This window comes from Ixodes scapularis, unplaced genomic scaffold (genome assembly GCF_016920785.2).
Source record: "Ixodes scapularis isolate PalLabHiFi unplaced genomic scaffold, ASM1692078v2 PGA_scaffold2__306_contigs__length_199485367, whole genome shotgun sequence".
NCBI lineage: Eukaryota > Metazoa > Arthropoda > Arachnida > Ixodida > Ixodidae > Ixodes > Ixodes scapularis.
Window position 1 is genome coordinate 41,402,833 of NW_024609857.1, and position 143,345 is coordinate 41,546,177.

The 143,345-nt window shown below is 46.5% G+C and overlaps 4 protein-coding genes across 7 annotated transcripts; 1 reads left to right on the top strand and 3 right to left on the bottom strand.

The window, feature by feature from the left end:
* Window positions 1–7,506: 7,506 nt before the first annotated feature.
* Window positions 7,507–15,491, bottom strand: LOC120842227 (mitochondrial import inner membrane translocase subunit Tim17-B). Its single transcript, XM_040213254.3, has 7 exons — window positions 15,244–15,491; window positions 11,971–12,070; window positions 11,133–11,196; window positions 10,819–10,947; window positions 8,671–8,706; window positions 8,519–8,593; window positions 7,507–7,801 (listed from the first exon to the last, which is right to left on the bottom strand). The coding sequence occupies exons 1-7, from the start codon at window positions 15,267–15,269 to the stop codon at window positions 7,731–7,733; spliced, it is 501 nt and encodes a 166-aa protein (XP_040069188.2). The 5' UTR covers window positions 15,270–15,491; the 3' UTR covers window positions 7,507–7,730.
* Window positions 15,492–15,806: 315 nt separating this feature from the next.
* On the top strand, window positions 15,807–29,501 carry LOC115326265 (ankyrin-3). The gene is made up of 5 exons (XM_029987070.4): window positions 15,807–16,985; window positions 18,530–18,778; window positions 20,119–20,406; window positions 20,881–21,831; window positions 25,874–29,501. Exons 1-5 carry the CDS (start codon window positions 16,815–16,817, stop codon window positions 26,216–26,218), a joined length of 2,004 nt encoding a protein of 667 aa, XP_029842930.1. The 5' UTR covers window positions 15,807–16,814; the 3' UTR covers window positions 26,219–29,501.
* A 157-nt stretch (window positions 29,502–29,658) lies between these two features.
* Window positions 29,659–67,670, bottom strand: LOC8030389 (SWI/SNF-related matrix-associated actin-dependent regulator of chromatin subfamily A containing DEAD/H box 1). Of its 3 annotated transcripts, none has more exons than XM_029987067.4 (18): window positions 67,397–67,670; window positions 66,560–66,765; window positions 66,387–66,462; window positions 64,913–65,219; window positions 61,385–61,570; window positions 59,329–59,945; window positions 56,011–56,201; window positions 54,780–54,918; window positions 53,732–53,867; window positions 52,184–52,321; window positions 51,324–51,524; window positions 49,050–49,184; window positions 47,721–47,816; window positions 46,664–46,756; window positions 42,113–42,231; window positions 34,274–34,456; window positions 31,362–31,468; window positions 29,659–29,854 (listed from the first exon to the last, which is right to left on the bottom strand). In XM_029987067.4, exons 2-18 carry the CDS (start codon window positions 66,756–66,758, stop codon window positions 29,793–29,795), a joined length of 2,985 nt encoding a protein of 994 aa, XP_029842927.3. In that variant the 5' UTR covers window positions 66,759–66,765; window positions 67,397–67,670; the 3' UTR covers window positions 29,659–29,792. The 3 variants fall into 3 exon arrangements, with proteins under 3 accessions (XP_029842927.3, XP_040357891.2, XP_040357890.2); XM_040501957.2 differs by having other exon boundaries at window positions 66,387–66,444; window positions 67,397–67,636; XM_040501956.2 differs by having other exon boundaries at window positions 67,043–67,636.
* Window positions 67,671–68,346: 676 nt separating this feature from the next.
* LOC8030397 (mitochondrial tRNA methylthiotransferase CDK5RAP1) lies at window positions 68,347–100,964 on the bottom strand. Of its 2 annotated transcripts, none has more exons than XM_029987071.4 (12): window positions 100,553–100,964; window positions 97,598–97,701; window positions 97,019–97,157; window positions 96,107–96,235; window positions 94,157–94,238; window positions 91,583–91,703; window positions 85,644–85,889; window positions 84,577–84,730; window positions 74,516–74,646; window positions 71,642–71,791; window positions 70,205–70,345; window positions 68,347–68,511 (listed from the first exon to the last, which is right to left on the bottom strand). In XM_029987071.4, the coding sequence occupies exons 1-12, from the start codon at window positions 100,818–100,820 to the stop codon at window positions 68,407–68,409; spliced, it is 1,770 nt and encodes a 589-aa protein (XP_029842931.3). In that variant the 5' UTR covers window positions 100,821–100,964; the 3' UTR covers window positions 68,347–68,406. The 2 variants fall into 2 exon arrangements, 1 of the variants encoding a protein (XP_029842931.3); XR_006077953.1 differs by lacking the exon at window positions 68,347–68,511 and adding an exon at window positions 70,870–70,970 and having other exon boundaries at window positions 70,213–70,345; window positions 100,553–100,947.
* Between the last annotated feature and the right edge of the window lie 42,381 nt (window positions 100,965–143,345).

The window sequence follows — 143,345 nt, forward strand, 5'->3', positions numbered from 1 at the left end:
GGCACGCTGGTGTATGATGAGTAGTCTTTAATTAGAGGGCGCGCTCCTTTATTGTCTATTCTTTCTAATGTAGTGATAACATAATCCTAGCATGGGGCCCATATATGACGCTGGCGTGCTCAAGTTGTGATCTGGCGAATAATTTAAAAGCAAGTAGTCGAATTTTGGGAGGTATAGATACAATTGTCTGCTGAACCCGAATGATCTACTTCCCTTGTTTACAATATTAATCAATGTAATCTTGCCAACTAAATACCAAAATATTTATTTTTGCTTACTTTTTATAGAGTTCACTATAAAAATGAAATTCATTGCGTTTTTGTTTCGTGTTGTTTGTTGACAGAGACATTTGGTTCTATCTACTTTGATGCGCACCTGCCACTTCCTACACCACGCAGCTCACTCTGCGGTATCGCGGTGTCATTTATGTTTACGTTCTTCCTATACAGCTCACAATCGTCTGCGTTGAGCTTAATTGATGAAGCTATGTTGACAGGAAGGCCACTGATATGAAGCAGAAAGAGTAGAGTGCTCTGTCCAGAGCCCTGGGGCACGCCGGATATCACCCCGTACTCCTCGATAAATGAGCAGATTTCGTTATATTCATTGGGAATTCCCAATCCAGAGTGAAATTAAGGGGTCGATCGATGTTCGGCATTTCAAGTTGATGTAACAGCAGTTTGTGAAGCACACAGCCAAGGGCCTTCACGTTTCAGAGAACGGGTACGTTTTATGGAAGCACGGTTTAGAGAGAGCGAAGCCTCAGTTTTGAGAAACGCCGTTCATCGAAAAGGGGACGCTGTGTAAAAGAGGCTTTCCTACTTTGCGCGTGTATCTCTAAGGCGCATATTGACCCGCCACCCCACCCTCCCTCCCTCCCTTCCTAGTCTGCGGCGGCTCATTGCAAAAATGTTAACTCACTTGACCTAAGGCCTTAACTTGACCCACCCGTGCACGCCGCTTCGCGGCGGACGAATTCGCTAAATTCGTCGTGTCCCTGTAATCTGTACGTGTTCTACCATAGCTGGACCAATCATTTACAGGGAAGGTCTAGTGACTTGCGCCTTTGACGCTCTTTGATACCTCGTAGCGTCGGTTGCGTCTTACCTTGAGCTGAAACGAAGTATAGTTCAAAAAGTTGAGTTGCACGTGATTTTCTTTTTAAGATACGTTGCGCTTAAAAAAATAATACCATTATCCAATAAAAAAATAATATCCATGCAGTAGAAAATTAATAATGTGACTGTAAATTATATTCCAATACGTCACGTGATCGAGACAGAAATTCACTTTCACTTCTAAATTTAGCGGGAGGAATGCACGGACGAAAGGGCACATTTCCGGGATTAGGTTGTCCCGTTACAATAATGTTCCTTGCGTAAAAAAAAAAAAAAAAAAAAAAAAAGTTTGAACGCAGCCGGATGGCTCTTCTCTCAAACGTCCATAAGAAGATGCGTGTCTGGTTCCTGATTTGTTCTCCCCCCTTTTCACTGCGAAAAGAAGAAGAGCATCGCGAGTCTTAAAGTCCAGGGTGCTTTGCAAGCCAGACGAGTCGAGGAGGTTTTCAGGGTTGGTTCTGTTGGATGCGAACCTCGGGTCGTGTCTGCGTCGCCGACGAGCGAGCAGCCAGAAAGGAAGGAGAGAATGTCGGCGCTTGGAGAGTCTCGTGTTTCGGCGAGACGTGCCTGGGCGCCTGGGCTGCCCGGAACGTGACCTGAAGCGTAACCTAAGGCCTACCTAACCCCCTCCTCTCGCCAGCGAACCCGAGATCGCTTTGGCCAGCGAGGCCTTCTCTATGGCACAACGGTTTCACGATATGCCGTTCGGCGACGAGAAGACTGAACGAACAAGGTGTACAAGAGGAGAAACTGTGCACAGCGGTAAACCGAGATAGGCAAGAGGTCGGCGTTAGCATGTGATTGCGAAAAGTTTTGAAGGTTGTCTTTAAAAAGTCAACCACTCAAACCAATTTCTTTCTTTTTTTTTTCTTTTTTTTTTTGAGCGAAACGAAAGGCGAGAACACATGTACGAAAAATCTTGCGGAAATCGCACTATTGTTGAAACAGAAATTCCAGTACCATTAAGAAACAAATGGGAAAAAAAAGAGGAACCGGGGCCTGGTATTTACTTGCACGACAATCTTTATTATTATTGCCTTTTTTATATATATATATATAGCATAAAGCCATCCGTGAGGTTACAGCAGGTAGGTATACAGGTTATTATCAAGAAAACCACTAACATTCGCTGTATTTATAGCATTCGTGGACGAACAGTTCCATTCGTCGATCCACATATAACAAAACAAAAAGAAAAGAGTTCCCAAAACAGTTATGAAGTGATGCGGGATAATACATTTGTTGTGTTAAGGTGAGAGCGGCAGGGAGGAGCTTCGATTCTCCCTCCAGCGCGGGCTTCCTACCTTCGGCAATGCTTCGGCGTCTCGTGCATCTCGAGCGCGCGTCCAAAGCACGACGGAAGGCGTGCTGGACACCGTGCGTTTGAAAGACACGCCCCCACCGTTCTCAAAAAAAAAACAAAAAACGTCAAATTGGACGTTTCGTGATTATACAGCGTAAGGTCGGTCTGCCAGGATGAGGCGACACTCTTTTACACTGTAGATGAGCAATTTTGTTTTATGGGCAGGCTATTTGCATTCGACTTCAGTAAGGAGACACCCAAAGCACCGAAAACAACAAATAGGAAGACGAAGTATGAACACGAGGTGCACGTTGTTTTACTTCGTTCGGTCCCGTTTTTTTTTTTTTCGGCACTTTATACTTTTTAAGTACATCTAACGAAAACACTTTTACCCCAGCAACGATGTCAATGACCACAGCGTCGCTGTGTAACCATATGCAGCGGCACACATTAAAGGACCCGAGTAATTTAAAAAAAACACTATTCAAAGCAGCAAAAAAAAAAAAAAATCTTTTTGAGCAGGTTTTTTTTTTGTTTTCATGTGTTCCGCTATGATTCCCTACTCCTGCGCAACCACCCAATCCGTGTTTTCGGTATATACCGATCAGCGAAAAAGTCGAGCTTCACGGGACGAAAATCCTTTTCTCTAGCTTCATTCTGTGTAGACTGGGATCACAGTCTCCACCGAACTGTCAGCGAGGTTACTTCTTCGAGAATTACGCCCGACCTTACCCGTTCCCTTCTTTCGATGGCACCGGAACATTTTCGTATTAGGGAGTTTTCGTAGGTCGCTCCCGCCGTCCTGCAACGCTCTCCGCAACTCGCTGCGATACCAAGAATTCTACAGTCAAGGTCATCGGCTCGCAGGCGCAGTACAGGCTTGTTCGTAGCGGAGGGCTCAACGGAGGGGAAAACGCGGCCTTATAGGGAAAACTCCCTATTATAGGCCGCTTTCCGCCCTCAAACCATCCGCAATACTGCGTCTGCGTGCAGCTAGCTAGCCTTGACTGAAGAAACTCCGATCTCGTAGCGAGTTGCGGAGAGCGTTGCGGGACCGCGGAAGCGATCTACGAAAACTCCGTATTATTCGGCCGAAGACTGGGACGTACCCCCATTGCAGGTAATCAAATTACTTGTAATCGTTTACTTTTTGAAGCAATTTTACGATCATTTGATTTCACTGACTAGGAAGTAATCACAGCACTAATCTGATTACTTTTGGAAGTACTAAAGTTACTCGTAACCGTTTCTTTTTTTCCCCTCCGCTTCTTAAACGCGCCGTTTGTTTGTACAAGTTTCCTTACCCAGGAATCTTTCGAACCAGAACTCCAACAGAAGATGCTTTACCAAAATTGGTGGATTAAGAAGTTAAGCAGTTCATAATTTGGATATTCTAACCCAATAATGAAGAGTACGTTTCCAAACCGGCAGTAATCAAGTAATCTTGTAATCGATTCCTTTTTCTTTTTTTCGAGTAACATGTACAAGACTGGTCACTCGCTTATGTCTTCTCGCAAGGTTGGGGAATTTCATGCCCGTGCCTCGCTTTCTTCAGCTTTGTCCCATTCAATAAATACCGATGTTTTTTGTTTGTCCGAAACCGAAAGTTTCAAACCGAAAAACACCGAATCTACGGGAAAAAAAGAAATAGACCCCTCCCCGAGTTCTTAGTTGGGACAAGTAGAAGAGTGGACAGAACAAGCGCGAAAGAAGCTGTGTTCGATATGTTTAACCAGCTAGGCCGTCAACTCATAATGTTAGGTTTATTTTATAATGTTAAATATACTTAAAATGGCTGCAAAATAAAGTCGTCATAAAATTTACCGAGTTCCAACGCGCGCGCGCGCGCGTGCACCGTATCTCGCGGTGACCGGGTGCTTTTCTCCCAGTGGCGCGATTGTACTTGTGCGGCGAAGCGAGGCACACAAGATCGCGGTGTCTGCTTTGCGGGTGTCGTTTTTCCGTAGTGCACCGACGCTCAAGGAGAAGCGCACTCAACGGAGGCGATTTCGATCGCGCGTTTGCAAACCTACTTTCGCGGCTTCGTCTTTAGATCGCCAGACGCTGTGAAGACCTGATTCGCTCGAGAAGGCTCGGTGAGCGAACCCGCCGCCACAGCTTCCCGTTCTAGCCGCTATGGTGCCGTCCATTTCGCTGGAGTCGCCAATACCTCGAACAATGAAAAGGTGTGAGGCTGCCTAGAGTATGCGGAGAGCAAGTCGTCTGCTTCTTGCGCGAGGGTTGCGGTGACGTCAGGACGATTCCGAACTCTGATTGGCTTTATCTGAAAGAATAGGGGGTAGAGCTCAGTGCTAGATGCCTTGGGGTCGTCGCAGCAGACGAACTTGCGCTCCCCAATGTCACCGTTCAATACGAAGGCCGAATCGAATAATTACACGAGGTGTTCCACGAAACTCCGACAAATTTTATTTTGCAATAACTACGGATCGCACAGAAAAAAAAGATAATTTTTTTTTAATGTTTGTGTTTTTTTTTGTTTTTTTTTTTATGCTAACCGTCGACACGGAATGATGAAAACAACGGACAAAACAACATGTCATCCAAATAATTAAGTCATTTATTCATTTAAGCAATTAACTTAGGAACTTGCTGGACATCATTGAAAACCATTAAATCAACCAATTCCAGAAAAATGTAAGGCTCATGGACGCATTCCTAAGTTTCGGTTCCCTATCGGGACGCATTTTTGCGCCGACGGTACTGCTTTGCCTCCACTCGTAGGAGGGAAGCAAGTGTGGTGCACGTGTGCTTTCCGCGCCTCGGCCACGGGAACGGGGGTAGAAAGCGATCAGGGAGCGAGTCCCCGCCGGCGCGTAGACGCGCTCCGAGAGGAAACCGAAACCTAGAAACGCGACCCAATTGAGCGTTTTTTCGGTAAGTCGTAAAATGGTGCACGAACCTTACACATAATCCTGGAATTGGTTGATTTTTGTGGTTTTCGATGATGCCCAGCAAGTTTCGAGTTGAAACCATGCCTTTAAATTCATAACCAAAGAGGTTAATTACTCAAATATAATGAATGACCTGATAATTCCGAACTATATGAATTTTCCTAAATGGGTCCCTAAGCCTAAACACAAACCAAAATTACCTTTTTTTTGGTACTCTGAGTAGTTTTTGCAAATTTGAATTTGCCGGAGTTTTGTATACATTGACACAACAAAATTGCTTATTTAAATTTAAATGGCACATATTCTGCCAGCATTCGAACAGCCCCAAATGTAAGCTTTTATTTTTTATTTTTAGTATTTATATTACTCATGAAAGTTTTATTAATTTCTTTTTACCGTAAAAAAAATATAAAAATAAACTGCATGGTCGCTCATTCTCCGCCCTAATGTGGCGCTAGCATGCAAAACTACTCGGTATCTTATTCGGAAGTTTCCCGTTGAAATTTTCAGAAAATTTCAACGGGAAAATGGGCCCCGTTTCTGGCTGTTGACGCTAATCAGCTCCACGTATTCGCGAACTTCGTTGGCCACTGTTTTGCCATTAAAAATTATCCGGAAATCGCGTACAAACCTTCTGACCAGATAAGGGCAAGCCCCGGAACTTGGACAACTGGTTCGGACCGCTCGCGCTACATTTGGGCGGAGAATGAGCATTCAGCCAATTTATTTTTGCAAAAAAAAAAAAAAAAAAAAAATCTTTTCGTTTTTTGGTAATTTTGTTTTAGGAAGGTTGCAAATGGATGCGCAAATGAAGATCATAAAGGATTAAGGATTCCAAGGACACCACGCAGAAAAACAACCACGATCCCAAGGAAAAGGGTACATAGAAATGTATATAAATGTAAGACCATCGTTGAACGACTTCTCAGAGGGAAAATTTTTTAATAATTGTAGAATTCTGTACTTGACTGTCTCGGCTCATATGCTTCGCTTTGAACCCACATGATGACCCACAAATATATTCCGATTAAAGTTAGAATACATATTTCTAGCTGTTCTTTTCACCAATAGTGCTGATGGTTCAGCAAGTCAAAAATACCTTGCATGGGATTAGTTCGCTTTTCGCCGTTTAAAGGGGCACTGAAAGGGTATTTATGCTCGCCAAGGTCTCTGTTTGTACATGAGATACGAGAGCCCAACTACTCGGAACACGAATTGCCGGTCGAAATTCGTTTTCTTTTCGCCCGAAAACCGCCGATCGAGAACTGGTCGGTTTGAGTCGCGCTCACTCCGTTCTCTGTGGTCACGTGCCGTTTTCTATGGTTTAGACACAACCACCAAAGATAATCGAAGTCGTGGGTCCTCTTCGGCACACACTCAATACTAGAAATGAACAAAAAAAATATAATACCCATTTTTTGTGGCTTCTCAAAAACTTCACTTAAGTTGATTGAAGGAAAAAAAAAGAAGTTGCCTAGTTACGTGATATTTTTTTTTTTTCTCCCAAGTCCAGTTCCCGTTTCAATCAGTTGCGTTTTCTGACTTTATCAACACATGTCGCTGTAGCGAGAAATTAATTAAATCGCCTGGCAAAAAACAAAACAAAAACAACAACGCATTTTTGGGGGTGTCAGTGTCACTTTAAATCATCGCCGCAAACTCTCTGGTTTCCGCGTAGTGACGTCGTCGCAATACGACCACCTGTCACTACTCAAAACACATCTTTTTTTCTTTTTCAAAAATAAATTATTTTAGAATCAATACAATTTTTCTTCAGCAACAATCAAGGCTCGTTCACACTTTTGACTGCTTCCGACCGCGAGTCTTAAAATCTCGTACGATAAAACACTGACATCGTCTATTCTTTATGCATCACTTTCTTTTGACAATGTTATGAACAACCATTTCTTAGAGAGTATGCACATTTGATCTTGCACACTGCAAAACCTTCGCTCTAGTGAAATGCAGTTTCAGGGTACCCTCAGAAATGGTGCCAGCATGCTCTCTCTCATCTAAGGACCATACTGTTGTTGCAAGAGATCCCAAGTACTCGGTCCTAAACAAACGCAAGTGTGTGAACGGGCCTTCACAATTCAGAGAATGCTCCAAAGTACCAAGCCACAGCAAATTAATACAAATTGTACACGAGTCATGCCGTCAGGTCGGCATCATATCTTGTTTCACACGCTATGAACAATAGTTTTATTCCGTTTGGTTGGTATCGTGGACACTTCACGGTGGGAGCTGAAAGTATGCACGTGAACCCATGCAATGTTCCATTTTCTACGAGAAGATGATGGCAGCAGCAGCAGCTGCGATTCCGAGGACCCATGTCCGCACAAGCGTGGTCCTTGTTCGTCGCAGTTCTTCGCTGCAGATTGGAGCATTCCTACCTAACTATTGGTATTGTGGTCCCCCAGGAAAAGGCGCTGCTCCTAACTGCGAGGGGTCTTCCATTTGTGGATTTACTGTAAAGGAAACGAAACAACAGTTTAGAATTTCTATCCCTGTTCCGCTACGCTCCCTGTTTCCGGAAGTAAGAATAGCAACGAAATCGCTACTCATGTGCACTCCAACTAACTTTGCCTGCGCACTTCCGACACAAAAACGAGCAATTAGTGCATATGTCAGCGTCCTAGCAAAACCGGCATCCTCGTGCGAGCGTGTGCAAGTGCCAGTAAAGAAGTTTGGCTGACCGGTACAGCCCCGATAGCCAAGTCAGTAGGCCTCTCCGTCGATCTCAGGTTTAAACGCATGCCTATACAATAAGGACAAAAGACCTGGAGATCACTTCCAGTTTTTGATGAAATTTGATTCCCAAAGGTGGAGTAGAAACAATCTGTCGACAATGTCGCTTGCAACGTAAGCAATTGCTGAAATTCAAGTCTTCTTCACAGTATATACATAAATATTTTCGTGAAGGGCTGTTCCTAAATCTTCACACCAGGGTACTTGTTCGGCATTTTCTATGCTCAATGAGTATGCACTAGATTATCGTTGCTCAATGCTGTTTTGTCCATTTGCTTATTGGGACGCTTAATGCTCGAAAATGCATCGTCGCAATGATACAATGAAACCTGCAGGCGAGTCGGTGACAGCAGCGCCATTTTTTTGCCTTGTATATGTGGCCTCGCAACAATCCCCCTTCTAGAACGCTCTAGCAATGGTGACAAAGGAAGCCTGACCTGGCTTGAACTGTTCGGCCGAAAAACGAGTGAAGAGAATGCCCACGCCTTCAATCAGGGCCAGGAGGACACCACCTGCAGACAGAAGACATCACCGCACGTGAGCCTGAATGCCCTAAACACCTTTCCTCGACCCCGGAAGATGGCCTCACCTATGACTGCCGATCCCACCATTGCGCCGGTGCCATCTGCCGGGAACAGAGGAACAGCGTAAGTACCAAAAAGGGGATGCAACGAACCGGTAAAATAAACCAAGGCATAACATAACAGGGAAGAAACGAGAACATTAAGCACCAGAAACAACACAATGCCAACAAACACGGGCAGTTGGAATGGAAGGCGCTTGGCTCCCGACTGCCTTCGACTTTGCATCTTGGCTGGTACGTATGGTGCTCCCCAAACACATAGACCTTTTATGTATACTCTCGTCCCCAGCCACCTAATAAACGTATCCGGTATGGGCGACGAAAAAATAATCCAACGTTTCAACCTGCAAATAGTAAAAAAATAAAGGGGAGGCAAAACGAGAAAGTGTGACGGTTACGCTTATAATCTAAATGCCTTCTATTGGCGTGGCAAAGGCAAAACAATGTTTTCGCCCATACTGGAAGTGACGTCAATTCAAGATGGCGGCGCACTTGCAGAAAAGGTCTATACAAAACACCCAAACAGTGTCTTATCTCATGGTAATGCTACGGTGGCAGCTGCCAAAGAACCGCTCTATGATGCAGCACTCATTGACGCAGCACTCATTGAAACAGCCAAGCAGGGGAGCTAGCGCTTCTGCGAGATAAAGAAGTTTGTATGTTCTGCATAAGTCTGGTGAGCACTGTACCATTTACACCACATCTCTTAAAACAAAGAGTTTAAAAATGTTTTTTTTTTTTTTTTTTCACTAAAGTTTTGTTTTTAAATGAAGAAATGCAATGTTCCTTTGAAAATTGCACCATAAACACAACAAACCAACTTTGGACAGACTTTATGATTTGAGATGGTCCGCCTCAAATCACAAATGCTGTCCAAAGCTGGTTTGTTGTGTTTATGGTGCAGTTTTCAAAGGGAATTTTTATAGAAGTCGGATGTTTGAACTCCGTTTTAAGAGTCTGTGTTAAGTAACGAAAGATTTTGTTAGAAATAAGTAAGATTTGTTTTAGAAAAGTCTATCTTTCTACAGTTCCGTCGGCATTGTTTTTTTATCTGCCTGTGTTTGTGTCCACATTTTTGGGCGTTTGCTCGCAGACCCGCGGCAGGGGGTGAGAGCGTGAAAGGGGAGTCGTCTTGTTCTCTCAAGCGCGGGGGGCTTCGAGCAGCCGCGGGGCTCAGTAAAGAAGAGTCGGACCCCGGTCGTTAACAAATGGATTGGGTTTCAGTTGGGGCCCCGGAACACCCCTGTCTTGGGCTTCTGTTCGCACTTGTGGCTTTTAAGCGGGTGTGCTTGTGTCCAACGTATTTCGCCGCTTAGTGTAGAAAACTTTGCATTTAGTCGACGCAATAACTTAACTTAGTGACACCAGCCAGACGGCTGAGAAAGCATGTGGTTACTCTACAGAGAATTTGGGTTTGACCGTTGAAGTGTCGGAGGGGGGTCACGTTGACAGCTCGCTGGTCATTGGGTAAGAGAGTACCACGTGACAATGGGCAAATTTGAAGTAATTGGCCCGTCTCTGGAAGGAAAGAAGGCCCCTACGAGTCTATAAAAGGGCTGCCAAGAGGATTCTCGTGGATTCAGCTTTTGAAATCAGGCAGATTCGGCTCTTGAGACTGGGGGACTAAAGTATGGGTTTTAATTTTGGGAGTTCTGTAAATTATTGTTGACTTGTTGTCATTTTGTTTTGAAAATAAACGTGGCCACACTGGCCATCGTAAACCAACCACGTCGTAATGTGTCCAGCGGGATCGAACAACTTTTAGTTTTTTTTCTTATTCCGCTTCCCGGGGGACTTCCATCGGGCAAACACCATCATCGGTCGTCACCATCCTGACCGGGCACCCTCTACCCTCTCCCCACGAAAAGTTGACTGGCGCTCTGCCAAACAAAATTCCAGATGGCACTACAAGTGCCATTCAGCACTGAATAGATGGTCTGATCAGTTCTACTTTTAATTTTGCCAACCATTAGCTGAAACAGAACTTAAGACTCTGCAATTCCATTATCAGCTATCTGTTATTTTACAATATCTACGTACAAAATAACACTGGTTAATTTTTTTCTCTTTGAAGCTATATAACTTGGAACATTTTTCATGAGGTCAGCTAACTCTTTTCACAGAGACAACCCCTTCGCGCGAGAGCTCACTTACTTCGGACTGCCAAGATGGCTCCCGTGAGGGCACCACTGGTGATGGAGTTCCAGGGGTCTTCCTTTTTGCGAATCTTCACCATTGTGCAGTCTATCGTCGAAAACAAGCCTCCCCAAACTGCAAAGTTTCCTGCAGATGACACCACAGCCATCACAATTAAAAGGGACAAGAACCATCTCTTCCAATGGTCGCCACATCCGACGGCTTTGGCTTTAAAGCAGGATCGATTCAAGTAAAAACTAAGGAAAAGTAAGACGTTGGAAGGACAGAGACAAAGCAGTGTTGCAGTGGTAGGGATTAGGGAGTACACTCACCGCCTATGATTGGAGCCCTCTCTTTAATGGCACCCAGGCTTCCCAGCAGACGACGATTGACTCCCTAGAAGCGAGTTAGCTTGTCAACATTTCGTCCATCGAAATCTCCACTAATCACCGTGAACCAACTAGACAACTACATGCACCCCTTGTTCTTTCAAGTGTCAACGTGACATAAATGGGGAAATCCTGCCAATGGGCACGAATAAACCGTGCAACAATTTAGACAAGAATCAAAGGAGAACACGACAGACTAAGCATCGACTCTTGACTCGACTTTGGGAAGTATGTGTGTCTGATGTGTTCTTCCACTGCCCTTGGCTAAACTTCTGTGTTCAATCACACGGTGCATACCACCAACTAGCCTGGCTTTTAACCTTGTTGCTGCCAATGGGCCCTGTCACGAGTGCTGCTTAATAAGCTACAGCGTACACATAAAAAAAACCCAAAAAACTCACTACTTTAAGAGGAAGTTGAAGAGGAGGCAGCTGAATGTTAAAACCACTATTGTCATTGTGAAAGCGCTGGGCAACGTTTAAAACCAGTGACTCGACGATTTGTGGTGGCATTAGATGGTAGGCGAGGAGAGCCGACTTGTCGACAGAACCTAGCTCTGAAAGTGGCTCTGGTCTGGTAACAGGCAGTTCTAATAGTGTTATGAACACTAACATGGCGAGAACGAGATCGTCCATATTTCAATCACGCACTGGTTGCCATTCGTCATGCTTTGGCTTCGTGATGCGCAAGACTCACGAAACGCCGAAAGCGCTATCGGAGGTGGGAAGAAGCTGTTTTCATCTTGTCAGAAACTATAAATGCAGGGGAGTAAGTTGCTCACCGAAGGGGCATTCCTAAATCCCTTGATGCTTTGAAACACAGCACCACCGATGGCACCCATCGTGAAGGCTCCACCGCAGTCGTCCACTATTCTCCATGGGCTGCGCAAAAAACATCAAAGACACTTCTTTTTTAAATTTCAAATATTGCCGATTTCTGTAGGTCTGCAGGGAGAGATACAATAGCTTTTTGATAAGCAGAGGAGGAAGGAAGTTATACATAGAATAAACACGGTAACAATACGTTGCCACGGTAAACTGACGTTTGTAAGCACTTTCTCGCAAAGCGCAACGACAAGTCGGAACACATATCTGACGACTTTTCTTCAAATGCTTCTACAGAGGAGGCGCCGATAAAAACGACCCAAGGCAAGTCATTCCGATCTTCGGTGGCTTTTGAATGAAAAGAATATTTATAAATGTGAGATAATTATTCCTTATTAAAACCTCGCGACCACCTCCCAGGATTTATGGAACTTTGCGAAGTTAAGGTGTTTAAAATATTGCAGAAAATAGAAAAATTTTCAGTTGTGCAAGTTTACCGATAACTGAGCTTCCTCAACAAAGCTGAAAAAGATTTGGCTACTGTGTGAAAAAAAAAATCTCTGATGGTCAGCCCTTGCATGCACTCTGGCGGTCATATATTATTGATGTGTACTCCAAAGCTGGGCGCTCTAGTTTTATATACAGGGTGTCTCAAATAGCGGCCAGGCTCCTTAAATCTACTGCAAAAATCTATTTCTTAACCGAACACGCCACGATTTTGTGCAGCGTTGCCCATAGGTGGTGCATTTTTTCTATAAAATTTGCAGTGCAAACTTTTTTTGCCCCAAAATTACTTTCCCGCAGGCTTGGGACTTCGCCTTGAAGGTAGTGGTTCCGGACGAAGAGTACTCAATGGGTTTAAAAAAACGTTTTATCAAGGATTGACCGCGGTCCCTTCCCTGGCATCCCGTCCGACTGACCAGTGATGTGAAAAGACTTCGACCTCTAAATAAATTCCATCAAAACATCACCACTTCTTCGTCCAATAAGGGCACCCCTGTCAGCACTGATCACATGACGTCACGGTGGGATGAACTAGTATTCTTGAATCTGTAGGTGTTGCATTGAACATGAAACTTTACCCACGCTGCTGTATGAAAGGGCAATACCATGGGCGTACCAACCGGGGGGGCAAGGGGGGCGCTTGCCCCCCAGTTCTCAGAGTCGGGGAGCAAGGTATGTGTTTTGCCCCCCCTGAAACAGCCGCCACTGGGCAAACACTGGCTGGCGGCGTCCAAGGGATACCAAGGGCGTCGCCCCCGGCCTTTGGGGGGGGAGGGTTTGGTTTGCTGCCCCCCCCCCCCCCCACTCAAAACAAGTTGGTAGGCCACTGGACAACACATACTTTCGTTGTAGGTGACCTCGTTGAAGACCATGCAGGCAGCTGCATTTGAAATTTTCGAGAAAAGTTGAAGCACATGAAGCACATGTCTTATCTTCTGTTACGGTTGAAAAATCTATACGGTGGCATCCCTGTTGTGACGGTCCTTCCTGCCGACTCTCCGCCTCCAACGCATGAATGGCAGTCTTCAACTTTCGCCTAGCATCACTCAAACAGAGACCTCCTGGATTGCGACCTGAGATGGCCGGCACAGGTACGAGCTCTCCGAGAAAGAGATATGGGCTGAACTTCACCGGTGAAAGGCGCCACCGCTCCCCCCCCCCCCCCCCCCCATCCCCCCTTTGTTCTTTGCTTTGACGCTTGTTTTTTGTATTGCATTTTTCTTGCGTATAAGTCTGTTAGGGCCTTATGCGGGTTCGCAGTTTCCCGCTCATTTTATTTCTGAACAACCGACTCCCTGACTGGCTCAGTATAGCTGAACGTAAAAAAATAATTAATTAAATAAAATATAAAGAACCTGGCCCATTCCATTCCCATTCCATTCCGGGCCAAAGTCATCTAATTCCATTCCCATTCCATTCCCCTGAATGTTGCCGCCATTCCATTCCCATTCCATTCCGGGGTCGCGAAAGTGCGGAATGATTCCGGAATCATTCCAACTCTGGAGTGGCAACTCCGCAACACTGGTAAAGATGATAAAATGTTGCATTTGCAACTAACATCGAAAAAGCTTGTGTTGGTTTTGAGTAGAAAATACTGTCTGCTATTTGACGCCGGCTCTTGGCGCCGTATGCTCTTTCGTTGGAGGCAGTTGGCGTCGCGACCGCTTACGCCATCTCTTGTCTCCCGTACCAAACAGTGCCCTATTATTTGAAGACCGGTGGCTTCGCTGCATTTACATAGGAGTTAAGCTTTTTCTTTGTTTACTTTTTCCTCAGATAAAATTGCTCTTTGCAAATTTTATAAAAAAAAAAAAAAAAGCACCACCTGTGGGCAACGCTGCACAAAATTGTAGCGCAAAAGGTTAAACCAATTTTCGCGGTCGACTTAAAGGGCCTGGATGCCATTTGAGACACTCTGTACATTGGTTCCGACGCTGAACTGTCCATGGTTGCTGAAACCTGGGTGCGAAAAGTAAAAACGTAGTCATCACGTGTGCAAATCAATTTCAATATACATGCAGGGTTAGACCTATACGGTATGGCATACTTGCCTACTAAAATCCATGTAAACCCCTTCCCTTTTTCTTTTTTAGACATCGTAAGCGGTTATTTGGCAGCCTCGAGTGTTGCTCCATATGTTGCTAATAGATCTAGATCATGCCTCATGACGTTTTCGACTATTCATTGAATCACCAATTTTGGAGGCGTGGTGACACATTGTTGATGATTATCAAGATGCTACGATCGTAGAATTTTCCCCTCTCTGTTTCTTCGTTTTACGACGGCTAGACTGCTTATTTTCGGGTTTTTTCGCTTAAAAACGAATACACAATACAAATTTATAAACTTTCGCAGCCATAGCCCTATCGGGGTATGGTTGGGAACACGGGCGACGACCGATCCTGGCCAAGAGAATTGTCGAGACTTGTCCTGAACACAGAGCCACCTTAGCTGGACTGTAGTCATTTTAACATATTATGGTTTACGTTCTTATCGGCCTTTTGAGGAACTCCAATCGTATTCGGCGAATAAACGGCTCGGGGTCACGAAACCTCTATATGACGCAATCACCGCTGAATGAAAGCGAAGGGCACTTCTGCACCGAGGCCTCGCACAGTAGACGTACTCTGACGGGGCCAAAGGCAGGCCGAAGGTTAGGGGTACCGAATGTCAGCCGCGGTATTATCGTCCGCGAAACGAGCACTCGAAGGTTTTTAATTCCTTACCAAGGTTCACGTGCGTACTCCTCCATGTTGTTTGTCTTGCGGAGAGGGGCGCAACGTTGTTAGACCTCAGACAAGGCTGTCTAAATCTAGCACATTACTGTAGTCGCACAAAAGCTCGTTGAGTCGCACCAGTCGCACACACGTTGGTTGCACAGTGGTTGCACCAAGGAGAATAACCTCCTTGGGTTGCGCAGGTCAGAGCCTCTGCTCAGGTTTATGCATAAAGTTAATATGTGGCTACACGCAAAAGTTCGTGCTAGAAAAAAAAAAAATCCTTAGGCCAGCGCGTTCACTTGTGCTTTCGGTTCTGACTTGCAAATATTTAGGAGGTTTAGAATCAAAATAAATATAACATAAGTATGAAAAAATGCAAACTCAAAGTGACCCGCAATATCATTTAAGATTTAAGTTTTTAATAATATTATAGAAAGTTGGTTTAACTTGGAAGACTTGCCGATAGGTGAGGCACTGTGTAATGACTGATCTCAGTGGTCTAGGCAGGCTCGTCCCTAGATTGCATGCAGCATCTAGCTGTTCATAAGTAGACGACGTCATAAAAAAAAAAAAAAAAAAAAAGACAACAGACAAGGCGACAGATGGCGCCACTGGCGCACATTTAGTAAATGTCAGCGTGTCAGCGGCAGAGCCCAAAAACGCGCCGAGGGGAGGGACGATGGTCCCGTTGTGCCCATCACGGATGATTTTTTTTACATAGCTCCCAGTTGGTGCCCCTTGTACCGCCGTGAATTTCCCAGCCTCTATTCGTGAGAAACTCTTGCCCGAAAACGCTTACGGTACGTTTCCGCGTGCACCAGATCTTCGTCCGCATTTCTGGTGAATGCGCAGCATTATATTTTGTCGCAATTCATGAATATTTATCGCGTCGGGGTGTGTGTTTGCAGTCGACTCGGAAAGAGTGTCGACGTCCGGGTTCCTCCACCACTGACCCCCTAAAACGAATCGAAAGAAAAAGAAACGAGTCGCAACGGCGTCAAAACAAGTGGGGGTGCGTCGCTATCTGTGTTGTACGTCTCGCATGCGGTGCAGCAGCGCGAACGTTTCGTTTGTGCAGAGCGGAGACTGCTACGCTGCTACTGACTGATCATGCTTCTCCGGCGGACTACACAGTAGCGGCGACGCAGAAAGTGGCTCGTCGCTGTGGTCGTGCCCGCGCGACCTCAGCAGCGGCAACGCTCGTGCGTCACGAACTCATTTCCGCAGGAGGGGGGAGAAAGTAACACAGCGAAAGAAGGGGGTGGGGAAGGGGGAATTTTGTTTTTCGAAAACAAGATCGAACCATGCGACCACGCGACAGACCTTCAAGTGGTGCGAACTTGGCTCGGGGCTGCGACGACTTCGTCGGACTCGGTGGTGTCGGCTGACCTGGAGAACGGAGTAGCACGGCGATGCTTCTCAGGTGGTGAACGCGGTGAACGTGCGCGGGCGTTCACGGTGGTGCAGTGGGGTGGTGGTGAGTCGCGGAGGTGGGTACGGGGGACGCAGCATTGGAGAGCCGACGACGCAGGGAACCGCCGCCCCAGGGCTGCTGTACCCTGAGGCTGATCCGCAGGATGGGTGCGCTCATCAGCAGCTTCTTCCAGACGGGGGGCCACCTGCTCTCGTCGGGCACGTCGGATGCCACGCGCAGGTTGGTGCTCGCGTTGCTCGACGAGATGCGTAGCAGGGAAAGCACGCACATCCACTGGTCCGCCATCGAGAGCTTCATCGTCCAGATTCCGAAGGTACTGCAGTTTCGTTTCGGCTGTGTGTGATACACGCTAGCAGCACAGGTACGGCATTGGTGGGCACGGCGCACGCGCAGTGGGTGTACTTCTGCACACGTAGAGCACCGCTCATGCTCCGTGCCCATCGTAGCGCATGTCCGTCTGCAGAATAATTCTGCAGACTCTATTAGTATTATTATTATTTGTTTGTGCAAGGCTGGTGAAATGCCTTACCAGATTGGAACAGCACATTGAAATATCAATACGGCTCAGTGTTTTCTGTATACGCAGATAAACGCTAAAAAATTAACCTCCGATAAACCCCACCCGACATTTACACAAAGGATCTTTTTATCTAGAGCTTTATTTTGTGTTGACCCGAAACAGCATGCACTGAACTGTCTGCGAAGCTGATTTTTTTCTTCGGTAGCTGGACCTTTTATCTCGTTCCCTTCTCTTATTGTTTTCCGAGTATTCGGGTCAAGCGTTCCCTGAAGGTTCGGGAATCCCATGCCCGTCTCCTGTTTTTCTCAACGTAATAAACATAGATTTTTTTGTTGTCACCGGAAATTTACACTGAACAACACAGCATCCGGGGAAAAAAAGTAAACCCCAGAAACACTCTCGCAAAACCAAAAGAAAAATAAATCCCGAAAGCAAGAAACCCCATATGTAAGCAATTGAAAGGAACACGAAACATGGGGTTGAAAAAGTTGCATTGTCCTCAGTGTCCCTCTGTTTAGCTTTTTTTTTTTTAAATTTATTTTGCCATTAAAGCTCTTGTTCGGGTTAGAAATGGAAAGGTGAAGAATGCGCAATAGCCGAGATTACGGTTATGTTTTTTTTTCCCGGCTGTTAATCAGCACACACAGCACTCAAAGTAAAGGTGGAACATTTAGATATGGTGTCTCAAAGTGTGGCGAAAGAGTTTGCACTGTTCAAGCATTTGTTCAATTACGTCGACGAGCGTCATCTAACAAATGTCGGAGATAATTGTCGGTACTAGCAGACTACAGGACGGTGAGGGACGAGGTTGTGGCTGCTCGTGTCACTCCACATGTGTCAAGCTTTGCAAGCACTATATAACTGGTTGTACAGAATGTCAGATTTGCTGCCTTACACCTTTATGCTGGTTTCGATAGGACACTGCGTGATGCTGTTAATGCAAACGTGACGACAACGCTTTTTTTTTTTTGCTGGACCACAAGACATTAGGCGTCATTGTCCAGACTCTGCCCTATATAAATGCATTCCACCCGAGGAAATAAAAGATGGTGGTCACTCGTTCGTCATTTTCTGCTTGAGAAGTACTTGTAGGGTTTGGAAGAAGTGAGTCACTTGTCGAGGATTGTTTTGGGTTGATCGTTACGCACGCCTTACGAGAAGAAGAAGGTTGTTTGAGCTCCCGTAGTACCTGATATTTATGTGGTGGCGAAATCAATTTAAAACTGCGAAATCGTTATAAAAAGGACAAGCTTTTGGAGCACAAACTTCCGATTCTTGCATTCGATTTGCTCGACTCTAGCTTTTCCCTCGGGTCTTGCGCTGTCGTTGACACGCAGGGGGAGAACATCCTGACGGTGATGGGTCCAGACAACTACAACCTGCTCCAGCGTGCCATTGGCTTCAACTGCGTCGAGCTAGTGCGCTGGATCCTCGGAAGGGGCTGTGACCTCAATCGCGGAGTGTGCAGCCTTCCCCTCCACATCGCCGCATTGCAGGGCAACGAAGAAATTGTGGAACTTCTCCTCAAGCACGGAGCACGCGTGGATTCCGAGGCCCGCATGTGTTTCCCGGGACCCCACAATCAGGTGTGGCCCTTTGACCTCTCAGGATTCTACTACATTGCAATGTGGGTGTGGCGCAAGAAAAAAATATGTGTGGCAAATTGGTGGGCAATTGCACTGCATGCATGGAACATTCAAGCATCACAAACGTTATATCATATTGTCTAGCAGCATGTCTAGCCTCTTCAGTCAGATGCCTACGTTCATATCGCTCTTCATTGGATAATTTAACGCGTGGCATGTGTACACTTGAAATAATAAACCTGGTGTTCTTCCAGAACCTTTTAACCCACTCCTCCTCTCCCACCCGTCAACCAATCGGTGTCGAAACCTCACGGCCACGCTTTTATTTGGGTGTCACTTTTGGGCTTCACGAAATGCCGAACACGGAGCAAAATGATGTTTTACATTAAAAAAAAGATGGACAAGAACACGAGAGATTGGGCCTGTTATGTTCATTATAAATATCATATAGCTACACGTGATTAACGTGTGAGGTTGCAGCATTGTAAACTCGCGTGCCTTTACAAATCTGCTGTACTCGCAGACCGTTCCTTGATCATTGCAGTTCGAGACGAAACAAACTTCATAATGCAAGACATACGGAAACGTGAATCGTGCCTACATTTCAGGACGTAAGGACTTATCCGGTCAAATCGGTAAAAACCGAGATGGCGGCCACTAAAGAGCTTTGAAGGCTGGGTGAATGGAAATAGAGAAGGCACATTTATTTTTACATGATATCCCCGTCATTGCTACTGGCAGTCTCGTGGCTGCCACAACGGTGTGAACATTTTCGTCTGATGCTGGTACTCTGGAGGGGGTTGGTGCTTAACCTATAATTTTTCAGAATTCCCAAGTTTGGGAAATGTTAATGGTGGGCACTTCTGCGGTATTTTATGGCAAGTCATTTGGAATGCCCCAATGTCGTAGCTGAAGTCGTACCAAAGTCGCAGCTAAATGCCTTATTTAGGTCTTTCGAAGTTATATTCTAACACTTTTATTTATTGTACGTTGTTAACCAAGGAAAGACAAAAAGCATGTCCTTAGGTTTAGCATATCCTGAATCATTGGTCGTATTTGCACATTTATTTGTATGTTTCTTGCTATGCTCTGGAGCCACTGCTACTGCCAACTGTACCGGGGGGCAGGGTACCGAATGTAGCTTTTTTTGCCTCTCCCCCTCTGCTCCCTGGAGAGGAAATAAAGAATTGAATTAAATCTCAAAACTAACATGCAACGGAATTTTAGGGGGTACTGGCTGTTCTTTAAATCCGTCTTGACGGAGCGTTCGAACAACAGCCAGGACACGCCTGGGTGCGTACGAGCAACTTCCTCACATGGCGGTGCTCATTCCGATACAGGTGTGCGAGCTGTGCAGCTCGGTGGGCGTGGCGTCGACGGACCGCTACTCTGAGCGGCTGCAGTCAGCCGAGTACTATGCCATCGATGGGGACCACTCCGAGATCCTGGAGCTGCTGTTAGCCCAGGGCGAGGACAGCTGGCTTCCCTGGCAGCAGAAACGGCCATTGCTGCACCTGGCCTGCGAGCGAGGTGCCTGGAACTGCGTGCGCTTCCTGGTCGCAGAGCGTTCTGAGGAGCTGAACCAGTGCTACGACGAATACTTCCCCATCCACCAGGCTGCCTTGCAGGTGGGTCGCCAGAGCTGTAGACGCGTCTGTGCCTGCCAACTTCGGTTCGTCTGGGCATGCGAAGACACCGTGTCCCCAAAAACAGTTGCATCCACTGCCGTTGAGTGCCATAGAAGTGAGACGCTAACTGTAAGCCATTGCAACACTGCAAATGGGAGATTTGTAGAGGTTGGATAGACAACGATTCGTTAAACACCCGAGCCACGTTGGTGTTGTGTATATTACGTGGTGGCGTCTAATGAAGAACCCTTTAAAAGCCTGGTGGAGGCAGCAACATTTTGCTTAGAGAAAGCCCTTAAGAAGTTGCTTTGTGGCTTTTATGGTGCCATCGAATAGGGGCTTAGCACTTTGGAATCACAATTAAACTCTCATTTTCGTCTTTGACCAACATGGCAGAATGCGACATACTCCGGTAACGTTTGGTGGCCCTCGCTGATGAGAGCATAGACAAGACCCGACGTATTGTCTCTGCAGGACAAAAAGTTCTTGGAGCTGCTGATCCAGTGTGGGGCCGAGGTGACCGCCCGTACCACGACCCAGCAGCTGACCGTGCTGCACGTGGTGCTGCTGTTGGGCAAGAAGTCTGCCCAGGAGACCCTGGCCGTGCTGCGAGTGCTCCAGGACCACGGCTGCCGCGAGCTCATCAACGAGCCGGACAGCTTGGGCAACACACCGCTGCACGTCCTCATTGTGCGCTATGCCCTGGAAGAGTCGCGCTACGGCTACCAGGAGCCGCGCCCCTGGACCAAGTGGGACATGCTGCACCTGGTCCGCTACCTGCTCCAGAGCGGCGCGGGCCCCAGCATCAACCGGCCAGGGAACAGCGCCCTTGCATGCGTGCTTCGTCACGTGCGCGACTGGGAGTTCCGCTACGAGCTGTTGGACATGCTGCTCCAGAGCGGTGGAGACCCCAACTGCGTCGGCCGGGATGGCTCGGCGCCCCTCATGGTCTGCCTGGTACCCCTCATCAACAAAGATCCCCTGCACTGCCTGTCTCACACCAAGAAGGTCTTCTACCTCAACTCGGTGCGGCTGCTGTGTCGCCACGGCGCAAAGCCCAACTGCAAGACGCGCAGCAACCTGACCCCGATGCACGTCCTCGTCTTCACGGCGGGCGAGTACATCACGCTGAACCGGGAGGGGGACAAGCGCAGCGCCTTCGCCTTCATCCGCCAGCTGCTGACGGTGCTCCTGCAGCACGGGCTGGACCCCAACGCCCGTTTCTCGCAGCGCACCCAGCACATCCTGCTGGCACTGCTCGACCTGGTGCAGAATGCGAGGCTGCCCTCGGACTTGGAGCACGTGCAGGCGCTGACTCTGGCGCTGCTCGTGCACGGGGCGGACCCGGACGTGCAGATTAGCTCGGCCGAACCGGTCATCTGCCACTCGCAGAGTTCCGTCTTCCTCAAGAAAGCCTGCAATCAGGTTTGTGACTTGCCTGGAGTCTCTCTGTGTGCAAGCTACACTAGAACCTTTCTGTGGTTTGTTTTTATGGAGAATATATCAGTCTTCAAGTGCCCGTACTGGTCGAAGTATGCTTGTCATACTGTACCAGTATGACAAGCATACTTCAACTTTGGCTTACAATATCTATGTCCTCGTTATATTATTCTTCTGTGTAGACAGGTTTTATTGTAGTTCTCCAATTGACATTGCGGTCGTGACTTGCTTGTACAACGCTCTAAAGTGAGTGTGAGCGAAATGGCAGATTTTAAAGAGGCTCTAAAGTGTATTTTGTAATCATTATTTTTAATGCGAAAGAATTAACTGCCCCATGGAGCGCCCCGGTGTTGTTTGTGACCGCGGAGAGCGGGCAACTAATGCAGGCGTTGTTTGTGACTGCGAAAAATGTGCAACTAAAGAGAGAGTGGCGCACACTTGGCAGCCCCTCTCTCCCCCCTCTTGGGTCATGTGTCAGGCGTGGTGAAAGAGAGAGGGGGGGTGTAATGTGGAGCGGGGAATTCTTGCTCCTCACATGTTCTACGCTCTGCTTTCAGCCATGTCGCTCCGCGCAGGAGCAAGCGACATGGCTGAAAGCTGACCTCACCCGCGGAGGAGCGGGCGCGCTGCCCGCTGTACTCTGCGCCGCAGACAGTGGGCACGCTGCTTGTAGGAATGCTTTTGCATTCCTACACGTAAGCAGTCTCAAGTGTATTATGGTGCGAATCCAGTCTGTACATCCTAAGCATGCTATAAAACCAAAAAGTACAATCTTGTGCAACCTTCTTCGTTATTGAAAATCTGACTAAACATCAAGATACGTTCCTTCTTCTGAGTTACGAGGTGGTATCCGAAAGATCCTGGACTGGTGTCATTATGTGGGAAATAAGAAAAGTATGTGCTTGTGCCGTTAGATGTAGATGCACGCATATCACACAACTTGATGTATCAAGTGGTGGGGTGATACCACATCCCCACGAGTGGCAGTGGCACAGCCAGGGGGGAGGCTTATGGGGTTTTAGCCTCCCCCGAAACCCAGCCGACCCTATAATATACACCTGCATATACACTGCACCCCAAGTCATGGACATCCAAGCCACCTCAGCCACCCCCCCCCCCCCCCCCCCCCAACAAAATCCCTGCACACACCACTAGCGAGTGGATCTATCAAGTTGCGGGCTGATAAGAAAGTTCATTCGTCGGTAGAGTGATAGTGTCAGAAACCGTCTGCGTTTTGAAAAATGAACGAAGAACGAGCAGCGGGTTTGCGTTAAGTTGGGTAAATCCACCACCAAAAACTCTGGAAATGCTTAGTCAGGTGTATGGTGATGCTGCTATGGAACGCAGTCAATGTTTTGAGTGGCATTCTCGGTTCAAGGGCGGTCAAACCTCAGTGGAAGACGGCGAGCGTTCGGGACGGCCACGAACCAGCACAACACTGGAGAATGTTGCAAAAGTTGCAGAACTGATTCGAGAGGATTGTCTCCGAACAATTCATGAACTGTGTGAAATGACAGGAATTGGTTAAGCGCAGTGCCAAGCAATTCTCACTGAAGACCAGCAGATACACCGCATTGCCACGAGGTTCGTTCCCCGACTCTTGACTAACGATCAGAAGCAACGGCGTGCTGATGTGTGCATGGAGCTTCGTGCCACCGCATGGGCAGACACAACCTTCATCAACAAGGTCATCACTGCTGATGAATCATGGGTTTACGGATATGACCCCAAAATGAAGTAGCTCTTTGTTTTCTTCCAATTCAAAATGGGCAGTCCACAGGGAATTTGTTCCCAAATGGCAGACTGATAATTCAGATTTCTAAAGCAACGTTTTGGGACGCTTGCGAAACGATGTCCGCCAGAAACGTCCTGAACTTTGGTGCAACAAAAACTGGCTGTTGCATCATGAAAATGCACCCAGTCACACCTCCCTCAAGACCGCAGATTTTGTTTTGGCAAAGAACACCATGGCAATAATACCCCATTTTCCCTAGTCACCCGACCTGGCCCCCTGCGACTTTGCCTTGTCTCTGAAAATTAAGTTCAAGCTCAAATGAGGTAGCTTTGACACCATGGACATAATTCAACAAGCGCAGAAGGTCCTCGACAGCTTTACGGAAAATGACTTCAAGAAAGTGTTCCAGACTGGCAAACGCGCTGGGACCGAAGAATTCAGTCCCACAGGGACTACTTCGAAGGGCACTAAGCCTAAACAGATGTATGATAACAATGAACCGTTCTATACACCCAGTCCGGAAACTTTCGGATACCACCTCGTATAGTACCTCAGAAAAGGGACATAATGAGGCGTTTTGGCATGCTTTAAATAAAATTAAAGGCCACAAGTGATTGTATTTTGGTTTTTTTTAGTGTGCTTAGGGTGCATAGATTGAGTTTGCATTCTAAAAAGAAGATCTCAAAATCCATCTTGGTGCCCCTTTAACCCCTTGACGGTTGCTGCTGTACATGTACGGCGGGGATTAGACATTTGAAAGTTTCTGCCTAGATGCGAAACTGGTTGCCCCCTGGACGGGCTGTTATCTGTTATGTCTTTTGGGAACTATATTTGTTTATTTGCTTAGTGTTTCGCCTTGCTGGGGCTATTTATACCTTCGAAATTTGAGCTCGGTGCATGTGATACACTTGAGATGACTGCTTCTGGTGTAGATTCTAGGCTCTTCTGACTCTTCCGATTTCCAATGCTTCTGGAAATTTAATTCCAGGAATAATAGCTCATCACCCAATGGGGAAGCTCTGTAAAGTAGCTCAGGTTTATAGTCCGAGACCTTGGGAATGTCAATGAAGGGGACCAATAGAAGAAAGGCAATAAAAGGAAGGCGACAACTTTTCACCCTCAATATTTCCATTCGATGCTTCTCAGCTGGACAGCTTGCTAGCACTGTACATGCTCCCATTATATAAAAGAAACAGAGAAACCTGTGCACTGACTTATTCCTTGTACAGTCGACTTGCATTAATTTGACCTCGGTTAATTTGAATTATTGTTTAATTCGACCCTGTTCAAAGGTCCCGGCAAAAGCCCATACTTTTCTATAAATAAAACTCGTTATTTCGATCTTGAAATATAAAATATTGGTTAATTTGACCCGAGAGGACCGGGGGTGGGCAAATTACAAGCATGATTGGCTGTGCGTAATGCACAAAAACAGTTTTTTTTTTTTTTTAAATTATGCAGTGGGCAAGTTACAAGCGAGATTGGCCGCACCCATTGGAGAGAAAAAAAAACTTTTTTGGATTTTGAAGCGCGTGCCAAATTGTGAAGAGAGAAAAAGGACACATATTGAGACACGGGACCTGGCCGGGTCTCAACACAAAACAACCATTGCAACACCGCCACCACTGCCTTGCATTGAACATGCGAAGGACATACATAGCCACTGCCACCACTGTGCGTTGGGTCATTATAAAAATGTTGGCCCACCTGATCTAAAGTGGTGGATATTCAGAATTTCGCACGCATCATTTGACTTTCGGATAATTCAATAATTTTTTTTCTTTTTTACCCATTTTTTTTTTTACTCACGTGGTCCGCAGTACGCAATGAAAAGGCTTGAGGTACACCTAAGCAATTCTTACGAGTTGTGAATGCCAAAGCACGCACGCCGCTCTTCGATCCCTTTTTTAATATGCGGCGTACAACGTGCTGACCTTGGGTGTAGAATGGTGGAGCATCTGCCTCGCGGACACGCAGCGCCATCGGGTGAGCGATCGTTCAAACTGTTATGTGGCTTGCGGTGCGAGGAAGGAACAGACAGCAACCAATGTCATGTGGCTTGCGGCCAATGGGAGCCTCGTTGACGTGCGCCAGCCAATGGGACCGAAGTGCAAAAGGTGCCGTTGGCTACCTTTGCACGTGGTTTCATTAATTAAGGTGCCGTTTTGCATGGTTTCAAAGCTGATGACGTTTGCTCGCTCCATGAGACAGTTAATGCTTTCGCATTAATAAAATATATTTGTAGTTGCAGAGCTTAGACTGGCTGCGCCTTTTTCGCTGTCTGCTTCGCAGGTGCTCTACTACTACATCCAGCTCATCATTGGCAAGGAGGAGCTCCTCAACGACCCTGAGGAACGCTTTGCCAGCTTGCTCTGGCTCTACTACGACACCATGGACCACCGCAAGCTCTACGGCTGCCTCAAGAACTTTGTGGGACAGGCAGCCCTGCTTCCCCCGGCCCGGGCGGCCAACCTCGGGCGCGTCCTCAAGGCCATGTACAGCCGGCCGCGGTCCCTCAAGCAGATTGCGCGCGTGGCCATTCACCAGGCCCTGAACCACCAGGTGGCCATGTCCGTAGGGAAGCTGGCCCTGCCGGGGCCGTTGCGGGAGTACCTGCTCCTAGAGTGGACGCCCTAGTCATTCGTCGGTGCCTCCTAAAGGGCGCCCCAGGTGCTCCAACATGGTGTTCCGGTCGCCGCCGGAACGCCCGTCTGCTGTGGCGGGACGTGGAACCGGCGGTTACTCTATTCCGTTTCGCCTTACGACGAACTGCGAAGGGCTTTGCGCACTGTCAAAGCCAATCCAATGATGCGCGACTGTCACACGACACGTTTGCAGTGCCGGATCGGCTGGGATGGCTTGTAGCGTGCACTGCGGTCCATCGTAAGGTTTAAATGGAGTATACATAAGATCGTAGAGTGGTAGCACTTATTAGCAGGTATGGCTCGACAGATGGATTTCACCTGCCGTTTCGTCGAACCGCCGGCGGAGGATGGGTGTTTGTGTCGAAGTAGCATGCACCAACACTGCCCCCCTCGTCGCTTCAAAGAATGAAGACAACATTCGTCTATCCACCTGTGCTCGTCGTCAGTTCTGGAAAAAAAACAAAAAAAAAACAACAGGTTTTGGCCCTAGTTTAGATACTGCACAAAGTCGTTCTCGAAAGATTTGGTTGTTGTAGGCAAATACGATGCTTTTTGCATTTGGAAACAAACGACTGATCTTAAGTGCACCTACAAGTACCTTAATTTGCCACGTAGAGGGAAATTAGCAGTGCTCAACAGGAGCCAAACTTTTTGCATTGCGGTTCTTGACGCAAAAACAAGTACAATAGCTTTTCGAGGGCTGAACAAGGGGCACCACGTGAAAACTTGCACCTAAATCCATACCGTGTTCAAGACTGTCGTAGAAGTTGCATTTTGAAGTGTATGAAAAAGTGAAAACGCTGAATTGTGCCATGGAAATAAGACTGGCAAGCTAAAAGAATTCGTGATGGAAGCCCAAGGTTTTCTTTGTGAATGTTAGACGGAGACTGTGAGATCAATCCACTAGCACAGAGGTTCGCAAACTTCTTCGATCTCAAGGATCTGCTTTCAATGGAAACCGAAGAACCTCAGTCTTGGCATTGATGTAGTAAAGCAGTGCAGAACTCGAGACCTCATAAACAATGCATATACTAGGAAGTGTGGGGCTCATAGCTATGCGTCGATGGCTGGCTCGGATCAGCTAACATAGTGCTTAAACTGGAAACACCTCTTGCCTTGGGGCAGAGGCTGTTAAAGAAAATTTTGAGCTCGGAAAACCCACGAGGCTGCTCCAGGAAACTCCTGAATACCTAGGGACTCGGTTTGAGGACACTACCAAAACACTGTTCCGCTGGACCAGCATGTGACATGCAGCCAAAACTACAATAGGTTGTCTGCATCCCAAAACGGACTGGGGTCTCGATCTACCCGGCAAGCAGTCGGCAGTAGTGAGGACCATCCATAGACCCTAGTTCGATCTGGTCTTGATGTGTAAAACAACAGGAGGTGATCTTCACTGTCCATTTGTGTCAAACCATGCTGCGATTGTTTTGGGATACCCGTTGGCCGCTGCTCTACCGAGCTCCGTCCTGTGCTAAGCGAGTGCACATAGCCTTTGGGAAAAGAGTTGGGCTTAAAAAGCGATCAAGGAAGTGAAGCTTGTACAGTCGAATCTCGTTAATTCAAACTCACGGACACTTCAAACTAACATGCAAGTCTTGTCTTATTTGTTTCTAGGGAGACAACTCCCGGTAGTTCAAAATTTGCATTATTCAAACAAAGTTTTGGTCCTCCTCAGGTTCAAATTAACGAGATTTTACTGTATTAAATTGGGGTGGATAGGGTGCCTTAATAATGTGTACAAGTTTGTAGGGCGATGACATCGAACAATTTCGGGCCCCGACATCTCTCCCGGCTCATGTTCTTATAGTTTTGACCTTTGCTAACGTTAGCATTTGGCTTAACGCTACTTTTCACTATTTACCCCATGATCGCATGCTGCCGGCTTCGGATACTACTACAAAGAGCGGCACTCTCCTCAAAAGAGCATTGAGGAACCTCAAAAGTGGGCTACCCCCGACAAAATATAAAAAATAAAGCTGACAAATTTTGATGGCTTTATTCTGCTCACCTTGTATGGCAGGGTCGGAACAATGTGCGATCACTCAAACAGCCGAGCTGATGCAGCAAACGTATGGAAGTTGTGACATTTTAAGAAATGTAGAATTGTTAAAAAAAAGGGGAAAAAACTGCCAGTACAACATTGATTTGCATAACCGAGACAATAGCTATCAAAAGGCTGGACCATGTGATGTCATTTTTCTGTCTAGGTTAAAATATTTACAAAACAAAAAGAAACGCTCCAGAAACTGTCAAATCATCTTCCTGAAAATCTGAGAAGGCGTCTGTCGGATACTGTTATGCTGCTCCCAATTTTTAAGGGGGATCTGGTTAGGCATCGAAAGACGTTTGGCCAGCTTGTTTAGGCGATTTTTTTTTACATGAAGCACCAGTATGTAAAAGTAGACAAAAAAAAAAATGGCCTAGCCAGTGCCAAATGCAGTGGTGCCATTTTTTGAGGGAAGTTGTAACTTGGGGTTCACACTTTAACTATTTTGTTTGTGCTCTTTGGAGTTCACCCTTTAATGGACAGTGTAAATGGAAGGGAACACTTGGCACCACTGATGCACGAAGTCAAAGACTGCAGGGATGAATGGCTTTTTCAATAGCATGGCCACTTTGCAACGTCGGATACCGTAGTTCCGCATTACGGAACAATATCTAACACAAGGTCTAAAAATAAAAAATAAAAAACACATGCACTGCCTAGCTGGAAAAAAAAAAAGCGTCCTTCCCATTTCTTGCCATGTTTGGCAGTTTGCAGTTTTATATGTACAAGTAAAAAGAAAAGTTATACACAAGCTGGTCTTGTCCATGTTGTGCATGTTGTTAACATGAGTTTTATTGCCCCTCCCCCTGCCCTCCAATCTTTCTCTATCTTTTTTTTTGGGGGGAAGGGGGGGGGGGGGGGGGGCAATGGCACACTTGTGCAGGGCTGTGAGGTTTGTTACAGTGTTCTGCATATCTTTGGTAGGTCTATTTATTTCCGCAGGTAAGGCGGTACGGGCTATATCTTGTCATATTACTTGTAAGGTAAAAGGCAAGAAAACAAGTGTTTTGTACGCTGCCAATTGTGTATTAAAAAAAAAAAAAGTGTCGGAACCAGACATGCATGTAAACAAAACTAAAGTGTCGTATCGACAGATTGTTACCTATGTTTGTAACTGGTGTGCCTGTTCGTGGCTGGTAAAAAAAAAAAAAAAAAACTGCAATATGGTATCATAACGAATGCACAAATGCCAATTAAAAAAAAAAGGGTACTTGCTCTCATCAAACTCTGTGTCGAGTTTCTTTTTCTGACAACATCCAGTGCCCTTCGTACAATACCCGAGACACTCGTTTGCCGAATACGTCCTTCAGGCAACCCTAACGTGTAGGTAACATTGCAGCACTGTACAAATCAACTTGAAAAGAATGTTACAAAGACGCCAGTTCGGTTTTGTTGGAAAACTTTTATGACCGTAAAATACGAGTAACCTATAGCAACATTGTACAACCTGCTGGAGAGGCAGCCTTTTGCGTTCAGTGGGACAATTGTACAAAGCAATTTAAAAACAACTTTAGACCTAGTTTCCCAAGGCAGACTTGAGGAGTTGGGCCACACTGATGGAGTCCATGTCTTCGTTGACTAACACAAAAAAAGAAAAAAAAAGAGGTTAAGGTCGTGAAGGACCACAAATATGTACACACCTACTCGTAACAAGTATCTGACTTGCAAGCGGCACACACCCTATGTAGCCTACCATAGAGGCGCCAGACACACTCTATACTAACATCACTTCAGCCATTTTGTTGCATAGGAGTCAGTGTTGCGAGTACCTGCAGGAAGCGCTTTCCATCCTGCATGCTTCAGTAGTTTATGGTGGAGGAAAATCTCCTAACACTGTCAATACTCAAGTCAGTTCTTCCAAACGATAACTACAGTATACTAGAATACGGTTTACTGTTGGGACTAAAGTGGTTTGCCCGAGGCATGTGACGTTGATCGCGACGGGTGTCAACTAGCAACTAACGCGCAAAATGAATACAATAACTTGGAGGACTGCAGTAACTTTCTACGGCCATAATGACTGCAGGGCACTGTCTGCATGTACAACCTCATGAGCTCCCACTGGTGAGCCGCACAGGTCCCGACACTACCCCCTATTCTAGTACACTGCACCATAATTGTCATCTATGCCGTCCATGCGGCTCTAAGCAACAAAATGATGGCACTAATGAGCCACTGGCGCACACGTAAATGTCACGCGACATGAAAGGGTGAATGACAGTCGTTGTGATGTCGGACAATGGGGCAAAAATGTTCCGAAGCTCTGAACATAAACGCAACACTAACCAAGGTAAAACTAGCAGAAAAAACTTAAAAAAAAAGAAAGAAAAAAAAAAAAAAAAGAAAACCTTTTGGAATCTTTTGGGGAACAGACATTGCTTTGTTAAAAGAGACCTGGTCTCTCGGCGAGCCGTCAGCCGCCACTTCAAAGCCTTCAGGAGGTCCTTCTTCCAAGACACACTGAGCAAAGCTCTTGAGTGGCTTTAACCTGCCCAATGCAGGGACGGCCGTCATTTGGCTAATGTCGTGTTCAGTAAGGTTAACAAAAAAAAAACTTTCAGCCTTTCCACTCGGGTGAAGAAGGAAGACCAGCGAAGCTGTACTATGGTGGGACGCCGCCTAGAGGACGACGTCTAGGACGACCTCAAGGACGACGTCTAGAACGGCCTCGAGGACAACTTCTCGGACGACCTCAAGGACGACCTCGAGGATGATTTCTTGGACGACGCCTAGAGAAATTCAGCCTTTCCACTCTGGTGAAAACCAGAGTGGAAGGGCTGGAAAAGTTGCCGCCATCTATGAGCAACGGCAGCAACCAAAAAACTGCAAGCTGATTGTCTGGTTGCTGCCATCACTCATAAAAGCCAGTAGCTGTCCTGAGTTTTGGGTCAACATTTATTTGGTGACGGACACGAAACTGGGGAAACTAGCCCTTAACAGCTCTGCTGTAAGACAGATGAATTTGCCAAATTTGCATTCGATAAATACATTAGTTTATTCTGTTGCAAAGCAATGCCTGATATCACTTTATTTGGAGGCGGAAGCTGACTTGCACAAGAGATCTGAATGTGAAACAAACCCTTACCAGTTTCTTCGGTGATGTCTTTTTCTAGCTTCAATTTCTCCTTGGCAATGGCTAAGATTCCTTCCTCGATTGTGTCCTTGCTGACAAACTTAATGACAAACACGTCCCTGCGGCAAAAAGAGAATGAGTGACACTGTGGCCTAGCTTACAAGGAAAATAGGTTGCCTCGTAACACCTGCTCCTCCTCCAAGTTCAGTTGTATGTCCCGCGACACCGTTGGCGCACACACGCCGCCACCAGTTTTCTTCATTTCGCTTCAAAAGAATATAGCTGGGCACTGAATGTTACTGCTTAGGTTAGTGCCCCCAAACAAGAGATTTCCACCACACTACAAGCAGTTTTGATAACAGCCTTTTGACACTAAGCAAAAAACGAAACACCTGCGCTCACTTAATGGGACTAACACTGTTGCGCTATGTTCCGTTGAAACTTGGGCGAGTTGGCTTTGCATTGTGAAATTAAGAACAGTGCAAAGAAGGATGGAAGACGAGTGGATGCACACGGACAGAGCGCTCGCTGACTTGCAACTGTTGTTTTATTGAAAGGACACAAAAGATTCGTGCAATACTGGAGACATTAACAAACATACGTCATCTATTTTTAACATGCGCCAAATTCTCGGAGAAACACCTGTTTCTGGTCGTATAAAGCCATAGACGGCGCACCGATACAAGGTGTTGCTGCAGTCCCATTTCAGAGGGAACGGCGATGCTGGGTGGTAGGCATAGAACAAGATGATGAAAGAAATTTAAAGAGGTACATTTTATTTCAATGTTAGGAGGGAAGTTGTATCAGTGTGCCGTCTATGGATTTATACGAGAAGGAACTGGTGTTTCCCCGGGAATTCGACGCATGTTAACAAATAGATGACTTTCTATGTTTGGGAACGTCTCGAGTACCAGAACAATCTTGTGTGTCCTAATAAAATTTAATGCTGCCAGAAGCAGCAGCAGCGGCAGGGAGTGCGGCAGCGCGCCGCACAGACCGCTTTGGCTTGCTCGTGACCACTGCGCTCCGGCGGTGACATCACACTCCCCCACTGCGCAGGCGCGGCACTCCCGCTGGCTTCACGGCTTCCGTGACGATGCATCTGTGTTGCTGTGCTCTTGGCCAATCGGACTTCGGCTGCCGTTCCGCACAGCCAGTGGGAATTTAGCTGCCATTTTTTGCTGCCACAAACGGAATTTAGGTGCCGTTTTTCACTGTTACAGACAACGCCGGCTTTGCTCCATGGGCTTCCCCCCCCTCCCCCCCCCCCCAGTTAATGCTTTCACATTAAAATAACAGTAAATCAGCGCTCTGTCTCTGTGCATCTACGTGCCCTTAGTCAGTCTTCGCGCACTTTTTTAATTTCGCTATGCTATGTATGCACTTTTATGACATGGGTCCGTATTAGTACTTTGGCAAATGCATTTAATCAAATGTTTCGGCGATTGGCAGTCGCTTTGCGATTTCATCAAAAAATGTTTTAACGCCTGCAAGTTACAAAAAAATGGTGGAAACGCTAAAACCACAGCTGCTGGAATCAATTGGTAGACAAAGTGGATGTTTGCCTTACTCCCACAAAAGCCTGCTCCTTAAAGTGTGCGCCAACAGTTTCAGAGTGACTATTAAACAACTACCAAATGAACTTTCGCAAAAACAGGCTTGATCGTGCTGACAAAGACCAGGGAGTACAAAAAGCGTCCCACACATTTTTTTTCATTTTGTTTATTTTATTATTTACTCTCTGCTCTTATTTATATTTATTTATATTGTTATTATCTTTATATTCATAGCCTGCCGCTCTCACCGGCATGTTTGCGTTTGAATAATATCATTTACCCTTTCAGACCAGCTGTGCTAGTAACTGTAACTCGGTGGCTATAATTTCTGGCTGCCACCGCATTGACCCAGGTTCAAGCTTTGTCAGGGCTTCAACTTCAGGTGTAACCTTAACGTCCCAGCACGTCACTTGTTCACGACGATCGCTATGACGCTCGTACAGTCGACTCATGAATTCAAACTCTCTAATTCAAACTTGCGGATAATTCAAACTAACATGCAGGTCCCATCCTATGCGTCTCTAATGGGAGGATACTCCCGGTAATTCAAACTCTGCTTTATTCAAACATATTTTCGGTTTCCTCAAGCTTGAATTAATGAGATTCGACTGTACAAAACGATTTCCCTCGTAGCAAACAACTCATAAAACAGATTTTGCGTTAAAATTTGCTGCGCTGCGTGAAGAGATGCCAGCGTCCCGTCCTGTTGAAAGGAAATCTGTATGCCCAATTCCTAGGCTTACACTGTACTAAGCTGCTGTGGAGGCAAGAACTGCACCATGCATCGCTTTGGTTTTTGTAATACGAGCACACTGCATCGCTAATGGCTGCAGAGATTATTTTGTGAGAAAGGAAATAAGTTAATTTAGGTTTCTATCGGCCAAGCCGCATCTCGCGAAGAGAGAAGCTTGAATAGCGGCCGTGAGGGGAGGAAGTTGAACGGCTCAGTGTTGCAGTTGAACGGGCACTGCCGAATCTGCGGCGCGTATTTGTCGCGAGTACATCGATTTTATAAGCTTCCGACAAGCCTCCAATGTGCCGTTAAGCCTCGTCTTCTAATCGTTTTACAGCCTCACACACAAAATGCCTTAGGTTTTGGCACTGTATGCTAGGTGGCAGGCACCAGCTTGCAAATTGTAAATCCAAACTCGTTGAAATCGAGGTTCCAGAGGTTCTGGTATGAAAACACGCGTTCACGTTCTGTAGGTTTACGAGCGACCGTGACAGGCTTTCAAGCGAGTGGCTCATAGTCCAGTGCCCGTGGCGTTCACATGCGTTCTCTGCCCTAACAGCTCCAACCGGCAGTTTCCAAAAAGGGTGGATTCCGGGAAGATCGTTGGGGTTCTTGGTTCGGTCGCCGGACCCCACCTGCTTTGTCCCAGCCTGTGGCAGCGGTCCTCGGCCTGCTTGTCGTTGTAAGGGTTGAAGTCGACGTCGTGTAGCACCACCACGTTGGCTGATGCCAGGTTGATGCCCTGTCCACCTGCCCGCGTAGACAGCAGGAAGGCCAGGATGCTGCTGTCCCCGTTGTACTTGTCGATCAGGTCCTGCCTGGGAAACACGGCCAAGCAACTCGGTCAGCCTCCCTCCCTTCGCGTGCGGTGTTTGCGTGCGGTCTTGCCGCACGGTCCCACTTTGCAGGTTGCAAGAAAATGGGGTAGCAGCTGGCACAAAAAAGACGAGACACGAAGAAAGGGATAAATTCCAGGGATCGAAGGAAGCCCGGTTCAGGAATAAAAGAAGCTTAGAAGTGTTCTAAAAATGAAAGACAAACTAAATTTGCCATCGATACTCGCTATCCAACGAAAAAACCTCGCGCTACTATTTTTCGATACCGTTTTACACGACCAAATGATAATCACAAGGAAAACTACCTGATGATGCGGCAATATTTCTCCCAGACTAAACCACTCGTCTAAAACAAACTCTGTTCCACTGTCACGCATCAAATTTTGTTTGTGCCACAGTAGAGTGGAACCTGCTGCCATCCTCACTATTTCCTGTGCCACGATTCACCATGTTTGTTCTTAAACTCTTTATGTACCTTTCTCCCTGCCATTATGCCCCAAGGGGCACGCACAGCAGGATCGAGCATAAATAAATAAATAAACGTAACAGTGTTCTTGTTTAGACCAAACATAATTTAAGTAAAGGGCACCCAAATTTAAGAGATACAATATATTTGGGACAACATTATGCACACACAGTTGTGGGCACCGGGTCAAGTGTGATGAAATAATACTGATTACCCAAGATCCACTAGTTAATTTCAGTGATGTGATTGCTGTGCCAATTGCGCCAAACTGCGCCATGCTACATTTCACCGAAATATGGGTAATCTGCGCCAAGCCTGCGCCAAAGGACCAATTTCGGTCGCCTTTCAAAACCGAAACTAAACTGAGTACCGTAATTGAGCATGCGTGAGCTAGGTGACGCAAGCGACCGCCCGACAGAAATAGGCTGTATCAATCGTCCATCCGGTCTAGCATGGTTTTTCCCGCCGTTCCTCATTTCGCGCTCTCGTGGGTCTCGTCTCGCATCCTCTTGAAAATATTGCCGTCATGTTGTAAAACGAAACCACGTTTTTGCGCATTGGGAGTTACTTGTGATCTGAAGCACTCGCTTCTGAAAGAAACGGCCGTGGCAAAACTATCTTTGGTCCCTGCCTACCAGTCGCCGTGGTAATGACGTCGGGTGTTCCCGTCCACACATTGCTGCAGATATGGCACTTTCTAAAATGAAACATAAGGACCGCTGCAGGGTAATCAGCAATCTTGTCCTTGTTTAAATTAAACGGTATTACAAAAATCCCTCTAGCTCAAAGACTGTTGTGTCAAAGTACTGTTTACCTAGGTTTCTCTCGGTCGGATTTCTTTTGAGAGGGACACTGGTATGTGAAAAGTCTGTTGCAAAAGAAAGTTTAAGACAAGTTAGCTAAAGCAACAGAAGGCAATGCCTGCACGCTGAACCCGCACAGCGCGCTTGTTTAGCTTGAGTTCAGTTGTTGCACAAAGCGCTCCAAGAACTTTTTTGACCCTGACTCGCGATGTCTTGCATTGATGCGCTCAGGTTTTTTTTTTTTTTTTTTATTAGCTTTATTGTTCTTGTTTTGTTTGTGCTCTTTAACCTTTTAACTTAGCTTATGCCTCACATACTGGCCTGACAAGCACGCGCCGCTGGACTGTTTTTCTTTTTTTTTTTTTTTTATTCTGGATTGTTACATTTTGCATACAATTTTGGGGACCAGATGGCGACGGAGCAGAGTGGCAGAGTTTCGGTTTCGATCGAACAGCCGTCTCCGCTCGCATAACGAAGCGCGTGCAACTGCAAGCTGCCGAAGTTGCCCTCACGTGCATGCGAACATGATTGTACGACAGAGGTACCAGCCGGAACGCTTGCAATCCATTGCTTTACATTTGCTTGCTTCTGACGAAAACCTGCCATGTCGGGAACCAGTAAAACGGTGGGAGACGTTTTGGAATTGCTCTGCAACGCCTACAGCACTGTACACTTGTGGAATGTCTCAATGTCTCTTTGGAGACATTGAAAGTGGACATTTATTACTTGCCGAAAGCTAAGCGAGGCGTGCAGCAGCCTTGCAGAAAGTTTCAAAAAGCAAAAGGAAAAGCACCCACCAGTCGCACTGCACCTTTTTCATGTGTACAGTTTCGTATTGCATTGCAGTAGTTACGTGTTTCATCAGTTGGATACTGCTTCAATTTATTATATTATATAACCAGTGAACTTTATGCTTTCATATTTACTGCTAAGCTGGTCATTTTCAAATAAATTTAGTGTGTGCAATTTGGTTCTTATTTATCTATAGCGGGTACATATATATGTCATTTAACTGAAGCATTGCAAAAAAATGTTGTGTCATTGCCATTTCAGTTAACTTGAAAGACTCCCAGGTCGTCTAACTTGACCATAATTTGATTATTGTGGCGAGCAAAGTGCCTTCCTTTGTCCAGAACTTAAAACAAATATTTTTTTTTTATTCTTATAAAAAAAATCTGCACCAAAAACCACTTTTTGCTGCTCCGAAACACTGTTTCGGCTGCTCCAAAGGCCACTTTTGCTGCTCCAAAACACTGTTCTGGCTGCTCCAAAGGCCACTTTTGCTGCTCCAAAACACTGTTTTGGCTGCTCCAAAAGAACTTAGGCCAATCACATCACTGTAATTTCGAAAAATATCGATCTAAGTTGGCATTCGGCATTGGTATACTTTGTTTCACAATAACTTGGCGAACTGTGGAGGCTGTGGCCACCGTAACCCAATAAGAGCGCCGGAGCAAGGCACGTGACAATCTTTTACGGAAGTGCATCACAGGGAGGACGGGGAGGCTGCGGGGCCTCATTACCACCACAGCAACAGCGCCATCCACAACAAAAAGTTGTTCTATGCTCGTTTTTCTTTTAACGGCAACTGAACTTGTGGATTCCATCACTATTGAGGTTATATTAACAAGAAACGACTATTTACAAATTTACAAGTTTAGATTATCCTTAAACCAAAAAAGTGATGCTACATCCGTATCCCCTCCTGATTTTCATCTCCTCATAGCACCGTTAGCACTGTCACTGTCGCTTTTTTGTTGTTGTTCGCTGCTTCGTTGGTTCACACACGAGAAATGGCTGCTCCAAGCGCGTCGGAATCAAAAACTTTCCTTGCTTCACTGGATCGTTTCTGGACACCATTGGGGAACGCCGTCCTAGGTAGGCAAGCCCGACAGATTGTTTTGAATGTATACTCTGTGCTGCGTCGAGAATTGCCAAAAGCGTCGTGCAACGAAGTGCTCGAGAGGATCTGGACGCTGACCAACCTTTCAAGGACGACTTAGCATCAGTGGAAGAAAGAGTAGGTTGTGTCACCAGAAGGTGTGCTGTCAGTAGCATCGCCGAAGCTAGTTCGGATGAGGAAGTCGCGGCCAGCACAGTACCTGCTTGACTCCTTCACCCTCCAAGTGCTGAGGGACCTTGTGCACGAGTACCGTATTTACTCGCAGAATGAACGCGCTTTTTTTCCCGAAAAATCGATGCAAAGTTTGGGGGGGGGGGGGGGGGGGGGGCGTTCATTACTCGAAGTAAAATTTTTGCGTCAGTATTTACTCGCATAATGAAGGGACCTTTCATCCTGAAAAATCGACGTAACTTCTTATTTCTTTGCGGGCGGAGCGCGACCCGGTAACGAAACTGGGCTGTGCAAAAAAAAAGAAAAAAAAGCTCCTCTTTGTTTTCTTTTTTTATCTTTTTCCCCCCCCCCTCCGCAAGCTGTTTCGTTTGCTTAGGCCAGGGCTTCTCCGCTTATCTTTCTTATCTCCTTGCACGCGGCGCGCGACCCCCCCCCCCCCCCCAACCAAACTGCGCTGTAAAAAAAAGAAAAAAAGCTTTTTTTTTTTTTCTTTTAGTTTCTGCTTTTTTTTTTTTTTTTTTCTTCTTGCAGCCTTTCGCAAGCTGTTTCGTTTGCTTCTCCGCTTCTCTTTATCTCCTTGCGCGCGACGCACGCGTTTCGTTTGCTTCTCCGCTTCTCTTTTATCTCCTTGCGCCCGACACAAAAAACCAAATTGCTCTGTGCAAAAAAAAAAAAAAAAAAAGGCTCTTCTCCATGTTTTTTTTTTCTTGCTTCCGTTGGATCTTCTCGAATTTTTTTAACGCTTTTTGCAAGGCGTTTTGTTCGCCCACGCTGCCCATGCATTCACGACCTCGCTGCACCAGGATAGAAAGTGCGTTCATTTCGCGCGCGGGGAGGGGGGAGGGGGTCAAAATTTTGACGTCCGAGTTGGGGGTGCGTTTAATACGTGGGTGAAAAGAAAGTCGAAATTTTGAGAGCCGACTTGGGGGGTGCACTCATTACGCGAGTGCGTTCATTGTGCGAGTAAATACGGTATTTCCGACGGAACGAGAACATACTGTGTGTCAGGTATGTTTTAGGAGCCTAGTAAAAATTTACACAGCTCAGTATTGCTGCAGTGCCACAAAAATTCGAGCGCCACACTTTGTTGACATGTGCAAATTTCGAAAACGGGCGTTCCCGGAAAACTTGATGCAATATGGGTTTAGAAGGGCAAGCCGATGTTATCAGAATCGCACGTACAGCAACGCGTCTGTAATACTCCCCGGCACAAGATCTTATCAACAGTTGCCGATTGATTTTTCGGACTTGGAGCGTACCCCGAAACTGTCCAAATAATCAAGCGGTCTGACAAAATCGATTTCAGCCAAAATATTGAATTTCCGAAGATATTTTGCAGCGTATTGGCCACTTTCCACTTGCATGATGTCAATTCTAAGTTTTCGTGCAACTTCCGTTTTATATTGTTCACTTTTTACTTGTTTGTTGATCTGTTTGATCATGGTGCTGCGCTTCGTCAGCGTCTTCGTTGGTACAAACAGAGAAGTTGAATTTGCGCCATTTGGAGACAATGTTTAGTCCGCTAAGCTCACTTCAATACTTAGCCTACCGGCAAAAAACCTTTGCGCTTAAAGACCACAAGAACGGCAGACGGCCGATCTTCTCACGGTCACACTTGAAAAACATGAACCACAAGAAGAACTGGAAAAGCCATAAGAATGGGCAGGCGGCGGCCATGTTGCCTATAGAGGAACCGGAAAACCCGACTATAGTCTCAACCCAGCTTGTTTATTGCGTAGGATCCAGGCTACAGGGCAAAATCAAGACAACCAAAATGGCGGTGACTAAGCTCGCGGCGGCTGTTAACTGAATAAATCACACAAATTATGTCCGAAATATAGAGCAATAAGCTTTATGGAGTCTGAAATTTTGGTCACTGTTATACGTTAACTTTATGGGGCGAGTGATGGTTCGGCGAAAACGTCCGAATATTCGGACGTGTCCGAAAAATCGATCGGCGACTGTATACCTTTTACCTTGTTCAAAATGATGTCCCAAAATTCTAGCTTAAAATATCCAATTTGCCAGAAATAGTAGGAACGCCTGATATTAAACGGACACACGGGCACGTGGTACTTTGGGGATGTGGGAACTTGACGGCTTGGGCAGAAATGTCGGAGAGAGCGTTGTGGTGCCGTTGCGTGAAGACTCTACTGCACCACAGATAACTCAAGTGACCACCTGGGCTGTTAATCACTACTTTAGTAATGGAGACATTTGCAAAGAGCTGTGCCAATCGGCACTACAGGAGACAGTCTGGCATCACTATTTTTTAAATTCCTCTTTCAGTGCCACCAACATGTTGAAAACGGAGCGACTACGAGTGCAATGCGACGCGTGTCTCTGGCTTGTTGATTATGGCATGCCTAAACTGCATTCTAATAAGTTACGAAGTGCCCAGTAAAATGACAACTCGGTAGATCTGGGTTCTTATTTTTTCAAATTGAGCCAGATACAGAACCGAGATTATGCCGATTTTCACTGAAACTCGGGCTTATGTTTGAGTGTTTTTCCACAGGCAATCAAACTGATATAGGTCATTTGATACAAGAAAAACCACTGTACAGGCAGCTGCGGTAAGGGGTGGAAAGGTAATCTGATAAGCACACATCTTTTTTATGCTTCTCTTCACGTGGATCTGCCTCATTTATAGGAAAAAAGCTGACATACCCGAAAGGTATCCGAGCACAGTACTAAATACAAAAAGGTAACTCTACTTTCAAGGTAACTCTTAAGTTCAAATTTGTTCTTAAAGTCAGTCAACTAACCACAAAAAACTGAAAACAACTTACAACAGGGAGTAGGAGTATGTAAATGCTCACATTTACATTCTCTTTCCATTCCAAACCCCTACCTGGAAAATCACTCTCCTGCGAGTTGTTGATATTTACCACTCTTCTGTAGCGATCTTTATCAGTATACTATTTGGCCTTGCCACCCAAAACATAGCATAGCACCGGATGATGGTGAAAATATTGAAAGTTATTAAATCTAAAAGTCAAAAAAAAAACAAAAAACATTAATGCGATTTGAACTTTTGGCACGGCAAATGTCTAATCCGCCGATCAACCGTTCAACCAACAGCGCTACCCGATCACCTGCATGGTACGAGTGAGCGCTGTAATATACAGTCACGTGATGCGTAAGTGCGACCAGTGCAATAACATATCTTCTACCTAAATCACGTTTAGCACAGACTCTTCTGAACGCAACACTACACAACACGAAAGAAAGATCTAGACATGTTCCTTTTCAACGATATTTCCATTCGGATCAACTCTTTTCCGCAAAAAACATGGCTTTCGATTGATCCCAGCCCTGTAATCGACCGCTGCTGCTCAAAACATTGACCAGGCATTAGCACCCGTTACAGATTCGCGGGTAAATTGAGTGTATGGTTTCTCATGAACTGTTCCCGAAGCACTCGCTAATCTAGCGGACGGCAACGTTGCGGCGGTGGACATTTATCTGAAGTTGGTAGGTTTTGCAGCAGATGACAGCCGGCTCCTCCGGCTCTCACATTTGGCACAGTGACGCAAACGCTCCCGTCGAGTGATGTCACATGCCTCGCTCCAGCCTTTCCACTTTGGTAAAAAAAGGAAGAGCAGCGGAGCTGTACTATATGCCACCATCTATGAGCAACAGTGGCAACCAGACAACCGACAAGCCAGTTGTCTGGTTGCCGCTGCTGCTCATAGATGGCGGTAACTGTCCAGAGTGTTGTGTCGAGATTTATTTGTCCCCGGACACGAAACTGGGGAAACTAACCCTTAACAGTTCCACTTAAAAAAAAAAAAAAAAATTATTGAAAGTTGTGTATACAAGGCAAAAGCACGTCGCCAGTGTGCGACGTGCCTTTGCCTTGACTACAGGACACTTGGGTATCACACCACAGCCAGATTGGCTTTCGATAACTATCTGTCCACTCCCGCAGTGACCACTAACGTCGCTTCGAGACAAGACTTTATAACCTATCACTTGTGTGCATTTTAGTTTCTGAACATCAGACCCTCCCAGGTTGTGCGGTGAACAGCATGAAACAGAATTTAGTGTTCGGAAATCTACAAGCAGCTTGGACGTACCTCGACACTGGGCTATGAATGTTTGATTGGAAGTTAATCATAGATTTTAGGTGATTAGTTCAGAGATGGTCACATCGCGCCCATGTCCCGACATTCGCTCTGCGGTCACAAACATTGTCCCGAAAGCGTGGCTTCATTGTTTGCAATGCTCTTTGTAAAAGATTAATTTCAGTCTCAACGAACCATACCACCAATAAATTCGAAATTCCTCACCTGTCGGTCACCGAGGTGGCCCCGTCAAGCCGTAGCCACTTGTGACCCCGAATGTTGAGGTAGGCTTCTAGGATGTCTAACACCATGGTGAACTGGCTGAAGATGAGAACCCGGTGGTTCTGTCAGGGAGCAAGGGCCACGAAAAGGGCGACGGCGTTAAACAAATAGTAAGGCCATGGGCCAGACCTTCTATTGCATGAGAAGACACCACATTAAAGGAGGCACCAAAGTACTTTCTAAGATCATCTATTTATCTCAATCTACAGCCTCCAAAGCATTCTAAAGAGGCTGAGATTAGATTGATATGCGTCTAATTTCCTCATTATAAACTGGATCATTGGTTATGTCACGCCCGTTTCTCTGCGATTCGGGGCGGAAACCAGAGTCGGACGTGCGACGGCCAATCGCAAGTGGTCGTTTTTCGCGCACGAATCAAACACATTCGAAATTTAGTACCTCGCACAGGAAGCGATCGCTCGCGACTGGCTGTCTTATGCTTGACGGTGCCCTTTGATTTCTGCACCGAATTGCGGAAAAACCGGTACGACACGATCATTGATAGTTTTAAAAGGGGAAATCGGACGCGAACCAATCTAATCTTGAGCTTTTTAAAATGCATAGGGCCCGCAGATTGAGTTACGATAACAAATAAATGATCTCGAAAACCAGTTTAGTGCCCTTTAAGGGAGGACGCTACCCAAAAGGGTCAACTTTTGAACCTTCGGCTTAATATAAATGAAAAAATTTACAGTATATACTGGCAGTTGCGAGGCAGAATGCAGTGCAAAGTTTCATCTGTAGACATGAATTGTGAAAGAAATTACAATGGTTTTTATCAGGAACACACTGGTGTTGTTTAGAAAAACTAGAGTTCGAAAACTAATGGAACAACCAACATTTTTCTCTACTAGATACGCAGCAGAATGTCTTGAGAGTGCAGCTGTGAAAACAGTTCCCAAAAAGTAATTTATTTTATGCTAACATTGGTGCTGAAAAATCAAATAAATTTCTTACCTTTTATCTTGTCGACAGAATCTTAACATATTTTATAAAAGACATCCACAAAGTAAGAAAACAATGCCACAGCTGCCATTGCCCATTAAATTCCACTTAAAGGACACATGCAAAGGAAAAATACATTTTTTTAAAACAGTTTAGATGGAAAAAAGATATCATAAAACGATTTTACAACGAAGAAAACAATTTTTAAGAGCTATATTTACGGCGCTATACAAATTTGTAGTTGGCGCCCACGGGCGCCGCAGAGAAGTGGCCCTTATTTATCACGTGATGGGCCCATATTTGTCACGTGGTGCTTGCGCTCTTTCGGAAGCTTCCTATGGCCTCTAAAAGTAACTTTTTCATTTTTGTCTGAAGTATAACAAAAAACTAAGATTAATAAGTAACTTTTAGAGCCCAAAGGAAACTCCTGAAAAAGTGTAAGCAGACGTGATAGGACGGTGGCGAATCCCCGATGGCAGCGTGGAGAAACGTGTTAAAGCGGAGTCGTACAATGCTCAGTGTGCAGCGGCGGCGTGACTTTGCGGCGCCGGCGACGCAGCGCGGCAGCGCACAGGCCTACCACATGACCAGCGGCGGCTACAGAGGGCGCCAACTACAAATTCGTATAGCGCCGTAAATATAGCTCTAACATATTTTTTTCTTCGTTGTAAAATTGTTTTTGATATCCTTTTTCCATCTAAGCTGTTTAAAAAAAAATGTTTTTTTTTTTTTTTTTGCATGTGTTCTTTAAGAAAAACAATGAGCAAGCCTTTTCTTTTGTCCCGTTACCAAACAATAGTTTTCCTCAAGTGAAATTTATGAAAAAAAAAAAAAAAAAAAATGGAACACAGAAAAACATGTTCACAGTGCTCGAATCTCTACCTTTTCTTTAGCATTGGTGGACCGATGCTAAGGAATAATAAGAATAATTTATAAGAAAATGACTATGCTGTGTAAACAACTGAAACTTTTTGTGATTACTCTCTCAATGTTGATGGATGTAAGTATGGCCTTCTTCAAAATCATATTTTATAGCAGAATTATTATTATTTTTTTTTTTCTGGGTAGCGTTTCCCTTTAAGACAGCCTAACTTTCTTTTGTCTCAATCTCCAGATAATTAAGCTAAGCTTTCAGCCAGATCCATTAGTACAGTATAGACCACTTACAATGTAACCGCTTATAGTGCAGGACCGGGTATAACGCGGTTTTTTTAAACCACCGGTTCACCTCCCATAGAACTCCATGTAATTACATACCGCTTAAAATGCAGGCGTGCGAAGGGAAATACCGGTTATAGTGCGGTTTTTGGCACAGCCCGCCGACCGCGCCGACGACCGGAGCAGCGAGCTCGCTTCCCTGTGCGACACTAGATAACGGCGCTGACGGCGCGAGCTGCAAGCTGCACTCGCGGGGCAAGGAGGTTGCTCGAAAACGCGGGGAGAAGCGAAGAGAGAGGCTTCAGTTACCATAGCGACGGAGGGACGCACGCACGAGTTGTTCACGTGCGTGCGTCCCTCCGCTGCATCGGAAACAAAGAAACAAACAACCGCAACGACAGACCGATCGCAAGTCGAGGAGAAGTGTTCGCGCGCATTGCATACCGGTCGCGGGCCGGCTGCTTCTATTCCGCAAACATGGCGTCAGTTGTGATCGTCGTCGTAGACGGCGTGCATCTCATCGTTCTGCGTAAAAGCGCTATCCTTGACTGTAAATTTTCGTTGTGCGTCGCTATGGTAACCCAGCACGTACTAGAAGGGAAGATTCACCTACTCGTGCGGCGATGTCGTGGCGGCGCTCTCAAGACGGCAGAAACGCCCGTGTCGTCGTGTTTGTTTACTTCGACTGCAGTGGTGATTTCTAAGCATTTGTGTCCTTGAACATCGCCCGGATTTCTTATTTGGCGCATTTCGTGCGTGTGCTCAAGTTGAAGGTATTGCTGGCGCGTACCGTATAAAGGATGCGAATTTTCATGAGTTTTCATCTCCGGAGAAAAGTGATTAGGGTTAGCAATCCCGAACGCTCGCTACGTCCGTCCGCAACCCGCGACGCCGTTAAAAGGCTGCGCCAGGCAAAAGCCGCTCATTTCTTTTAAAATGTGTGACACACTTGAGAGAGAAGTGTACTAGTCTGGTGAAATAAAGACTTTCCTCAAACTAAGCTTTATTTTTCATCTAACATAAAATAATTTCTTTTACAAAGGTAAGTTGTCTCATGGCATGTATTTTGGCCTGAAAAATTGATGTTTTGGTTATAGTGCGGTACCGCTTATAGCGCGGATTTTCGCGACTCCCGAGACATACGTTATATGCGGTCTACACTGTAGTCTCGCGTGCTTGTTTTTTTACCCCGATTTTCGGCGACGGTCTGCAAGGAGTAGTTTGGATAGAATAGGGCACTCTCATTTGTAGCTTTCACGGGATCTAGGAAGACAAGATATTATCTGGTCCAGTAAACGGAATGTCGCTAGCTTACTCTATTTACCAAAAAAAAAGGAACACCAGAGAAATGTACACCAACATAGTCCGAGCAGATGACTCAAAAAAAAAAAAAGAAAAAAGGGAAAGGGAAGCTTTAAGTATTTGGCAGACAATTCAGCATTGTGGTATCCCTTGTAATTAGTGGCACAAACACAAAGGTAAGGCGGGGATCTCTGAGCATATGTTGAATGGACAACCAAATGAAGACCTGTATAATCTTAATTTATTGTATAGTAGTATATAGGTATTCTACTTTCATGCACAGCTGTCTACCGTCTTTCTTTTTAATGTGAAAGCATTAACTGTCTCATGCACAAGCTGACGTCATCAGTTTAAGGCACAAAAACGGCAGATAGTTTCCTTCGGTTCCATTGGTTGGCGTGCGTCGGCGGGACTCCCACTGGCCGCTGTGCTCGTCAGTTTCCACGACCACTCACCCCATGGCGCTGCGTGTCCATCAGCGCGCCGTTGCTCCCCTAAGCACGAAGTGTACACGGTCACCGTGCCCAGGGGAGCACACGCGCTGACCGACGACGAAAAGTATGCAGCAGACGAAAAAGGGAGCGGTCGAGTGGCTTGCATGCTTTCGCATTCACAACTCATAAGACGTGCTTAGATGTACCTCAATCTTTTTTTTTTGTGTGTATATCGTTTCTGCACCGGTATTGTGCCTATCCACAGTGAATATCAATTAATTTCAATTCTCGGACGAAAGTCAACTCTAAAATGGAATACCAATGCATTATTGAAGCTGGGAACACCCCCACGAAGAAATCCTGTTTTTGTCCACATTCGCCCACCTTGCATTCCCTTCCCATCCTGGTTCCTCGCCACTTTTTCTCCTCCCTTGTCAAGCTCATCCTTATAGCTAAACCACTTCACCCCATCAAAAAGGACCACCTAATAATGGTTTCCTGAACACAAGCTACCCATCCTTTTGCAAAAATCATATAGTTCACAGTAGCAATGCCGTGGTCACTAAAAAGGTGACCTTTTGCCGTCCTCCCAACAAAGCAGCGAGGAGAACAGTACTAGTAGTGTTATTGATATACATTAACAAGAAATAGATACCTTCTTCAAACTGTCACTGAGTACAGAGTCAAGCTCTCGAAATTTCCCGGAGTCCATGATGAGGTCATCTTCAAGTCGGTAGTCCCGAAGGCTCTGGAGCATCAAGGGGCACGTATGAACATCTCAAACACTTCTATGCCCGTTTTCACCTCAAGAACCAGAGTAAAACAAATCCAGCTCTTTGCGAAGCATTACTAATTCCCCTCTTTATGGGGATAATTAAGATATATCCAGGTGAATTTTAGATTAGATATATGTTATCACCACGCACACGTTCCAAATGCTAAAAGCATCGCTTTTTCCTTCAATAACCAAATCTCGTAAGAACTTCGCACAGCGTATGAACAATGTGCAAAACTTGCTTTTTTCTTGAAGTGAAAACTGGTATTGAGCTTTGTGGCCTTAAAAAAAAAAGAGTGACTGCACAGACAAGCTTGTGAGCCATTGACGCAACCCAACCTGAAACACGGAGGAATAGGTTTAAAAAGTACACACACATTCCTTGATGTGCATGTGTGTGTACTTTTTATGTGCCTTCCACCTTCTTCCGTATATCAGGTTTAATTATGTTAATGACCAATAGTCTTGCCTTCAATAAGAGCACCCGTAATAATTTAGTGTCCAATGTTTGAAACTAGGACTGCAATGCCATTTATGTTACTCTGTTCACTTGGCATCTCCACAAGCTGATGCCTAAAAGCATCAAAAGAGTCCCTTAGACATTTAGGGCCTATTGGATATGATATTCCACCAAAAAAGTTGAACCACAAAGCAGACTGACACAACTGCAGTAGAACTACCTAGCTAGTTTTTATTGCTCCCATCAGCAGTACTGCAGCATTTAAAACAGTGCTTTCACACAGAGCAGAAACAAAGTAATGTGGTGTAATCCAGATTCTAAATGATCCCACTTCAGAAATGAATGAGCCACTGCCACATGAGATAGAGGAATAAAAATGCAAACGACTATTGCCTAGCAACTTTCCCCAGAGTTGAATTTACCTACTTGAAGAAAGTTTGATGTAAAGGAGAAAGGAAACCAAAAGGTAATGCACACCTGGTATTTTGTGCACAGCGTGTGAAGCTCGAAGTCCGACAGCACCTCCATGTCTTCAAATATCAGGTCCGGGTTGGCATCGTGGTGGGTGCGTTCCTGCCGCAAATCAACATGCAACCGACTGTCACAGGTGACAAGAGCCCTGTGCCACTGCAGTTTATTGCTGATAAATCAGATTTATGGAAACTGATATATCCAAAAATATGTATCTGCGAAAATTACTTCAAAATATACTGCTTTTATATTTTACTTATATATAGATAACCGTCCCCTATCAGAAGACACAATAGGAGTGGTTGGTACACTATAGTTCACACACAAAACACGAGTCGGGGTATTACAATGGTAAACGACAGGACTAGCCGGACAAGAATGCCAACTGCTCAGACACGAAGGTTCCTTTTTAAATATTTATGAAATAAACAACCATTGTTAGACGAGGCTCAAATATAAAAAAAAATTGTACAGCCCTTCCACCTTATGTGAGGATGGAGGACAAGCGAAGCTGTTATCTTCACGACGTCTAGGACGATGCCTAGAGTACAACGTCTAGGACGACCTCAAGTATGACTTTTAGGACGACCTAGAGGATGACGTCAAGGACTATCTCAAAGACGACTTCTAGGACGACCTTGAAGACAATGCCTAGAGGACGATGTCTAGGACGGTTTCAAGGACGACCTCGAGGACGTCAGATTCGACTTCTAGGACAAGCCCGAAAACGACCCCAGACGACCTCAAGGACGACTTCTAGGATGACGTCTAGGACGACCTCAAGGACGACTCCTAGGACGACCTTGAGGACAATGCCTAGGGATGATAACAAGGGATCAGGACCTCACTATCTAATAATTCCAAGGAAGGCTGACTCATGCTGGTTGCCCCCTCTTTTTGTTTTATTTACTCATACTTAACCCCTCTTTTTGTTTTTATTTATTCATACTTGCCAAGACCAATGAAGAGTTTTCTCTCGACATGTGAGGACACATTTTTTCCCAGACCCTAGCGTATATCAGTTTCACTGTAAAAATAACATGAAAAATCACAGAAAACTATGGCAATGAGTTACGAACATTGATTCGGAAGAAGCGTGTATTACTTGGCATAAAGCCGAGTCACCAAGTGTCCCAAATTTCTGAATATAAATTGCACCTATATTTCCAAACGTTTCACTTAGAAATCTAAACGTGTGGGCTGCATATCTCGCATTTACATTATCTTAACAACTATGCACCAACGTTTTCTGTAAGAAAAGGGAGCGCCCACACTGGGGAAGTTGTGCAAATGATGAACCAAAAGAAGTTTCAGCGCTGCACCGGCACGGCCTACCTTAAGCATGAGCGTGGACATGGTTCGCAGCTTGTCAGAGTTGTAGTGGACCCTAAGCAGGAGCGGATGGTTGGCTGCCCTCCTCAGCTTCATCATCATGTGTATGCCACTTCTTGCCTCCTGTTTCTCTTGGAACTGGGCATCGGGACGACATTAAAGTGATACGGTTGGTCACACACGGCGAGGCACCGCAAAGGCTCGTTCACACACTTGCGTTTGACTGCGACCGAGCGAACACAGGAGAACCTTATTGATACGTTTTGAAGAAACCGCGACAAAGAAGACGTATTACCCCGGGAAAACGTATGATCCAAACTTACCATTATCAGGCACACACACACACAAAAAAGCAATACCTAGTTTAAAAACATGCAAAACAAAAAGTTCTGCAATGGCGTCGCGGGCGTGGCTTTCGCGAAGCCATCGCAGTACGAAACGAGCCTACAAGGCACAGTAACAATGGCGAAATGAGATGGTGTGGGCTTGGGGCGGAACGCGAAACCAAAGCTGCCAAAGCATAGGCAAAACTTGATGAAGCAACCGGAGCTGAACCAACGGAGAGAAAGAAACAAAGAAATGCCAGATTCATTCATTTACTACTACCACTACCACCCCCTTGTGCTGTCCTAGTCTAGAGTTACTCCTACGCACCCTTGCAATCTGTGCTTCCAAACTCCCCGAACAATGCCTCAAAGTGCTTGCTGACTAACCAAGAGTGACCCATAATCACGTGTCTACTTTGGAAATGCTTGAAAAGCCATAAGTGAACATACTTCTCCGGTTTTGACAACTGAAGTGAACATGCGCTCACACGGGCGAAGCTCCACGGTAGACAGCCATATTTGGGTTTTGATATTTACGCTGCTGCCTTGGGTGCTTGTTACGGCAGCATTCATGCCACTTTAGAAAGCAGTAGCACTTGACGAGAAGACAATGAATGACTGCATCAGGTGTTGTTACGAGCGGTTAGTACGCCAATGAAGCGGTGCGGATGCTAACCGCTAATGGCTGCACCAAGCGGTGGGCAGTGGGCATCGGCTACGCCAGCAGTACAGAGCCCAAAACTTCATTGAACTGATTGCAAAAATAACCCTGGGTCTACCGATCATATTCGTTTAACTGAAATATTCGCTATTTCGAAATTCGTTTTACTGAAACATTTTCGCATAGAATGCATAAGAAAACCGTAGGAGATTTTTTTAATGTTCGTTATTCTGAAATGTTCGGTAAACTGACGTTCGCCCAAGTGAGAGTTTACTGTATATGGGGCGCAGTTATAGCTAAGGTTCCGCCTTTTCGGTATACACCAAGAAACACCAAAAGTTAACCCCAGCTGGTTTTATCAAAAATTTGGGAAAAGTGAAAAATTGCCAATTAAAACGCTCCTTGAATTAAAAAAAAAGAAAAGCCAATCATTATGAAAAAAAGTCTTAAACAGCTTTATTTATTTTTATTTTGTGTTGACCCGGAATACAACTTTAGCTGAACTATCTGCGAGGCTGCTTGTTTCTTGGGGAACTATTCCCTTCCTCTCGTCTCCCTTTCTCATTGATGCGGAAACATTTTCCCGGTGCTGTATGAGTCACGGGCACATTCCCCCAAAGGACGGAAAATCCCGCGTCCGTGTCCCGTTTCTTTGACGCAAACCCCGATAAATGTCGCTTGTCGACGCCGGAAATAGATGCAGAAAATCGCAGAAACTGCAAAATAAAAGGCAATTCCCTAAAGAAAAAAATGCCCTCAATAGGAAAGAAAATTATATTCCGGAAACACTGAACTCTATTTATAGCTAGGGTTCTGCATATTCGGGGTTTATTTTCCGCCAAATTGGGGGGCGTTTTTTCTTCAGGGTGCAATTCCTCCCACCGATTTTTGTTTTTCGGCATTGTTTTCTCCTGTCGGACAAACGATCAAGGTTCATGGCGAGGAAGACGGGACAGGGGCTTCCCTAACATGCAGGGAATGTACGCGCGACCCTTTTGAAAACGTCCCCGTGCTGATAAGAAAAACAAACGAGACGCATTGTTCCGAAGCAAAATGCCTTGTGGACAGTTAATCAAGGACCCCCTTCCAGGTCGACACGAAAAAGACGTAGACAAAATTTTCTTCCTATAAAGCTCGGGTTTTTTTAAATCGCAGACGGCTCCAATTCTGAGTTTTTCTGCTTTCCACCCCGATTTCAATAAAACCAGTTCGGGGTTTTAATTTTTGAGGTTCGTCAGTATTTACCGGAGACGCCGAACCCTAGTTCATAGCTAATCGTGGCGCACATACCTCCTTGGAGAGGGCTGCGACCAGGTTGGTGTAGCAGGTGGCCTGGTACGGGGTCATAAGGACGAGACGCTCCTCCTCGTGCTTGGTGGGCAGCTGCTGCAGGACGTCCCGCTTGAGGCGCCTCAGCACGAAGGGCCGCATGATCTTCTTGGCGTGGGCCACCCGCTCCCGCTCGAAGCGGCTCTGCTCCTCCTCCGTTTTCTGCCGGCAAGAGACACATACATTGCGACGACAATTGAGGGAGACGGGCGACCTCGAGGATTCCCCGTCTCCCTCAATGAATAGTCAGCCTTGGCAGTAATAATACGGTAAAGCGGTAAACGAGCCTAGAGACCATGTAAACAATAATGCGCGTGTTGGGGAATGTTTGGCTCGTAGTTACGCATCGGTGGGTGGCTGCTAAAATCGTGCTCGAACTAAAAAGACGCTTGGAATTTGGGAGCTTGGGGAACCGACGAGGGTATACTACTCCGGGGGACCCAGTTTGAGGACCGACGCTCTAACAGACCGCAAGGCACTTTCGGACTCCACGGCCGTTTTCAGTTAGATCTCGCTCAGCTTTGTAGACAGACTCCCAGCTCGGTTAAAAAACGCTCTGCGATGCAAATTGCGGGAACCAGAAACCGCAAGGTTCTCGCGGGTTTTGGATGTCGCCCGCAACGACTCCCGGATTCTGCGGCAGCCAAACGGAGCAAGGCACGTTTCTTGCTCTCCGCCCTGACCACTTCGACTACGCTGACGCATTTAAGGTCGCTTGAAACCTCCATTCACCTCTTGAAGCGATGCATTGTTTGTTACGGGTCCCCGATTTCCCGACCGAACGCTCGCAGTTTCCGTGACTGGGCGCCTGTACGACTCACCGCCGCCGAGGTAAACATGAGCTTGATCTGTTCAGCCTTGTTGCTGAACATGCGTGGCATGACGAAGGTCAATAGGGACATCAGCTCCACCAGGTTGTTTTGTAAGGGAGTGCCCGTGAGCAGGATCTTGCGCTGAGCCTGGGGAAGAGACAGAAAACCATGCAAGGTATCGTCAAAGCCTACAGCGTTGCCGACGCACGATCTGCTCAAACGAGAATTCTCACGCTGCGTAGCGACGTTAAAAAATCGGTCTCCTTTAAACTGCACTGGTGGTTTGTGCTCGGCTGAAGTTTACTCAAAAATTCGTAGGCTGATCTAGATCTTATTTTTATAGTATAAGCATCAAGCGAGGGACACCATTTCTGCAGGTACTTTGCGCTCAACAAGGCCTTCTGATTCAGATTTGAGAAGTTCAATTTCTTAGAAATAAGACTCCATTTTCCCAAGCTATTCAGAAAGCACATTTCAGGTACTTAGTTGCCCCAAAATCTCATCTCTCGCACAAACTATATAAACTATTCTGGCCTTGCTAGATTATCCGATTGAGGCTTGAGGTGGCAAATCCGATTCTTAATTACCTGCTTTTACAAAATTATTAGTAAAACAATCCTTTCGAGTGGAAAGTTTTTTTGTCAATGAAGTACCGAGCACCGCCATTTATGATTGCCATAAGAACCAAAAGTTGAAAGATTAGGTCGAAAAACAGGGTAGTGGCTACTCTTCCTCCTTCTCAAAGTCGCGCTAACAGCTGTGTATAAGTCGCAAAATGTGGGGACGTCGTTTGAATTTTTGCCTTTGAGCCAGAGGTTAGTTCGGTTACAATTTCAGCTACCGAATACTCTCCAAGTTACACTCGAATTTGAGCTCGTAACTTAAATTAATTACGGTCCCAACTCGAAATTACGTCGACAAACACACAAATTCTCACCGATTTAGCCTCGACATCGGCACCGCGAGTCATTCTCACCAACAAAAACTCTGGCGCAGCAAAGTGCAGAACCCAAGCGGAACTTGGGCAATACCTTTTAAAGCTACAGTCGCTGAAAGAAGGGTTCGGCAGAGAGTGCCTTCCGAACGCCCAGCCTCCGGCACATACTTCTCGCCTTCCGCCACACTCTGGCTGTGCACGCACGCGAGGTTGCGGGGATCGCCGGTCGCCCTCCCCCAAAGCCTTCGTAGCTGCCACGAGTCGGAACGTTCGACCTCCTTGCTGCAAGCTTTGGCCCGCTCGTGAAGCGTGAGAGGGCCGCCCCCGTCTTGAAGGGGCCTTGCTCTTCACTCTCTCCGGGGGGAAGATAGTGAAGGATATAAATCATTGGTCACCAATGGCTCTATAGGTACCTCGACGTTGCAGGATATTTTAGGAGCATAATTGGAATGCAAATTTTTGTTAGCGCTACAGCAACAGTAACTCCATAAATCTACAGAAAATGAGTCTATATGATTGAGATCCCATCCTAACTCGTGTAACTGTAACTTAGTACTTTCTAAAAAAACTTTTACCGCTCCGATTACTACTACTGTGGGAACGAAAGACCGATGCCTCACGTTGATCTTCATGAGGTTGTTGTAGCGTTGAGATGCCATGTTCTTGAGCAGATGAGCCTCATCAAAGATGACGTAGTTGAAGGGCAGCTTCTTGAACAGGCTCCGGTCCTCCGCGCTCCCAGAAACCATATGGTAGCTGTCAAAAAGGCAGAAAGACAGATGTCAATCGAATCCTGTGCGCAAAAAAATGCTCCAGAAACATGACAAGTTGACGAGTCTCAATTTTACATCTGTGGAACGACCACCGCTGGAAGACTTTGACGCCTGCCAGCACCATAACACTGACAATGGCAATTCATGAGCCTGGAAATCGGAGCCGATTTCCTTTATCTCCTTATATGCTAGGCTCCGTCGGTATGCGTTACAACGGTTGGTCACGAGCGTGCTCCGTGGGAAAGGGAGCGTTAAACTTGGCTGTTCCAACGTAAAAAAAAAAAAATTAATTATTATGAACTTACGACACGTCCCGTAACTTGGAAAAGTGAGACAGGACCAGCAACCTTAAGGCCAATGCGTCACATCAACTGCACCGTGCGGCATTTCCAAAAGTATCGAGTGAGAAGGCAGATGCAACAAACAGTAAATATAATACACGTATCCATACAAGAGTTCAACCTAATCGGTGTTGGCAAAAGTAACAGCGAGTTAAATATATCAACAAGGTTCTACTGCACTAAACTACGCTCTCCATTTATGCTTAGTGCACAGCGCCGTTAAAGCTTCTGGTGAGAAAGCGTGGAATTCACCCGTAATCACCAAGAGGGTGAGAACGACAGGGAGGTGCTTTGGTCATCCCATTTCCAGCGCCCAGGCTTACTACCTCCGACGACGCGTCAATGTCTCGCGCACCCCGAGCGTGCGATCGCGGCCGAAGTACGGTGGAAGGCAGGGAGTGCGAGCCGGAGTCCCAGCGTTCGAAAGAAAAATCCGTGCTCACTCTGTCGGTGACCGTAGCGCCTCACTGGCACGAGAGCGTTTGCAAATAAAATGAGAGACAAAGGCGCACAACGGCGCTGTTTGCCTGGTGTGTCATGGCAGTGGCACTCACGTGGTGACGAGCACGTGGAAGGTGCCCACCTCCCCGTCCAGTATCTGGTACTTGAGCTCCCTGCGGTCCTCCTGGCTGCCGTGGTACACCAGAACGTCCAGGGAGGGGCACCACAGCTGCAGTTCCCGCATCCAGTTCTCTGGGAAAACGAGCGACGTGAGGGGCCACTGCAAGACTCCCTTCGATCCAAAGGTTTCATGAAAACAATTTCTTTCCATGTTCGAAGAAAAAACTAACAAAAAGAGTTAATCGTTGTATTTGTATAATAATTGTTGTATAATAACTAAAACAAAAAGCTTCAAACTAAAAAAAAAAAATTACATTTTTTTATTTACTTTTTTTTTCCTTGCATATAGATACATTTAAGACAAAGAAAACATACTAAACATACAGTTTGCCCAACATTTCTTGAATCTTCGGTAGCTGGTCTCTCACTGGTTCAACTTGGTCGAAGGGCAATAGCTAAAAGTGCTACAACTGGGAACCAATCCGGGGGACTTGCCTGCCAAACCTACTAAGGGCATCAGGCACACACTGGCGAAGGACCAGGGATTAATTTCAACCACCTGGGGATCTTTCGAGGTGCAACTGAAAACTCGGCCTTCGCCGCAACAAGCCTCCGTCAGATTGTGGGCACCTCAATGGATATTCGAACCCCCGTAGGCCACCGCTTTGCCACGGAGCCACCGAGGTAGTAAGGACACCTGGGGACAACTTCCCGATGCAATGCTGTCCTCTCGCCGTGCTTAAACAAAAAGTTGTTTTCGAGTACAGCGGCCCCAAGACTGGTTCATGCACTTGCGACTGCCCACGGTCGAGCGCATCACGACCTCTCACGATGAGAGAATGTACTGGTACGCTGGTGCCACCTATAAGGCTTTCACTAGAGCAAGGGTTTTGTGCTATTTGCGAGATCAAATGTAGGCGCCATCTATGGGAAATGGTCGTTTATAAAATTGTCAAAAGTTCTTCAAGTCGATAGTGAAAGAATGATATGCAAAATATAGGAGAAATACATATATGGAAATCTGGAGTTTCCCAGAACTACCCGACAGACGACACCTGCGTGTTCCCGCGTCGTAACAGATCACATTCGGTTGTAACACACTTGGTTGTAAGTTGTCGCAAGCGTGCGAACGAGCCTCGAGAGAGTGCACGCAGGCTCGCGAAAGATCAGCGCTAAACCGCGCTACAACTAAAAGGCGAGCGACCGGAAACCGGGGAAGCCTACCCAGTGTGGAGGTGGGCACCACGATGAGGTGCGGCCCGTTCTCCTTCTGCTGCTGGAGGTAAGCGAGGAATGCGATGGCCTGGATCGTCTTGCCCAGGCCCATCTCGTCCGCCAGGATCCCGTTCACCTCCTGCTTGTGCATCACCGCCAGCCAGTTGAGGCCAATCAGCTGGTAGGGGGACAGCTGGAGGCTGTGCACAAGCCAGGCGGGATGTTAACGAAGAGTCTACTACGGCGAAGAGACGAGTCTTCGCCGAACGAGAGCATTGGAACTATTGAGCCCCGAATACGTTTTCGATCGACGTGTTTATGGTCGTATCCCGCCCATGCGTCGGAAGCAGTCCCAAAGTGGCAAAATCGGGGCAGGCAACGCACGTGACATCTTGATGACGTCGTCAGGCAGATATCAAGGGACCACTTTCGAGAATGCGGTAAACTTAGCTCCTCGGGTCCGATTTTGGTCAAGGCGAGGGCGAGAGCGTTTTTGGTTGCCAACTGGACGTGCCGCCGCAGCTTGCATGTAATCAACCGACGAGAGATTTTCGACACGTTTGAGAGTTCACGACCGTGCAAAAATTTGGTGAGAGCACTTCGCCAGTCCGGAAATAGTGAGAAAAGTCTCGTGGCCTCCAACGTGCTCGTCCTTAGTACTTCTTCACCCACCGGTCAATGTCGGGTTGTGTACGGCAGCAGAACAACCCGAGGCTTATGAAAGAAGCGTGAGTTATCAATGGCTTCCAACATGAAATAGCGGACGACTGCAACCTAACCCTATCTCCAACCTCACTTTGCTGTGGCCCTCAGTTCATAGTAGACAATGAACTTTTTTTCAATCTGTTAGCAGACGACGCACACCATTTCCTTTTTTTTTATTTCCATCTGAGAATCACACTTCAAAGCAGACAAACGGCATTCCTCGCTTGCATTAACAGACGAAACTTCGAGGAATGCTATCTTCACTCGTTCCGGAGAGGCAAATTCAATTTCGCTCTTTTTCTTGCGACGACCAAAATTGGACCCCAGGCACCATACTTTGCTGAACGACGCTGGAATTGAATGTCCACATTCCCCTGAAACAGCCAAATTCTGCCACATTTTTTCTCGGAAGTTAAAAGCAAAAATTTAGTCGGCCTTCTTTGATTCACTTATTGGCTCAAACTTTAAAAGTTCAAACTTGATGACCTCAAAATAATTACCATGGTAGTTAGAGAGTCCATTACACATCTGGCGGGTATTCCCCATCCCGAGGAGTAAGATTGTTCGGTGGATTGAGGCCTTTCTAAATGATCGTCGACAGTTTGTAAGTATTGATGGGGTTAGCTCGGACGAATGTGATGTGAACTCGGGTGTTCCACAGGGTTCTGTCCGGGGTCCCCTGCTGTTTTTGGTTTTTGTTAATGACCTTATCCAAGATTCACCTGTAAAAGCCAGATTATTTGCCGACGATTGTATTATTTATACTGAAGTGACGTCCGTTAATGATCAAATTATGCTAAACGAATATTTGTCTCAGATCAATGAATGGTGTGTTAAGTGGCAAATGTCGATAAACTTAGACAAGACAGTATGTATGACGATCACTCATAAACGACAGCCGTTAGAGTATATGTATATGCTGCAAGGAAAAGCCTTAAGCCGAGTGTCAGAGTTTGGATACCTTGGTCTTACAATGGCCTCAAACCTAAGTTGGACTCCGCACGTTAGCAATATAATCGGAAAAGCTAACAAAAGATTAGGGTACATCAGGCGCACTCTTAAACTCGCTTCCCCAGAAACAAAACTCACAGCATACAAGATGCTAATAAGGCCTTTATTAGAATACGCATGTGAAGTCTGGGACCCGCATGTTAAATATCTTATATCAAATCTGGAGCGAGTTCAACGGCGTGCGTTACGTTTTGTTTTTTCTAGCTATAGACGGCTGGACTCTGTGTCACCTCTTTATAAAAGGGCAAATCTACCCCTCCTTCAGGTGCGGAGGAAGCAGAAGCGGCTTAACCTTTTTTATAACATAATGAATAACTTGGTTCTAGTAAATAAGCAACAGTATATTAAGGAGAGCATGTCGCGTATAACCCGCAGCAAGCATGCTCGGTGTGTGGAAGAGCGGAAGTTTTCTAAGGACTGTTTTAGGTATTCGTTCTTCTTACAAAGAGCGCGAGACTGGAACAAGCTACCCGAACATGTTGTTACCGCTGAAACTCGAGAAGAGTTTAGTTCCCTTATTTCAGAGATTTCTGACAGCAGTACCTAGAGTTGTCATTTCATCATTGTGTTAAATTCGTGTTATTAATCTGTGCATTTTGAGCGTGTGTATTTTTTTGTGTTGTAAAAAATCCACTCCTATCTTGGTCCTGCGTAGGACCGATAGTATTTCAAATAAATAAATAAATAAATAAAATAAATAAAAATGTCCTCAATTAAGTGACACGAGCGCATGCATCCTTAAATTTCTTTTCGCATAGTGCTGGAATCTCTTAAAGAGGAAGAGCAACATATTGCAAACGACTTTACTTTCGCCGGCTCAATGCTTCCCGAACTCGGTAAAGTGTGGTTTTTAGGAATAATTAGCGGGCACGGAACTTCATAAATCAAGGTGGTATGTTATGTCTCTGTTACCATAGAGAAACATATTCGCAGTACATATTTTTCAATATTATACAAGTCGCAAAAATTGGGTCCTTGCAAAAATTAAGTCCAACAGTCCACATGTTTCCTCTCAAATGCAAATACATACTATGTATGTGTTTCTGCATGTCACATAGAGGCAGTGTAGGGTAGGACAGGAACCCCACACTTTCTTTTCTTCTGCGACATGTTGATCACTTCAGAAAGGGGCCATCTCAGACCCACAACCCCCGGCATGACAAACAATATGCAAGATATCGAAGCCAACACAATAGAAACATTTCACCAATGACGCACACCTTAATTATATACCCCCTTCTTCAGTTTTCTCTAATTTAGCTCAGTTTTTCAGTTTGTATTGCACATCTTGCTTAACAGCGTAACTTTTTATCCTGGTCTGGGAAAAACCCTTTCGGGCCTTCAGTCACAACCTCTAATCGCAGAAGGCAAAAGAGCCCGAGCACTATGCATTACGGTTTCAACTGTAAGTTACTTTTAAGAGCATAAGACTACATTTTTCATTTGTGCTCTATTGCAGCTGTACCTTGGGGGTATGGCGCCAGTCAAGACTGCCTTTTACCTTCGTCTCCACCAACATTGATTTTGTTAGACAATAGAGAAGTTATTATTATGAGTCTCCAATCCACAAACATGGCAGGCCAACGAGAAGTGGGCCTATGGTAGCCCCACCTGTTGTTAAGTGTGGATGGCTGCTCCTTGATGTATCCCTCGGACTCCTCACTGCCCGAGACCAGCTGGGAGACTATCTCCTGCATACGGTCGGCGATGCCCTGGCACTTGGACATGAGACGGCTGACCACCCCCCGCATGTGCAGCACGTTCTTGGCGCCATTCAGCAGGGTAGGCGACATTCCCTTGACCGTCTCCATTTTGTCCACGAGCGCCTTCCACGTCTTGTACGGACGGTTCTGCATGATCACCTCCGCCTTCTTCTTGGTGCAGCCGGGAACGGCACTCAGTTCGTTAAGTGTGGCTGTGTCGAAGAAGTCGGTGACTGCGCGACGGGCCTCTGCCTTGGCGGGCGTCTCGTCCTCCCCGGCACTGGCGTCGCTGTCGTCGGCCGAGCCGTAGATGTCCTCATTGCGGTAGTCCTCGTCGTCGCTCTCGTCGTCTGCCTTGGACCGCTTGCTCTTCTTGCGGCCGCCGCCTCCCTGCTTCTTGGAGCTGGCCTCCCGCGACTTGAGGTTGTTGAACGCCTTGAATTTGGACATGGACTTCTTGGGGCTGCTGCCGCCCGCTTCCGAGGATTCGCCGGGCTTGGTGACGACCTCTGCGCGTAGCTTGACCTGCATGCGGCAGCCCCTTTAGGCACGTTGCTTTCGAATTGTGATGCGTCGGGATTGCAAAAACAATAAAGAAGAAAATTGGCTGTGTTTTTGGAATTTCCCACAGTCGTTCTGAATGCATAGCATTTATAGGACTCTTTCTTGCTCCTTCTTTTGTGAGCACAGCAAGGAGGTCACTCGAGGGCACGTTGCGAGAGTTTTGCAAATAGTATATAACAACATCACAGTGCCTTGAACGTAACGATGTGACGTGATGTCACTGCGTCGTGTGACATTGTGTCACATAACATTATGACGTCATGGCGTCGCAGTTGTCATGCTCTGGCTGGTTCTATAAATTAGATGCATTTAAAGAAGGTGCCCCCTTGGCTCGTATTGGGTAAAGGCAACGGATGGCAGAATGCGTTTATGTTTTGTTTTGTCTTGCTGTCGTTTACGCGCCGTCCCAACATCAACCACAAAACATGCGCTGAACTTCGCTCCGCCATTTTTTTGCCACCAACACCAATACATCACAAATGTCTCCAAAAACTTGCCACCAAATTTAGTAAGAAGTAATCTCTCTAAATTTAGACCAGCACCGCACATTTCATCTTTACGAATATTTAACTGACCTTCGGTGATATGCTGTGTTCCTGAGAAAGTTTATATCGCCGTTTTTGTTGGCATTACTTGATGCCTGCCTCTGGTTACGCAAGTGCTGCTGAAAGGGGCAACGGGTTTAATAACTGTTAGATAACCATTCCTTGATGACCACAAACGCTGGAGTTTGGTGCTCTGTAAATTTCTGGTAAAACAAATTTTTTCGATTCATCTTTTCTTCTTCTCGTTACTACCAAATGAAACCAGCTGCCATTACGTAATGCTACCATTAATGATGCGACAGTGTTTTTTAATATTTCAGTTGTGTCAATAAAATGGTTAGTTTCAACTGCATTTTTATTTTTTCTATGTATATTATTACAATTTTATAGCATTATACAGCCTCCCCTAAAGAGATATTTCCACGGGGAAAATATCCGCAGAAGTATGTGCACGATGCCAACATCTTGTGCAATTTCCTCCACGGCTTCGTCGTTCACGTCGGCAAGGGGCAGGGGCAAGGAGGCCAGCCTTTATAGTTCAAATTAGCAGTATCTACTCTCGACACCACTGCAGACAAATTTAGCAGCCTCGGCCCTCGACACCCAAATCGTTTAACGATAAACTACAATTAAAAACAAGCTGGTCCGTCGCCATGCCAGGACTCTACTTGTAATGCTCGTGCACATCTCTCCTTCCCTCCACCTTGGAGTTGCCGCAGTGCTGCGGCGCAAAAACCCGACGTTTTCGTCGGATTACGCTTTCTCTGGGGAGAAACTCGGGGTCCTGCGACACAGCTTCATGCGACGCTCTAATTGGGCCCTTAAAGCAGTAATGAAATGAAAGGAAGAGAGTACCTTGGGGGCGACCTCCCTTTCCTCGGGGCCGTCGAAGGCTACCCCCTTGCCCTTCGGGGCAGAGACAGTCTTGAAGTGGGAGTTGCGGTGGGGGCTGCTCGTCTTCATGCTGGGCGGGCTCTTCTCTAGCTGGTCGAGTGCCCGGTCCACGTCCCAGTCGCACCGCACCAGCACGTCCTGCAGCTGCTGCAGGTGCGGCCACAAATGCGCTTGCTGAAGGTCGCCATGGTAACGCCCCAAGCTTGCCGGAGAAGACGCGCAGAAAAAGCGCCGAAAGAGACGAGGACGGGACAAGTCGAACGAAACGAGGCATGCTTGCGACCAAAGTATGTCGAAAGGAAACATGTCCAAAAAGAATCCCCTTAAAAGTTCCTAGTCAGACTTGTAACAACTCCGTCTGACATTAATCGGACTCTTTTTCAAATAATGCTACGAACGCTTTGCCGATGCAATCTGCGCCTCTACTCCCAATTACAAATATCTTATACATTTCTCTGGAAGTTCCATCTTTCTTCAGTTGCGAGTGCGCTTTGTTTCCTTTTACTCATTCTGTCCTCGTCTCTTTCGGCACTTTACACTTTTGACTAACACTGAAAGAAAGTGTACCTCGTCTCTCAATTCATTTGTGTCTTATTCTTTCAATGCTCAACTCAACCAGCACACTCGTGAGTTTACATTCCCTGTAAATATTATTACATTCTTTGTTTCTTCCCTCGCAAGCTGAATGAGATGGGTGTCGATATGGAGATGGGGGATTGGTGGCCGAGTGGGCTAGCGCACACCAGCTCAGAGCATGTGGAGCGAAAGCTTGCACTGCATAGCCCATCAATCCTGGGTTTGATCCCCACCCCTGCCCGTTTCGATGTGGATGAGCATCGTACCAGCGTGCAGTCGTGTATCGCTACTGCGTGGTGCACGTTAAAGACCCCAGGCTAGCGGCTGCACTGCACTGGCTAAATTTCTCATCTACAGCTAAACGACAACTTGCCCGTTGAGGCAGACTAAGTTCAGACTGTATAAACATACCTACTACACCTCAAATTTTTTATATGGAGAGCATAAAAAAAAAAAAAAAAAGAAAACTGTTGTAAAGTCATACTTTGGAGTCTTTGCAAATAAAATCCATCTGATGTATGTTTCTTCTTCTCTTCAAACCAACTATCTAATAAAAAGCAAAAAAAAAAAAAAAAAAAAAAAAGCCACTTTAATTAAAATTAAAAAAACTGGCTAGATCTAGCAGTACCAGGTTGAGAGTGTTTGAGCACACCTTTTTGTTTTTGAGAGCATTTGTATTTTAGCCCTGCCAATTCTTCTAGCAAAATTACCTCTGACCTGCACTCGCGTTTCGTGCACGACGCCGTTAACACAAGTGCAACATTGGCACTTTTTCGCATTTTGCTCGAGCAGGGCACTGATGATAAACAAAAGTTCAGCGCCTAGGTTGGTGGTGTCAATACCCGATCAGCACTTTCTACCGCATCAGTAGTTTAAACCAGAGCATTTTGATTTGGTGCCATGCTTGTGCAAGTTTAGAAAAATGAATGTATATTGTTTGGTAGCTTCAGCAGTGACTGTTTGGTTTTACATTCCTCGGTTTGTCTTCTTATAGAGCACTTTTTTTAAAATTTATTGATAGATTTTTTTTATCCGGTTTATGCCAATCATACAAATTTTCTTTATGCGTTCAACATTTGCCTAAGCTTGCTGAATGATGTGAATGAAGGTGGAGGACTGGTGCCTTGTCAGGTATGTAATTTACTTTTGTCATGGCACCCCAGACACCTGTCTGAAGTCTAAACAAAGAACTTTGAATGCTAAATGTAACAGTAGTTAGATCAAACCCTTTTGATTCACAATCCGTGTAGTGCATGGGCATAAATAAACACACAAGTAATGAGCCAGATAAAACATCAGGTAAAAGGATGTCCAGACAAAACAAAACTTGTGCAGTGCAAAAAAAAAAAAAAATGCATGCACAATTTTAAAGACTTGTATTTTGTTTGGCGTGCACGGACGATTTCAGAGAGGACATCAACCAAGTCAACCAAGTGGCGTAGCAACTAGGGGGGCCGGGGGGCCCTGGGTACCAGGCGACCCAGTCACAGGGGGGGGGGGGGAAGGGGGGGGGGGGGGGGCACCTTTGGCAACACTCGGCACCCCCTTTTCCCACTTTACTGGCTGGTTGCCATCTCGGGGAGTGAAGAAGGGAGGGAGGGAGGGAGGGAGGGAGGGAGGGAGGGGGGGGGGGGGGGCTACGAAAGACATGAGGGCCTTGGGTGCCAGGTAGCCTAGCTAGACCACTGCATCAACCACGTGCGCGATAAAGCACGGCTATCCCCTTCGCTTCCTAGGTGTTGTCCCCTCCCCAGTCTTGTTTTCAAGAGGTTTGGGAGAAACAACAGAAGCAAAGGCCTTGGCTCACAGCTAGCAGAAGAGTGAGGAGTTGTCTTGGGACCTACGTCACGAGACCGAAGACACAAGTGGACGCCTGCTTTCTCCTACAGCACAAATCGTAAAAAAAAACGGACCAGAAAAAGAGAGAAAACCTCCACTTCTGTCCGGCAAACGCTGTGCGCGGCACATGCTGTGTCCTGCATGGACAGCCACTAACACCTCCCCAAGCTTTTTTTTTTTTTTTTTTAACTTTTTGTTAGGCGAGCTAGTACGCTGCCAGAAGACTACCCAATTAATATTTTGCTAGTCACGTATATTTTTAATTAAGCCAAAAACGCAACCGAAACATGTGCACGGAGGCTCGGAGGAGAGAGTTGTTGGAAGTTATGTGGCTATCGCTTCCTACCCAGTTTTTTTCTGTTCCTTCGCTTCTCAACTGTGTGAAGCAGACGACGACAACAAGGACGTTGCTTGAACCGTTTGTCGCGCGACCGTTTCACACTCATTCCCCTCCCCATCACTGTTCTGGTACCGACCAATTGGCCGGTACCACGAAACGCAGATCCGAAGTAGCGGCTCCATGACCATCGCAAAGTTGATCCATCGTGCGCCGCCGTCGCGTCGTCCAGCCCGCGGTACGTTGCCCAATTGCGAATTACGTGTACATCTACTTCCCGTGATCAGTGCAATAATTTTTTTTCAGTCAACGTATTTGCAGCTTCTTGGAAGCCACAGGAAATAGGTCCATATTGTTTTCTATTTTTAATATTGAATCTGTTACCTTAGATGACCCATGACTTTGCATATATTTGGTGCACATTAGTTTGAATGGTACGTGATTGTGGAAAGGAAGCGAGTACACCGGAAACCGGCAAATTCTCGACCGGCGGTTTTTGAGCGGAAAGAATATGAATTTCGAGCTGCAAATAGTGTTCTGGGTAGTTGGGCTCTCATAGGTCATGTTCAAATAAAAACATTGGCATGTATAAGTACCCTGTCAGTGTACCTTTAAGACAGACAGGCAGAACAAGCAACAAACCTGTTTTGAGAATGTGAATGCCATGAGCAAATCCTAAACGAAAGGAAACAAACAAAGCAGAGGAGAGAAAAAGGATGTGCAGGCTTAGCACTCACCATCACATCTGCACCCTTGAAGCGATCCATGAGCTGCTTGAGGCACCTCTCCTTGCTGGTCATGTACCGGGTGTAGTCGTCCAGATCGTCATCTTCCTCCTCCTCTTCCTCCACCTCCTCTGCATTGCTCTCATTGGTCGGACTCGGAGTGGGCATCTCCCGAACTGGAGGCTTTGGATTGTTCTCGTCGTCTTCTGACTCGCTCGACAAGACCCGTTTTCGCTTCACGCCGTTGCACACAATGGGGCTCTCATCGTCCATGTCAGTGGTTGAGTTCAGGGTTTGCGAAGTGGAACACGCCAGGGCCCTGCGTTTTCGATACGGGCAATGAGGGGAAACGTCGGTGTGCAATCCTTGACAGCGGATACATTTCTTTGAACAGTGCCAGGCTGCTAAGCGGTTGCCCAATTGGGAAACGAGGGTACTTAAATAAAAGCAGTTTAATGGAGAAGAATGGTTCAAACATACGAGAATGCAGTTGTTTAATGGAGAAGAGTGGTTCAAACATACGAGAATGCAGCTTATTTCGGTAAAATGCCAAGAATCAAGTCTTATACTCTGTTTCGGCATAGGTCGGCAAAGGTGTAATGTTGAGGCTTCCGTGAGCTAACCGGAACGTAAACGTACAGCAGCACGTGAGGAGTGCACAGCGCACACAGGCAGTATGCTGTCACGTGCTTTGCTCCAACATACCCATTGGCTCGTCGAGGCCGTAGAGTTAGCGGTCTACAAAGACATACCGAAATGGAGTATAGTGGTGAACTGCATCCCTTGTTATAGCCACCAACGAAACAAGAATGGCCGGGAGGCCTTTCGGTTGTCCCGCCTCTGGCGCAAGCTTCCTACCTTTGATGATTTTGTCACCGTAAAATGCCGAGCAAGTGCCCACTTAAAATATAAAGATAATCGCGAAAATTGGGGAATGGGCACTTGTTAGGTCATCAAATTCGACCTATATAAGTATGGTGCATATTTTTTCAGATGTTGCAAAATTTGAGGGTAAGCGCTTAGTATGGAATGGGCGGATGCTCGCCCATTCCATACTATACCATCAATCTGGGCTGACATTTTTTTTTCTTCCAATACCGGGTACTTAAGCATGCACAAATTTCCGTTCAATTTTATGACAGCCTCAAAATAATTACTTGTTCCTACCACACAACAGTGTACTAATGTTGCATTAGGCAATCTTAGGACCATCAAGTCGTATGGTGTTTTCTACAAAAAAAGGCAAAGATGGACTTTGCGGTATAACTGAAATTATTTTTGCTTACAGCTTTGGAAACAAATGATTACCACTCGTATACCGCATATGTATTTGAGCGCATTAGATGACTGAACAAAGTGTGGCGCAGGGTACACAATATTGTAGAAAAAGTAACATGCTATATGGTAAATGTGAAGTATACTATATATTATAGAGTAAATAAGAGGTGGTTGTAACTATAAAGAATTATTGCTGGACTTTGCTTACCCCTCGGCTGCAGACTCAGCTTCGCTGCCGGCTTTCAAAAGATCAGATTCCGGCGTTTCTGGGATCACAACCACAACTAGAACGAGAGTGCAGATCACTCACGTGTTTAAACTCCTAGCCTCAACATATGAGAGCATACACCAATGAAAGCTGATCAACTTCAAACAACTCACCGCTGGGAGGTGGAGTTTTTGATGAACTGTCAGGCTGATCACACTCGGCGGGCTGCTTTTCTGCGATCTCAACCGAATCCTGGTCTGGCGTCTCGGCGTTCGGCGAATCTTGAGAGAACTTCTTTTGAAAGCGAAAATTTCTCAGACTGTTGAGCAAGCTGGGAGAACCCGTGCCGTTGGCAGTGATGTGGTCGGACATTATCTACCTGCAAAACGGAGTTTCTACGTTCACGCACACACCGAACGCAAATGTGGATCACGAAGAGGTCGGTCGTCCAAAACTTTCTGCAACTTCGCGTTATGGAGCAGTATTAGTAGTTGTAGTTTGCTCGGAGACTCAAGTACCGCACCTGTGACCAGGAGTTAAAGCCTGACAAGGTGTTCTTCTTCATTCTAAAGAAGCTAAGCTCAAACGAGTCTACAAGCGCCACCGACAGAACCCGCAAACGACAATCGACAGATCGAAAACAAAGGCCGACTTACCCCCAAAATATGACACTTGAAAATAAGCCTCCTAGCAAACGCGAACGCAAGTTTCACGGAACGTTTCTGATGCACTTTTCGTGACAGGCGCAGGAATCATCGAGTGGAAGACGCACGAATGACGACGGTCACTTGTTGCCGTTGGAGAGCTTGGAGCAGTGCGGCAGTGCAGTATGACAAGTGTCCGGCTGGCTAGGCCTAACGCAGAAAAGAACCGGACTCGCTTCAAGGCTAACGCATTAATTCTTGAGTCGAGTCGTTTCTAAATCAGTTGCTCGTTAGATTGGGAGCGATGACTGCTATCGGGTGAAATTCGTACGCGAACGAGACGGAAAATATCCTGCGATAACTTACGGCGAGACGACGAGGCATTGGGTACACGGGGACATGCCGCTCGACGCTGGACTGCAGCCAATGAATGAAGCCACTCGAACATTGGAAGCTCTGACACCCTAAAACGCGGTGCCACACGTAAAATGCAAGCCTGTGTCCCACTTGAAAGTCACGAGTTTTCTTAATTACTCGCAATGCAAAATATATGTTAAACTGTCAAGAACATCGTGCCGCTCGTCCCTGTACTTTTTTTTTTCTTTGGACTTCGTTTTGGGAATGCTGTTAGTGCTGCTTTTGACTGTTTCCGGTGCAATTAGTGTTGTGCACAAAAGTTTCCCCAAAATATAAACAAAACAATTATCACTTCTTTTTTTCTTTTTAGAGCTTTATGAAAGCTATGAAATTCAGACCACCGAAGAGAAGGTTGCTCTGCGAATCGTACTTCACCGCAACGGCGCGAAATCCCGCGGGAAAACCTACGTCACAGGGGATTGACGTGGTACCCCGCGCACAATGAAGTATTATTTAACTTTTTGAACGTGTTAACTGTTCTAAATTCTCAATTAGTTCAAGAAGTAATAAATCATAATCCTGAAATTAAAAAAAAAAATAATTGATCTTGTCAGGATAGCAACATACCAAAAGACCAAAGCTCCGAAAATCTATCATCACTCAACTTTTCGTTCAGGGTGGATAAGCTTTCGTTTGTGAGATGAAACAAATTCGGTATCCACTTAATTAAAAGTTCACATCTGCTTAATCCAGATGCCAAGTCCATTATTTGTTCCAGACATTCGTGGACATTTTTACCGCAATAAACACATCAACAAAATACTGCTAAAATATTCATCCATCTAAAGTAAGATAGTAGACTTATTCCAGTGTTGAGTTGACATTGCCACAGAAAAAGTGAACTCGGTACGGGTTGTCATTTTGTGTATATGAGAACTCAAACAGGCCAAGACACAAAGTTACAAGTCATACAGTTTTATTTCTCACATTATTCACAACATAATAATAAAAAAAAAAGACTAGCTTTGCACAGTCTTTAGACGTTCTTTCTTTTGCGAATGTTCTTGGAGCGAGCTGATGTGAATGGGTGTGCCTTTCAGGACCTGGCTGGTGCAATCGTTAATCTGAAAATAAAAGAAACAAACAAAAATGGTCATTATGAAATTTTGCTAATCAATTTGTGGTAACAAGCAAAATAATGCTAATCAATATTAGTGGGTTGCATCTAAAATCCAATAGCTATCTGAAATCTAATTTTATTCCCGATACTCTTGCATCTCGAAGTACACTAAAGAGCTAATATCAATTCAGATCATTGGTTGCAGTAATCGCAATAATAATGCTCGCATTTTTCTGAGGCAAGATTTCCCCCCGTTTAATGTGTCCATTTTACACCCATATAAAAAAAGTATAGTGCTATACCGATGAAGGCGTTTTATCCTTGGTAAGTAAATGCAGATTTTTTTTTTGCACCTAATTCTGTTGAAAAATGATTGACCAAAACCAGAAACAATTTTAATTGACTCTGTTTATCTCTTTTCTCTCTGCCATAGTGCTTAGGGTGTTTGGAGCCAAGAGAAAACCAAACTGCTCGTCTTTTTGCATTCTTCATTTTTTTAAATTTTTTTTTGCTAAATCATGGACTTATTAAACAATTCTTAACACTAAAAAAGAAACATTGTCTATGCTTCCAGCGTGAAAGATGGGTCTGCCTTAAAAATGTTATAACACTGGTTTAATGCTGTAGAGGTGAAATTCAGATGTACCTGTAGTCGCGTTAAGGGAAAAAGCAATTTTTGCACATAATTTGCATGCCTTTTGCGTTTGAAAGGAGCACACTCTGATCAAATAAGAAAAAGCTAATCTTAAATGTATATACAGATACCGAGTATTTTAGCAAAGACTAACAATTTTCTAAAAACTATCTGGATTGAGGAAAAAAAATAACTCATTACGGGAAGAAATTGCCAGTCACAGTGGATGTTGGGGATCGCAAAAGAACAGACTAATTAAGTGAATTATTAACTAGAATTTGATAATAATTTATTTAATATGTTTAAAGGTATGGTTTCAACTAAAACATTTGCTGGGCATTATCAAAAACCACTAAATTAACTAATTTTAGGGAAGATATAAAGCATGTACAGCACTTTACGCCGTTCCAAAAAAAAAAAAAAAAAAAAAAAAGCTCGGTTTGGAAGCTGTTTTAGGTTTTTTATCGGAGTGCATCTTTGAGCTAGCAATCCTGCTCCCCTCCCCCCAAATCGTGATCGAGGTGCACAACGCATGTGCACCACACTTCCTTCCATCCTACGAAGGAGGTGAGGCGGCAGCCAAGTACCCCGAACCATTTCCGAACTGCACATAACTATAGACTGCAGGTGTTCAAGCCAACCAGTCACACCTGCCCTAGGACTGCTACAAGCTGGACCGAGCAAGAAGGAAACACCGTTCGGTCGACATTACACTTGGCAGATGGACGCATCCTCGGACCCCTTAGCAAAATACGACAGGCACCAAGTTAAGTATGCTCGCAAACTTTGTTCACGATGTGAATATAGTGTCCCTATTATAAACTTTTAAGTGTACCCTCATATTAACTCATTCAAGTCAGGTCATTACAGCCGACAAGACGTCCACATTCCCTTCCCTGTCCCGTCCCGCGACTAAGAGAGACAATTTCCACATCAGTAACATAATTGCAGGTTTTGCAGTACTTGTGACAGGCGGTCACAAGTGGTTGCAAAACAGTCATTCACGCCTGGGTGCAAATGGGTGAACCCGTTTTCCCGAAACTAAGAACAGTCGAGAACCCACCTCGACGACCACGTAGTCCCCAGGTTGGACTTCTCTCCGAACCGTAGACCCTGAAGACTCCGGGATCAAGGATTGGGGAAAAATGACTTTGGTGTTGTTGTCGTTACGGCCTGCCAGGTCGGCGGCCGATCGTCGGCTGACCTGGAAAGCCGTCCACAAACGTGTTAGTGGGGCTTTAAGAGCGCAAAGCTTTCCGAAAACAAACCTATTTCTTTCAAAACCTCACAAACTGCATGCAGAAACAACAGATGCATTCAGTGTACGAGTTGGCATAGGCATTCAAATACCATGGAAAATCGTCCGAAAAAATTGACGCCAGCATTCAATGACGCTTTCAACCAACCGCCACACAGATCATTGACGGCAAATAGCAGATGACGCAGACAAGCGACGTGTTGGCAAGCGAGTTTGCACAACCGCGTTTGCCTTTATTTCTCTACCTCGTACTGTGCGAGGTCAATATTAGAGGGAACATAGATTACGCGAGACTGTCTTCAACTTCATCGGCTGTCACCATCATGCGATTTTACAACCATGACCGATGATCTTTTGGTGGCGTTGACCCGACATCACATCACATTCCCATCAGCGTCAGGCCCTTCAAATTCTCGATGATTCCATTCTCATATTTCGCAGGAATGGAGCTATACCTCAAAAGTTCTCACCGTAAGACAAGTCACTGAAACACGCCTCGACGAAAGTGTCACCTTGCTACATCAAGTTGTCATTTTGTCTGGCTTGTTTCACTCAGCGTCCATATGTCACCCTGCGTTGAGGAAGCTTAAGAAGAATTCATGCTTCTTTGCAGAGTTTTGCAAATGAACTGCAGTGATAGCCGAAACGCTGCACACAGTCATGACGCCGTGTCTAAATTTAACACACCTACGTTCCACTAAGTTTAGCAAACAATATTTAAGTGACACTTTGTTGCCACATGCACCATAACATCATGTGACACTGTGACGTAATGTGGCACCCTGATGTCACACGACACTAAATTCCCGCTAAACTTGGCAAAAATATTTTCCCGCTCAATTTTACTGAGAAAGTCCCTAGATTTATTGGAAAAATTCTGAAATTGCTATTTCGTATATTATTTGTGTGTTGTTTCTCTGTCATGATTACATATTTGTTATTGAATCTCTTCTCTGCATTTTGTGTGCTCTTCCCCCCCCCCCCCCCTTCCCCATGTGACACCCTCCCTCATATTTTTAATAAATACCTAAATAAATAAATAATTGCGACACTGTGATCTTGCATTAAATTTAGCAGAGAAGTTTTCCTGCTAAATTTAGCGGATAATTTTTCCCACTAAATTTAGCAGGCCAAAGGATCCGCTGCGAAACCTCACCAATGACCGCTACCGTCGTAAAAAAAAATTAACCCCAGCGTGCTGTTTTTGCTTTAATATGTTGCCAATGGGGGCTGTTTCCTCACCCCTTCCACCAGGACCAACTGGAGCAATCCGACTTCCTTGTCATGAAGCTGCTTCACGCGGCGGCGGAACATGGCCAGCACTTCAGCCACCCGCCTCTTCTTCACCTCCAGGGGCACGTCGTCTTCAAGTCGACGGTGCGCGTGGGTCTTCTGCGAGTGCCATAGAAATAAAAGACCGGCGATGCACAGAGGTGGATTCAGCATTTTTCCCCTCTCGGCAGACTTAAGAGCCCCTTCCCACCGTTCCCAGTAAAATTTGCAAAGTTAAACTGCTGTGAGTACATATCCATGGTCTCAAACTCATTTCAGGGGGCCCTGCAACGACTTTTTTACTGGTTTTTAATGAAACTTTTCTTTTCTCAAATTTCGCTTTATTTTAGAAGTTATAGGCAAATTATATTTACAAAAACAAGCAAAAAATAACCGCCTTCATGACGTCCTTGGTTGCTTGAGTGGCCGTGAACTAGAGGAGGGTCAGTGAGCTCAGCGAGCGGTCACGGCTGCCGCAGTCCGTGACGACGGTTCGGGAGGGCGCCACTAAGGCATGTTCTGGATAGGCTGTATGAAGCGGGCAGTCAGGGCGGCTCGCATTGCATTTTCTGCACGATTAAACACTAATTCGGCTTGACATTTCGTTGGCCACGAACGACACCAAACACTGGGTAAAGATCAGTTCAGAACTGGAGCCACTTCGTGCTGCCATAGTGCCAAAAGTCCAAGCCGCAAGCCAAAGCTGCTTGCCGAAGGCCTTGAAAACGCTTGGAACCGGTCAGATCCTCCAGTCCGTACGACCGCTGCGCCGCCGCGTACATCCGGGACCTTCCTACGCTCACCGCTCGTTGGCGCCTGATCCCACTACACCTTTCTAGTATGCGCCGCCTTTTCCACCGCTTGGTGGCAATATGTCAACGGGTCATTTCTTGTTTCCATACTTTATAAACTGCATTTGTTTCATTTCTGATATAAAAAAAATTAAACCAAAACTACTTTTATAAATAATTAAAACAGTTCGCGCCACTTATATTTTGTATTTCAACAAAAAAGAAGCTTTTAGCGGCTCTGACCAGTAGTAAGCCCAGGACCTAAGACGTCACATTTTGCGCGCTTTCGGCACCGTGGGTCGCCCTCGTAGGTGGAGGAGGTTTCTGCGTCGTCCGGTTAAAATATGACACACTGATACTTAGTTACTCTCTCCGTGCCCGCTGGCATGCCCAAACCCCGAGGGACGTGGAAACCGCAAAAAAGGTAGACGCTTAAATATGATTGCAGGGCCCCTTTAAGTGTGAAGGCAAGATAGCAAACACCGAAAAGGTCGAGGGCCAACGTAAGACCTTGGGGGTGGGGAAGGAGGAGGCGGTTTCAAAAGATTTCGATGAGAAGAGAACTCGTGCTCTATGCTTTTCATAAACTTACAGTTTTGCCAGTGACATCTTTACATTTGATGTGCTTATATGACTTCTTGGGGCCCTGACTAATGTGATAACAAGAATTACAATGACACCAACCAACCTCTTGTTCTTAAAAGAACAAGAGAGCAAGTACACTCTCATTCCCATTGCTCAATTCACACAGGAATTGGGTAATTTCGACATGCTTCTAAAAAACAAAACAAAAGAAATCAGTTATTTTGGCGTACTTGGAATGGAGAGCGTGCTGCTAGTCGGGAAATTGTGTTGCCCGTCCGTGCGTTTTATGTTCTTCCCATTATCTATTTATATTCATTTGACAGTTCTTTCTTTCCTGGTGATTTTTATTACAACACTCCGAACAAATACTTGTCTTTTAATGGCTATATTTTTTTGAAGAGAAGAATCCCGAGCTCGTAGCTTTATCTTTGGCGGTTGCTCCTGCTGATTGAGAGTTTGCGCCTCGAAATTGTTCAACATGACAAAAAGCTGGGAAGCAAAAAAAGAAAGCGAAACAAAGGGTAAATAAAGATATATAATTATAAACTATGTGAATACATCAGAAGAACAAGCGAAAATGAATCGGCGAGATGAGATCACTATAGCGCATGCCATTTCTAGCGCTTGAGACCTGGGAACCAGGAATCGTAGCCGGTTGCCCGCGGGCCGCGGACCAACCAGTCGCGGGCCACATGCGGGCCGCGTGTTTGAGATCCCTGGTATATATCATAGACTGCGACCGCATTCTGGCGCACAATACAAGTAAAGTTGACCAGATGAATTAAAAAACCGGATAAATCATAATTTTATAAATCTGATTATAAACAGGAAGTCCGGACTCCACTCTGTTCAAACCTATCTGCCAAAGGCAGAGAGTTTGCTGTGGCTGACACAGAGGTAACTGTGAAACTCGTTCGAATAGGGCATGCCATAAAACAATGCTCCATGACAGGTATTTCTTCTGCAGTCCACGTTTTGGGAAGATTTTAGAGGGGCTTCTGGCTCCAACATGCTGTGTGTGCAGAGTTGGCTTGAAATGGGTCAACACCACTTTAGTCACCCTCCGAATTCCACTGCCCCCCAAATTCTACCGTCCTAGGCAGCAGCCAGCTCCGTCTATAGTGCGCTGTGTTCCCTCGCAGCCGCTTATGACAAAAGAATGTGCCGGCACACTGGTATCATTCATGAGGCAGCCTAGAAGCCCCGAAGAGAGCGGCACACAATGAGACAACGACAACACGGGGGCTGAGGAGCGCATGGGCTCCGTTCGGAAAAAGCCCCCACTTTGTGCAGCGTGATCTGCGAGACAAGAAAATTACGTTATCAAATTTGATCGCATTTTTCACATTGAAGTGTTTGTTGCTTTTGTCTTCTGTATGTTCCCGGAAAGTGTACATGTCCTATTCAGTCAGAGTTCCATGAGGGAATGGTAGTACTTTGAAAGAAATAATTAGTAAACGGGGCCCACCTCTCGGAGGCTGTAGGGGAATACGTAGGCCATGTCGTACTGGACTGCCTCCACCAGGGATAGGGTGTCCCGGTGGGCTTCCTCCGTCTCCCCACAGAAGCCGCAGATGAAGTCGCTCGTCAGGGCCACGTCTGCGGGAGCGGCGGCACGTGTGCATTAAGTCGCTTGTTCAAGACGCACAATATTTCCAACGACTTTCACATTTTTCGCTGGGGACAACGTGACGATCCAGTAGAGCAGACAACTACAGTCAGTTGCAGGCTAAGAAAAGCAGGACAAGCAGATCCCCTCCACGCACACAAACCTCTTCGCTTGCCATGATGAAAGGCAGACTGACCTTACGCTGTATAAACAAAGATATCTAGTTTTTTTGTTTGTTTTTTTTACCACGATTGGTGGTTTCTTTTTCTCCAGTGTTCACTCAACTGAAGTGGTAAGTGTGGAGGACTTTGTAGGACGAAGTTGTCCTATGCCTCTCATGTTACAACTAGACTGCAAACATTCTGGTTTTAAACAAAAAAAAAAGAGAATCAGTATAAATAAAAAAAACTGACTTCTGGAAATTAACACTCTAGCGAGTATTGGTTTTTGTCGAAACCTTGTTAAGACGTTGGCCAGGCACATGCTCTTCCCTAGAATTAGAGGGGAACATTCTGAGAATGTCTATTTGTGGTAATAACTCAATCTACGGGCTCTAAACATCCTAAAAAACCTGAAATTACACTCATGGGCGGCCGATTTCCCTATTAAAAATCGAAGCAAAGATTGTGATACGGCCCTTTCTTTGCCTCGGAGCAAACACCAGGGGGAGCAGACACCAGGGGGCGCCGTCAGACGGCGTTTTCAAAGAATAATTGCTATATTACATCCCCTATGTTCTGGTTTACGGCAAGAAGACAGGAAGAGGTGCAGCCGATGTACCTTCCAAAGCCAAACGTTTTTTTTATCTCGTGCTCTCATTCAGTCTCACACATCGCAGGCGTACCCTCACTTTTTTTGCCTGCCGCCTCGCGCTATTTATAGTTGAAACAATACTCAAACACAACACTCCTTCCCCATCAAAGTTTCAGCTAACTCACACAAGAACACCTCTTCGGTGACCTAAGTTGTCGTATGCTGCTTCAAAGCACTGGTGTGGTCGATGCTGCTGTCTCGGAAACAGGCTTTATATCGAGGGCAGCAGGCTCTGTCATGTTGTCTCGGGAACCACCAAACGCCCTTTGTGGTGTTGCAGCCGGAGTGTCGACATTTCTTCTCTGTGCAGACGAATCTTCGAAATGACTCGGATCCGCATGCACATAACGATGCTGATCTTGCGCCATCACGACATAGGTTGATGCACTTACTTTCTTCACAACATGTCCCACCAACCATGCAGGATCTGTCGGACGTGATCCCCGAACAATGATTTGGTCGCCTGGTTTAAAAGTTCGCCAAGAGCCTCTTCTCATGTCGGCGGCTGTCTTGATTTGTTATTGGCGATCTCTCTAGCGTTTCTCCATTTCAGGATGAAGGAAGCTCAGACGAGTTCTAGGCTTCCAAGAAAGAAACAGCTCGGCTGGAGTTCTGTCGGTTGTACCAGTTGCAGTGATGTGACTGGCCTAAGCCGTTTTGGAGCACCTTCTGGAGCAGCCAAAACAGAGTTTTGGAGCAGCAAAATTGGCTTTTGGAGCAGCTAAAACAGTGTTTCGGAGCAACGAAAGTGGGTTTTGGAGCAGATATTCTTAGAAACAAAAAGATATTCATTTCAAGTGGTGGACAAACGAAGGACACATTGCTCGCCGCAATCAACCAATTATTGTCAAGATAGACCACCTGGGAGTCTTTCAACATGTAACTGAAATGCCAGATATTCATTTCAAGTGGTGGACAAACGAAGGACACATTGCTCGCCGCAATCAACCAATTATTGTCAAGATAGACCACCTGGGAGTCTTTCAACATGTAACTGAAATGCCAGTGATATGAGACATTTTCACAATGCTTCAGTTAAATGGTACAAATATATCGCACCAAACTGCACATGTTAAAATTTATTTGAAAATGACCAGCTTAGTAGTAAATATCACATCATTAGGTTGACTAGTAATATAATAAATGGAAGCAGTCTCCAACTGATGAAACACGTAACTACTGCCGTGCAATGCGAAATTGTCGTGCGAGCGGAGATGGCTGTTCGATCGAAACCATGCCACTCCGCTCCGTCTCCAACTAATTCCCAAAATTGTATGCAAAATGTAACTGTCCAACATACGACGAAAAAACACAGCCCAGCGGCACTTGCTTGCCAGGCCGGCAGGCGAGGTACAAGCTAAACACAGAAAAAAAAAAAAGAACCAGAGAGCATAGATGCAAGACATCGCGAGCCAGGGTAAAAAAGTTCTTGGAGCGCTTTGTGCAACGACTGAACTCGAGACAAATAAGCACACTGTGCAGGTTGAGCATACGGACATTGCCTTCTTTGCTTCAGCTCACTTCTCTTCACTACCTTTCTTTCGCGGCTGATTTTTTCATGTACCAGGGTACGACTCGACAGAAAGAATACCGAGAGAAACCTAGGTAATCAATACTTCGACACAACAGTCCTTGAGCTAAAGGGATGTTTGTATAGCGTATTAAACAAGAACGGGATTGTTGATGAACATGCGGCAGTCCTTACGTTTCAGTTTAGAAAATGCCATAACTGCAGTGACGTGGGGACGGCAACATCCGACGTCGTGCGACCATGGTGACTGGCAGCCAGGGACCAAATATAGTTTGGCCACGGCCGTTGCTTTTAGGAGCGAGTGCTTCAGCCCACAAAGTAACCCCCGCCGCGCAAAAACATGGTTTCGTTTCACAGCATGACGGCATGGCTGGTACCCAGCACGCTAGCATCGGAGCGTCCGCACACAGGTACGTCTTATCATTGAATTTTTTTTTTTTTTTTTTTTTCCAAAAAGACGCGAGACGAGAGACGGCGGGAAAAACTATGCAAGACCGGATGAATGATTGATGCAGGGTACTTTGTGTCGGACGGCTGCTTGCACCACCTAGCTCATCTGTGCTCAATTACAGTGCTCAGATTATAGTTTCGGTTTTCAAAGGCGACCAAAATTGGTCCTTTGGCGCAGGTTTGGCGCAGATTACCCATATTTTGGCAAAATGTAGCAGGATGTAGCAGGGTTAGCCCCTTGGCGCAGTTTGGCACAACAATCACATCACTGCAGTTGGGGCATTTCTGTATGCCAAAAGAAACTGGTCGACTCGATGTTGCATCAATTTCGGTACATTCGTCCGTTGCTCATCGATTACCTGCCTCAGGAGACCCCGCTTGACGGTTTGCACACACCGTTCCGCGCTTCCATTAGAGGCAGGATGGTAGGGAGGACTTTTGGTGTGACGTACACCATTCCTCGACAAAACTCTACGAACTCTGTTGCCACAAACTGGGGGCCATTGTCTGTCCCTACCTCTTCCAGTAGTCCAAACGTGGCAAAGGCACTTCGCAATCTTTCGATAGTACATTTTGTCGTAGTGGAACTCATTAGAAACACCTCTACCCACTTTGAATGAGCATCTACGAGAATCAAAAACCAGTTATGATCCCGGTATGCAAAATCAAGATGCACCCTTTGTCATCTGCCCACTGGCCGACCCCATGTTAGCAATGGAACACGTGCTGGCACGTTCTGCGTTAGTTGACAAGTACTACAGTTTTTGACAGTGTTTTCGACATAATATGTTGTCAAAGGCCACCACACGTGACGTGATAGCATTTTCATTCTGGTGGTGCCTGGATGTCCCTCGTGCAACGGGAACAACATTTTTTCTCTAAAAACTTCGGGAATGATCACTCGATTTCCCCATGTTACATACCCTTGGTCAACCCCAATTTGTGACGGCGCACAAAGTGTGGTTACAATGCCTCATTGTCCACATGTGAAGGCCATCCGTTCTGTGTGAAAAACAACACTCTTTTCATCACACTATCCTTTTCAGTTTCTCTCCTAATTTCACCAGCTGACAATGGCACCCCATCCACCGCCGAAAAGAAACTGACGTAGTCCAAGCCATCGTTCACATTGGGCAAAGGCAGATGTGACAGCGCATCAGCAATCTGGATCTCGCTACCCCTCCGATAAACCCACTTGTAACTGTAGGCAGCAAGTAAGAGAGACCACCTCTGCATCCTGGCTGCTGACATAGCCGGAATTTGTTTTCCATGACCTAAAAGCCCTGCCAACGGCTGCTGATCCGAATAAATGCTGAAATTTCTGCCATACAGGTACTTATGAAACTTTTTCAGTCCAAAAACAACTACTAAGGCCTCTTTTTCAATTTGGGCGTAACCCTTTTCAGTCTTGCTCAGAGTTTGTGATGCATAAGCAATCGGTTTCTCATCATTCCCAACTCTGTGAAAAAGAACAGCTCCCACTCCGTACACTGAAGCGTCACATACAAGCCCCAATTCCTTTTAGAGCGCAGCTCTTAGGGGCCCGTTTCCAGCTTGAGCGGCGTCGGCGTCGCCGTCGCCGTCGGCGTAACCGCGCGGTGCATCATGGGAAATGTCCCATAATGCACCGCGCGAGCCCCCCACCGGGGTCACGTGACCTCGTGGGGGGCACGTGACCCCCCCCGAGGTCACGTGACCCCGGTGCATCATGGGAAATGTCCCATAATGCACCGCGCGAGCCCCCCACCGGGGTCACGTGACATCGTGGGGGGCACGTGACCCCCCCGAGGTCACGTGACCCCCCGAAGTCACGTGACTCCCCTGAGGTCACGTGACCCCTGCCGATGTCGCGTGACCCCCCAATGACGTCATCGTCACTGGTGACGTCACCGGCATCCACATCGTCATCGTCATCATCACTGATGACATCACCGGAATCCACATCGTCATCGTCATCATCACTGATGACGTCACCGGCATCCACATCGTCATCGTCATCATCACTGATGACGTCACCGGCATCCGCATCGTCATCATCACTGATGACATTACCGACATCCGCATCGTCATCATCACTGATGACGTCATCAGTGACGTTACTGATGTCGTCACCGGCATCCACATCGTCATCGTCACTGATGACGTCACCGGCATCCGCATCGTCATCGTCATCATCACTGATGACGTCACCGGCATCCGCATCGTCATCGTCATCATCACTGATGACGTTACCGACATCCGCATCGTCATCGTCATCATCACTGATGACGTCACCGACATTCGCATCGTCATCGTCATCACCACTGGTGAAGTCATCAGTGACGTCACTAATGACGTCATCGGTACCCGCATCGTCATCGTCACTGATGACGTCATCAGTGACGTCAGTGATGACATCATCAGCATTGGGGGTCACGTGACCCCCAAGGTCACGTGACCCCCCCTGGTTAGTTTAACCCCCCCCCCCCCCCCAGTGCCCTTCCCTCTTCCTCCTCAAGAGCTGCGCTCTAATTCGGCGTTACAGGGAGTTGTAAGCAGCTTTCACTTTTTTTGGGTCATAGAATGTTAAGATGTTTTCATGCGTAAGCTACGCCTTACTTCTGTTGAATGCATCGTCTTCTGCCCTTGACCAACACCATTTTGTGCCTTTCTGTAATAAGTCATACAACGGCTTCAGCTCGGTTGACATGTTCAGCACAAACTTGCCATAAAAGTTAATCATGCCCAAGTAGGCGTGCAGTTCTGATTCCTTCTTAGGACATGGGGCCTCCCGTATGGCCTTGACTTTCTCTTCCGATGGTCGATCACATGTCAAAAGTAATGAACAGACGTCTGAAAAAATCATAATTTTTTTTTCTTTAGTCTGACGCCTTGTTGGCTGAACCATGCCAGCATACTTTCCACCTTTTTATAGCACTCCTCATAAGTTTCACCCGCTATTAGTACATCGTCTAGATAGCACGCAACATTTCTCAGCCCTTCCAGTACTTTGTCCATGACTGACTGAAAAGTTGCTGGAGCACTAGTGATGTCGTAAGGCAATCTCGTGAACTTAAACAAGCCAAGGTGTGTGTTCACAGTGACCAAATCTTGCGACTTCGGATGCAATTCCAGCTGCTTGTAGGCTGTAGACAGATCAAGTATGGTAGAGTACTTACAACCCCTCAGTAAAACAACCAAATCTTCCATGACCGGGAGAGGGTAGTGATCTGTCCGACAAGCTGGATTTAAGGTCACTTTGTAATCTCCACACAATTGGACCTGTTTGTTTGGTTAAGGTACCACTACCAAAGGTGTCGCCCACTCACTTTGCAACACTGATACCAATATACCTTCTGTTACTAATGATTGGATTTCCTGTTCCACAGCTTCTCTTAGTGTATAGGGCACAGGTTGCGGTTCGCAAAAGACAGGTGTGCTTTGTTTCTTCAAAACCAGTTTGACCTGTTGTCCCTTTATCAAACCCACACCTTCTCCAAAAAGTTCCGCATACTTCTCAAGGAGCCTTGCTTCCTTTTCTTTTCTTACGGTGTTTATGCATGACCAGTCTAGTCTCAGCTCTTCTAGCCAGTCTCGACCAAGCAGCGGGGTTATGTTGCCCCCTGGTGCCTTAACTACAATAAGAGGAAGTGTCTTTCTCTGTCCATTGTGCTCGACTGGTACTGACAACTTCCCAGTCACCGTGAGACAATTCCCCCCATACGTTCTAAACCCAGGCGAAAATCAGTCCACTTCCAGCTGGTTTATAGAACTGGAAATGAGGCAGTCCAGCTGGGTCCAGCTGGGTCCAGGTGGGTCCAGCTGGGTCCAGCTGGAATCCGGCTGGACTGCCTCATTTCCAGTTCCATAATCCAGCTGGAAGTGGACTGATCTTCGCCTGGGAATTTAAGGTTCCACGGCTTCTTGGGAATGTTTGCCCAATACTTCGCACACAACGCTTCTGGCACTATCGACACGGACGCTCCAGTGTCTAGTCTATCTGCATTCTTACGAGCTTGTTGGCTACTTTAACATCTACTTCATAGTTACGCCTCCCCGTTTCACACACGTACACGGTGTAAAGCTGCACATCATCAGCTCCATCATTTGCGACGTGTTTAACGGAGCCTGTTTTGAACTGACAGACTTCTGCCAGGTGTCCGACTTTTTTAAAAACATAACACTTGTACTTGCGGTACTTGTAGGGCTGTTCAGTGTGTACCCGTCCACAGCAGGAACATGAAGACGTGGTTTCTCCCATATGACCGGACGTCTGTTTGGTCGTAGAAGCTCGTGGACCCTTAGGTGACTTGTGACACGTTTCCCTTTTTTGTTGCCGAATTGCATTCACCTCGTCGTCTTCTCGTTGGCTAGACGACCCTTGATGACCTGCCATAGGCTGGGACGTGATGGCTTCTTTGCGGGCGAGCTCAATGTTTTTAGCAATGTAACACGCGGCACCAGGCGTCAACGTCATATTTTTTAACAAGTCGTACTGTGTTTTCCTGTCTTTTAATCCCGCGACGAACCTGCCGTGCAAAGCACCATCCAAGAAACTGCCAAACTCACAAGTCGACGCGAGTTTCTTCAGCTCCACTGAAAAAGTGACTACCGTCTCCTCTTTCTTTTGGTAGCAACGGTTAAACTTAAACCACTCGGCTATCACTATCGGCCTCGGAGTGTAATGGCCTTTCAGAACCGCCACCAACTCCTACCAGCTTCTCTCTTCTGGTTTGACCAGATGGAGTAAAGTCTTAAGTGTCTTGTACGAATTCTTGCCAATTGCAGTGACAAAAGCAGAGAGCCTTAGGGCTTCGCTTACCTTTGTAGCCTTTAGCTAGTGTTTGTCGATGTAAGATTCAAAATCTTCGTCGCCATCTTCCACAAATGGATCGAACCTTCCCAACCCTGCCATATTCATTCTTCCTTGCCGTGGCCCTGTGGATTCCTTCTATGATGCCCGTTGCAGTCGGGATGGACAATCCATAGCCCGTTGCCAATAATGTTGTGGCTTACACCGTGCCAGCCAAGTCAGAGATAGACAACAGTGTTCGATACTATACTGACGATCGTTATTGGTTAAATCTTGCAAAAGAAGCAAGAGCAAGTTGCCTCCCTTGTGGCAGAAACATTTTGCTTGAAAACAATTCAATTTTTGTCATCACATGGAGCAGAAGAATAACAGGATACTAAGAAGACAAAAAGCCCTGAATAAATATGTTAGAGTAGTGGTTCTCAAATGGTGGTCCACAGATCCTTTGGGGTCCCTGAAAGTCTTCTGAAAATCCCCAAACCCATCAACTGTCAAACAAGCAAAGCAACATTTATTTAATTTATGAACTGATAATGGCTGTTTTACTTGTGCGACGAGTGAGTAGGGCTGATTATTCTATGTTTCAGAGCTTTGAAGTCGATTTGCACGCATTCAGTTTCGTTTACTTACCCCTTTGTCATCGTAATCATCTAGTATCCCCCATTTTCCCCAACAGATAGGGTCCCCCATCACTTATCACGATCCAGAGTCCCCAACGCATCAGTTGTTGAGAATCAATCTGTGTGAGAGCACACGGACTTTGGCCCTTGTTCGGGCTCATTGTCCGTGGTTTGCAAAAACTGTCGCATTACGATAGTGAAGCATTTTAAGGGTATACAGAGCAATCCACTTATAACGATACAACATATAATGATGTTGTATCGTTACTAACAATCAATTTCTAGAGTTTCTAGACTAGAAATGGTCAGTTTCTAGTCCAGATACAACAATAATCGGTTATAACGATTGAATTTTTTGGGTTTTCTCATTATTGTTATAAGTGGATTGCACTGTATATGAATTGTAAATTAAATTTAAGCTTTTAGGTCAGTGGTTCTACTTAAACACTGATGTTTCTGGGACCACTTCTGGATTGACAGAGGTGGTCACATACCCCATACACCAGTTGGGAAAAGGGGGTATTGAGCAATACCAATGACAAAGAGGTAAATGAAGAGAACAAAATCAGTGCAAACCAACTTTAAAACTCTAAAACGGAGAGTAATCAACTCTACTCACTCGGCGCACATGGTTTTTTACAGCGGAGCTGTTAAGGGCTAGTTTCCCGAGGATCGTGCCCCCGCAAAGAAATGTTGACACAAAACTCTGGACAGCTACTGCCATCTATGAGTGACGGCGACGAGACAACCGGCTTGCTGGCCTCTCCCATGGATGGCGGCAACCCTTCCAGCCTCTCGCCTTCAGTCGCCTTTTTCGCCGGCATTTTTAGGACCGACCGCAGGAACCGCGACATCAGACGGCACAGAGGCTGGTTTGCACATTTGCGTTTGACCGTGCAGAGTGCTGTCGTGATCTCTCGTAACCACCTTAACGCACGGGCACGGTGGTGCTTCTGTCGGGTAGACCTGCACTCTCAACCTATGTACAACTATACCCGAAGGTTCTGGAGTATTTGCAAGGTCAAATCTATGCAGTTTGTTAGAAATAGTCACTCGTACCATTGCCAGAATTACGTTAAGCCCACAGTGCAAGAATTATGGTTAAAAAAAATTATAAAAGTATATAAGCAAGTCGGGAGTGTTCCAGGGTCACCCTGGAACACTGTGTTCAGCGGCTACAAGAGGTCTCGACACGCTCGGCAGTCAAATGCAAATGTGCGAACCAGCCTTGACACACTGGCTGCCGAGACGCAATTCGTTGCCACTTCGGGGCCACTTTCAACGTACGTGCAGGATAGGATGACCCCGCCCTGAGAAGTGGATAGGATGGTTGCAGCCCCAAGGAATGGATAGGATGGCCACCACCCCGAGGAATGTAAAGTGCTTCCTGTTTGCACAATCTACAGCTTCCAGTCTTTAGAACATAATCTACCCTCAATGCTCAATCAATATTGCGTAGATGACGTGGACATTTACTCTATAAATCCTAAATCATTGTATCTAGTTTTTGTATAGTATGGGATGTAAACCTGTAAGACCTTTAGCTCTTTCATTTATGTGCGCAGGGAAAAAGGCCCTGTCAAGTCAACATGCATTGACTTTATTTCCATAGCTCCAGCGTCTGTAACCTATACAGATGCAAAAATAAAAATGTGTCAAAAACACACCGGTCGGAGGTGTGTTTCAAGCGCTGTGGTCTTGGTGCCGCACCCACCTGGCAGGAAGGTGCGAATATGGGCCACGAGGTCGAGGTAGGCTTCCCTGGTGTAGCCCCTGCGCATGGTCTCCAGCACCCGGGAGTTTCCACTCTGAGCGGGCAGGTGGATCTGCTTGCAGATGTTGTGCCGGTCCTGGATCACCTCCAACACCTATGCAAAGGGAGGAAATGTGAGGCCTTACATGACCACCATCATGTTATTCAATACGCTAACAGCTGCATTAACTACTAGCCAACTTCAATTAATCTACAGTCGAATCTCGTTAATTCAAACCCTCCTAATTCAAACTTGTGGATAATTCAAACTAACATGCAGGTCCCATTCTATGCGTCTCTATGGGAGGAAACTCTCGGTAATTCAAACTATGCTTTATTCAAACAAATTTTCGGTCCCCTCGAGTTTGAATTAACGAGATTCGACTGTATATCTCCACTAAAATAAAACACTAAAAAGAAAAAAAAAGCAGACATTTAAAAACAAAAATTTTATTCTGCACCGTTGTGGCAAAGATGGTCGTGATGCGAAATGCATTGTGGGTTGCTTTGCGGTGATGTTGCATGTGGGAACTTGGTACGGATTTCGTGCTTCTACGGCATGAACATTGTTGTGCGCCGCACCTTCAAAAGAAAGCACTGCCAAAGTTAACCCTCCGATGGAAGTGGAACGCAAAGTTAACAACTCTCGCAGTGGCACACCCCAGCTTCGACCGTGCTGTTTTGCGTCTCCCAGCTTTCCCCGACGCAAATGCTTGTTCTCTTTCCCCTCAACTCCTGTGCACTCTCCCACCATATGTGCGAGTGTTTGCTCAACAGCTTTTAGCTTAGGCCAGCTTGGGGCACAGATTGAACGAAGGCTCCGCATCACCGTTTGACTAAGCCAGGTGTCCCATCAGGGAGGACAAGTGTTCCAGCAAAACGCTGACGCAGCACTCGTGCGACACTCTTCCGTTACAAGAGTACATCACAGGAAATGGATAGCAGCCAGACATTTTGTTTTAATGCAGAATGTGTTATATATATAACACATTCCACGTTAAAAACAAAATGTCTGGGGCTGGGCTTGCCTGATCGGGAAAGTCCTTCGGATGAGGGGACGTGAAGCGGATCCGCATTTCGGGGTCCACCTGGGAGACTCTGTCCAAGAGATCCGCAAACCTCACGCCGCCCAACTGCGTCTTGTAGACGGTGCGGAACCCGCGACTCAGGAGTCCGTCCCCCGCTGCGGGGCGTGCGATCAGCGCCTGACTTTCGGCTGACGTGTCCCTATAGCTGTTGACGTTCTGTCCAAGCAGGATCACTTCTTTGACACCCTGGAAAGACAGAAAGGCTCTTTAGCAACACACAAAAGTGGACGCATGCACAACGACGAGAACAAGATCCGACACTGTTGTTTGTCATAGGCATTTTCTAACACTATTGTTTGGTTCATTGAACTAGAACGCAGGGTATTTTTTTACCATAAATCAGACTATACATAAGATCACCATAGCTGGAACGATCGTATGTCGTGCCAGTTTCAAAACTGAGAACAGAGACATTTGAATTCATATCGTATTCACTGCCCTGAAGTCTGTAATAGTCGACAAGAAACTATCACCGATTCCAGTTTTTGCTGTTACAGTCACCAACTGATTTTTCGGACTTCGCAGGGACCGGAAAAAAACGCCTGAACAATAGAGCAGTCCGACAAATCAGGAAATTAAAAAATTTGCCTTTATTATGTCCAAGCGGGCTTAGGAAAGCAGTACAGTCTAAGCTCGTTATAACAGACCTTGATTTTTACCAAGATTTCGGTCTGTTGTAAAAGGAGTATGCTGTATGCAGATATGAAGTTGAGTCAATGGTACATAGAGGAAAACCAACCGAACTTCACAAATCGGTATGTTATATTCAAATGTCTGTTGTAACCAGGTCTGTTATAATTAGCTTAGACTGTAAACTGTGTTTTGCTTCAGCTTATGACTGTGCGCCTTGTTTCAGGTTACGCTGAGAATCGCTGCCCTCTTTTCTAGCGTTATGGTTGAATACCTTCCGCGCTTCTTAGCGACACTTCACGGCGGCCAAAGAAGAGGTGGGGCCATGAAGTCCAAGCCAGCGTAGTCCGAAAACACAATTCACTGAGACGAGATAAGGGGCACAAGTCCACAACTAAGTCCACGACCATCCCTACATTTACGGACCCCTCTACTCCCAGCTGGATGACTAGGCCACGCCTTACATTGCTGGTTCTTCTTGTCTGCTTGACACATATCTATCTTCGTCGCTCCTTCATTGTCCCTCAATTATTCTCGGGGGTGATGTTGCCCTTAATCCCGGTCCTCCATCTACGTGCGACCGTTGCTCGAAGCGTGTCCTCAACTTTCAAGCAGCCGTGTGTTGCGATATGTGCAATGCTTGATTTCATTGGAAGTGCGTACACATGACACTGACTGAGTACCGAACCCTCGGTCGCTCCTCCGATCACTGGCACTGCATCGGCTGTTTATTTGGATTCTTCATTTCTCCAATTTCTTCAGTGACACTATTGACCCTCCCTGCATCACTGCCCCTTCCTTGAAAACCGGGCTGGCACAACAAAATGTGGTCCCTTCTGGCATTACTCTATACAATCCATTCAACAAGTCCATTGCGTTTTGGTATACCAACTGCTGGAGCGTGAGAAGCAAGCTGACCGACCTCACCTTTAAGCTCGTCTCATCTGCTCTTCCGGACAACACCATCTTTCCTCTCATGGAAACGTGGTTGGATAGCAGTGTCTGCGATGCGGAACTCTCTGGCTGATCTCCCGACCATTTATCGGCGTGATTGTCGCTCCCAAGGTGGCGGCATACTTATCGCTCTGCCGTCCAGTCTCCCAGCCATTGGGCGGCTTGACCTTGAGCCCCAGGAATTAGAAGCCATCTTTCTCGAGCTTTGTCACCCAAAGGGTAGTTCACCCTTTGTCTGTGCTTGCTGTACACCCTCTACCCGTGCTGCTGCGTTAAGATCCTCTATGAATCCCACATGAAGGTGTTGGTGAAGCCCTACCATGAAGTGTTGCTGTTTGAGCACTTCAATAGTCTTATTGGCGGGTGAAGCACTGATGCACCCATCCCAACCGACACAACTGATTAAGTTTTTTTGAGCCTAGCATCCACATCGAGACTTCCCCAGATTCGCCACTCTCCCACCTACATACCTTGCTCCAGTTGTCTTGACTTTGTGTTTGTGCCCACCCGACTCAAAGCCTTTCTCGTGATGTGTACTCTGGCCTTTCTGGAAGTGACCACCTGGCTACTGAGCTTTTCAATGCCCTGGTTCTGCCCTGTAAAGGACACTCAGCCCGTTCCGCGTGCAAGCTTCATCGGACTGATCATGATCACACGGCAAGGCTAGCACATCTCGCACCGTGGTGTATGACCAGAATAGACACTGACTCAGGTCGGTAGCCAGAGGGGGGAGCCCACTTTTTGAGGCCACAACTTCCATGCATTGGAAGAAAAGGGGGGGTGGGGGAGGAAAAGGAGGCGATTTAGGTATAAAATAGCATCAGTCAAGACGCCGGGGCCCCAAGGACTTTCTCAGCAAAAGAGAGGATGAGCCTATGATTTAAGGGTTCGTCACCATTTGAAAGGCTTCTATTATCTCCCTCCTGACGTATTCACAACGAAGATTTACCAGCATCGCCTTGAGTTGGGAGCGCAGTCGCGACATTCCTGTCTTGCGTGTCTATCGAGTGCTGACTGTTGAGTGCGGAGTGCTCTACTTCTTTGCGATGCTCCCGGAGCTGGTTGTTTACGCAGCGACCCGTTTGGCTGATGTATTCAGCGCCCGCAGGACATGGGCCTGGAACATTTTACTCACTCTTGCACAAGGTGAGCCTGTTAGTATGTTTCTTGGTGCAGCAAGGCGGCGGGTCGAGTCCCTTTCTGTTTAGCATCTTGCACAGGTCTCCCAGCCTCGATTTGCATGTGAAAACTACCTCTGCGTCAAATCTGGAGGCTGTGGACGTAAACTGGTGGGCCATTGTGTACACTAAATAACTCGAACCGACGTGTTTGTAAGAAGCAAGAAAGAAAAAAAGAGGGCCTTTCGCTTGACATCCGCAAAGCCGAAAAGCTCTCTCTCCCTCCTCTCTCTCTCTCTCTCTCTCTCTCCCCCCCCCCCCCCCCCCCCCTTCTCCCACCAAAATTTCGGGCAGGCCCGTAGCCAGGGGGAGGGCCCCTAGGGCCCTCCCCTTGGCTACAGGTCTGGTGATTGCTTAGCTAATATGGAACTCTAGTGTGATTTCACACCCGCCACTCAGCAGGTGTGTACCCCATGTTTCTTCCCGACGGCGACGCTCCCGTGCTCCCTCGATTACCAAGGAGCAATTCGTGCTGCTCATCACAAGAAGGTGCTTTTCGAGTGTGCTGCCCGATTGCAGCGCACGGACTCACTCTCACGGGCCAAGGCGCTCCAGTGTTCCCTGAAGGCTGATCTGCGCGCAGCAGAGACTGCAGCATTTGACAGGACCATTGCCCTAGGGGCACGCAAAGAGGCCAAAGCTTTCTGTTCGCATATTAGCCAGCTTCAAACTACCCGACTGGAGCCATCTTTCATTTCTGACGGCAAGCTCATCACCTCATCCGTAGAAATTGCCAACATGTTGGGCCACCAGTTTGCATTGGTATTTTCACCTGCTTCCGCCTCCTCTCTATGTATGGGTCTTGATGCTAAGCCACTCTTGCTACCAAATTCTGACATCCTGCCATCTCTCTCTATCACTCCCGCAAACATAGAAGACGCCCTACACCTCATCAAACCATCAGCGTCACCTGGCCCAAATGGTATCCCTCCCATCCTGCTCAAAATGACTTGGCCCTATGTTCTGCCCTCCCTCCTTGCAGACTGCCAATTTCTTCTGAAGAACTCGGCACTCCCTTAAGGCTGGTGACAGGCCCTGGTTACTCCGGTTTTTAAGGGTAAAGGCAAGTCATGAAGCGACATATCCGGTTGTAGCCCCGTGTCCATCACTTCTTTCCTTTGTCGGATCCTCGAGCGGATTATCAACGAGCACCTAGGTACTTCACCACTTTGATAGCCTCCAGCTGCTTCAGACTTCACAGCCTGGGTTCCGGCGCTACTGTTCCTGCGAGACTGCCCTGGTTTCCATCTGCCATTACGTCAAGCGTCAACATGGTCAGTCGTTATGCCACAGATGTTGTCCAGCTGGACTATTGTACTGCTTTTGATACAATGAACCATGAGTGTCTTTTCAGGAAGCTCGATGAATGTGGGGCAGGGGGGTGATCTCCTGAACTGGATAGCTTTCTTTCTCACAGGGTGCAGTTATCAATTGGCCTTCAAGGGCTCCGTGTCCAGCGCCTTGCCTAGTTTATCAAGTGTGCCCTACGCTAAGGGTCGGTTCTCAGCCTCACTTTATTCAGTGTTTATGTTCGCGACATTAACCAGTCAAATAAGGTCCTCACCAGGCAATATGCAGATGACACCACCCTGGCCATTTGTGTTTGCTCGCCCACCGATGATGTAACTCTACAGGCCCATCTAGACAGGCTAGTGTGGTGTTCCATCATGAACTTCCATACCATCAGTTACAACAAATGTGCTGCGATGCATATTAGTTCGGCTAAGCAAATCCAGCCCCCGAACTACACGTTTGGTGGATTCCTTTTTGCCTCCTATGCCGACACTTGACATTCTGGGTGTATCTCATCTTCAGTCGTGACGTCTCAAGAATCCTAGTCAGGGTTCACAGAACCCTAGGTTTTGTGTCCCGGTTTTTGCGGCGCTTTGGACAGGATGTTCCGAAGACACTATACACTGCCCTAGTCCTTCTGCGCCTCGAATACTGCTCCTTCATCTGGGGCCCTAATCAACACAACATCAAGATCTTAGAGGGTGTTCAGAGCCGCACAACGCGGATGCTGGTTTGTCGCGATCCAACCTCAGACTGCAATGTGCGCATGCAGTTTCTCGGTCGGCATCAGCAGAGCTATTGTCGCTTGGTGGCACGAATCCGCCTCCTAGCCGTTACCACCGGGCCTCCTATGGCTGGCTCATATCTAGCCTCGGATCCACGGATTTCAGGTCGCACAGGCCTCCCATTACCCCTTCATGCTCATACTCGACAACACCAGGCTTTCTTTCCTCTTTCTATCAGCTGTGGGCACTTACCTCTCTATCTCTGGGCGCACATGCCCACCTTTGCCTCAAACCACTGATGACCTTGGTGGTTTCACCAGAAGTCTTTCGTATGCTCTTCCGCACCTATAGTCACATCATCCCTTTCATTTATAAATTTATTCCATTTTCATTTCTAATCTAAACTTCATCCTTCTTTATTTAATTGCATTTCCTAGTGTGCTCAGGAGGTTGGCTAGTAGGTGCCCTTGTGTGCAGGTTATAGACCTATCCGCTACCTGTGCACGCCTCCTGCATTCCCCCTTTTTCTTTTGTGCAAATAAAAGATTGATTGATTAATTGATAGATTGACTTCAATGGCACATGAACAAAGCAAAATGGTAACAATGATGATAATGATGCACAGCTAGAGAAAAAAAAAAGCCGTATAGCATCACCAAGCAATAGGATTTAGCAGCACTCAAGTAGTGCTGCAAAACCAAGCCAATCCATGTGCAGCCAACATAGAATCTAAAATGGCGGCTTCTCACTGGTGCTTCCAGCTCCCGACGATTTTGTCCGAAAAATCGAACATTCGGAATTCAAGTGTCCGAAACAACGGTCGTGAATATGCACTATTTCTATCGGGTAGGTCACGGTCCCCCCTTTAGGTCCGAAATATTGAACAAGTCCGAATTATCGGCATGTGAAAAACAGGTCGGTGACTGTATTGCTTTTTTCTGAGAAACTGTAATTGGAATTGAAATTGATACCATAACTGGGTGTTCCTAGCACCACTGGTACTGGTTTAAAAGACATGTTGATGCCTTAGAGGTGTTGGGTCAGCCCAGAAGGCGTGATGGTAGCTATAGTAGTAAGCTGTAAGCCAGCAAGCAAATACCTGGTCCGAAAGCGCCCGAACTTCGTCCAAGATAGAGGTGACCGGGCGGCTCCGTTCCCGGCCGCGCGTGAATGGCACGATGCAGTATGTACACATGTTGTTGCAGCCCCGCATTATGGAACTGCGCCGTGGCAGAAAACCAAATACAGTGACAAGAGATCTTACATAAGAAAGAGTATGCACATAGTAGCTCCAGATTATAAGTTCAGCTAAACAAGTACAGGGCCCTTGCACGAGACTGTGATGCAACCAGGATTGGGCAGAATACTCAAAAATGTATTTGGAAATACAAATACTGGGATACATTAAAATAGTAGCTAAAATACTGATACTGCAATACATCTGGAAAAGTGTATCGCGATACGTATCGGAAATACATTTTAAAAAGAGTCAAAAAGTATTTGGAAATACAAATACAGGGATACAATTTAGGGAGGGCGGAAATACAAATACAGAAATACTGATACTGCAATACATTTTTCACATTTGTTTGAGACGCCAACTGAGATAAAGCTTGAAGTGCAAGTTTTTGATCCCCAAATTACTTTCCCGTAGGCTTGGCACCTAGCCTTGAAGGTAGTGAATTCGGACGACGAGGAGTCTTCAATGGGCTCGAAAAAACGTCCATCAAGGAATGACCGCGGTCCCTTAGCTGACATCCTGTCTGTCTGACGAGGGATGCGAAAAGACATTGACCTCTAAATAAATTTTATGTCATTCTAAATCACATCAAAGCGTCACCATGCCCTGTCCCATTGTGCAACTGTCAACATTTATCAGATGACGTCACGGTGGGATGAACTGGTATTTTTTATCTGTACGTGTGGCCTTGAACATGAAACTTTACCACGCTGCTGTATGATAGGACAATACATACTTTCGTTGTAGGTTACCTGGTTGAAGATCATGCAGGCAGTGTCATTTGGAATTTTCGAGAATAGTAGACCACCTGAAGCATTCTGAAACACATGTCTTATCTTCTGTTACGGTTGAAAAAACAATACTGTGCATCCCTGTTGTGAAGGTCCTTCCTGCCGACCCTCCACCACCAACGCATGAATTGCAGTCCAAGTTTCGTCTTGCATACTCCGAATAGAAACCTCATGGATGGCGACCTGATATTGCCGGCACAGGTGCGAGCTGTCCGAGAAACGGCGCGCTCGAGACGAGTCGCAGGTGTATGAAGTCTGGGTCAGCACAGACAGGCCACGTCTGAGCTCCTTCCTGGGTTCGGATCACCAGAACAGCAGGTCACTTTCACGTCGGCAGAGGACGTACCCTTGAGCCGTGCAATATTACGGGCGCAGCCGCAGACGCATTCGAATATGTGTCTAACTTCACTGGGTAAGTCATCCTACTATTTCAAGCGAACTACCGCCAGGCTCGTGCTGCAACGGACTGTGACTCAGCTTTTCCGGCTGGGTGTACTGTGTACGCTAAGGCAAGAGAGACGGTTAGCAGCGAGCTTTGGATGCCAGCAAACAATGACTCAAGAAACCCCTACCTAAAAACCTGCGGCACAAGATGCTCTGACTCCACTCCTGGCACGCCACCTGGTTCGAGTCGCCGTACTACGCAACACTTCTCAGAAGAGAGAAGAGGACGCATAGAAAAATAGTTTGGAGAAACGGAAGGAACCTTGGTCAGCATGGTAACAATGCCCAAGCATCTCCCTGACCCTGGTGCCCTCACAAGTAAAAAGAAAAAAAAAAGCGTTCTGATTTGTTTTTTTTTTTTTTTTCGGGGGGGGGGGGGGGGGGGGAGGAAGTATTTCTCAAGAAATGTAACGAAATACATTTCACCCTGATTGTATTGCGATACAGAGGAACATTCAAAATGTATTTCAATACAGGAATACAGATACTGGCGGAGAAAATGTATCGCGATACAGAAATACAGATACAAAATGTATTTCTGAAATACTATCGCGATACATTTGTATCGCGATACTGCCCAACCCTGGATGCAACACTACTGGCATGGAAATCTCCCTAGAGCCTATGTAGGTGGCATTTCTCTGCTTTTGCCCGGTGTCTTTTCATGCGTGGAGGCAGTGTTTCCCAGAATGCATGACTTCACTCGTGTCCTGATTGACTAAAATGAAAAAGCATCGGCTGGTACTCTGTTTTTTTTATGTACAAGTCAACCGGCGCTCGAGAAGTTGGCTTGTCGGTGGCCAAAACTGCCCCGGCAGACGCTGCATAGCCTGCCAAGGCGGCTCCGAAGAGGGAAAAACCAAAGCAAGCCCGAGTTTACATTTCAATTACGCCCTCGATCAAACTTCCTGGGTTCTGTCATCGACGGAGCCACAAACTTGTTTCTGCTTTTGTGCCAACGCCAAGGTCGACACTAAGAAAGAATTGCTTTTGTGCAAACGAATAGAGAAAATGGCCAAAAGTGTCATCGGCAAGGCCAAAGATGGCTTACTGACATTAGATTTCATACTTTCCGAACACGCTGGACTGGAATGGATGTCAGGTGCGAGGGCCCTATACTTTGGGATAAATAGTTTACTCCGTTATACTGGAAGGGGCACTTTCAGGTGCCCTAGTGGCATGATAAGATGACACTCACACATAGGCACTCTTGGCATTTTCTGTCAGCCTGACAGGAACAACGTCTGCGTAGGTTTCGTCCAATGACAGCAAGACGTTTACTGAAAGCAGCAACGAAGTGAAAATCCTATAAGTTTGGTCGGCACGGGATGCAACTGGAGAACGTTATCTACTGGTGCACTACCACATACGTTGGAGTTAAGTTTCTTCAAAATTACTCCTGCCAGAAAGAGTTGGCCAGGAAATAGAGGCAATAATTAGTTTCGAGATTTTTAACTGGCATTATTTTTGTGATCTTCTTAAAAGATTTGCTGGCCCAAATTGGAGCAAATGTAATTTTTCCCATTGTTAATCGAAGCCAAAAACAAAGAAATACCGCTCAATCGAGGGTAAGGTGCGGTGCAGTCTAACGAATAAAGTAAAATGATGACAATAATTAAGGAGACAACCAATGCGCGCATTAGACAGGCCGATAGAGGTCGTAAGTGTTAAGAGTCTTCCGGCCGACGGCACCAGTGTGCCTTCAGTTACGGAGCAAACTCGGCACGGACAAACGCAAACGTGAAAACCGGCCTTAAAGGACACATGCAAAGGAAAAATAATTTTTTTTTTAAACAGCCTGACTATGAAAAGGAAGTCATAAAACAAATTTACAACGAAAAATAAAAATTTTTAGAGCTATATTTACGGCGCTATACAAACTTGCAGTTGGCGCCCGCCGGCAAGTGGCCACATTTGTCATGTGACTGGCCACTATTTGTCACGTGGTACTTGCACTCTTTCGGAAGCTTCCTATCATCTCTAAAAAATACTTATTCATCTTTGTTTCAAGTGCAACAAAAAACAAAGATTAATAAGCAACTTTTAGAGCCCAAAGGAAGCTCATGAAAAAGTGCAAGCAGACATGATAGACCTGTACACCGGTCAGATGACGGTGGCGGCGCAGCGGAGCAGACGAGTTTGCGTGGCGGCGGCATGGAGAAACGCGTTCAAATGGAGGCGCACCACGCTCAGTGTGCGGTGTGACTTTGAGGCGACAGTGGCGCCGCTTGACCGCGCATAGGCCTACCACGTGACCCGCAACGGCTCCCGCGGGTGCCAACTACGAATTCGTTTTGCGCCATAAATATAGCTCTAAAATTTTTTTATTCGTTGTAAATTCGTTTTATAACACTCTTTTCACATCTAGACTGCTTAAAAAATTTTTTTTTACTTTGCATGCGTTTTTTAACGCATCAAATTTCAGTAAAGCCCTGGTTTACCTTCGTGACGAAAGTTAGTGAGTCGAATCTAAACAAAACACCATTGTCGGCAGGTTCGCGACATCTCCAACTATGACTACAGTATCCGGAACGCACCTTCGACCGGCGCGTGTTGCGTCCCGTCTCGCCCGCACATCAAAAGTGGTCCCAAATGGCCAACAGACATCGCAGAAGCGTGCACGTCACACCGTCGGACGTCGCAATCTTAACGGTCGACGCTAGAAGTCCCGGCAAAAAGTTATGAGCGAGCACAGGGAGCGTTGCCGTCGTCACAACGTCTGAACTCCTGGCCGCCGAAGCTTCTGTGGACTGTCGGGGCCCCGAGGGTGACCGAAACAGATGTCGGCGTCAAGTCAGCTCTCCTTTTCGTCCAATAGCGTCTCTTACTTTTGGTCATCGTTGTCCCTTCATACTTCTAATTTTACCTCTGGGGGCATCATGTTGCCTCCAGAAGCTTCCTATCCCCACGCTAGAGAGCGACCTGCAGAGCGACAGGCGTCTGCCACCCTTGCCGCAACACTGCCCGGGTTGCAGTCGGCGACAACTAGATGCTCGCACGATGCCTTTCGTTGGAAATCACAGGACCACTTTTTGGAATGTGGTAAACGCGCAGGTCGGAGATGCATTTCAGGCACCATGCTACGACCGCATAGGACGCTGTGTAGCCCAAGGCACGGGATCCCTTTCAAGGGGAGGTGGACTCTCACCCCCAACCTGACCCGAGGTGGCAACCCTGAGGAGCCTCGGCAGGTCCCTGTAGCTGTCGGGGCCCGCCACAATATCCACTTCCTTCTCGCGCTCCACCAGCTTCTCCTTCAGCCGCTCAGCCATGCACCCTGTACGCAAGAGATGTGCCCCCGTCTGGCGGTCAAGCATGCGAGAGGGGCGTGTTCCATGTACAAGACTTGGGTGCAACAATGTGTTACGGTCGAGACAAGTGCAGTCAGCTGAACCCGTGCAATATGTTGGGGACACTTTACCCCCCAATATCATTTTGCTTTCTAACTGCCTTGATACGGCACATGCAATTGTGTCAACAAATGCACTTTCCCTGAAAGAGGAAAAATATAAATGTAATTACCGACGCTGCAACGAGCGTTCAAAGATTTCCTAAATATCGCAAAAATCTGCGACCACCGAGGAAAAAAAAAAGCCACGCGACTGGAACGTTGGAAGCACATTATTTTTTCGGGGTTTTGAAGATGCCTTAAAAGTAATTGTATATTTTTACGGAACTGAACAGAAAATCTGTCTCTGTCGAGTTCTGGAATTAAACGAGGCTTCAATGGAAACGTTGCTCCCCCTTAACTTAGCGAGAAAAGGCTCTGTCTGCGATATCTGTTTGTGGTGTTACACCTGTCCGTGATGTTACGCCTATCTGCAACGTTTCGGGTTTTTTCTTAACAGTTACTCTTCTCACGAACCAGCCAAAAGTTAAAAAGAAAAATAAGACACACACAGTTTTGTGCATGCTATAGAATGGACACGCCACTATTTCTGGTTTTGCGGGAAATGGAGTCCGGTTTGTAGGGATGTTTTGGTCCCACCGTTTTTCCTTTGTCCTTTCAACTGTCAGACGACATTGAGGGAAATATGACAGCCCAAGACTGACACAGTACCGAGTATTCCAATCTGCATGGGTCCTCTTGAACTCCTCCTGCGGGCCTTCTTGAGGGCCTTTAGCTGGTTTATCCTCGACCAGATTTTGGACTCTGCACCCTCGCGGATGGCACAGGTCATGATGAGAACGACGTCAGCCTGAAATTGGGACACTCAATCAACCAGCACACCCATGAACACGCTCCGCAGCAAATGAATCCACATCTAGCAAAAGATCCACAGAGGAATAAGCACTGGAGAGGCTTGAAGACAGCCTCTTCCTTCTGGTTGAATTCTTGAACTCTTAGATTGCTTTACTCGTTTTGTCATAAGGTAAGAAACTGCACTGGCTGCACTTCAAATTCCGCAAACTTTGCTTGAGCAGTATGAGTCAAACGAGGAAGTGTTTTTCTTGCTTTTCGAGCTGCACTCAAAATATTTGTGCATAAAGGTGGGAAAACTCGAAGGATTTGAGGGCCACACAAATGTGTGTGGCTTGCACTGACATCACATCAGCAGCCACTTGAAGGACCTATCCACTCCACACAAACCTTCTGCAACATGTTTCGCACCAACAAAACAATTACACGTAAGCTCACCACATTCACGTCTTCCGTCTTTGTAAACCCGGCGCTCTTCAGAACAGACCAGGCCACTTCTGTGTCGTTGACATTCATCTGGCATCCGTAGGTTTCAAAGTAGACTGTGCACAAAGGAACAGACAAACCTATGTAAAATAGTGATGTATCATCACCACTTTCCGAAAAGTTGGTGTCCCCTGCTGGGGACTTGTTTCAAAGATATTTTGGTAGGAAACTTGAGGTAGAGGTGCCATCAGAAAGGGCAGCGGAAAAGTTTTCTGTATTAACTTGGGGGGAGATAAGCCACAATGGGCACAAAAGTGATAGGTTTCGGGAACTCAATCTAGGTCACCCTAGAGCACTATATAGCCCCTTAGGACTGGAGTAGCACAACATAGAACGCCATCTCTCGGCAACTAGCGGCGAATGCCCAAAGGTTCTAACTCTAGTCACAACTGCATGGGGAACGTGAGGAAATTGTGTGCCATAATAAGAACATAATTTTTTTTTCTTTTTTTTTTTTTTTAATTTCTAGGCGGCATTATGTAGCAGATGACGTGGTGCAGTGGAGGACGATAGTTTGTAAGCAGCTATGCATCGACGGTCTCATGCTGTTTGGAAAATGCACGAAAAAAACATCACATCGTTCACGTCACCCGCGCCGGCAAACCCAAAAAGTCAATCTCCGCTGCGTAAAAAAATAGTCTGCTTCAAACGCCATTGCCTTGGAAATTGCCTTCTCAAAATTTTCACACGTATCCGATATTATGAAAATTTTGATAATGTGCTTAGTGCTTTACCAACTTCATTATAGACTAGCTGAAAAAAGTGTGAACTCGGTGTTTATTTTTTAATCAGCCGTGTTGTGTCGATCTTTATGTGTTCTCCCATAGGGCAGGCGCCTCCTGGAGCTGTGAGTACCACGTGACTCGTGCCAAGCTGCTTTGTCAGCCATGTTGTCGGCAAGACATGCAGATCAAAAGATTGTATTACTGTGCTCTTAAGACCTATAGATTGTTTTACTGAAAGAGGACGAGAGAGAAGAGGGGAAAGGGGCTACCAGCACTTTTCCCCTTGCTGGTACGTTAGAAGGAGTGAAAGTCCCAGGTGAGAGGCTTCGCCGGTGATGGGTGCATGCATTGCCCGAACTTCGTTTGCGTTTTCTTCTGTTTTAAACTCCCAAACTTAATTAGAGCCACGGGCTTGGATGGCGACAGTTCCCCAGTCATTGGGACACCATTGCTCAGTTATGGGGTGCCCGAATAACGACAGAAAGTGCCAAATACTGTCCGAGGACCTACAAAGCTTGCACGGAATCCGGCAAGGCGAGTGCGGCCGCAATGTCTTTATCGATTTCCACACGACTCTGATCTTCGGCTGCAGTGGGTTGTTTCCGTAAACCGAAAAGACTTTTCCTTAACACCATCCTCTCGACTATGCTCGGAACATTTTGCAAATGGAGCGCGCACCGAACGCTGTATACCGCTGATGAATATGGGGTCGTTTGCAAGGTGCATGCAAGTTTTCTTGTGATAATTGCTGTTTCAGCTTGAAACTTTTTGTAACTGAGTTTATCTTAATATTGTAATGTTTGGAATGGTGACTCTGACTCGATTTTGTCATCTACAACACTTAGGTGAAGACTCATTTCTGCCGCCAGGTGTGGCTGGAAATTGTCAAGAAGTTTGTTCTATCGATTTTCCTGAATTGCGATCTCCTGCGCGATACCAGAGAGCCGTGAACCTATGTTGACGGTCACAACGCGACTCAATTCTTCTTATTTTGAAAATTAGTACATAATGTAGCTGGAAAGGAACCTTCAATTTCTGTTGCTGCAAGTTGAAATATGCTCATGCATCAATTTCGAATTGTTGAATCACTGATCGACTCACTCCGGCAATAAGCCCATCTCGACTTTGCTGTTTCCAGTTCTCGACAAAAGGCACACTTGTCAAGACGGGATCCTGAAATAAAATATTTATAAACACCTTCAAACCAGAGTGAGCTGCCTTCACCATCCAGAGAGCATCAGGTTCCGCAACCATGCTGACTGGTTAGAAACGTTGGCGAAAGGGCTCTTCTGGGCGCCGTTCCCACGTTGTGTGGGCTGGTTGTGTGCTCCAAAGTGCTGGGTATCTGACTTCGGGAGCTTTCTGTGTGCCACGGATAGCATTTTTCAACTCACAGAGAATATTTGTTGCCCCTATTTATGGCATCCGCCAGTGCAATGATGCCAGAAGTGCGACACTGAACACGCCACCGACAGAAATCAGAGGCAAGTACTCCAAATATTGTATCATTTGACAGCGATAGAATTGATTGAATTTTCTTTCAAGTTTTTTGTCGTTTTAGATGCAGTACACTGAGAATGTTTTTGACAATTTGTGTCGTCCACAACAATTAAATATAATGTGAACAAGGACTCGCGAAATAAGAATACTGCAGGGAACGATCGAAGGCAGCTCACTGCTTTCTATCTTTCCCTGCAGTATTCTGCAGCAAGAAATTACAGCCGCACTTGTCTGATTCTGTGCAAGCTACGTAGGTCTTCGGACAGTATTCAACGCTTTCTGTCGTCGCAATGGTGTCCCAATGACCGAAGGACTGTCGCCATCGAAGCCCGCGGCTCTAATTAAGTATGGGAGTTTAAAACAGAGAAGAAAGCACGAAGGGCAATGCATACACTCAACACTGGCGAAGCCTCTCATCCGGGAGGTTCTCTTTCTAACGCACCAGCAAGAAGGAAAGCGCAGGTACACCGGCATTTCCCCTCTTCTCTCTCGCTTTTAAAATGACGCTACCTACGACAAAATGGTGTATATAATACTCTAGCTAGTCACACTAGCTCAGTGCAGCCAGCAAAACATGGCTTCGTTCCTGGACGGAATGTTCGGGTTCACTCTTGCCACACCCACGCGACTTCATACAGGAAAAGGGAGAGTTCGCACGACTGTAGTGATCGAGTTTGCTCACCGCTCCTGTTCCGCACTCGCACGTCCGGCTCTCGAACGTAGGGATGAGGCGCTTCTGCACCTTCAGTCAGGTCGTTCTGCTTCTCGCTGAGCGAGTTTGCGATGAAATGCTGCAGCGACGGCCCGTTTTCGATGTTGCGTTTCACCTTCTCGACGTCTCCGTCCCTGCGTGTTGGTGCAGACGACGAGCATAACGTCTGCGAGCGCACGCTGCTATGACCGAGGCAGCGATACGCGGCCCGCAGGAGCTCCACATGCCTCGCTAACATAGCGTCCTTAAGACGATGAATTAAAACTGGTCCACAACCAGTTGGTGGATATCACCGCAATTAAGCTGGTTAAGCTTCAACTTTCTGATTCACAACCGAAGCAACCAAACAGCATGTCCAGGGAGCGGGGAACAATGAATGGATGGATAAATGCTTCTTTCTCAGGCTTGGAGCCTATATTGGGCGGTAGTTTGCGCTACCTAGTATGTTTTCTTCTACTTACAAATTTTTGTGTATTGTGGCAGAACGGTGAACAGCTGCTCTGGGGACGTAGATAGACAAGTTGTGATGCTTGTTTAATTATTAAATTTGAGATCTTCATCTGGACATGTTGCGGCTAGCGCTACAAGCGCGCCTGCAATCTGTAGCAAATATAAAACTCAAGAAAAAAGAAAAAAATCTGATTTTTTTAAAATAAAAATGATCATAATGCTTTTTTGTTTGCACGTTAATTGTTTGGCGTAGTTTTATGAGCCTGAGCACAAGGCTTGATACTATATATAGTAAAGTCCGTGTTGCCCTTTTAATATTCGCGTGCCATGTGTCTCCTTGAACTCGTTGCCGTGCGGCATTCGAAGCTCAGATCTCGTGGTGACTCGTGTTTGAATCTGTTTGCAGACAGTTTTTTTGTATGATGTATAAGCAGTGTGACACAGGCTTTGAAGAAAAACTTACGGTGGTGAGGTACGATCACCTTGCAGCAGACTGTTACTGAAACAAGCAACCGATTGTAACCGATTACAATTACAATTACAGCCACAAAAAGTAATCGAAAAATTACTCTAAATTAACCGATTACTTGCCACTTTACTTTTCATTAAACTTTTTTTTTGGGTATTATAAAAAAAAAAAAAAAAAAGAAAGCCTTGGCCGTTTTTGCTCAGAGCTTAGTGAGTGACGCCAACACAACCAATCCCTCTCGTAAAAAAAAAAAAAAAAAAAAAAGAAGAAAAAAATTAAAAAGAGCGTTGTTTAATTACATACCCGAACGTAACCTCCAAAATATATATAAAAAAAAAAAAAGAAAAACAAGTGGCCAGGAAACGAAGCATGGTGAAGTGGCCTACTAATCCTCGAGGTCCCGTGCTTAATGGTTTCGACAAAAAAAAAAAAAAAAAAAAAATACCGTTGCCCAGAGCTGAGTAACTCTAGCACAGGGGTGGCCAGGCCGACCAGGCCTAAGAGCCGCAAGTGAAACCATGAAACTTCTAAGAGCCACGGGGGGGGGGGGGGGGGGGGGGGGGGGGGGGGGGGGGGGGCGCAAGTTTAAATTCTGTTTAGAGTCTGACTGTACGTATGAGTGCACAAGGCTGTACGACAGTACGTATGGAGGTACAAGGCCGCCAAACCGCCAGCCGTACTTCATTCTGCCTGAAATCCCTTCTTTTTTCCTGGGAAAATACGGGAAAGGGGGGGGGGGGGGGGGGGGGGTCCCCTTACGAGGGATCTGCGAGCCGCAGTTGGACCAGCAAAGAGCCGCGGTTTGGCCACCCCTGCTCTAGCACATCAACCTCCCCTCCCCCCCCCCCCCCTCAAAAAAAAAAAAAAAAAAAAAAAGAAAAAGAGGGAAAAGTGTAATGGGTAATTTTGTAACCGACTGCAGCAAAAAAAGTAATTCAATTACAAGGATCGTTACTCCCTAAACGAAGTAAATGAAGGGTTAAAAAATTACAGTAAAATGTAACCGACTACAAGTAATCCATTACTTGTAACGCGTTACGCACAAGTCTGCCCAAGGAGGTTAGAAGTAGAAGTACTGCGCTGTCATCGCGCGACGCAGCAGAGGCTGCATGGTTGCACTATCTTTCCGCGGGGCGCGGCGCCGCCGGGGCCCAGCAGATGCGCTCCGATAGCAAACCGAAACTTAAAAAACCCGTCGAATTTGCGCGGTTTTTCAGAAAGCCGTAAAATGCTTCGCGTGCCTTCTATCGTTCTGCAATTTGTTGATTTAGTGTTTTTCGACGTTGCTGAGCAATTTTCTAATTGAAAGCATGCCCTTAAACACAATATTAAAAGAGTTAATTATGTAAAATATATTTCCCTCGTATTCACTGACCCTGCAGGTTCGATTTTGCCACCGTCGATCCGCCATCTTCGAGGTCTCGGCAGTCTCGGGTTTGACTGGCCTGGGTCGCCTGGGTATACGCTACGCGGTCGTCGGCTGCTAGTGTGTGCTAATTTCATATCGTTTTAAGCTTTGTTGAACAGAAGATAGAAGAAAAGTTGGTCTCGGGGGCGGGCCGTTTTCCTTGTTGCCGCCGAGCACTGTGTGTCAAGGCTGAACCGCATGTAAGCAGTTTGGCGAGCGACGGGACGAGACGAGCGACGAGAAAAGCGACGACGACCCACTTCGCTGTCGCTCGGTCACTCCCGCGACGTGACAAACCGCATGAAAGCGACGGGAGCAAGCGACCAAGGCGATAAGCGACCCTTTCTAGAAATCCAAAAACCGAGCGACGCGACGACCGACCGCGAGAAATCTCCGTCGCTCGTCGCCGACTCCCGTCGCTGTCGCCATCGCTCGCTAAATCGCTTACATGCGGTTCACCCTCCACTGTCACTCGTCGCGTAGCTCGGTTTTGGGATTTCTGGAAAACTTAGCGCTCATCGCCTTGGTCGTGTGCTCCCGTCGCTTTCATGCGGTTCGCCTCGTCGCGCGAGTGACCGAGCGGCAGCGAAGCGGGTCGCCGTCGCTTGTCTTCCCGCTCGCCAAATCGCTTACATGCGGTTTTTAAATCGCTTTGGCTAATGAAAAATGCGCCGCATTTTTCATAAGCTGCGCACTCTGTGAGCCGCACGGTATGTTTCTGCACAGGAACGAACACCGAAGGCAAGACGTATGTACGACACAGCGGCGATGGAGCAACACGGTTACACGGCCGTAGTACAGAAAATCCGCTAGAGAAAAACAATAAAGAAACTAGCAAAACAAAACAAAGTGTAATCACACCGTGCTACAAAAGCACCGAAGTAGAAAAATTAGTCCTTGCAAGAGCTACCGCCGTCGGCACGGCGGGCGACACGGAGCGCTTCATGGAGCCGAGGGAGCAACGCGGCAGCGGTAAACGAGTCCGATAGCGACAAAAACGAACTAAAACACACAAAAAATACTCCCACAGCGCTTCAAAAGCACCAAAGTATAAGAATAACCCCTAGTTTCGGTCAAAAAGACCCTTTAAAGTTGTAAAATGCTGCTAAACCACGGTCAAAAGGTCCTGCCAGATGGCATTCGCGATAGCAAGAGACCTCGAAGATGGCGACCGTGGTGGGCGATGCCAGCGAACCTAGCGAGTGACGTCAAGTGAATGTCACCTATACCGGGCGTTTTTGCAGACTCGAAAATCCTAAAAATTTAGGGCGTTTGAAGAAAAAAAGAAAGAAAGAAACTGTCTTCGGGAACAAACTACCAGCCACGGCGGACGTCAGGAATTGTTAAAAAGATACTAATTAGCCAGCTAATTAATTAAAATTTGTTAATTGGCTTTTAAATTAGTGGAAATCGGCGTAAATTTTCAATTAGAAAGTTGCTGAGCGTTATTGAAAACCACTAAATCAGTCATTTTCAGAAAGACATTGAGCGCGTGAGAAAACTAGTAGCGCACTTAAAGGGAAGCTACGGAGCTTCTTGGAAAAAATGAGTTAGAAGTGAGTTTTAGTGTATTTTTACCCCGTGAACCCGAATACCCAAACCATTTGCTGCGTAAGTATTGTTAAACGTGAGAAAAACGCGTAAGACAGTCGCTGTACGTGACGTGGCTGCCCAAGGCTAGGGAGGCGGGGCTTCAGTCCTATTTTGAAATTGCTCGTATGGCTCTCCGGCGCGTCGCATTGAAATATAATTTTGATATCTGTTATTCGAAAGGCCAAATGAACGCAATTCAAGCGGTTTTTTTTTTTTTTTTTTTCAAATGTAGAAGTGCCCCATCTTCCCTTTAAAGGGCAACTCCGGTACATACTTTCGATTTTTGGATTATGACTGTTTTTAGTGCAGTCAGCGTCCCTGAATTGCAAGGTGTAATTTTTTTCTCGTTATTGTGCGTGGTTTTAAAGATATCGACGCCTGAAAGTTTTGTTTGGGGCGCGGCCAACAAAACCGAAACTAGCCGCTCGAGGCCCCGGCAACACTGGTAAATCAGCCGCTATGTGAACGTGACGTCACGATCGTTCTCGTTCAACGAGTACGCAGGCCGAGCGCCACCTACCTCTGTTGCGCTAGCCGTCTAAAGATAGGAGGCAAGCTGATTTTGTTTTAATTCTGTATACGTACGTGGTAGTCATCGACCATATGTAGCAAGAGCTAGTGCGTATAACCAAAAGCTAGCGGCTGGAAAACCCGTGAACTCGTACGGTGCCGTACTCGGCGGCCACCGCCGTGCGTGCGCTATGCCGTACTCGTCGCTTGTATGCCCAAAAGCTAGCTACTGGAAAACAAGTGAACTCGTTCGGTGCCTTACTCGGCGGCTGTCGCCGTGTGTGTGGTCTTCCGTACTTGTCGCTAAAATTGTCCTCTGGGCTCCGTGGATGGAGCGGCGTTGCCTTATACGCCGCGCTGCCAGTGACGTACAGTACTGGGGGCACTCTCGCTTTCGCGCTGCGGGTCAGTCCCAGACACGAAGGTTTGAGGCTCCGGCGCGGGACGCGGCGCCCGAACACACGTGTGCTGGGCTGAACACGACTGCTTTTCGGTCTTTTTTCCTTGGGTGCGTAAAAGCCGAAGTCCAAAGTCCACTCATCGAACAGCGTTCATCCCCACAATCTCCAATTTCCGGTCCGTCGGACACTTGTGAAAAAGCACCTCCGTGTTGCGCACAGGGTTGTTTGAGCAGCCCACAGCGCTACAAGTTGCACTCGACATCTTTCGAGGAACAGCTGGGCAGTCTTGGGCGCACCGAGTTGCTCCCTAAAACGAGTCTCAAAGTCCTCACAAGCAAAAAAACAAAAGGCTATACCGAAGCTCCACGGGCTACAGATAAAAGCAACGGCTAAACACGCCAATCGCAAGCCGAAGTAGCGGTGGTAGCGGCTCAAAGAAACGCACTCCGCGCAACGCCCACACCGGAGGAAAAAAAGAGGACGATACGGACGCTAAGGAGCAGCGGCTCGCGGCGGGTCGCATTTTTATTAACGGCATTAGTTGAGAATGCGGCGTCCTACGGACGTAATATTTTGGCTGGGGTCGTATTTTGTGTCACTACAGCGATACCAGTAATTTATTTCATTTTGGGTTTTGGCCGGAGTTGCCCAATTTCGGCGATCATTTTTTGGTCTATATGTGTTCAAAAGAGCAGTATCACATGGAACATACCAATATCCTGTTCAAAAAGTCTCGAAAAGGAATTTTAAAACAAATGAAACGATTAGCAAAGAGCACCTGGTGGATGTCGCTAACGCCTCGTTTGTAATGCTCGTCTAGGAACCTTGTACAAGTCAAGAAGGTAGGAGAAGCTCCTCCCACAAGTGTGATGCGCCCGTTTCAAATCTCTCCGCAGTCGAAAGAAGAGTTCACTGGAAACGCTCCTTGTTCCGCTTCAATGGATTCCCACTTGTCTCCGATCCCACTTTTTAAGAAAGCGACCTTTGTATTCATCGGACAGGGAACCGAGCCCCTGAAAGCAGCCTTTGTATCCATCGGGGGGATCCATCGGGGGGGGGGGGGGGGGGGGGGGGAAAGCTAATCCCTGAAAGTCGTATTTGTTTCCGTCGGTGGGGGAGAACTCTAATCTCCCTCTCGTGGCTTCCACAATGCTAAGTCAAAGTCGAAAGATAAAGCAAATATGTACAGAAAGGCAAGACCCTCCTCACGCGTTGGCCGCGACGTCACGGAAACGGTGGGACGCTATTGGATGCGGAGGTGGTGGAGGGATATCCGATTCCCTTTGAGGAGCATTTGCCGCTACCTTCTTAACCTGTAAGTGACTATAGTGACGGAGGTTGTCTCGTCTCCGGCCACGACGAGAGAAGGGGGAAAGGAGGAACTCCCCTCTTCCCGAGAATCCCTTTTGTGTGTCGCAGAAGTCGCTATTGTCCCCCTAGAAGATTATAGAAGATTAACCCGTCACTCAAAATTCGTACAAAAGCAGCTGCTTCGGTGGCTGAAACGACTAGGCCATCCTCTCGACGTCAGCCTCGCCGTAGCTTTGCTCGTTTTGAGACGACCTACGTCACGATTGCGTTGGATGTCACGTGCTCTAAGCTGGGCCTTCTCCGAGCGCTTGCCAGAGTGGGCCGTTTATAACGAAAAATACAGCCACCAGGATCAAAATACAAACGTGCGATTGTCATTTACGGATATTGTGGATCATATTCAACCTATTTTTGAACACGACGGGAATATTTCAGATTTCGTTGAAGTATCCCTTTAAATTACCACTCGTGGAGCAGGTTCAAGGCTGGGGCTAGATAAAGGCCCGTTCACACGATGCATTTTTCTCGCGCATCTAGTGTCACGAAATGTAGTTTCGCGAAATGGTTGCGCAGTCTGACCGAGTCCGAAAAGGACGCGCGCATCTAAAAAAAGTTGCGCGTACACCTCGCTTCTGGAGCGAGCTTTTGCTGAAACTTTGCCGAGTCCTGTCAATCACTCTGAGGGCGCCGCCAATGGCCGCTCAGAAACGCTCTCACGTGGCCTTTGAGGGGGGAGCGAGCTGTTTGAGAAGACCACTTCACTGCCGGTGTTGTAGCGGGGCCAAATCCGAAAAAAACCGAAACCACGAACGATGGATACTGCCGGCGCTTCCGCAAGCACGTCAAGCACCACTGAAGGAAAAGTGAGTAGCATATCGGAAACAAATCCAGCGATGGACGGTAATGTAAAGATCATAAAAATATGTTGATTAGGTCACACAGCACAGCTTGCTGAACTTCGTCAAATATCGTTTCAGAGAAGCGGTTTGACAATTAAAAAAAAAAAAAAAAACAAACATTAAGGATCTTATGAGTCGACCTAGACGCTTAATTAGCATAAAAAAGCACATTTCGAGAGTGTTTCCAAAACGTTATACTGATGTAGCATCAAAAGTAGGGAAAAGGGATGAAGTAAAATATGGCACCCCCGATAAGCTGGAAAAACGTCAGTTTCCACCTTGGCCGCTTCAACGGTCCATAACTTGAGAAAAAAAATCCGACGAACTCGCCGTTAGCGTTTTCGTTTATTATAGGAATTGCCCGAGAACATACTTTTTTTTTTTACAAAAATTAAAAATTCGATTTAAAATTCGTGTCTAAGTGGAGATGAAATCATCTCCACTTAGATCGACGTTTCGACGAAAACAAAATGTCGCTATAGCACAGTCAGCGCCACAGACGCGTGCAGGGACACGCTCTTTCACGCGCTTCTGAACAAAAAAATTAATGTAGAAGTGGGAACAAAATGACTAGATGTCTCCACCCCCGTGCTCCACCCTAAGCAAAGCGCACATGAAGGCAGCTATAGATCAAAGGTGCCATCATCGTGCACGAAGGTGAGCCCTAATCCGAAGAAGATGGAGAAGGAAGAAAACAGATTTACGGTCTCTGGCGAATTGGTGAAGGCGTGACGGCGGTGAGGTACAACAAGAAGCGGAGAGCGAGGGAATGCGGGACCACCGCTGGGAGAAACAACCGGAGCGGTCGGTTAGAGAGGGACCCGATACTTGGGCGTCATTCCCCGTGCGAGTGAAGCGCTCGGTGCGTCGAACATAATGTGGTCGCCGCGTCGGACAGAGAGTCATCACATAAATGAGTCTTCTACCGTGGTCTGGACCAATTCAATCCCCACCCCTGCCCCATTTCGATCTGGATGAGCCTCGCACCGGCGTGCGGTCGTGTATCACTACTGCGTATCGCACGCTAAAGACCCCCAGGCTAGCGGTTGAACTGCACATTGTAAAACTTTGTCGCTGAAAAAAGAATCTCTTCCACAAGGCCAAGCTTACCGGGAGTCCAAGCCACCTGAGCAGAGCGAAAGATCTCCAGCGTGAACTAAACAGGCTTATCTATGTATCACATGCCCGTTGCGTGCAGTCAGTCGCCGCCAAAGCCTCGCAGTGCCCCAAGCTCTTCTGGGCTATGTTAATTCGCAGCGGAAGTCCCAGCCGGCTCCCCAGTTCTGCACCCAAGACGCCATTATTACGGACCCCCAATCCATTGCCACCCTCTTCAGCCGCCAGTTCTCTTAAAGGGGGACCAGCAGAGATATTCTTCCGCCTGGCGGAAAGTCCTCCTCGCCCTCTTTTTTTCCCTTCCTCTCCTGTCTTGCAGCACGGCGAGGCGGGGGGAAGGGTCCCTTTTTGCGCCGGCTTCTTCTGAGAGGATAAGCCGAGAAAATCCCCATTCTGAGCGACGGGCGATAGGTGTGGCAGCAGCGACTTCGTGACTTACGGGTACCTACAGCTCCTATACACCAACTCATGTTTACAAACAAACCGGAGCGCCCGGAGCGCCCCTAGCGGACGCCACCAGCGCCGCGCATGCGCGATGGGGGTGTGGGCAAGAAGATCGCCGTCGCCCATGAACAAACCATTGAAATGCGATGTTATCGGCGTCTGTGTGAGTCCCCCTGCCCTTTTTCGCGTTCGAATTGTTGATTCTACCTCTTCCTGGGCAATGTCTGACTACTTGAGCGGCCTCAGCGAAATTAACAAGGCTCTTTACACCGCAAAACTTCGCGTCAATAATGTGACATGCGGCGATTCATTCCGCGTGGACGCCACAGAATGTACGCTAAAGCCTCATTCGCATGATGAGATTTCGCTCGCAATTTTCAGTCGCAACGTCGCTCGGGCTGCAAAAGCGTGAACCGCAGCTGAGATGGTCGACATCGATATTGAAAATCTAAAGCAGAATTGGACCATGCGAATCAGGCCTAGCAAGTCGGTGATGGTCACTGGTAACAATGATCAACATCTCCTTGTATCTGCTGTTTACATCGAGCCTGCTTACCAATCTTCAAATTTAAGTCTTTTGAGGCGTGCACTTACTTCTTATCGCAAGTACCGGGCCAAGATATGGTCTACGGGCCGGCGTCGTCTAAGAGAGCAGACGACAAGCAGACGACGAGCAGACGACAAGCAGACGACAAGCAGACGACAATTCGAGCGATCAGGTGGCCGTTTAAACTTGAAGACGCACTGAACGTGGTCAGCACAACTTGGCGGTTTTCTGGCGTTCATGTTGGAACAGAAGAAATAAATCTGATGACCACAAGTATCCGTGATTTCAACCCAAAGTGCTTCCCGCCCAAGCAATCGTTGTCCGACGGCGTCTGCTTTTCTTTTTTCACTGCACATACCCATATTCTCGGACGAACCGAGCACGTGAAAACTGACCTTCAAACCTTTCTCGACACTTTTGGCACGGCCCCAGTGGCGGCGTTTTGACGAGAAGGCAAGTTTTTGTCTCTTTCCTTTCAAAATAACGCAGGAATACACGTCTAGCATGGGGACTTCTGCCCACAGCTCCAGACCGGAAGTGCGACCGACGCGCCACCACCGCGCCGTGACGTAACAGAGATGAGTTCGTGTATAGCGTAGTCTGACCTATTTTTTGGCGCTCGCCAAGCCTAGACCGGCGACTAGAGAGAACTTCGGCGCGCACTTTATTGGATGAAATTTTGTGACGTCACAACCAATAGGAGCACGGAAACAGACGCGGTCTCCTCAACGCCCGGAGAAACATCGGAAACATCGTGCCTGACGAACCGTCGTCGAACGAAAGGCGAGTGGTTTGAGTTTTCCTGTGATGTGATCTCTATGTGTGTTCGTTCCACGCGTCCGAGCTGTTTCTTCGTTTCAGATCTATTTGGCGCCGCTGCCTACATTGTTTGAGCCTGCGTTCACGATTAAAACAACCATCGCAGAAAGCTGAAAGCCCGCCGAAGAACGGCTGACTTGCGAGCTAAACCTAATTCAACAAAACTATTTGATCCGACAGAGTAATGTGCTTGATCTTACATTTCATGTCGACAAAGAACTGCGCTGCCTGTCTTCGTCCCTACATGTTTTATTCTTTCGTGTTTTTCAAATCTTTACCAACCCGCGTCCAATCGAATGCCCCGATCACAACAAATAGTTGGTCGTGCTCCGATGGCCCTTATCATCAGCCGGTAAGGCAGTTACGTTTTTCGTTTCTATATTTTGACCCAAGTAACGTCATATTCTCAAACTGTGAAATTCTATCACCACCTCTAGTGTTACATTCTGGTGCACCGTGCACTTGCAGCTTCCTGCACCCCTGCGAGGTTTCCTGCGATCGTACCTTGTATATGATGGATTTCTCGCCGCACGCGAGTGCTCGAAGGCGTGCTATACACTCTGTAACATAGGTTGTGTGCAGAAAAGGCACAGGCCCGAGCACAAAAGCGCCCTTTTTGCACGAGCAGCCGTGCAAAAAGAACATTCTGCGGAGCTACGCCCTCGCACCCGTGCCTCTGCTGCACACAACTTATTAATAACCGAGCCGTTCTCGTTTTTGTTTTGCATATTACTGTGAAAGAAGTGTCATTGTTGTTTTCAAACAAAACTCACACGCTAGACAAAAGCAAACAGATAGGAGTCTGCACATTCACACCCTTTTCTCCCTTGTGCGACAGGTTATAGCTGGTCGCGATTCAACACCGTTTCTTTTGAAGCTGATGGGCACCACAAGGCGTGAAAGAGGTGACTTGCAGCTTTGCCAAGGCAGCAGCAGGACACTACAAGCCTTTGCATTAACTGGCTAGCCAGTGCCGCTCTGTTCTGAACAGCACTGCGTGCCATGCAGAGGGTTTGTGCAAGCTCGCTGGGTGGCGACGCTAGCCACGGTAAGTGCATCCTATGCAGCTTTCTTTTAGGGATATATATGGCTTGCAGGCCATGTCGTGCATGTGCCACCCGAGGGACAGCAGTGCCAGTGGCAAGGCTGTGCTGATGGTAATCACCACTGCACTGTGTTTTCATTCAATAACTACTGAAAAGGAACCAAGTACTTCCGAGAGGTTCTCGGTTGTGCTTTGATGAACTCCAGCTCGCTTATGAACAGGTGGATGGCACAGCTGGCCTTTCCTAATGGACTTGATGTCTGTGTTAACAATGCAACGATACTTTTTTTTAGTTTGGGGCGTTGTTTCTGCTGCGGATGACTAGCGTTGCAGTAGAGAAATATGCAAAATAGTGTAATGCTGGCATTAGTTACCTAAATTAATGGTGGGAATGACTGACCTACATTTCCACCGACTGCATTTCTCAGAGGAATAGCCTGGACTAGGTAGCTCGCTGCACTATGTCCTTCCTCCTTAGCCTGTACAACTCGGCGTCTTTTCCTGATTGTCTTATGTGGCTGCTTCTGTGTTTGCCTAGGCACTCGGTTGAAATAGTGAAAGCTGTCTGCATTGCACATAACTGCCATGAAAGCCAGTGTGGACGTAGCTGGGGTAGCCCCCAATATGGCTTCTCTAGCTCGACACAAGTAATGTTCCTACCACTGTCGTGTATGATGCCAATCCAAGATTGAAATATACTTGTGCTTTTCATTGCCGTGACGTCACGCAGGCACATAGCCAGGATTTTGTTTTTGGGGGCGGGGGGCGGCAGCGGCGGGGCGGGCGGGCCGGGCTCCATGAACCCCCTCTAGTTACGTGCTTGTGTCACAGGATGACGGGCTCACGGTTCGAGCGGCTGTGTAGAAATGAACTATGCCGAGCATTTGTTTCGTGCTGCTGGGTGGGATTTGGGGCGACCTTCCAAAGCGTTCTTTTCACACCATGAAACTGTTTGTGATCAGTTGTGAACAAAGTCTACAGCCCTAAGAGTGAACCTTTGCCTTCCCATGACGTCTCAATTTCAATGTTGCCAGTAGAGCTTTTCACTTTGAAAAACACAATGATGACCAAAATTGTAAATTCTGTGACTTTGCGAAAAAAAGCTATTTCGGCAAGATATTTCGGTTACTATTTCAGCGATGTTTGTTGATGTGTTTAGCAAGTTTTTAGGCAAATCGGGGACAATGAAGAAAATGCCGGAGTTCCCCTTTAAAACATAGAATGCACATAGTACACAATGGAGAAATTGCTTGCCAATCATTCTCTTAGGAGTGTGAGTCGAGCCCCTTCGAGGCAGTTTGCTGCTGCAGCGTGCACTTTAATCTGCCCGAGAAGAGAAAACGAGATGAATGACGAGTAGGATATCTTTGTTCCAAGGCTTCTTGAGACAGGAAAGGCTAGGGAACCAGTATTGTTGCTTCTTAGTACCCGGTACGAGACTCAAACCCGACATGCAAGGAAGTCGAAAGGCCTCTTCATGTGCCCTTTTTCTGCTTCCTTGTGCCTTGAGTTTTAGCTGTGTCTACAATTCACGCTCGCCTGCATGCCTACTCTTTTGGTCTCTTTTTTGTTCACTGTGTTACTGAAGTTTTCTGTCCTTGCTGTCCCAGAATAGCATTGTGGATGCACAGAAATACAAGGTGCTCGACGCCTGCGGCTCTTTAATATTGCTTTTCCCGGTACCACGGCGTGAGGGAGGTGGCCTCTCTCCCTTCCAAGCAGCTGCGATATACTACAAGCACTGGGTTACAACTGCAGCTAGCCCATGGGTACCGTTCTGCGTCCTGCACTGCATGTAGTTCTGAGAGCCATGTGAAAAGGCAGGTGTGACCTTTTTAGGCACTGTCACTTTGTTTGTGCATTTTCTGCCGCTTTTTCGGGGCAACTTCTTTTTAAGATTCAAATATTAGAAAACGGACTCAAGTGAGAGAGGGGGTTTTCTGAGAAGACTGGCTTCTTTGCTAAACCATTGGGACTGGTATTATATCTATAGAGTTCATGTACACCTTACATCATGTACTTTTTCTTTAGTTTTATTTTACTCGGTACTTATACTTCGATGTTACACGACAGCCACTAAAAATGAGGAAAAAAAAAAAAAAAAAATGTTGACTTGTCGGTTTTTTTTATTTTGATTTTTTGCAATATGTTGGAAGAGTAAATGATGTGGTCGGTCATTCATGTTATTTTTCCTACACGCACGTCCAGCCTATGTTTACATAAAGCCCCAATTGCCCCTTAGCAACGGAAATAATCTGTGCGACAGACTAGGCGGCAGCATTGTGGACGGAAACTGGCCTGATTATATCTGCCATGTTTAGAAACTACATTTGATGTCAGGTTATGAATTCATTAGCAAATTGTCCCCAAAAGAATCTACATCACTCTGCCAGTCAATCGCTGCCGTCAGTTGTCGTGACGTCACGTCCAGCAAAGAAACTACAAACTAGTATTCTTCTTTTTTTTTTTTAATGGCAGGCCTCTGCTGTTGATGCCACATAGCACGTCAACACTCAAGCAATTCTTCCGCTCTTGACCTCTCCGGTTTCACCTTGCGAAGTCGTGACGGTGTCTGCTTTTGTTTGCGGTATTTCCCATGTGTCGACGTGAGAAGGCAGCGGTTGCATCGCCAAGGAAGTAGCAATCAATCTGTGGATTTGCTCCAGCGGCACAGTGTTACAAACAGGACTCTTTCACCAAAGGCAAAGTCTAACGACTCGCCCTACAGTTGCCAGCATCGTGCAGCCGTGAATGCGTAACTTGTCCGAACGCTTTTATGCTTTCGTCTGTGTACAGTGACAAAATGACTCGCTGAATGCGAAATGCCGTACAGCAAACTACAGTAGAGTCTCATTAATTCAAACTCCAGGAAGTCACAGATTTTAGTTTGAATTATCAGAAATTCATCTAAATATGATACTAGATGGCATTATGATTTGTTACATGGATAGCTACTCAGACAAAGCAGATTTTTGCCAGTTTCCTCTACATAGGCCTAATTATAAGTACAGGCATAACACATTAGTGAAAGAGCTGTGACATTAAGTTTATTCATCCGGCAAAAAATTTGTCGATTGTGGACTGTTTAGTCAGCACATACGATCTCAAAATAAAATTTTCAATACCAGCCAATGCAAGTAGCTCTTTACGGGACTCTTCCTTTGCAAACAGAAAGTTCCGGAGCTGAGCGATGTGCTCAAAGCTATGGCTGTGACAGTTGGTAGTGGGTCATCCCTTTCTTCATCGTCATCTTCACTCTCACTGCTGCACTTTGCTGGCATTACTTCCTGTACTATGTCCTCTAATGAGTCATCACGACAAACACACACATCATCGTCGAAACTAGCATATTCCGCCTGCTCGGCGTTCACATTATGTGCTTCAAGGCCAGAAAGCATGATGCCAGTGAGCTGGTCCTCATCCTCGATGTCGTCTTGGTCATCATTGTTAGTCTTGAAGCACATAATGTGAACGCTGTTTTCTGCTAATGTGTGCCCGCTTGAGCCCCGTTGAGTGTGCTTCTTTATGAGCACCGGTGCACTGCGGAGAAACAACACTCATGAAAGCACGCTCCGCAGGTATTGCTTCTTTGCAGTGCACCGGTGCTCGGAGAGAAGCATACTCATCAGGGCCGCGAGTACAAAAGTATGAATTAAAGGAGTCATGGAACGCTTTTCCAACTTTTTCCTGTTTAGCTTTCCTCTTCAACTCATAAATCACGCATTCTACCAAACAGTTCAAGAAGATGGAAACGGGGCAGTCCCCTCTTGCTCGGACTCTCGTTTGAGTACCGGGACACAGCCACTGTCCCCCCAGAAGATTAGCCCGTCGCTCAAAATTCAGACAAAAGTTGCTTTCCCCACCTCAATTACCCCGAAGCTGACAGTGCTGCGGAAGCTACGTGCTCGTTGGGCCAGCCACACTTGCCACGTGATCACGCTCTCTCGCGCATACCCACGCGCAGAGAATGAGGTCAGGTGATGAAAGGGAGGCGGCTGATTGTCCGGCAAGCACGTAGCTTCCACCACAATGTCAGCTTAGGGGTGAAGGGATTAAGTGAGACGGGAAGGAAGCGCCGAAAGACAGGGACAAAAGAAGTAGGTAACGACGACACGTGGCGCACGTGTCGTCGTTACCTACTTCTCTTGTCCCTGTCTTTCGGCGCTTCCTTCCAGTCATGAACAACCAACTAGCCCAACTTCACATTCGGATTAAGTGAGGTCCGGTGCCGTGTGACGTGCGTTTGGACCTGGTGACGCGCTGGGGGGGGGCTTTGCAACGCGCTACGGGGACCGCGGATGTATCACAGTGAAAAGGCAGAGAGCTTACGAAGGGAAGGAGTTACGAAATAGTTCCTTGTGTTTTCGAATTTTCGTACCGAAAGTCAGGCTTTTGACTTTCTACCTTTTTTCTTTTGGCCCACTGAACAATGTGTTATTAGTAAAATCCCAATATAAATTGATTTATTCCAGCCAAAATTTGTTTCATGGGCCCTTTAAGCGAAAACGCCGTTTGAATTAAGTGTCTTATAAATACATTAAAAACATAGCGGGACAACCAAAATTTTCAAGTCTGTTTGAATTAACCTGAAGTATGAAATATCAGTTTGAATTATCACAAACCTATTGTATCAATTACTTTCTGCAGCAACCTTGCACTTAAAATTGCAATAAAGTGATTTTTAGGCTCATGACGTCATCATTCAATTTCGCTCCGAGAAGTAAAAACAAACAAAACGTGAGAATGATGTAGTCGTGCCTCTGACATAGTGGCTCATTGTCGGCTACTCGAACTCCGTGGCATTGACTGCGCTAATGATTGCGCCTCTCGCCGCATGCTAGAGTTGGCAGATTTCGGCCACTTGGCTCACTTGTAGGTTTGCTGGCCAGTTTAATAAATATATAGACGGAATTAGATTGTAATATTTGACATGGGGTCTTCCTATATGATACTGAAGAGGGCTACATAGTTTTCTAAATATCGAAAATGAAGCAGAGTTGCCCTTTAACACACGCACTAATACACATTACTCCGAAACCTTCACAGAACCCCCAACGATCGACGATTTGGAAGAATACGAAACTACACCGACAACACCTTACACTTAAAACGAATAACCTAGTCTGTGAAATACATGTCCGCTACTTGGACAAAAAGTTCCGCCTCGTATGGACGCCTGGCCACCAAGGTGTGGAGGGTAATGAGACAGCCCATCGTCTCACCCTCGAAAACTCCCCGGGTCCCGTCTCGTCATGGCCAGCTATCTACTCGGTAGGCGCAACAAGGAACGCTCGCAGAGCCCTGCGGAAGTCGAGGTTAAAAGAACAATGTGAAGAGCGGACCTTTTACCCTCACCCTCCAAAGACCATGTCTAGGCAACAATCCTCCCTTGTCAGGCATGCCCAGACCAACTCTCTTCCATCGCACTACATCTTCCACCACATCTACAAACGACCCGACTCCCCCACCTGCCCAAAATGCGGAGAATACCCTTCCATCCCTCATACCTACTGGTCTCGTAACCCACCCACCCTTCCCCCAACCCTCTCGCACATCATTTCTTGGGAGGAATGGCTGGCTCTACCCATGGGCACCGACATACCCACCGCACTAGAAGCACTAATTAATCACTCCAGTCCCCTTGCGGAATCCATCCGCGAGACGTGCGCCGGACGGACCGTCCGGACCAGGACGTAGGCCCTTAAACAAAGTAAAGTTTTGCTTGCGGTGCAAAATAAGTGGATTCGGTGACGCTTCAGTTACGACGAATAATGTATTCAAATAAGCTCACCTGTCGCCTTTACGCTGTTACAGATACAGTACGCCGCCAATGACAAACGACTTGGCGGATGGGCAGGATGGCCGCAACGGCTGCTGGCGGTAGCTGCCGGGACACGTGGGCAGTCGCAAAGGTGCAACGAGAAAGCGCGTGATCTGTACCGAGGGTTCCCGAAATTCCCTGCCGTCGTGGCGCTGTACGTTTTGCAAGGGGTCTATTCTTCCGCTCTTGGCCTCTCCGGTTTTACCTTGCAAAGTCGTGACAGTGTCTGCTTTATTTTTTTGCGGTATTTCCCGTGTGCCGAAATATTTTTGAAACTGACGTTCGCTCAAGTGAGAGTTTACTGTATACTCGACTACTGTGCGTTGCCCCAGAGCCGTAAATGTAGAGAGCTTGGCCATTCGTTGGGAAGTATAGGAGACAAATGAGGAGGCGCCATTGGTCGAAAGCGGACTGGGCGTGTTCCAGGGCGTCTTCAGAAGTTTGAATGTGACCAACCAGAAGCCGGAAATAATACCCTGGCGGTGGTCGCGAGAAACAAACCTTATAACTGCATTGGAGTAACTCTCAATGGCTGAAAATATGGTACACGTGATGTCTCAATCACGTTAATCCAAAAAGATGGTGGAAGAGTGCGACTAGCGGAGCGATCGACATAATCCTTACGCCAAGCACCCAGGGCCGGGAATCTGCCGTCCGAACGGTCACACTCTGTCCGCGCAAAACAGAGTTGCGCGGCGCATTCGTTTCTTACATCTTTCTGCATGATCATGATCAAAACAACACGTGCACCCTATTTTCAACCACGAAGAGTTACTACCACTTCACTCTTACACGCTTATTAAAACCATATACGAACATAGACTTTTGATCAAAACTGTTTGCCGCTACCACCGCTAGGGGATTCTTTTCGGCATCTGGTCGGTCAAGAGAGCATGCCAAGCCCTCTTTCCGACTCTGCCGCACGCCCCGACTCTGCCAGCGCCTCCCATTGACCAAACTCTCTACATATACGGCTCTGCGTTGCCCTACATGTTTGGATAACGTACTGTTTCTGTTCACCTGGTAGGCACTTTCATTCTCTACATACACCGTAGGTTGAAAATGCCCTGAATTATAGATCAAGCCTTGCAAGATGGAACTTCTCTTTAGGCCCAGTGCCTGGATCAAGTCTTGTCCCCCATCCCCTCAGGTCTTTCTGTCATATAAATTGTTGGTATTTCTTAAGACAATGCACATCGCCTGCCGACCACATCTTACAGTCGAATCTTGTTAGTTTGAACCCGAGGGGGACCAAAACATTGTACGAGTTTAAATTACCGGAAGTTTCCTTTCTAGAAACATATAGGATGGGACCTGCTTGTTAGCTTGAATTATTTGCGAGTTTGAATTAAGAGGGCTTGAACTAATGAGATTCCACTGTACAAAAAGTGTGGTTAATCCAAGGTTCAGATTACTCTGAAATATGTCGGGTGATTACTGAAAGGTTAAGATACAAAAATTTTGGTAGAAAGGAAATGAATCTCCTCAGTTTTTAATTTTTCTCGCCACTTTAACTGCTAGGCACGCTATGTCTGAGGTTTTCAGAAGATCATGGCATCGATCTCCGCCCATTTACACCTGGAAAGAAATGCTACTGGCAATAAGGGCTACGAAGTTTTCTTTGTGTTTGAAGTTATGTACACTAGTGTGTATCACTTGTTTCTCTTGTGCTACCTTTGCGCAAGCTTGCCCGGCGAGTGAGGAAGAGCTAAACTCAACTGGACGTGGTGTGCTATCTTTTACACAAACTCGATATTCCTATAGACCTTTTCATCTTGGCAGTTACCTGACTGGTGGACACGGGGCATTGACACACATGGTGCCATAGAATGGCTTTAGTTTGGTTGGTTTTTGGTTTCAGCGGGCTCGTGGCTGTGTTATGTGCGATAAGAGACAAACCCGCCAATCGAAGTCTTGTCTTCTAGTGTATAATTTGTGAAATAAAATTAAATCGTGCAAGAGAATTGGCCTCCAGCAAGCTTGGCTCGGTCAAATACCAGGTACCCCTTCATGGATTTGTGTAGACAGATGTTATTTGTTTGAACATGTACTAGTGATTCAAAACTATCAATAAATTGACTAAATACTATTGATAGTTTTGCACCACTAGAGCGAACACAGATGCCACACCGCCGCTCACCTCCCTTCCTTCTCTCCGCCCAAACTCCCGTCTTCATCATCACTGAAAGTTGAACCAAGTTGGGATGGTGAGTGCTTGGGCTAGTTGGTGTCCCATTTGAAAAAGATAAAGCGAGAAAAAGAAGAGAGCGACGCAAACTACTAGTGTCGCAAGACTATCGATAGTAAACCGCTGACAGTACTATCGATAGGTTTACGATAGTCGACTATCGATAGTACTATCCATAGCTTTTCGACAGTCGACTATTGATAGTAGTGTCTAGTTTTTCGATAGTCGACTATCGATAGTTTTTTTGCTATCGTGTCAAATTTCTGGCTACTTTCGCTACTATTGATAGTTTTGCATCACTAACAGGTACACTCTTTCAGCGGCGTCGAGGGTAAATCTGGCATCGACATCGCTGCACCCGAGCGATTTCCATGATGATGGTCTCTTTTCAGCGTCGTGCATTATGTGCCTCGGGCACTTTTGCCAGGCACTCAAGTTTTTTTCGACACGTTTTTCACCCCAAGAGGCAACCCTGTGTGTCTAAATAAATTATTTGTAGTTTATTTAAATTCATAAATAGATCAAACAAATGTTTCTACTACAACCATGATTCCCCCATATAATCAGAAGTAACTTTTGGATTCGTTATGAAGGCAGAGCACGATGCTCTCAAGAAACAGTGACTACTTGCATTGTCTATATTTGCAGTCTTCTTTAAGATCGTAAATGTGTAAATATACCTTGTGCTTCTTATTGCACGACTAGCACTTAAGCAAATTTCCAGTGTCATAAATAATTGGCCTCTCGACCCTTGTCCGACTTGGGGACCTCTCCATACTCTATGTGCGCCAGTGCTAACGCTGATTCCTTTCCCCGACGGTGCATATATACAATAATGTGCAGAAGTTGCACGCATAATGATGGCATGCAGTTAGGTAGTAAATATAAGTATCAGACAACACTTCACAAAGCAAGACAAATTAAAAAGTTGGGGCTCCTATTCACATGGTAAAGACAGTTAGTTCGCCAGCGAAGCTGTGGTATCGCCTGCAACGATCGCCCACTGCACTATACCAAAATGTTTTTTGTAAAGACCCTTTTCTTTGCAAATGCCACCAGGCGGTGCTCCAGTTTGACGTCCCAGCAAACTTCTGATTCACAGAAAGAATGAACAAAACCCACCTTGACATAGCTGCCTGAAATGTCAATGAAATGTTTAACCACCAGTTCTTCAGGTGAACGCCAAAAAAAGAACAACGAAGAAATGGGAGATGCTGTAACCGACTTATTTTTTGCGGGCCCAATATTTCGCAATTCACGTTAAAGCTAAAGTTTTGGAATAATTCGCGGGTTCTAATTTTCGCGATGCGGTGGAATCTCAATATAGATTCCAATGTATTTACGTTTTACCAGAATCGTTCGCGTGACCTATTTTTTACGAAATGTAGGCGGTTTGCAAAATTTAAGTCCTTTACAGTATGTTAATAAGTTTCGAATATTTTGTAAACAAACTTTCCTCCTCCAAGACATTAAATTGTACAGCCGAATGCTCTCATTAAATCTTCAACCTTGTTGTCCGTGTAGCATTTATCCTTTCTAGCATGGGTGACATAAGCAAGCTCGACAGGCTTGCAAAGACTGTGCGATCAGAAGTCGCTTGGGACGCAAGCAGCAATTCATGTTCGTAAACAGCGAAAGGGGCTATGTGAAAGACTGTATGGTGCCGTTACCACGGCAACTTATGAAACCACAATTTTTACCGAGAGACGCATGCGGGGAGCACTATGTGTTTCGCATTGTGCACGCCTAATTTATCATGTGGTTCCGACACTTGTGGTTTTCTTATTTGAAAACTACAAGTGTCAAAACTACACGATAGAAGACAAGGAGCGCACAATGCTTTTCTGTCCACTACTGTTCATTTGACAGACACAAAAGAAAACTTACCAACGAGTCAGATACAGCTTCGCTGTAAAATTGCGGTAAAACTCAACGAAAAAACAAATGCAACGTGTTCGCGAAGGGGAGGGAAGAGCGACGATTTGAAGCCACCTTATGGCGGCTATGTGACATGATTTCAAGATGGCAGCACCCATGTGACGGGGTGAAAAAATTATAAAATTTTAGAAATAAATTGAAGGGATGCCATAAAACCACTTGCAGGGGGGATTGAATAGCTTGGGAGCCCAAGCTACTGTTGCATTGGTAGGAGACTACATTTGGAAGATGGAGTGGCGGTAGCTGGCTTCAATCGCTGCGTTGGCATGTGCATCTGTTGACATTTGGTGACCATAGCAAGCAGTATTTATTGTCCAGGAGGAGACTGGTGTGGCGACATCAGGTGCATGCTTGTGCTCTTTTGCAGTGCTTTTCAATAAGGCCGCAGGACATGAACATAGAGTAGAGTTCTCAATAAGGACAATGTGGACGGCTGATATTTTCCAGCACCTAATATTTTGACAAGCCTTGCATGAAAAACATTTTTTTTTTTTCTTACCTGGAACATGGTGTTGAAGTATCAAACTGCCTCTGATGTTGTGAATGAAAAAAGATGCCACCAGAACATCTCTGTGCTAATAGTCGCCGACAAGATGAGAAACGCAGGGCATCTCTTAGCGCCCAGCCTCCAGCAAGCACTTGTCGCCTTTTCTCATGCTCTGTCTGCGTGTGCGTTCTGGAGGCTCGCAAGATGCCAAAGCATTGCCGAATGTAGGAGGCTCCTCCCTGCAATTCTTGTTGTCCTACATTTAGTCCTCCAAGTCGGTACAAAAACATACAAGTCTATTCAACACCCAAACACGATTTGGGCGATATGTTAGATATAGTCCCTAACGGAATGAGAACGTCTGGGCATGTCTTACAAATGCTTGAAGCATTGCCAAAAGTAGGAAGCTTCTCCCCACCGTCCTCATCTTGCGAGTTGCTAGAGTTATTAAACCATTTTAAATGTGGCAATGCTACACCATACAATAACGGTTTTTACAAAAGCAATTTCTGGTTGATCTTATCAAAAGCTTGCGATAAATCGAAATAAATATAGACTTGCTTCCAAGAAAGAAATGGCACCGTGCATTCAAGTGTGCAGAAACTAATTTCTAAATCTGGGGATATGCATGCTTCAGTGATGGGGCAAACAAAATCAATGCTGTTCTTAACAATAAAAGAAGATAAATCTGGACCCCAAAACAGCCTAGCTTTAATTTCTTTATTGCTTTCAACATTTCGGTGTCAACTTCCTTGATTGCTGAAATGTTAGTCAATATTACTGAAGAAAAAGATGTGCTTTTATTGACCAACGTGTGAACGCTGTAAAAACATTTTTAGCAAACAGCAGATCTCCAACAATATCTGGACCCGCTTGGGCAATGGTAGCAATGTGTGTACATATGTTCTTAGATCTAGGTCAGTTGACAAGCTTCGGAAAACGCCCGACGCCTTTTTGCGGCGCACCCGCTTAATGGCACCTGCTACACGATCGGCCCGTCATATGGACAGATCCGGTGAAACGTTGGATGCACGTTACCTGCGGCGGAAAGTGACTTTATTACAATAACACAATACCTTACAATAAACATAAGGTATTCACAATACTTAATGCAAAAAGAGCGTCATTCAAAAAATGTTCTCTGTTGACCATGGAGGCATTGACGCTGTGGTGCTAGGAATGTTATCTACCTATACCTGCTTGCGTGCCAGCAACAGAGAACTGTTTTCGAACGCTGCTTTTCTGTGGAGCTTGTCAACTGATAGATCTAAGAATGTTGGCATGTAGGGCCTGAGTGGAGGCACCTATTTTCTCAAGCATCAGTTTAGAAACCCCCATTTTATTGAATCCTTTCAAAAAGACAAACATTTAAAGGGATACTTCAAGGAAATTTGAAATATTCCCGTTGTGTTCAAAAATAGGTTGAATATGATCCACAACATCCGTAAATGATCCTGGTGGCTGTATTTTTCGTTATAAACGGCCCACTCTGGCAAGCGCTCGGAGAAGGCCCAGCTTAGAGCACGTGACATCCAACGCAATCACGACGTAGGTCGTCTCAAGACGAGCAAAGCTACGGCGAGGCTGACGTCGAGAGGATGGCCTAGTTGTTCCAGCCGCCGAAGCGGCTGCTTTTGTACGAATTTTGAGTGACGGGTTAATCTTCTATAATCTTCTAGGGGGACAATAGCGACTTCTGCGACACACAAAAGGGATTCTCGGGAAGAGGGGAGTTCCTCCTTCCCCCCTTCTCTCGTCGTGGCCGGAGACGAGACAACCTCCGTCACTAGCTGTTAAGGTTCCTAGACGAGCATCACAAACGAGGCTTTAGCGACATCCACCAGGTGCTCTTTGCTAATCGTTTAATTCATTCTAAAATTCCTTTTTGAGACTTTTTTTAACAAGATATTGGTATGTTCCATGTGATACTGCTCTTTTGAACACATATAGACCAAAAAATGAGCGCCGAAATTTCGTTGTAGTATCCCTTTAAGAGAAAATGGCAACAAACTTGCTTCTCGCAAATTCAGGAAAACGCAATTCACCGAGCTCGACTGCTTGCTCTGCCTTGGCCGACGGTAAAGCCGAGCCAGTCAGCGAATCGCTCGCTTGGGCGGCCAGCACATTCAGAGTATGATAGACATGTTTTGTGCATGTCACAACCCTGCCGTTTTTGCAATTACATTCTGCCTGGTTTACAGCCTAAGAGAGAAGACTGAGTGCTCTAAGCATAGGCAAACACGCCTCAGTGAATCGCGCTAGCATTTAGGGGCTTCCAGATTTGCTTATGCCAATTGAATAGATTCACTAAATGGCAATCCTTTTTCAATAACTGATGTTGCTGTAAACTGAGCTTCGATAAAATGGTCCCGTTCTCGAAAACATGCTTCTATGGAATTGTGTTCGGTCAACTGTCGTAGACCTCTGCACGAGTGAAACTGAGCAGTAGTTGTAGGTGCAGCACATTCTGTAAGCATCAAATAAAGGCACCAAACAAAGCACCTCAGTGATGCCTAGCAGACCACCAAACAAATAAATACTTAACACGGGGTACTATTCTGTTTCATATCTCCAACATTACCGTCCCGCTTCGGTCGCTTCGTCCCGCTCGTCAATATACTTCGTTTCAGCTTCGGTCCAGACGCAGCGAAAGCGACAAGCGCGAGCCCCGGGCTTTCAGCATCCCTGCTAAGCACGCGCGCTCGTGCAGTGCAAGCACTGTTCTGGGCCACATGCTCGCGCTTGTAGCATCGGCTGCGTCTGCACCGAAGCTGAAACGAAGTATAGATTGATGACAGCTGCCCCGCAAGGATGATGCTTTCCGGACATGCGGAAACATCTCAATACAAGCGCTATCCACCCCTGCTTAACCACATGTTCTTTACGAACATAACTCGGCTTCCTAGCAATATTTTAGAACGCCATAAGTTAAAGAATATTTTCAAAACAGTAAAAGCCTATCTTGCAATTGCGCAACATAAACAGAACAGTGCAGGTAGAGCTGCATGGGCACTTTCTACTTGTCCGGATTCATACAAAATATGATTGTCGTTAGCAAACTTTTAGGTAATGAAAACAGGAAAATGAACAAGAGTGTGTGATGGGTTTGGAAGGGAAGGAAACGTGGACAAAAGGCAAACACAAGCAATTTAGAACAGACGAGACGACCCACCGTGCTAATGCTGAACAGACGAAACGACCCACCGAGCTAATGCTCTGTACGAACAATCTCAACCTTAAATACTACTTTCTGTACAAATACCCACGATATTACGCGATAAATAGCCACCAAAATTAACGTACCGATTGGGCAGTGCTGTTCGTAAATCAAGTAAATCGCCGAAGTCACAGAACGTTCACGAAACAAAACGGCCATCTTTGAAAAATAAAAATAGTGATGGTGATAGCGATGTGTTCTGTAAAAACTCCGAGGACAAATGTAGTCAATGTTTTTTCTTTAAATTTATGTATGGCACCTGCAAACGCTCTGGAAAACATACTTCACCTAGCAAAACTTCATTAAAATCATGGTGACAAAATAGTCTAAAGTTTAGGCATTTAGACGTGTTGAAATCCACTTGGCAATGTCTATGTGGAGTGCAAGTTCGTCCGTTTCTTTTGCAGGGGTTGTGGTGATGTCAGAATGCAGAGCTCTGATTGAAGGATAGTGGGTAGACCTGAAGGCAGCTAGCATTGTGTACCCACCATCCTTCAATCAGAGCTTGGCATTTCAACGTCACTACAACCCCTGCAAAAAAAAGCAGAACCTGCACTCCGCATAAACCTTTTCTCAGTAATTAAATGCAAACAGAACAGACCTGGGAACCCTTCTTGCTGATAGCCTTTCCTTGAAAGTGTGAATGGTCAAAAGTCAATGCCATGATAAGCTGAAATACTTCGGACATAGCATGCTAAGGTGGCAAGAAAAATTAAACGGGGACAGCTATCTTCTTTTCATCAAACTTTTCGGAGCTTCATCTTTTGTATAATTACTGTCGTATAAAGAAGACAAAGTCTGGCGGCATGTGAGACGGTGAGCTGGCCGGGCCACGTGTGAGGGTCCGAGATGCGCATGACTGGCAGATACGCTGAAGGTTCGATAAAGGACTCACGGGTATTGGTTTGCGGCCCCGGGCTTTGACCTTTTTCTCGCCTCGGAACACGACATGGTGGCAGCAGTGGGATACTGAACAATCCTCCATCGTTTCTCGGGACCTGAGAAGCCACACCAAACTCTGCAGTTCGACCGAATGGCCAGCAAAGAAGATTCGAGCCGCTGCTAGATCTACGCCACGACTAGCAATGCAGACGGTTCGAGGGCTTCAATCTCCCAGGCCAGCGGAGGACCTTCCTTCTTCAACCCCTTTGCGGTCCAGCTACCGGAGAAGCTGGATTTTAGGAATCCGAGCGACTGGAAGGGATGGATCATTTAGTGGGACCGCTACCGGATCATCTCGGGGCTTCATCTCTGCGACGCTTCGACTCAGGTGAAAACCTTCATCCAAGCGATGGGTAGAGGATGTCCTTCCTTCGCTCGAGATGACACAAGAGGAGCTGAACGACTTCGACATAGTCAAAGCTAAGTTCGACATGCACTTCATTCCGCAGGTGGACGTCATCTTCGAGAGAGCGAAGTTCAATTCTAGAAAGCAAGAGCTGGACGAGCCTGTGGAGGTCTTTATCACGGCATTGCACAGATTGGCGGATACCTGTGACTACGGCCCTTTACGGGACGAGCTCATATAGGACCGCATTGTCGTCGGACTCCTGGACAGGAAACTAAGTGAGAAACTCCAGCTCGATGCTAAGCTTACACTGCAGCGCGCGACTACGGCAGCTTGAACATCAGACGGTAAAGCGCCAACAGACTGAGCTACGCAGCACAAAGACAGACGGCGACATTCTTGAAGAACTCGGAAGACAGCCAAAAACAAAAAGCGAGAACAAGGACTTTGGACGTCCGAACATGTTGCCTCTCCAAGCCCTGTCCAATAATTCGCTATGGACGTGCCGATGGTGTGGCAGTTCACGGAAACACGCCAAGTCTCAATGTGCCGCAAAAGGCAAGAAGTGCAACGCCTGCAAAAAGCTAGGCCACTTTGAGAGCGTCTGTTTTTCCAAACACACTCGAGAAAATTTCAGTATACAAGAGCACAGACAAGGACTGAATGAAGTCTTCCTCGGCGAGTTCGTACATTCAAGCAACGGGCAATGTACCAGGGGAAGCCTGGTACATTACAGCCAAAGTAAACAACCAAGACATCACATTCAAGGTGGACACGGGGGCGGACGTCACAGCTATCCCTCCCAATATGTGCGACGCGACAACATTTGCAACTTTGCAGACAACAGGGACGGATCTTTATGGAGCAGGCCACACTCCGCTGAACACGCTAGGCAAGTTCACGGCGACGGTAACCTGGAATGGGCGCACTACTAAAGAAATCATCTATGTATCCGACCAGCTAAAACACCCACTGCTGGGGCGGCCTGCAATTGAAGCCCTTCAGGTGCTACCTAGCTTGAACGAAGTCAAAGCCGAAAGCAAGCCGGAGTATGACCACCTCCGTAAAAAGTACCCCTTGCTTTTCCAAGTACAAGATCGCGCTTCACCCTGATGCGAGACCATTCGCAATCACATACCCGAGACGGGTACCTCTACCTCTGCTACCCAGCACTCAACAGGAATTGCAACGGATGCAAGACATGGACGCTATTGAAAAAGTCGACCATGCGGCAGCATGGTGCGCACCTATGGTGGTGGCTAAAAAGCAAGACAGTTCTCTTCGTATCTGCGTTGACTATACACAGCTAAACCCGCAACTGGTGCCGGAGCGGATTATCATGCCAACCGTAGAGGAGAGCTTGGCAAGACTCGCCAGGGTGACAGTATTCAGCAAACTAGATGCCAATGCCGACTACTGGCAAGCACCACTAGCCCCAGAGTCAAAGGAACTGACGACTTTTATCCCACCAGTGGGACGATTTCAATTCAAAAGACTCCCGTTTGGCATTGCGACAGCGCCCGAAGCCTATCAGCGGGAGACGCTAAGGATCCTAGAGGGAATCCCAGGTCAAGTATGTCATATGGATGACATCTTAGTTTTCAGTCGTGACAAAAGGGAACACAACATAAATCTTGAGTTGGTACACCGCCGCCTCCACGACTCTGGAGTGACCCTGAACACCTCAAAGTGCGAGTTCTCCAGAAAGAGCATCAGGTTTCTGGGCCACCTTCTGGACAGCAGGGGCATTGTGGCAGACCCTAAGAAAACGGAAGCGATCGTCCAGATGTCGGCACCTGGAAGCTTGGCAGACCTGCGATCATTCTTGGGGATGGTCAACCGCCTTGGGAAATTTCTTCCCGACATAGCCGAGAAACCTAATCTACTTCGAGATCTGCTACACAAGGATGCTAGCTGGCTCTGGAGCGAGCCTCAGGAAGAAGCATTCCTTAACATCAAAGATCTCCTATGCAAGACTCCTGTGCTCACACTCTATAAACCGGATGCACAACTTACATTGTCGGCAGATGCGTCTTCGTTTGCACCGGGGGCGGTTCTGCTCCAAGAGGAAAACAGCAAAAGACGCCCAGTAGTATACGCATCGAGAGCCACGACACAAATGGAGCAGAGATACGCCCAAGTTGAAAAGGAGGCTTTGGCCATCGTATGGGCCTGTGAACATTTCCGGACCTACTTGGTAGGAAAGAGATTCCACATCGAAACAGACCACAAGCCTCTGGTGCCACTGTTCACAACGAAACGTCTTGACGAAATGACACCAAGGCTACAGCGTCTGAGGATGCGCATCTTTGAGTATGACTTTGCAATATCCCACGTACCGGGCAAAGAGATGTTCACCACGGATGTCTTCTCCAGGAAACCCCTACCGACCACACGCCAGTCTACAGACTCAAGGCACACCGTGGAGATCAGTGAAACGTTGGTTCACGAGTATGAAATGCTAACATTGGAGCTCCTTCCAGCCTCTACCTCATTTTTGTCCAGACTGAAGGCAGAGCTTTCCAAAGACCCAACCACATCAAGGGTTATGGAATACAGCGAAAAACAATGGCCGGCAAGGAACAAACTTCCTCCTAACTTAAGCAAATTCGCGAGTCTCGCCGCAGACCTTTCGGTCGTGCAGGGATTACCAATGCGTAACGACCGGCTGGTGATCCCGCCTAGTCTGCAAGGAGAAGTCTTGGAGCGATTGCACAGCGGCCATCAGGGTGTTGTCCGATGCCGGGCAAAAGCCAGAGACTCCGTCTGGTGACCTGGCTTAAGCACGAAAATACATGACTATGTGAGTCGCCGTCCTACTTGTCGGCAATATAGACGACCACATACAGAACCCCTTCTTCAGACTCCACTACCCGATCGTCCTTGGCAGGAAATTGGAACGGACCTTTTCCAGTTCAGGGGGAAGAAGTATATAGTCATCGTCGACTACTACTCGAAGTTCTTCAAGCTTGAAGAAATACCTCGAACAACCACAGAGGACATTATCAAGGTTTTCAGCCAGAACTTCACTAGACACAGTTGCCCAGAAGTCATCCGCTCCGACAACGGTCCCCAGTTTGGCTCAACCAAGTTCCGGTGATTCGCCAGAGAGTGGGGAGTCGAACTGGTTACTTCAAGCCCGTATTATCCCCAGAGTAACGGAGAAGCGGAGAGAGCGGTGCAGACTGCGAAGAAAACCTTGAATTCAGCACAAGCTCTTCTGGCCTACCGAACCATCCCTGGGCCCAAAGGGTTTTCCCCTGCCGAACTTTTGATGGGGCACAAGTTACACTCCACTCTTCCAACGGCGCCCAGTACCTCTCTGGCAACACTCCAGGAGGTATCGGCAATGATACAGGAAACGGAAGACAAGAGAGGCGTCTAACTATAATAGGCGCCGCCGTACAAGAAATGGCAGGGAGCTACACCCACATGCAGCAGTGTGGATTCAGGCGGGAGCGGCCGGACCACCTTGGTCTTACCTTGTAGAAACCGACCAAGGAACGATACGACGCACACGGCACCATCTCCAGCCCGCGATTCCCGACAGCGACAGCCAGCCGGCCGGTTACTGGGAGAACGATCCTCAAGCAACCATAACACGAAGTGGGAGAATTTCACGACCACCGGAACGCTATGGACGATGAGGCTGAAAGGGGGAGGCGTCGTATAAAGAAGACGAAGTCTGGTGGCATGTGAAACGGTGAGCTGGCTGGGCCACGTGTGAGGGTCCGAGATGCGCGTGACTGGCAGATACGCTTAAGGTTCGATAAAGGACTCACGGGTATTGGTTTGCGGCTCCGGGCTTTGACCTTCCTCTCGCCTCGGAACACGACAATTACCTTCTCGCATGTTTCACAGTAATCTGTGGCATGGATTTACCACACTCTTTTTGTGACGTTTACCAGTAGGTGTGCACTGTCATGAGAAAAAAATACAATTTATTTAATTACGACAGGGAGCCACGAGAAGGGAAGATGGCAAGTCCCGATCCACCAAAAAGGACAGGGCATAAGAGTGAAGTCTTGCAAGGCTTGGTCCACGATTCAGGACGGTTTCAAACCTATGATGAATGAAGAGAACAAAGGAGTCCATCAGGTCAACAGGAACAACATCTGACCTAAACATGCAGGGCAATGAAGAGCAGGGGTGAATTTATAGGTCAGGCTGGGTGGGGTGGAGAGGGGAGAAGGGGTAGTTTGCAAGGAGATACTTATTTCACGGGCAAAATGCAGCCCAGATGTGTTTTGTTTACCTAATATTTGTTATGTCACCAAAAAACTAATAATTTCTTCCTAAGAAAAGCTGGGGTATGTTGATTTTTCATTAAGAAAAAGTTAACCTGAAAAAGAAACAACTCCCCCTCCTTAAAAAAAAAAAAAATCTGCTAATGATGCAGAGCATTTGAGTATGCACCAAAACACTGAGAGAGGGGGAGACGAGAATGTGTGTGGACGTCAGAACACAGAGCTCTGGTTGGAATGACTAGTGGGTAGACCTAAAGGTAGTATACGGCTAGCAGTTCAAGAGGAGGAAAAGAAAGAACTCTCCTCTTGCTCACAGTGCTTGGACCCTTATTTTTGTACCCGCACATCACCATTCTTCCCTTGGAAAATTAGCCCCTTGATGCTCTTCGCTAAACATTCGGACGAAATTTGCCAATCCCCCCCCCACTCCGGCCTGTGGCTTCTACAGTACTACGCACAAATATCCTCCGTGGACCCCTAAACTGACAGTGCTGTGGAAACTATGTGCTCCTTGGGCCAGTCGCGCTTGAGAATCTTTTGCCACATGATCATGCTCCCTCGCTTATAGCCACATTCGCAGAATGGGGTCAGGTGATGGACAGGGGGGCGGGCGAGGTTCGTCAACTAACGTCCCAACTTTTCACCCCCGCACGGATTGCGACAGAGATCTCGCGGTAGCTGACGTTTGTTCTGAACCTATCCTTATCCGCTGATGTAATTCAACGTCTGTCTGGCAACGAAATGACTAAAAACTTGCAAATGAAGCACAGGTTGTCGATTGCTTGCTTCACAGAATGAATAGCACAGCTCGCGTCCGATTTTGTTGCCTGTGGGAAGTGCTTTCTTTTTTTTCAGGTTCTCTCGTCTCTTATGGCGGAAAAACCCCAGTTGTCTGCTCTCGTTCCTCTCCTGAGTGCTGCATGACGGGAGTGCATTGTGGTGCACACTTGACTCTCAAGGTGCAGCGAGTGCATGGACGCGTGGAGTGGCAACGCCGAAATGAACTCGTGAAGTACACCGGGCACAAGCATGTGGCTTCGTCTTGCATCTTGTTCGCGTGCAGAAGTTGCTTCGACAGTATTGCAGAAATTACACTATCCCTGACAATGAAGTACAAAAAGGTTTGTGTTGAGTCCAGACACTGCTGCAAGATTGCCAAGCCAGGAAACCTAAACCGAGCCACCACTAAATGTGTTCCGTTTCAAAATGGCCTAATTGGCAAGATTGAACTGCCACCAAATGTATTCCGTTGTACAGCACCAAAGTACATCACCAGACATGAGTGTCAAAAAATATACTTACAATGGCTAGCGACGCCTCATAAAAGTCACGCGATGACCCTCTGCTTGGCCAGTTAAGCCACACGCAGTGCCGTGCAGGGTACAGGACAGCAGCCATGAGCCGGCCGGTGCGTCGACCCAGGGTCCCGCCCATAGTGTTCCGCTGCTGCCTTGAACAAGGTCATTGATGTCATGGTCCTCGGGACCTGTGGTGTGTAACCATTGTGTTTAAGTTTGATAGTCACCGACCAATATTTCGGACTCGATGGGGATAGCGCAAAACTCAGAATAATCGAGCAGTCCGAAAAAATGAATTCTGCCTAAAAATCACTTTATTGCAATTTTAAGTGCAAAGTTGCTACAGAAAGTGATTGATACAATAGGCTCACAATAATTGAAGCTTGGATATTTTGTACTTCCGGATAATTCAAACAGATTTGAAAAATTTGGTTGTCCCGCTATGTTTTTAATGTATTTATAAGCCGCTTAATCCGAATGGCGTTTACGCTTAATTCATATCTTTTTTTTGTTCTCGCGGCCCCGTTGAGTGCGCTTCTTTCCGAGCACCGGTGCACCACAGAGTAGCAATACCTGTGGAGCGTGCTTTCAGTGCACCGGTGCTCATAAAGAAGCACACTCAACGGGGCTCAAGCGGGCACACATTAGCAGAAAGCAGCGTTCACATTATGTGCTTCAAGACTAACAATGATGACCAAGACGACATCGAGGATGAGGACCAGCTCACTGGCATCATGCTTTCTGGCCTTGAAGCACATAATGTGAACGCCGAGCAGGCGGAATATGCTAGTTTCGACGATGATGTGTGTGTTTGTCGTGATGACTCATTAGAGGACATAGTACAGGAAGTAATGCCAGCAAAGTGCAGCAGTGAGAGTGAAGATGACGATGAAGAAAGGGATGACCCACTACCAACTGTCACAGCCATAGCTTTGAGCACATCGCTCAGCTCCGGAACTTTCTGTTTGCAAAGGAAGAGTCCCGTAAAGAGCTACTTGCATTGGCTGGTATTGAAAATTTTATTTTGAGATCGTATGTGCTGACTAAACAGTCCACAATCGACAAATTTTTTGCCGGATGAATAAACTTAATGTCACAGCTCTTTCACTAATGTGTTATGCCTGTACTTATAATTAGGCCTATGTAGAGGAAACTGGCAAAAATCTGCTTTGTCTGAGTAGCTATCCATGTAACAAATCATAATGCCATCTAGTATCATATTTAGATGAATTTCTGATAATTCAAACTAAAATCTGTGACTTCCTGGAGTTTGAATTAATGAGACTCTACTGTAGTTTGCTGTACGGCATTTCGCATTCAGCGAGTCATTTTGTCACTGTACACAGACGAAAGCATAAAAGCGTTCGGACAAGTTACGCATTCACGGCTGCACGATGCTGGCAACTGTAGGGCGAGTCGTTAGACTTTGCCTTTGGTGAAAGAGTCCTGTTTGTAACACTGTGCCGCTGGAGCAAATCCACAGATTGATTGCTACTTCCTTGGCGATGCAACCGCTGCCTTCTCACGTCGACACATGGGAAATACCGCAAACAAAAGCAGACACCGTCACGACTTCGCAAGGTGAAACCGGAGAGGTCAAGAGCGGAAGAATTGCTTGAGTGTTGACGTGCTATGTGGCATCAACAGCAGAGGCCTGCCATTAAAAAAAAAAAAGAAGAATACTAGTTTGTAGTTTCTTTGCTGGACGTGACGTCACGACAACTGACGGCAGCGATTGACTGGCAGAGTGATGTAGATTCTTTTGGGGACAATTTGCTAATGAATTCATAACCTGACATCAAATGTAGTTTCTAAACATGGCAGATATAATCAGGCCAGTTTCCGTCCACAATGCTGCCGCCTAGTCTGTCGCACAGATTATTTCCGTTGCAAAGGGGCAATTGGGGCTTTATGTAAACATAGGCTGGACGTGCGTGTAGGAAAAATAACATGAATGACCGACCACATCATTTACTCTTCCAACATATTGCAAAAAATCAAAATAAGAAAACCGACAAGTCAACATTTTTTTTTTTTTTTTTCCTCATTTTTAGTGGCTGTCGTGTAACATCGAAGTATAAGTACCGAGTAAAATAAAACTAAAGAAAAAGTACATGATGTAAGGTGTACATGAACTCTATAGATATAATACCAGTCCCAATGGTTTAGCAAAGAAGCCAGTCTTCTCAGAAAACCCCCTCTCTCACTTGAGTCCGTTTTCTAATATTTGAATCTTAAAAAGAAGTTGCCCCGAAAAAGCGGCAGAAAATGCACAAACAAAGTGACAGTGCCTAAAAAGGTCACACCTGCCTTTTCACATGGCTCTCAGAACTACATGCAGTGCAGGACGCAGAACGGTACCCATGGGCTAGCTGCAGTTGTAACCCAGTGCTTGTAGTATATCGCAGCTGCTTGGAAGGGAGAGAGGCCACCTCCCTCACGCCGTGGTACCGGGAAAAGCAATATTAAAGAGCCGCAGGCGTCGAGCACCTTGTATTTCTGTGCATCCACAATGCTATTCTGGGACAGCAAGGACAGAAAACTTCAGTAACACAGTGAACAAAAAAGAGACCAAAAGAGTAGGCATGCAGGCGAGCGTGAATTGTAGACACAGCTAAAACTCAAGGCACAAGGAAGCAGAAAAAGGGCACATGAAGAGGCCTTTCGACTTCCTTGCATGTCGGGTTTGAGTCTCGTACCGGGTACTAAGAAGCAACAATACTGGTTCCCTAGCCTTTCCTGTCTCAAGAAGCCTTGGAACAAAGATATCCTACTCGTCATTCATCTCGTTTTCTCTTCTCGGGCAGATTAAAGTGCACGCTGCAGCAGCAAACTGCCTCGAAGGGGCTCGACTCACACTCCTAAGAGAATGATTGGCAAGCAATTTCTCCATTGTGTACTATGTGCATTCTATGTTTTAAAGGGGAACTCCGGCATTTTCTTCATTGTCCCCGATTTGCCTAAAAACTTGCTAAACACATCAACAAACATCGCTGAAATAGTAACCGAAATATCTTGCCGAAATAGCTTTTTTTCGCAAAGTCACAGAATTTACAATTTTGGTCATCATTGTGTTTTTCAAAGTGAAAAGCTCTACTGGCAACATTGAAATTGAGACGTCATGGGAAGGCAAAGGTTCACTCTTAGGGCTGTAGACTTTGTTCACAACTGATCACAAACAGTTTCATGGTGTGAAAAGAACGCTTTGGAAGGTCGCCCCAAATCCCACCCAGCAGCACGAAACAAATGCTCGGCATAGTTCATTTCTACACAGCCGCTCGAACCGTGAGCCCGTCATCCTGTGACACAAGCACGTAACTAGAGGGGGTTCATGGAGCCCGGCCCGGCCCGCCCCGCCGCTGCCGCCCCCCGCCCCCAAAAACAAAATCCTGGCTATGTGCCTGCGTGACGTCACGGCAATGAAAAGCACAAGTATATTTCAATCTTGGATTGGCATCATACACGACAGTGGTAGGAACATTACTTGTGTCGAGCTAGAGAAGCCATATTGGGGGCTACCCCAGCTACGTCCACACTGGCTTTCATGGCAGTTATGTGCAATGCAGACAGCTTTCACTATTTCAACCGAGTGCCTAGGCAAACACAGAAGCAGCCACATAAGACAATCAGGAAAAGACGCCGAGTTGTACAGGCTAAGGAGGAAGGACATAGTGCAGCGAGCTACCTAGTCCAGGCTATTCCTCTGAGAAATGCAGTCGGTGGAAATGTAGGTCAGTCATTCCCACCATTAATTTAGGTAACTAATGCCAGCATTACACTATTTTGCATATTTCTCTACTGCAACGCTAGTCATCCGCAGCAGAAACAACGCCCCAAACTAAAAAAAAGTATCGTTGCATTGTTAACACAGACATCAAGTCCATTAGGAAAGGCCAGCTGTGCCATCCACCTGTTCATAAGCGAGCTGGAGTTCATCAAAGCACAACCGAGAACCTCTCGGAAGTACTTGGTTCCTTTTCAGTAGTTATTGAATGAAAACACAGTGCAGTGGTGATTACCATCAGCACAGCCTTGCCACTGGCACTGCTGTCCCTCGGGTGGCACATGCACGACATGGCCTGCAAGCCATATATATCCCTAAAAGAAAGCTGCATAGGATGCACTTACCGTGGCTAGCGTCGCCACCCAGCGAGCTTGCACAAACCCTCTGCATGGCACGCAGTGCTGTTCAGAACAGAGCGGCACTGGCTAGCCAGTTAATGCAAAGGCTTGTAGTGTCCTGCTGCTGCCTTGGCAAAGCTGCAAGTCACCTCTTTCACGCCTTGTGGTGCCCATCAGCTTCAAAAGAAACGGTGTTGAATCGCGACCAGCTATAACCTGTCGCACAAGGGAGAAAAGGGTGTGAATGTGCAGACTCCTATCTGTTTGCTTTTGTCTAGCGTGTGAGTTTTGTTTGAAAACAACAATGACACTTCTTTCACAGTAATATGCAAAACAAAAACGAGAACGGCTCGGTTATTAATAAGTTGTGTGCAGCAGAGGCACGGGTGCGAGGGCGTAGCTCCGCAGAATGTTCTTTTTGCACGGCTGCTCGTGCAAAAAGGGCGCTTTTGTGCTCGGGCCTGTGCCTTTTCTGCACACAACCTATGTTACAGAGTGTATAGCACGCCTTCGAGCACTCGCGTGCGGCGAGAAATCCATCATATACAAGGTACGATCGCAGGAAACCTCGCAGGGGTGCAGGAAGCTGCAAGTGCACGGTGCACCAGAATGTAACACTAGAGGTGGTGATAGAATTTCACAGTTTGAGAATATGACGTTACTTGGGTCAAAATATAGAAACGAAAAACGTAACTGCCTTACCGGCTGATGATAAGGGCCATCGGAGCACGACCAACTATTTGTTGTGATCGGGGCATTCGATTGGACGCGGGTTGGTAAAGATTTGAAAAACACGAAAGAATAAAACATGTAGGGACGAAGACAGGCAGCGCAGTTCTTTGTCGACATGAAATGTAAGATCAAGCACATTACTCTGTCGGATCAAATAGTTTTGTTGAATTAGGTTTAGCTCGCAAGTCAGCCGTTCTTCGGCGGGCTTTCAGCTTTCTGCGATGGTTGTTTTAATCGTGAACGCAGGCTCAAACAATGTAGGCAGCGGCGCCAAATAGATCTGAAACGAAGAAACAGCTCGGATGCGTGGAACGAACACACATAGAGATCACATCACAGGAAAACTCAAACCACTCACCTTTCGTTCGACGACGGTTCGTCAGGCACGATGTTTCCGATGTTTCTCCGGGCGTTGAGGAGACCGCGTCTGTTTCCGTGCTCCTATTGGTTGTGACGTCACAAAATTTCATCCAATAAAGTGCGCGCCGAAGTTCTCTCTAGTCGCCGGTAAGCCTAGCCCCTCGGGTGCAGGTTTCACGGAGCTGCAAGGCTGCACCCTCCCAGTCACCGATTTTCGCGTGTCAAAATAAACGCATACTTGGGAGCTGCGGTGCATCCCCACACCCATTGAAGGTACACTGTTAGCAAGTCCCGTGTATTTGGCGAATATTTGGGGTGAAAAACACGCCATTTACACAAATTACCATAAATTTACACGATGAGTAACGGATAATTCGTTCAGAAATCATGCGAGGTTGTAAAAAATGTGTTTTGGTTCGGTCATACACGCATAACCGTGTAGCCGACCTCGAAAACACGCATCGCCCCCGGCGACGACCGCGGCATTGCCGGCTATCGAAGCACCGGAATGCTTGGGGACACACTTAGAAAGGACGGTCGAGACAAATGCCGCGGAAAGAAACATGTCTCGGAGACAGATATGCACCAAAAGCAATTGCGCCATGTCGCAGGACGTTGGCGAAACCTACGCTTACCGGGCTCGCCGCCATCTTCTGGTCGATGGCAATGCGGCTCGCTTCATGTCGCCCATGTTTGTATTTAGTTTAGGGGTCCTGATAACAGTTTCTTAGACACCACAAATAAAGTTATGGGTCTAATTATTCGTTCCAAACAGTTAAAATGGATATAAAAAGCGTGTCCTCGATGTGAACACGTGACATTGCAGTTGGTTTCGTTTTTGCTTTAACCTTCAACTGCAAGCGATCTGGCGATCTGGCCACGGCGCAAGCGCAACGCCGATGTACGCTGGAAGCAAGCGCCGGTTGGCTTTCGTTGTTTTTGTTTGACCGGAGAAAATCTGGCAAGTACGCATGGCGTCGCTACTGTTTTGGTTTGACGGGACGCGAGAAGCTTCGCATAGAGCTTCGGAGTTTGCGAGCACATAGTGAAGACGCGACCGGAGAAGTGCCCCTGTGATGTTCCTGGAAGACGGAAAGTAGCATTCGTAATCGTCGTGTGTGCTTTGAAAGCGAAGGGAGTCACAGGGTCCACGAGTTCGCAACCACAAGCCAAGGTTCACGACAGCGCGGCGTTGACTTCGGCGATCTCGTTCTGTTTGGTGCAACCCGGCGATGCGAAAAAGAGCTGAAACATTCGTCGTGTGTGGTGCGGTGCTTTGTATTCCGGGTCTGTTTGAACCACGCTTTTAACACGGAGCGCAAATTGTTTGTTGCGTGGTGGAGGTTCAACGGGTACAGTCCCGTCGTCGTCAGCTGATCCGGTCCAGCTGGTCCGGGAGGACGCAGCGAGCGTTTTTAAAAGTAAATCTTCCCTCGTTCCGTTTCGAACTGTGGAAGTATCCCGACACATACCGTGAGTAAGAAGCAGCGGGCGTTTTCAACAAAATTACATTGTTTTAATTGAATAATGGACTCCGGATTGTTGTCTTAAATCTGCCGTTTTTTATGCTTCGTGTTGGACTGCGTTTGCATAGCGACGCACACCGCTCGAGTATGATTCGGTCCTGCAACGAGTTTGTTGCGGCAATCATGCGGCGTGAATAAATAAGGGCAAGGTTTCCTACCTGCCCACAGATGCATGTACTGAGACCATTTTTTATGTTGTGAACGTAGTGCTCTTTCTTTATTTTGGAAGACGCGTTGGTGCATTTATTATGGTACAATCACTTGAGAGTTGAGAAATTAGAAAGCGAGCAAGCTTTCTCAACTTTGTCTCTTTCTCTCTGGCACTGCCCTGTTTCAGTTTCAGCAGGCATATCTACTAGCAGGTACAAACTGCTCTAAAGCAGGTAAAAAACGGGAAGCTTAGGACGGTGCGGACTCCGTGTTTCGCGCTTTTCGCAAGGTGACAGGGTAAATGCTTTTGTGAGATATGCGGAATATGCAAGCGATTTTGTTACGCCCGTCGTTTGCGTCTCTCCAGCAAAACGAATAAGATGATCTACTACAAAGGCGCAATCACAAGCCAAGATTTAAGATGGCAGTCGTTTGCTTCGGTGATCCGTGTAGCTGTATTTTACCCTGCTCTCTGCAACACCGTGTCATGACGAAGAGCTGGAATGGTCACGGTTTGTGCTGGCCTCCCGGTTGACAGAAACCCGCGTCGCCCGCATCGGCACCGAGTGCGCTTGGGCTGTTGATGCTCCAGCCTTTCATCCGCGGCTTGTCGCCAGCTCATCCTGCTGCTCAACGGTGAGGAAGCGGCGAGAGTAACCTCGGAAGTGAATGTAAATCCTCGTTCATTCAGTTATCCGGTGTCAAAGTGTGGAAGATGTCCAACGTGTACTGAGGGCGGGAACTACGAGCGTTTTGCCTTGCTTTATAACCGAAACCAGAACAACGAGATAACTGCCTTGCGTACTCTGAAATGACGGAAGCAATAAGTTTCAACAGGTCGAGTACGTCACCGGGGATGTAGGCGAGACGGTGCACACTGTTTAAACGCTTGCAGTATCCACGAGTGGTACCAGGAAAGCGACGTCAACAGAGAAGGAGCTCGCGATTCAGCATAATACACTGCTACGGGCCCGTGTATCTTCAAAGTTCGGGGTGGTGGCAGTATAAAAAAAAGACGCACCAGCGCCCCACACCAGTGTTCACGAACTCCGGTCACAAACTCCCAAGCCCCACCGCTCTTCTCGACACCGACACGACATACGACAACAAACTGCATCAAAACGCCCCAAAAGTGAAGGCGTCTGCTCCCGTACTGCAACTGCTGCAACTAGCGGAAGTGAAGTGTTGGGCGGATGTCCGGATGTCCTTCACAAAAATATATAAAAAATGCTTTGCGCAAGGATCATTTTCATTTATTATTGCATACGTAATGACAAAATCCCAATAATTTGTTTTTCTATCTGATTCATGCTAGTCGGACTGCTCATAACACTGGTCAAGCAAGAAAATAACAAAAATTTGAACTTTTTCATGACCGGTTTAAGATTTATTGTTAACATATCATTATTTATTGCAACCGACTAGCATTATAGATTTTGCCTCCATACTTTTTAAATGCAAACAGTTCTAACACACGGCTGTCCATTGCGCCGTGTTTTGTGTATTCTTCTATAAATCTGTAATGGTCAGTGACCAAGGAGCTCACCCGCACATGTCAAGCTTATATGCGCCGCGGGGAGAAATGGATATCGAGTAGGAAGTGTCGGGCGTTGTGTCGGTTGTTGTGTTTGTGTATATGTCGGTGCCGTGTAGCTGTGTGCTGTGTTGCCTGCGTTGTATGTAGGGTTACTGACTCGTCTTTTTTTTTTTTTTTAAACAGGCTGCTAGAAATCTCGATAGGTGGCGCAAGTTACCGCCCGATTTTAAATAGTTTGCTCAAGTTATTTATCCATGTGAGTTCGGCATTCGTTTTTTTATTTTTTTTTGTCTAGCGGCTCGTTGAAGTAGGCCACCATAGTTGAAGCTATTGACGCGATTGACGCCGACCGCCGACAACACACGTACGTACCTTTGCAAGTAGCTACGTCCGCCGCTTGGAGACTTTACTGTGTATAAAAGACATCGAACGAGAACTAACGCGCCCTGTGTGCTTTCAATTCGGCTGAAAGGCGCGCGGCTCGCTGGGCTCGTCTCTCGCCTGTTCTCGGCCGCTGGCCGCCATGCTTCATAAGGAACACGCTCGAAACGGTTTTGCGGAAGGCAGACACGGTGTAGCGTGTTAAGTTTACACAGCAACTCATGTGTAGACGAAAAACACAGATGGCCTCGTGTAAAACGAACACGTTTCGACGTGTCCGCTATGGGACAACGGTTTACACGTCTGGGTGTGTTATTTTTGCTAACAGTGTACGTTTCATAGATATTCTTGGTTGATCAAGGAGCTCAGAACACATGCGCGAGATGTGGTGACTTCAATATGTGAGGATGACTTACATATTCACAAAACATTCCATCTTCAAAAAACCGGCTTATTACGCTCAAACCTGCCGCAAATTGCTATGTACCAGGCGCGGGCATCCTGTAGCGGATCTCTGTTTTCGTACAGCGGGCACAAATTATTGGAGAACTTTAGTATGTTTTCAGGCCACGCTATATTTAGCGGAAACTCGCGCTGCCACTTCGATGCATTCTCTGAAGCGCGCGTCTAAAGTGGTAGTGGGCCTTTGAAAACGATTTACTAAAATGTCCTGTTGTGTGTCTGACTCGCAGAACATGATGGCCAGCAAAATGTATGAAATTCATATTTACACATTCTAACAACCACCTTAGGTGAGAGGGCATTTCTGGTGTGGATGTCAATATCAGAAAGTTTTAGTGGGTCGCTTTTAGCACTTCGATGACCGTACGGCCCGTACCCCACAACGATATGTAAGCTAGACTCGCTGTGAACATCCTTTATCGAGTGCGGCTATGGAGTGGGAAACGCAATATTGGCGATTCTAGCGTGTCGTATTATGGTTCAACGTTGCTTGTATCGGTACTATAGCACGGGCCGCGCGCCGCTTTGAAGTATTTGTTGTGTCTCAAATAAAGACTAAAGCAAAAGCAGACAATTTTTTTTAATGTGGCACAGAATTGTAATTTAACATTATAAAAACATTTTAGGCGCCTTACACCACACAGTTAGCACGAACAAACTATCGCCGGTCTTTCTCCTCCCCCCTTTTTTTTTTGTTCTTAGAAAGGAATGATGTTTAGAAAACTGTTAATACGAGTATCCAACCTAAGCGGTAGATTTTAGTGCGAGCCAATACATTGCTGTGGAAAATAACAAAAAGCGCCGATGTTGTGTTCGCGCGAACAGTGTCGCGTAATGTACGCGTACCGCTACACAATCAACGGAAACGGACTAAATCTGTAAAGTTAGCGAAAAAAAAAGTGGTGTTAACTTTTTATAGTTGAAAAGTTGTTATTTTTATATAATCAATTCGGTTAGGAGTGCTTCCATTGGGCACCAACTTACGAGGCATCAGTTTGTTCTTGTATACTAAATTCTGCATGGCCCTTGAGTAGAAATGGCAATACTGTGTTCGTGCTTAGTGTGTCACGCAAAGTAATAAGACCAGTTCATGGCTTGAACATTTAAACAAGGCCTTTTTTACGTCAAATAGACATTTTGCCAGTACGCTCTATTACTGGTGGTTCATGAAATAATCTACGTTGTTTATTTGGAGGAAAGGAAGTGGGGTGGTGAGGGGAGGGGGAATTGAATACAAAAGGCTGCTCAGGGAACCTCAAATTTTGTAAATAGTTCGCTCAACCTATAATCTTCAGTTAATTAAATCACTTTTGCTTTGTTTGTTTCAGAACTTTAAACAGTCACGCCAAAGGCCAAGATGAGCGAAAAGTCAGATTCCCCTGTTTACTTGAGCAAGAAGCGTATGCGAGATGGAACTGAAAAAGTATACGTGTGTAACCGTAGCAATCTCCGACGAAGCCTGAACCTCACTTTTTCTGAAACCACGGAGATGACTGCTTTTGACGACTTGATAAAGCAAGCCAAAGCCGTTAATAAGTGTAACTCGTTGTCAGCTGTGATAATCAAGGCGCTGCGACGATTTCTTGAAACACGGAATTCAGAAGAACGATCGTCGAATGCTGTGTGCAACACGCCGAAGCCGCTGCATCAAGAAGTGGTATCGCGCGCGATGACGCCTGACCCTGTAGGGGATCCATGCGACAAAGCCGCGCTATGGAAAGTCATTCAGACTGTAGAGAAGCACAGTTCAGAGTGCAAGGAAAGTCTTATTTTGGAGAAGGTGACACCCTGGGGTTTCGCATCACGAATACATTGTAAGTGTATTAACCATTTACTGGTGCTCAACACAAGCACGGTTGTCGGTTCCGTCCGGGCTGTAGACTGTTTGGTGACGGTGGCGTATGCCTTCTCTGTAGTTCTGGCGGCGCAGTTTGAAAAGTTTTGCAATTTTAGCAAATTGCCATACTCCCCTCGCACCGTGGAGAAATTGCTTGTAG

Bases quoted from the DNA above. Each gene is read 5' to 3' on its own strand.
- LOC120842227 (XM_040213254.3), bottom strand. From the start codon at position 15,269: ATGGAGGAGTACGCACGTGAACCTTG. The intron at 8,707-10,818 runs GTAAGTGAGCTC...TGTTCCCGGCAG, and splicing joins AGCCATCTTGGCAGTCCGAA to ATGGCACCGGCGCAATGGTG. The intron at 7,802-8,518 runs GTCAGGCTTCCT...TTTCCTTTACAG, and splicing joins GGCCGAACAGTTCAAGCCAG to TAAATCCACAAATGGAAGAC.
- LOC115326265 (XM_029987070.4), top strand. From the start codon at position 16,815: ATGGGTGCGCTCATCAGCAGCTTCTTCCAGACGGGGGGCCACCTGCTC. The intron at 20,407-20,880 runs GTGGGTCGCCAG...TTGTCTCTGCAG, and splicing joins TCCACCAGGCTGCCTTGCAG to GACAAAAAGTTCTTGGAGCT. The intron at 21,832-25,873 runs GTTTGTGACTTG...TCTGCTTCGCAG, and splicing joins TCAAGAAAGCCTGCAATCAG to GTGCTCTACTACTACATCCA.
- LOC8030389 (XM_029987067.4), bottom strand. From the start codon at position 66,758: ATGTCCGACCACATCACTGCCAACGGCACGGGTTCTCCCAGCTTGCTC. The intron at 65,220-66,386 runs GTAAGCAAAGTC...TCGAAAACGCAG, and splicing joins GCTGAGTCTGCAGCCGAGGG to GGCCCTGGCGTGTTCCACTT. The intron at 59,946-61,384 runs GTACTCTCTTCC...TGCCGCATGCAG, and splicing joins AAAGGGAGGTCGCCCCCAAG to GTCAAGCTACGCGCAGAGGT.
- LOC8030397 (XM_029987071.4), bottom strand. From the start codon at position 100,820: ATGTTAGCGAGGCATGTGGAGCTCCTGCGGGCCGCGTATCGCTGCCTC. The intron at 97,158-97,597 runs GTGAGCTTACGT...TCCCAATTTCAG, and splicing joins AGACGGAAGACGTGAATGTG to GCTGACGTCGTTCTCATCAT. The intron at 70,346-71,641 runs GTGAGGAAACAG...ACGGCTTTCCAG, and splicing joins AGTTGGTCCTGGTGGAAGGG to GTCAGCCGACGATCGGCCGC.